The 121,896-nt window shown below is 47.9% G+C and overlaps 5 protein-coding genes and 1 pseudogene across 20 annotated transcripts in view; 4 read left to right on the top strand and 2 right to left on the bottom strand.

Annotated features, from left to right (window-relative positions):
• Positions 1-357: 357 nt before the first annotated feature.
• On the bottom strand, positions 358-32,097 carry PEX5 (peroxisomal biogenesis factor 5). Of its 14 annotated transcripts, XM_069491464.1 has the most exons (18): positions 31,784-32,097; positions 31,057-31,255; positions 30,731-30,893; positions 30,369-30,404; positions 29,930-30,062; positions 29,614-29,745; positions 22,578-22,683; positions 21,602-21,692; positions 21,090-21,200; positions 20,736-20,828; positions 19,972-20,091; positions 16,686-16,829; positions 16,409-16,479; positions 15,776-15,988; positions 15,275-15,440; positions 14,791-14,948; positions 14,392-14,612; positions 358-516 (listed from the first exon to the last, which is right to left on the bottom strand). In XM_069491464.1, exons 3-17 carry the CDS (start codon positions 30,875-30,877, stop codon positions 14,411-14,413), a joined length of 1,923 nt encoding a protein of 640 aa, XP_069347565.1. In that variant the 5' UTR covers positions 30,878-30,893; positions 31,057-31,255; positions 31,784-32,097; the 3' UTR covers positions 358-516; positions 14,392-14,410. The 14 variants fall into 14 exon arrangements, with proteins under 14 accessions (XP_069347565.1, XP_069347573.1, XP_069347563.1 ...); XM_069491462.1 differs by lacking the exons at positions 358-516; positions 31,784-32,097 and adding an exon at positions 31,541-31,639 and having other exon boundaries at positions 13,167-14,612; XM_069491472.1 differs by lacking the exons at positions 21,090-21,200; positions 31,057-31,255; positions 31,784-32,097 and adding an exon at positions 31,541-31,639.
• On the top strand, positions 7,538-7,666 carry LOC138397825 (U2 spliceosomal RNA; annotated as a pseudogene).
• Positions 32,098-58,514: 26,417 nt separating the features above from the next.
• Positions 58,515-84,872, bottom strand: CLSTN3 (calsyntenin 3). Its single transcript, XM_069489842.1, has 18 exons — positions 84,809-84,872; positions 82,402-82,524; positions 81,756-81,951; positions 80,329-80,537; positions 79,921-80,070; positions 79,475-79,660; positions 78,736-79,017; positions 77,873-77,985; positions 75,224-75,386; positions 74,531-74,584; positions 73,670-73,827; positions 73,389-73,537; positions 68,190-68,416; positions 67,317-67,487; positions 66,328-66,473; positions 65,933-66,068; positions 59,318-59,520; positions 58,515-59,119 (listed from the first exon to the last, which is right to left on the bottom strand). The coding sequence occupies exons 1-18, from the start codon at positions 84,870-84,872 to the stop codon at positions 58,979-58,981; spliced, it is 2,871 nt and encodes a 956-aa protein (XP_069345943.1). The 3' UTR covers positions 58,515-58,978.
• A 1,842-nt stretch (positions 84,873-86,714) lies between these two features.
• Positions 86,715-91,851, top strand: RBP5 (retinol binding protein 5). Of its 2 annotated transcripts, none has more exons than XM_069490330.1 (4): positions 86,715-86,890; positions 87,173-87,351; positions 90,100-90,201; positions 90,667-91,851. In XM_069490330.1, exons 1-4 carry the CDS (start codon positions 86,818-86,820, stop codon positions 90,718-90,720), a joined length of 408 nt encoding a protein of 135 aa, XP_069346431.1. In that variant the 5' UTR covers positions 86,715-86,817; the 3' UTR covers positions 90,721-91,851. The 2 variants fall into 2 exon arrangements, with proteins under 2 accessions (XP_069346431.1, XP_069346430.1); XM_069490329.1 differs by lacking the exon at positions 90,667-91,851 and adding an exon at positions 90,323-90,560.
• Positions 91,852-104,338: 12,487 nt separating this feature from the next.
• Positions 104,339-116,646, top strand: C1RL (complement C1r subcomponent like). The gene is made up of 6 exons (XM_069491114.1): positions 104,339-104,507; positions 104,980-105,208; positions 111,392-111,581; positions 112,692-112,817; positions 112,965-113,039; positions 114,723-116,646. The coding sequence occupies exons 1-6, from the start codon at positions 104,389-104,391 to the stop codon at positions 115,493-115,495; spliced, it is 1,512 nt and encodes a 503-aa protein (XP_069347215.1). The 5' UTR covers positions 104,339-104,388; the 3' UTR covers positions 115,496-116,646.
• Positions 116,647-118,664: 2,018 nt separating this feature from the next.
• Positions 118,665-121,896, top strand: part of C1R (complement C1r) — a 10,117-nt gene continuing 6,885 nt past the window's right edge. The window contains exons 1-4 of one of the 2 annotated variants that reach the window (XM_069491163.1): positions 118,665-118,755; positions 119,450-119,678; positions 121,165-121,357; positions 121,679-121,825. In XM_069491163.1, the coding sequence (XP_069347264.1) occupies positions 118,754-118,755; positions 119,450-119,678; positions 121,165-121,357; positions 121,679-121,825 (571 nt within the window). In that variant the 5' untranslated portion in view covers positions 118,665-118,753. Of the gene's footprint in view, positions 118,756-119,277; positions 119,357-119,449; positions 119,679-121,164; positions 121,358-121,678; positions 121,826-121,896 lie in introns of those variants that run through there. The other variant, XM_069491162.1, reaches the window with a different exon arrangement.

Genomic DNA, 121,896 nt, shown 5'->3' with positions numbered 1-121,896 from the left:
GATATATTAACGCAACTTGAGACAAAAATTTTCTTTCTTTGTGACATTTAAATTAAGCCATTCCACAGGGATCAAGGAATGAGTTCCCAGATTGTTAGAAAAATTCATCTAGAGTAGAGCTTAGAGAAAAACAAAAAATGTGACTCTGCATGGTGGCCCTTCCTCAAAACAAGGGACCATTGCCTTAGCCATAGAATAAATATGCAGTGTGTAGAATTCCTAGGACAAGGTGTTTAAGCATCTTATCCTGAGGTTGTAAGTGGGTTTTTTCCCCCAGATTCAACTATTTCTTTTCTTTTCTTCTTTTCTTTGCTTTTCTTTGTAATACAAGGCTGCCATGTGATGTCTAGTATATCCAAACTTTAATAATTTTCATCTACTGTTTGAACAAGTGAGAGTTTTGTTTTCCTATACAAATGTCCAAGATGGTGAGTAGAGAATCAAAGATGATTTCGGGATCTCAAGGGAACTCCGGCCCTTTGATTTAGAAGCAGTGTCTGCAGAGGCCATATATTTCTAAACAAAAGAAATGGGTAGATTGAATAAAACCCAGCCGTACAATTTCCACTAGAGGAAACTTTGACCTAGAATAGTTTGCCTGTCTCTAGAATATCTTCAAAGTTGAAGGCTAGAAAGTGTCTCAATTGCAATGGATTCCTATTTTAGTTGACATAAGAAAGGCCGTAAAGCATTCTACATAAATCCTGGAAGCAATCTTAAAGGCTACTGCAACTGATCACCATAATAATGGTCCTCAAAAAGTCATACTTCCCTGTATCCACATCTCTTTGCAATGTGTCATTTCTTCTCTTCTCATGAAGAGATGGAGTCTATTTCTTCACACCCTTGATTCTGGGTTGGGCTTATAAGTTTGTAAAATAAATAATTTTTTTCCAGGAGTTAAACTCATGCAGCTCCAGACCGAAGCCAGTTCCTGTCAAGTACACCGTGGCCCTTAAATTGCCCAAAGCCAAAGCCCAAGTCTCACCTCCTCTCCCTGCCAATGTCACCCCATGCCATGTTCAACTGAACCTGCAGTCTCTCACTGATCACCGCAAAGAGATGACAGCTGGGGACTTACAGTGAAAGGATTTAGGGTAAAGGGACTTACGGTGAATTCTCAGTGCACCTCATGCCACTTAAGGAGGGCAGAGGAATATAGGGGCACTCACTATGCTGGGCACCTACAGTATCCCCATCAACCCCCTAAGACATTTTAGCCTTGGGTGTAGGGTTGTCACAAAGCCCCTGAGGCCAGTGACAGCCAGGAGGGCAGCCCACAGGGGCAGGTGGCCTCAGTTATGCAAAAGCACATGGATAGACAAAAAGATAAATGAAACCAAGTAGAAAGCCAGAAACAGACCCAGACTTTATGCAGGAGGGGTTTAAAGGCAGCACATTGTAAAATAAATAATTTGCTTTGACCAATAACAAGTGTCAGAAACAAGATCGTGTGAGATCCAGAGATTTGGTCTTCGGAGGCCTTACAATTGCTGCTCTTTCCCTTTTGACGCCCTGATACCACCATGCTGTGATGAAGCCCAGAAGAGCCTACTGAAGAATTCTCCTCCACCTGGAGGAGAATTGAGCCACCCTAGCCAATGGCCAGATGTGTTTTTGAGACCACCATGTAACATTCAAGCCCTAGCTGAGCCATCAGATGACTGCAGGCAGCCCATGAACGTTCTCAGGTGACAACCCACACAACCCACACAATCACGAGAAATAATTATTGTTATTGTTTTAAGCTCTAAATGTTGGAGTGGCATTTATGAGGCAAGAGATAACTAATACATCTCCCAAGAAAATTTAAATAGCAAACCAAACTCTGACTGCTTTAAGTACACTAGCTCCTTTTTTTTTTTTTTTTTTTTTTTTTTTGAGACAGAGTCTCACTCTGTTGCCCAGGCTAGAGTGCCGTGGTGTCAGCCTAGCTCACAGCAACCTCAGACTCCTGGGCTCAAGCGATCCTACTGCCTCAGCCTCCCAAGTAACTGGGACTACAGGCATGCACAACCATGCCCAGCTAATTTTTTCTATATATATTTTTAGTTGGCCAGATAATTTCTTTCTATTTTTAGTAGAGACGGGGTCTCACTCTTGCTCAGGCTGGTCTTGAACTCCTGAGCTCAAACAATCTGCCCGCCTCGGCCTCCCAGAGTGCTAGGATTACAGGTGTGAACCACCACGCTCGGCCAAGTACACTAGCTCTTTAAGAAAAACTTCCTTAGTTAGAAAATGAGAGTATAATCTTAATTGTCACCACTCTAATTTACCCAAACATATTAAATATGTTAATATCCCCCATGAACTAATAGTTCATAAAACTAAATCTTTTAATCACTCTATCGCCCAAGCTGGAATGCAGTGGTGTCATCATAGTTCACTGCAGCCTCAAACTCTGGGGCTCAAGTGTTCCTCCTACCTCAGCCCACGGAGTAGGTGGGATTACAGGCCCATGCCACCACGGCTGGCTAATTCTTTATATTTATTTTGTAGAGACAAGGTCTCACTATGTTGCCCAGGCTGGTCTCAGACTCCTGGGCTCAAGTGACCCTACCACCTTGGCCTCCAAAGTGCTAGGATTTCAGGCATGAGCCACTATGCCTGGCAAACTAAATTTTAAAATGAGATTTCTTACTTGGGAAAGGCTTTTTCAAGTGAAATACTAGATTACTTTGAATTTTTTTTTTTTTTTTTTTTTTGAGACAGAGTCTCACTCTGTTGCCCAGGCTAGAGTGAGTGTCGTGGCGTCAGCCTAGCTCACAGCAACCTCAAACTCCTGAGCTCAAGTGATCCTCCTGTCTCAGCCTCCCGAGTAGCTGGGACTACAGGCATGCACCACCATGCCCGGCTAATTTTTTCTATATATATTTTTTAGCTGTCCATATAATTTCTTTCTATTTTTAGTAGAGGTGGGGTCTCGCTCTTGCTCAGGCTGGTCTCGAACTCCTGAGCTCAAACGATCCGCCCACCTCGGCCTCCCAGAGTGCTAGGATTACAGGCGTGAGCCACCGCGCCCGGCCTAGATTACTTTGAATTATAAATTCTTTGGTTAAAAATAAATACTGCATTGACCTGAGGAAATAAAAACAAAATACATACATATGAATTGGTGTATATAAAGTAATAAATTATTAATAAAATTGTTACAGTCTGAGTTTTGTGCCGAAAAATCATTAATCTGCCATTCTGCTTCTGTAAACCTGCTTGCTCCTGCTTACTCAAGATAGTACCCCCAGCACAGAAATTCCTAAGTGACTACAACACCCATGTTCTGCATAAAATGATTACAGCCCCCACGTTTTGTGTGAAGCTATTACAACACTCATGTTTTGCGTGAACAAGATATGGCCAAGAGTCCACACTGCCCAGATCCTGTTACACCAAAGATAAGAAAATGATGTAATGCTTACTCAAGGCCCTTTATACACGTGCTTGCTCTGTCTTAGTAATTGTCCACCCACAAACATACAATATAAAAACTTGCTGTTTCAAAGGCTCACTGCTGCTTTCTGTGCCGCCTTTGGGCGGTGCCGAGGGTAGTCACTGGCCAGCTAGTAAAGACGCCTGATTTGGCTCAATTCGGTCTTTAGGTGGTCATTTCTCGCATCTCAGACCATAACAAAAATATTAAATGTTCTTATTCTCTAATAAAACTACTTTATCTTTAAAAAGTTTTAGGATGGCCATAAAGGAAAACTTGCTTTGGTTTAATGACCTCAGGGTCCCTGCTGTGTTATAAGAAAAAGTACCAAAAAAACACAAGTGGACACTAGGATAATGATTAGTAATCATAAAAAGGCTAAAGAGAAAATAAAAATAAATACAAAAAACTCTGGGTCTAAATCCCGCTCAAAGATATGATATTTGAATCACTGAAAGATACTTTATGTAAAAATTTTTGTCCTAAGACCAAAAACTAGAAGTTATGATGACAAAATAAATATGATAATTATTAAATTTTAATCCAAGTTCACTTAGAAATAAGTAAATGGATTTGTCAATTTTGAACATACAAGAATTCTGTTTATATTCTTTTTCCCACAGTGTAAAATAAAATGCAAACATGGCATTACAGCTTATGCAAGACTTTGGATTTTTCTTTCTAAAAGACTAAATTAAATGAAGCCTCTTAAATTACTTACACCTGCCTTAGAGATAAAGTAAGTTATTATTACCTTTGTCATTACTTAAGAGTATGTAATATATATATTGGTGTACATAGGTATTTAAATAATTTGACTTCATTATTATTTAAATTTATTATTAATAATCAATGTCTATAATACCCTAGTCATTACTACAAATTTTGTAGGCTATATCAAGTTACCCAAATACACAATCTGGGTAAAACTTTTAGATGCCACATGTGTCTGATGAATTTGGATTATCAATAGTAATTACGTTGTTCATTAATGCTAGTTTCAATATAATTTCAAAAATCCCAAGATGACATTTGAACTTTGGACTAATATAATACTGAAATAATTAGCTAATAGTCTATATTTATCTGAAGATTTCTAAAGAAATTAAACTCATATGACTAAGACCCCAAAAGCAAATACAACAAAAACAAAAATAAACAAATGGAACTTAATTAAACTAAAAAGGTTCTGCACAACAAAAGAGTAAATAGACAACCTAGAATAGGAGAAAATATTTGCAAGCTGTGTCTCATAAAGGACTAATATCCAGAAGCTACAAGGAACTAGAACAACTCAGCAAGAAAAAAACAAACAACCCTCTTAAAAAATTGGCAAATGTCATAAACAGACATTTTTCTCTTTTTTTTTTTTTTTTTTGAGACAGAGTCTTATTCTGGCACCCTGGTTAGAGCATAGTGGCATCGTCATAGCTTACTGCAACCTCAAACTTCTGGGCTCAAGGGATCCTCCTGCCTCAGCCTCCCAAGCTGCTGGGACTACAGGCGCACGCCACAACAACGGGCTAATGGTTTCACTCTTGCTCAGGCTGGTCTCAAACTCCTGAGCTCAAGCAATCCTCCCACATCAGCCTCCCAGAGTGCTAGGATTAGAGGCATGGCCACTGTACCTGCCCAACGGACATTTTTCAAAAGAAGATATAGAAATGGCCAACAAATGCATGAAAAATTGTTCAACATCACTAATCATCATAGAAATGCAAATTAAAACCACAATGAAATATCACCTTAGTCCAATTAGAATGGCCATTACTAAAAAGTCAAAAAACAATAGATGTTGTGACAGATATAGTGAAAAGGGAACACTTATACATTGTTGTGGGAATATAAATTAGTGTAAGCTCTGTGGAGATCAGTATGGAGATTTCTCAAAGAACTAGAAGTAGATCTGCCATTCACTTCTTCAATGCCACTCCTGGGTATCTAACCAAAGGAAAAGAAATCTTTATAACAAAAGATACCTGCAATCGTATGTTTATCACAGCACAATTCACAATCACAAAGATACAGAATCAACCTAAGTGCCCATCAATCACTGAGCAGATAAAGAAAATCTATATATGTGTATACACACACACACACACACACACACACACACGTGGAGTACTACTCAGTGATAAGAAAGAATGACATAATATCTTTTGCATCAACTTGGATGGAACTGGAGGTCATTATCCTAAGTGAAGTAACTCAGAAACAGGAAAATAAATGCTGTAGGCTCTCGCTCATAAGTGGGAGCTAAACTGTGACTATGCAAGGACACACAGAGTGGTATAATGGACACTGGAGATTCACAAGGAGGGAGGGTGGGAGAGGTTGAGAGATGAAAACTTACCTATGGGGCACAACATACAGTATTTGGGTGATGGGTATGCTAAAAGCCCAGATTTCACCATTATACAACATATGCATGTAACAGAGTTCACCTTGGACCCCCGAAATCTATTAAAATTTTATTCATAAGAAGGGAATAAAAGGAAATTAAAATCAACACTTATTCTTGCTTTTTAATGTAACATTCACAATTTTTTTAAAAAAAGAAAAATTCTTACCAAATAAGGAAAACAGAAGCCTCTGTAAACTGATAAATTGTTTTTGTCAAAAAATTACAGTAAAATTAATCCCTACTGGTGAAAAATTAAAAGTATTGCATGTACAACAAACTCTTCTATTCAGTTTTGTACTAGAGGTTCTAGATGCGACAGTGTGATAAAAAAATGATACAATTGTTGTTAAGTTTGGAGAGAAAGAAACAAAAAGTTCATTGTTTCTATACGGTATGATTGTCTATGATTGTAGGAAATCCAAAAGAATCTATTGTCAGATTTATTAAACCTACTGAATCTGTAAGAGAATTTGGCAATTGGATATAATATTGCACAAAAAAATCAATTGCATTTTTACATTTCATAAACAATTTTAACATGTAATTTAATAAAGACATAATTTATAATAGCAGGTAAGTACCTAGAAATGAATTTAACAATTATAAAACCTTACATTAAGTGCTCACTTCAGCAGCACATATACCAAACTTTACATTAAAACAATAACAAAGATCTAAGTATATTGAAAGATATTTATACAAGTTTCATGGAAGAGAAGACTCACTATAAAGATGTTAGGTCTCCCCAAGTTGATCTATAGATTAAATTCAATCCCAATTAAAATCCCAATAGGCTTTTTCATGGAATTTTATAAACTCTTTATATAATATATATGAAAGAGCAAAGGCTTAAGAATTTTTTTCAAAAAACTGAAAGTGGTAGAGGATACTTTCCCTGAAAGAGACAACGGCTTATGACAAAGTTATCTCACTAAGGCAGTGTGGTATGGGCGCAGGGATAGACAAAAAGGTAAATGAAACTAAATCAAAAGCCAGAAACAGACCCACATATATATTGGACTCTTGTTATATGCTAGAAGTGGCACTAAAGATCACTAGAAAAAGATGTCATTCAATGAATAGTTCTGGAATAATTAACTATCCATTGGAAAAATATTGAAATGGATCCTTTCCTCACATCATATATAAAAATCAATTTCAGATGGATTGAAGTTTTTGTTTATATTTTAGAGACAAGGTCTCATTCTATCATCCAGGCTGGAGTGCAGTGGCCTGATTACAGCGCACTGCAGCCTAGACCTCCTGGGCTCAAGTGACCCTCATGCCTCAGCCTCCTAACTAGCTGTGATTACAGGCATGAGCCACCACACTTGGCTCAGATTAAAGTTTTTAAATGTGAAAGTCAAAGCATTAAAACTTATAGAATAATATATAGGATAGTATTTTCATAACCGTGATGTAGGCAAGGATTTTTTGATATATACACAAAAAGCAATAATCATTTTTTAAGAGTGAGAAATTCAACTACATGAAACTTTTGTTAATCAAGAAATACCAGAAAGTAAGTGAAAAGACAAGCCACAAATGGGCAAAATTTGTTTGTAATACATATAGATTAGTATCCAAAATATACAAAGATCTTTTGAAAATCAGTAATAAAAAGACAACCCAATGGAAAGTGGACAATAGACATAAAGTAGGCAATTCACAGAAGGGAAAATATAAATGATCAATAAACATGGAAGATCGCTTCTCGGCCCTTTGGCTAAGATCAAGTGTAGTATCTGTTAATCAGTTAAATAAACATGGAAGGATATGTAATTTCCATATTAATCAGAGAACTGCCAAGTAAAAATCACAATGAAATACCATTTTAAAGTCACTAGAGTGGAAAAATCAGTAAGTCTAACAATTCCAAGTTAGAGAACAAGTTGGAGTCCAACGGTACTAAATGTGGGAGTGATATAGAACAATGGGAATTCTTACACACTGATGATGGGGAAGGAATTGGCACACTCACTCTAGAAACAGTTCAGCATTACCTAATAAATCAAACATTCACAACAATTGGTATATACTCTACCCAACAATTCTACTCCTTGACATCTACCCAAAAATCTCTTACACATGTGCACCAGGAGACAGTTGCAAGAATATTCATAGCAATGACTTGTTCACTATAACCAAAAGTGGAAACAACCTAAATGTGAATCAACAGAAGGACGAACGAATAATTTGTGGTGTATTTGTGGACAGTAGCTGTACACTAAAATATGAAAGATTCTTCGAAATATAAAGTTAAATGAATAAAAGTAAATCCCAGGAATCCACAACAGAATTATGCCATTTTTAGAAAACTCAAAAATAAACACCCTATTGTTTAGGGAAGTATACACGTGTGATAAAAGTATTTTGTAAAATGCAGGATGCTGGTTACTTCTGAGAAAATGGCAAGGAGATAAAACAGAGGGGAGCAGAGTTTCAGTGTTTATTGATAACATTCTTGTGGAGTTGAAAAGAATTGATCTCATTTTTGTGCTTTATAAGTTACATGTTAAGTTAAATATATTTTTGGTCTATATCAAATGTTACATAATAAATAATTTTAAACAATGAATAAAAGAGGTTTAGTTACAATTTAGTAACTGATGGGATATAGGAGTGAGAGAGGGTTGGGAACTAGGGTTTCCAGTCTGGGAAACTGAAGGGGGCTGACACTTTTAGTAATGATGACTTGTTGTATCAGTCACAAGGCTAAATGTTGAAAGAAATGTCCACATCAGATCCACCATGGGGACTGGGCCAGGACTCCATTTACTTCCTGGCTTCCATTCACACCCTTCTGGAACAAGCAAGATCATAATGGCATTTTGGATCCCCTGAAGATTTGGGTATTCTCCTTTTTCTGGCATATGGTTACTCTAGTACATGGCCTTGGGTCCCTTTGGAGAAGATTTGGAATATTTAATGAATATACTTGTGTATGGTATCACAGGATTCTTTTTCAAAGGGACCTAACCTCTTCTTCAATCAATAGCTGGTTCAGATCTTGAGTCTGGGCAAGGGATCCTGACATTCCATTGCAGTGACTGACATCGGCCTTTTGCGATGCCTTCACACCATGGCTTATTCACTGTCACAACAGTTTCGTTTGGGTCAGGGCCCGCTTGCTCCCATGCCAACCTCACCGTCTGCCATGGTAGTTGTCCACTTGCTCTGGGGGTTAAGGGCCTCCACATAGCCTCTGCTATTCCCGAATCCTGTCACCCCAACTGACGGGAGGGAGCCCAGTTTTTCCAGTTAGTCTTGTATAGGATTCAGTACAGCTTTTCAATCAAGCCGTGGTTCATGAGCATTTTCTGTTTTTCATTTCATTTACTTACTCATTTGTTTTCCTTTGGAATTTCTATTGTTTTGTACATTAGGTTTCCTAGGTCTTTCCTCCTAACCCCTTGGATTTTCCCTCATAATTTTTCATTTTTTTATATTTTTATACTTTTGATTTTTCAGACAATTAATTTGGTTGTTAGCAATGATCGGCCTTCTTTTCTGTTTACTTATTGCACTTTTAATTAGAAAATCGTGTTTATTCATTCTAGGAAGTCCTTTTATGCTCTACTGGCATTTTCTTGAGAATTTGCGCGCGCGTGCGTGTGTGTGTGTGTGTGTGTGTGTGTGTGTGTGTGGTTTGCTGAAGTTCTCTTCTGATTCTCTTATCAGCTGGCCATGGCCATCGTTGAGTTCTGCTCCAATACTCTCCTCGTTCCCAGCCTGTGCAAATGAAAGCAGGACCAAAAGAGGTGCAGCTCCCAGGTATCAGAGAGCAGCTCATCCAGACATCTGTGGCCTCTGCAATGCCAGTGGTGGTCGAGGCAGTCACTGATCAGTCATACCCACGGCGGTCCCACCGTCTGTCACTGTCTCCTCATGCTGCTCTCTCCTGACATCAGCATCAGGTGCCCTCACTCAGTGCTCAGAAGTTCCATTGCCAAGCTGCACAGTCCTACCCTCCAGATCCACAGCGTCCTTGCAGTGCGCTCCTTCCCACTACCACGTAACTGCTGACCCCTGAGCCCTGGCTCAGTGGCACCTCTGTGCAGGACGCACACCTCCTCCCTGCGCAAGTCCCTCTCCAGAGATGTGTTCTCCCTTCCAGTGGTTGGACCGGGTTTCTGGCTTATTCCATGGCTTTGCTCTGAAGGAGAGTGTGCCCTTACGTGGGCTCTCCTTTGGCAGTGCCCTCCCAAAAAGTGCCCATCCTGTACTTTTGTCTCAGGGCACTTACCCTTGGGGGAGGAAGGCACACAGTGACAAAGAATTCCTATTTATCTTCTCCAACTAGGAGAGAATAAACACACACATGCATCAGCTCTTTTTGCATTTCCTGATTCTTCAACCCGCATTTCCAGTATGCATTCAGCTCATTCAACAGGCATGGATTAAACTTCTACACGTCACACACAACTGTGAGAAGTTAAGAGGTGAGAGACAGCATGCATGTCATGTCTAAGAACATTCGTTTCAGTGATGAGGAATTGAGAGTGAATGAAATGAGAAACAAGAAGCTATCAAGTAATCCAGGAATGATGAACCTCCGAACAAAAGTAATAACAGAGGCACAGAGACCAGAGGACCTTTGTGCACTCTGCTGGGGAGGCGGGCCCTGCAGAACTGGGAGACTGAGGAAGTGTTACGGGAGAGTGAGGAGGCGTCCATATCCACTCACTGCTTTCTCCTCATACGTCTGCAAGATTGCACAAAATGAGATTTTTGGAAGGAAATTCCTGCTGAGTTGAAGGTGCTGGGGAACCTCCAAGGGGAGGGGACGGGACATAGTAACTGTGCCATGTATCTAAGGCCTGGCATGGAGATTTAGGCCAGACTGTCATCAGCATTTAAATGGTAGTTATAGCCACAGGTGTGGATGAGGCCACTAAGAGATCCTCTAAACCAAGGGAAGCAAGACAAGAACAGAGCCCTGAGCAACATCAACATTTAAGGAGCAGAGAGAGACACATAAAGGCGACTGAGAAGCAGAATCATACTGCCTAAGGAAAGAGGCAATAACAGAAACAGGGGAGAAGGTTTAAAGGAGAGTGGTCATTAGTGCAGGGCCACTGAGTACAGCCATACAGATTGTGCACTGCACAACACTGTGGAGCATCATCATATGGACTACACGCAGAATTACAGCATATGGCACAGAATTATGCAGTGCACCACCTGCACAACCATGTATGGCAGAGCGGCCTCAGGATCAAATGTCAGAGTAAGGTCAAGTAAGATCAGAAATAAATGTGTCCATTGGCTTTAGCAATGTGAAGTCACTGGTGACCTCAGCAAAGCAGTTTCAGCAGGGTGGTTAGTGCAGAAAACAGCATAGTGGGAATAGATGTGAATGGGATGGCCTCCGGTGGAGGCAGTGAGGCTGGCCCACTCCCTGCAGACGCTTGGCTGTGAGGGAGGAGGGAGACAGGACTGGTGAGCGTCGGGGCCTGCTACTACTCCTGCCCTCTTGCTTGTGGAAAGCACACTATTCTCAGACTGGAGCCTTTGCCTCTCCTCCCCAGGCCCCAACCACGCTTCCACCAGAACTCCCCATGGCTGCCTCTGCTCAGTCCTGCAGGTCCCCTCGCCAGAAAGGCCTTTCCTGACCACCCTAACGTTGCCCCCACCAACCCACCCTTCCACTCTCTAGTGCGTCATGCCATTTTGATTTCTTCATTGAACTTGTAACTGATTTACTTGTGTACTGTCTCCTCTCCAGGTGGTGTGAAAGCTGTGCGAACAGAGACCTTGTCTGCCTTGTGAATGGCAGGCCTGGTGCCTGGAACTGCGCTTGGCACGTGGTAGGGGCTCAGTAATATTGGACAAATTTGATTTGGGTTCAAAAGATGTACCTGGCATTGACCATGCAAGAAAAGCATCCTCTCAGACACTTTCATGCTACCAAAAGCAGGTGAAGTAGATAAACCTCAAGACTTGGCTACACCAGGGGTTAGCTCAATTCTTAAGCCATTTACGCAGCTGACTTTCTTCCTTGCATCCATGCAGGGAATTGCTGCCCCTGCCTGCCCAGCCCACTCCCCACCCTTCAGAGTGCAGGACACCAGCTGCCCTGTGATCATTCAGGTGGCGACAGATGCCCCTGCTGCCTCCTGCCCCCGCATGGTGCTTTAATTTTCTTGTCTAGAAAAGTATTACACACACACTGAGAAAACTTGGGAATTACAGAGAAATATGACAAAGCAGGGGGAGAATCCCTCATAATCTTCACCCATTTAGTATATTGGGGCATTTCCCTATGCTTTTTTTTTTTATTCTTATTTCAGCATATTGTGGGGGTACAAAAGTTTAGGTTACATATATTGTCCTTGCCCCGCCACCCCCCCAGGTCAGAGCTTCAAACATGTCCATCCCCTAGACAGTGCACATCGCACTCATTATGTATGTATACACCCATCCCCTCCCCCACCTACATCTGCCTGACACCCAATCAATGTTATTCCTAAACGTACTCTTAGGTGATGATCAGTGAAACCAATTTGATGGTGAGCACATGTGGTGCTTATTTTTCCATTCTTGGGATACTTCACTTAGTAGAATGGGTTCCAACTCTTTCTTCCCTATGTTTTTCAATGAATTTTTTTCTTAAGAGAATCTGTAAATAATTTGCTAACCTTTTTTTTCTCATTATATTGTTAGCATTTATTGTCATTGGGAATTGTTTTATAAACACAGTAACTAAATATTTCACTGTCTGGCTATTTACTGCACCAGTTCTATTTTAGAAGTTTTTTGTTTTTATAGCTTTTTGAGCCCACTAAAAAAAAAAAAAAAAAAAAGACTTTTTTTCTATTTCTAATGTGGCCTTGGACACCTATCTCTAAATATAAATATTTAGTTATATTTTAAAATTCTTCCTCAGGATAGATACCCATATTGATATGGCTCTTGATACAGTTCCGGATAAAAACCAGACAGAGCCCGATGAAAACCTTTAGCTACCCTATGCATTGCAAAACTACCAAAATCCTACCAGGTAATTCATAGTACAAAACAGCCTAATGATTATATAGCACTGCGTACTTCGTAACTGTAACACGTGTAAACAGTCATGATTGTTAGGCCTCTGTGTCTCCTTCCAATCCAGAAGCTCCACAAACACAGGGGCCTTGTCCATCCTACCCTTAGTACCTAGCAGACATTGGGTGCTCAACAATTACTACATAGATGAATGGGCAACCAATATATCAATGAGGATTTGAAAGATAAAAAGTGAAAAACCAGTCCTCCAAACACCAACCAACCCTCCTCCTTCCACCCCAGCTTCACAACCAGCAGCAAAATTCATGCCCACATCAGTTCCATTTATTCTTCATACAAATATTTTACAGTTTTATTTTTAAATCATTTACACATATTCATACAAAGAAAAATAAATTTCAGGATGGAACCTTGGGACCATGGTGGTTTAAAAAAACATCTCTCTGATCATTAGCTACTCCAGACAAGGCAAGAGGCTTAGTCATTTCTGGGGGTCAGTGTATCTCCCCGTGCAGGGGACAGGTGAGAAGAATCCAAGCTGCTCCCTCCTCCTCATCTTCACTCAATCTTCATCTTGTATAGGTAATATTGGGGAAGAAGGTTTTTCAACACTCTCCCCTAGAAACATTTCAAGAAGTACAGCAAAGCCTTATAGTAACACTGAACTCTGCTAGCAATTGGCAAGATTGCAATTTCTGAACCAACTTATTCGAGAAGATTTAGCTCAATTCCCACTCCCAGGTCTTTCTTTCTAAGAGGAGGGATTGCTGCACTTGCCACAGCCCTCTTCCCACTTGCTCTGCCCTCCCACCAAAGGACCCAGCCCTTGATCTGATCCCAGCTAGTCCCCCCACGCTCGTTTCACAAATGAGTCTTCCTCACCCCACACCAAACACTCTCTGCAGCAATTGACCCTGGCAGCTCCTGAGGACCGCTATGATCTTACTAGCATTACTGCATCAGCATTGTACTCACAGGGAATCAGAGCTCACAGTCAAGAGGGCTAAGAATGATAGAACTATGAGAACTATGAGCACCCCTACCAAAATTCAGCTCTGCTGAGCCAAATCCATATTTCAACCAAACAGACCAACTCCTAACACATCCCATCCCAGACAGTCATTGATGGAGGTACACGGCAGAAGAATCTCTTACATACAACTGCCCAGGGAAGCTGGATTATTACCAATTACCAGTAAAAGTGGGGGAAAGGACAGACATTACAAATGTGGTAGGCCCTATCAGAAATGGCAGCTGATGACAATAGTTACCCTATATTGTTGGGTCCTACCCAAAAGCAGCACCAAGAAAGGGCATGATGAGCAGAGAGATCTGCAGCTGGATGTACAGCCCTTGAATCACCAAGGGACTTAGAGACAACACAGCTCATTTTCCCACAATGTAGGAACTAAAACATGGACTACCCACCCCTACACTGAGGCAGCTCCTGAAAGGCCGTACCGCTTATGGTCATCAGCCCACCCCCTCGGTAGGCACATTTGGGGAGAGGGAGTCATGTCCAGAGCAGGGACCCCTCCAGAAAGACACTCACAGGGCAGCCCATCCCACTGTCACTGGGGCAGGCCAAACATAGTTAGGAGGGTGGGCAGATCCCGGGCATCAGCCGCTCCATAGGCATCACTCTGGCCTAACATGGACAAAGCCAAACGCAGGGTGCTCCAGATGTTCTCTGACATGGCGCCCCCTTTGCCCCGAGGGCCCCGGCTTTTCCTCTGCATGTTCAGGGCCTCCAGAAAGTGTTCCACAGCCTCCCTGTAAGGAAGAAGAGGAAGGAGACCTGGTGAGCAGAACAATGGAAGGAGGTAGGTCAGCTGGCATGCGGAGAGAGAAAGCTGGGAGCAGTTAGCCAAATGACGGGCTCAGAGAATGAGGAACTAGGGCCAAAGGCAGGGAGAAGTTCATCCATTCATTTCTCGACAGATACTCTCACCGGTGAGCACCAAGGTTGATACAGCTGATGCCCAGGTTATAGCGGGACCGGATATAGCCAGGCTGTAGCTCAAGGGCCCGGCGGTATGCAGCTACTGCTTCTTCACTCTGGTTCCCATTGGCCAGGGTGGCCCCTAGCTTATTCCATAGCAAATAGTCCTGGGAGACAGATGCAGAAGGGGTGGAAACATGAGCCAGGCTCAGAACAAACTCTGCCCATTCCTCCCCCTGCTTCTCTGCTCTGTCTAGCTAACGTGTTACTCCCCATTCCATTCTCAACAGTTCATTGTATGGCCACAGTGGAACCCCTCTCACCCTATGCACACTCCCTGTGTCCCAACGAACCTGGACTCCCACCCTCTTTTCCCAATCCTCCCAAGGCAGTCAGTACATGAAACAATGTAATTGAACATCCCATGACTCTTACTGATTCTTCAGTAAAGTACCGAACCATGTCCCATTTCCATTCCTCCCCTGAGGCTCACATTGGGACGAACGCTGAGGGCAGCTGTGAAACAGTCCACAGCCTTATCATACTCCCCACTGAGGTTGAAAAGGACGCCCAAGCCACACTGCACATCAGGGTCAATGGATGTAGGATCCAGGCGCACAGCTGCCAAGAAGAGTTCTTTCACTTCAAGAAACAGGGAGCTGGACAAGGAGAAAAAAATACAAAAAAAAAGTAGATAGATGGATATGTCTGTATTTCTAACTGCCCCCCAAATAATTCCTTAAATGGTCAATCATATCCCCAAGATCTGTCACTCTATTTGCCATCAGCCATCCCTTCTACCCTCAAATTCCAATTTAGAAACCAGTTTTTGTATTTCATCCCAGCACTGCACCATAGAATTCAGACCTGCTTTAAGACGATCCCATTCTCAGGACCCTTGAGTTCCAATCTATTCAAACTTTCAAAACCAAGGTCACCCTCCTACTAACTCAGGCTACTGTAATTCCTCACCCCTGGAAGCCCTCACACTCACTCAGACAACAGAGACCCCAGGATACGTTTGCTGGGGCCCAGTCCTGCCCCACCAGCCTCTTCCTCAGCAGGCGCCACCAGATGGGCATAGGCCGGTGTATAGCGCAGCCAGTCTCGCAGGGTTTCACAGGCCTGTCGCTGCAGGGATTCGTTGGTGAAGCTTACAGCCAATGCCATCAGTGCTGTCCGATTATCTGGCTTTAGCTCCAGACACCTGTTTAGACAAGGATCAGCAGACTTGGTATCCGCAATGACACACTAGCACACTCAGCACCCTGAGATCCAAGCCAAGATTTGAAATGCTGAATCACGATGGCCTCACCTGCCCACCTTCCTCGAGTTAATATACAGAGGAATCCTCTGATATGCAAGTTAATAATAAAGTTACAGACCTGAGAAGGAGAAAGTTTTAGCAGGCAATGAACCAACCAGGGTCCCACAAATAAAATCAAAAGCTGATGAAAGAATGGAACCAGTTATCTCCAACTCACTCCAAACCTCAGAGTTTCATCATGAAAAACCACTCTTGTTAGTGCCCAGAAAAAAGACAAGGATCCGGCATGGGCTTCTATCATTCTGAAGGTTATGTGTGAAGCCTGGGAACCACCTCACCCCCACCTTTCAATGTACTCACCTCCGCAACGCACTGATGGCTAATAGTTCTTGCTCGTTCTCTGCCTGGGTGGTACCCAGATACTGCCAAGCCTAGAGGAAAGTTGACAGATTCCATCACCCCTGTATTCACCTTCCACTCTCTCTTCCCCTGGCTTCCCCCACTCATCATCTCACTCTCAAGCCCCTACCCTAGGCCATCCCCCAGGCCCTAACTCATCTTCACTTCTCTCTTTGGGGCCTCCCACAAACTAGAGGAAATAGTCTCTAGTGTGAAATCAGAAAAATGAGCCACTCACTTCCATGTGCTTAGGATCCTGCTGCACAGCTGCCTCAAAAAGCAGCACAGCGTTTGGCAGGTCCCCTTCCTGAAGCCGCCGCAGCCCTTCTTCGAAAGGCTGAGGGTGATCACGCAAGGGGTTCTCTTCCTCAAACTGGTACCCCTACAAGGGAAGCATGTGAGAAATCATCTGAGAGAGCGCCATCACAGAGCAGCAGGGATGAAAGGACGACAACCAAGACAGAGGTGGAGAAGCCGAAGGCCTCCAAACAGGAACCTGAATTATATCCTGGCAAATTCCCCATATTATAAAGATCATCTATGACTCCAGTAAAATCATTTGGTATGAGGCTCATGCTGCCCTCTCCTGCTCACAATAACTGGAAAGCCAGGCAAGTCTACACACTCATCCATGCGGAGAATAACCTAAAATAATAGGAAGTTTTCATAGGCCTCCATTTCCACATCCTTGACTTCTTACCACTGCACAGAACATGCTTCTTAACAGGATCTGCTTATTGTAACTCTCCTTAGCTATTCAAAATGTATTTCTGGTTATCCTTCAAAAAGGTAATAATGTATAAAGGAAATGCTAAGGAGAGTTTATCTCATTACGATAAGCAGATCCTGTTAAGAAGCATGTTCTTTCCAGTGGTAAGAAGTCAAGGATGTGGAAATGGAGGCCTATGAAAACTTCCTAAAACAAGCTTATCCTGCCACTCAAATGCAACTCTTACCCAGCTCATTGGGTCATAGCACACATTGACTAAATAATAACACATGTTCCGGTATTGTACTAAGCAGGGAAGAAATAAGGTAAGAGGAAAGTCACTAGAAAGCTGTATGACTTATAGGACAAGCAAGTAAATTGTTCCTTTTTGGGGAGTAAATAGTTACCATCACAAAACAAAATGCCAGAGAAAAAACAAGATGCAAAATACCAGGCAGGGCCTTTCTAAATGCAATTAACAGAAAATGAGAATGAAACTGTACATAACAAAGATAAGAGACCTTTTTTCATTATTATTGTGAAAATAGTGAAGAATCAGAAACACTTAAATCTTACCAGCAAAGTTCTAAACATTGCAAGTCATCAGATGCAAATTGTTTGTCACAAATGAAAATTAAATAATTACAATTTTATTTAACAAATAAGAAGAGATACATTATAGCAAATAGATTTGAAATAAATGTATAAAAAGTATATTCATATTGAAAACTGATAAGTTCTTGGGACACCTCTGTACAATATAAAAACTCAGAAGGCAGAAAATGACCCTAGTTCGGGGATCACCACAAAGAGCCTGCCCCATGACAGAAACTTCTCTTTTATGGTAACGGTATATAATACCTGTTAGAGCTATAGATAGGTGTTAAGTTGCCTCTGAAAATTTAAGGACTATCAATAAAAAAAAAAATAGTACATTCAAAGATACCCATGAATTTATCTGACCATCAAGAGTCAGATTCACATTTTTTAAGAAGTACTATTGACATACAATTCAGTATTACTTAGCTTAAAGTGAGATAAAATCTGAACGGTATTTTTTGTGGAAACTTTATGCAATGTTTCTAATCCCAATTTTGCAATATCCCAAGGTATCAATGATATCAAATAGAGTCCAAGAATCTAAAAACATAATATTTTTAAGTTTTTAATTAAAAAAGTATTCCGCCCAGAATGTCATAAATGAGTAATACACGCTAAAAGGAAATGCTGCTCACATGAAATTAGCCCTATGTCTACATTTATCAAAAGCAAGGCCATTTTTATCTAAAATGTGTAACTTGCCATTTATAAGTTGATGGGGCCTATGCAACTTACCAAATTGTTAATACAAAACAATAAAAGTGTTATCTATAGATATGTTCTTCAGTTCTTCCTTATCAAAGTTCTATAGAAGGAATCCATATTATGGCAAAGGATAGGGCAAGGTCCCAAGAAGTAAGCTCTCTTTTCCCTTTTATCACACAGGATAGTTCTTAGAAAAAACCAGAATAAACTGGAATAATAAGCAAAATCATGTTTTTCCTAGCACTAAGTTTTCCACTAGCTTTCAAACCCTAGTCTATTTTAAGTGGTCCTGAACCTCATTCTCCCCTATCTTTGCACAGCTCCCTCATAATGTCAAGATCCATTTCCAGCACCATCTTTGCATTTCAGGCCCTGGTTCTAGCCCCAGAATCCTTTCCCAATCACAGATGAGCTAAGAAAAAAAACATCACTACTCACCCCACTGGTTCTTGTTTGGCCTCTTTTCAAAACCAAACAATTCTTTCCCTTCCCCCTCATGCGTCAACTCAGCAGCTCAATTATTAAGCACATCCCCAAATGCCCTACAACCCACAAATAGATTTGTTTTTTAACAAAAAACAGGGAGACCTGGGCCAGGCGCGGTGGCTCACGCCTGTAATCCTAGCACTCTGGGAGGCCGAGGCGGGAGGATCGCTTGAGGTCAGGAGTTCGAGACCAGCCTGAGCAAAAGCGAGACCCCGTCTCTACTAAAAAAATAGAAATTATATGGACAACTAAAAATATATATAGAAAAAAATTAGCCGAGCATGGTGGCGCATGCCTGTAGTCCCAGCTACTCGGGAGGCTGAGGCAGGATTGCTTGAGCCCAGGAGTTTGAGGTTGATGTGTGAGCTAGGCTGAGGCCACAGCACTCTAGCTTTGGCAACAGAGTGAGACTCTGTCTCAAAAAAAAAAAAAGTGAGACCCCTGAAGTGACATATGCTTCTAAGTCAACAGCACATGTTACATGCAAAATTCAATCATATTTCACCAATGACTACTGGGAAATTTTCCTAATATTTAAGTTATTTAATATAATTCTTTGAAAACCCTAAACTAGGGCAGGTGGCTAATATCTATGAGAAGAGATTAGAACTTAAAATGAAAATGAACTTATGAGTTAAAAAAGTAAAGAGATACTAAGGTGTAGAGGCAAAGGAATAGTCTATCAACTACCACTCTCTACCAAAATGTTCCCAATCTAATCTCCAAAGCAGAGTTACGTCTCTGTTCTCTTAATGTATCATGTGCAAAACTCCATCGTAGGTGTTATGTCACTAGATAGTTGTTATTTAACAAAGGTAGTCTTATTAACCTCTACATCCCCGGAATGAAGTATACACTCAATTACTGAAAGAAGAGTAAGGGCAAGGGAATGATTCAGACTTCTTTTCACGGAAAAGGGGCTCAAGAAAATAATCACTTAAAAGAGAGTACCCTTCAAATTCAGGATTAAAGAATAGCCATTAAAGAAGGAAACTCTGGAACCTGAAAAACTAGGAGTTCTTACCTTATCATAGGAAGCAGACGTGAGGTCATCGTAGTCTGAAAGCCAGGGGTGAGCCTCAGCATCCCGTTTTGCCATCTCCTCCAACTCTGCCTGCAACTTGTCCCAGAAATCGACATCAGACTGTAAGGAAGGAAAGGCAGATAGAAAAAGCAGATCCGTCATGACCACCCCACCCTCAGCTCCACTGGGATGGACTCCCTAAGGCAGCAGGTTTTGAATTTCGGTGTGTCTAAGAATCATCTAAGGCTGGCTCCCAACTGTAATCCTAGCATTTTGGGAGGCCAAGGCAGGAGAATCACTTTAGGCCAGGAGTGCAAGATCAGCCTGAGCAACATAGTGAGACCCTGTCTCTACAAAAAAACAGAAAAATTAGCTGGGCATGGTGGCGCATGCCTGTAATCCCAGCTTCTCGGGAAGCTGAGGCAGGAGGATCGCTTGAGCCCAGGAGTTTGTTGCAGTGAGCTATGATGATGCTACTACACTCTAGCCCAGGCAACAGAGCAAGACCCTGTCTCAAAAACAAAAAAATCTTCTAAAGAGATTTTAAATGCAACGCCCTATCCCAGATTCTGATTCAGTAGTCTGGGTATTGCTGAGAAATCTGCATTTTTGGAAAGCACCAACCCCATCCCCAGGTAATTGCTGGCACAGATGAGCCAAGTCCCTATGAAATACAATGTTCATCATTTCTGATGTTAATACACCTACTCACTTCAAGGTGTATTTTCTTTTGGGGTGTCTGCTCCTGCACTAGCTGCTCTCACCTCTATAGCTGACTTGGCTCGTTCGAACTCCATATCAAGGGCAGATGTGTTTACTGGTCTTGTGAACTGGTCAACCCAGGCATCTGAGGTACCCTGTGACAAAGAAGGATGGTCAGTACCACTGCCACCAACTTCCCACACTCTAGACACAGATTTAAAAAAACCCACTATACACCACCAACCTGGATGCTTCTGAGAACATTCTCAGAATCTCTTTCCCACCCACTCAGGACCTGGATGCTACCAAGAAAAGCTGACAGCTTTTCTTCCCCATCTGGGGCCTCTGAACACTGAACACAAGGCCTGGGGCATGAGCTGGCTCTGAAGTGGGACTGGGAAGTGATCATGTCCTACCTGCTGCTGTATAAACTCTGCTGCCCACTGTTCTGCCTGAGCTCGGCCCGACCCTGCACCGGACTCCAGGGACACCTGCCCCTCGCCAATCTGCCGCACGAATTTCAGGAACTGGGGCACAGAGACATACACAGGCCACTTGGGAGAGGACTTCCAGGTGTGCACTCTCAACCATGCCCAAGAGGACCCTGAGCTCACCCTCCCCCTGACCACCTCTAGCTGTAGACAAGATATGCTAAAGACTGAAAAAAGTACACAGCAAAAAGAAAGGGATTTCTGGCTCTAAAGATTTGAGAAGGCACCAGAAAGGAGAAAGGGTTAGTAGGTAAGGAAATGAGGGAATGAATATTGGAAGGAAGAGGCTGGATCCTAAGTCTCTTTTCTCTAGGCAGGAAGGAATAGACCTAGGATCTCTTCTCTTTCTGTTTAAACTAAATTGGGGTAAGAGAAGCAAGACTCTTACTTTCCAAGATCAGCTCTGCTGGGCAAAGCAGCAGAGGAATGTGGCTCACCTCAGAATTAGCCAGTTTGGGGTCATCCACCTTGGCCACAAAGTCACTGGCCGTGTGCTGCAGATCCTCCTCAGGATGATACTCATCATACCTGGAACAGGTTAAGAACAAACTGATTTTATGTATCAGTCTGCCACCCCATTCCCCGTATTATTCCCCACTCCTGGCCCATAGCAAGTACAGGGAAAAGAGAAGGTAACACTACCCCATTCTTTTGCTGTGATCCTACAAATTCCAATTTACATTAAAGAAGGACATTTGGGCAGGAGTGTGAAAGTACTAATTACATCCTTTTACCTTTCCATTTTCCAAACATATCTTTGCAGAGAAAAGGAATAGACAGTAGCAAACTCAAAATTAAAAAAGGAACAGGGTACATAAGGTAAAGTATGAACTGGTAGGATAGTTAGGATTCTTGACCATATATATGTGTATGCATATGTGTGTGTGTGTGTGTGTGTGTATGTGTGTGTGTTTAAGAGATAGGAGGTCTTGCTATGCCCAGGCTGGACTTGAACTCCTGGGCTCAAGCAATCCTCTCACCTCAGCCTCCTGAGTAGCTGGGACTACAGGCACCCACCACCATGCCCAGCTTGATTCTTGACTATATTTGAAACATAAATTCATAGGGGTAAAAATACAAGTGGAAACCTTAGAAAACAAAGTAGAAAATGAGGAGACTGCAAGTTGGTCTGAGACTACAGATCAGGGGTCCGCAAGTCATGGTGAGTTGTATGATTATTTCATTATGTATCACAATGTAATAATAGAAATAAAGTGCACAATAAATGTAATATGCTTGAATCATCCCGAAACCATCCCTCCCCTGCCCAGTCCATGGAAAAATTGTCTTCTAAACGGTCCCTGGCACCAAAAAGGTTGGGGACCACTGCTGTAGATGGAGGAGGTTGGGGGAGGCAGGAAAACTGTCCAACACTCTTTTCACAGGAATCCAGAAAGAGGTGGCTGGACTTACCAGCGATCAGTGGCAGCTGTTCCCTCAGGCTCTCCCAACCACAGCTTCTCCTCTGACTGTTCCAGATACTCTTCAGCCCAGCGGGCAGGGGATACAGACAAGGGGTCTGCAAGGGGCAGAGAGTTGGGGAAATCACACAGGGGTCAGTATGGGATCAGGGAAAGTAATACATATACTCAACTGATCCTCTTAACCAACCTAAACCAGAAAAAAACCTGCCAACTTCCTCAGAGACCTCTAGTCAAGAGAAACTACTACTAGATGTCCAACATCCTCTGCAACATCCAACCCATTCTGGGGTGGAAGTTTATCAAGAGTTGAGAACAGGAGACCAAATAAGGAGGCTCAGGAAAGGATTAAAAACCAAAATTCTTTTTCTTGAAGTACTAGACTAGAGACTTCAATAAGAAACAGTAAGCACTAGGGCTTCCACCTTCCTCAGAAGTACTGCAGGAAGCCTGTCAGTGAAGGGTGAACAGAAGAGCTCCTGTTCCTCAATCAAACCTCTGGTCCATTCCCCCTCTTCCTGGAGTTCACACCATCCCAGCAAAAGGAGCCTCATTTCCTCTTAATATGCCTACCAAGAGAATCTGACAAGTCAAATGCTAGGCTAGAATTAAAGATACATGGGTCCACTCTTCACAATCGATGTTTGGCTTTTTCATTGTTCAATTGAGATGTATATAATATACAAACAAGAGAGTATATAATGTGTACCAAATTTAAGTATAAAGCTCAATTAATTTCAGTATATGAATACACTCCCAAAACCACACCCCAAATGGAGATACAGCACAGGCTCCCTCATGCTCTCAACCCTGAAGGTAATACTATTCTGACTTTTCTCACTTTTGATTAGCTTTAATAAGTAGCTATGTTGTTCAGTCTAATTCCAGAAACTGTTTTCAGAAGCTCTTGTGACAAAGGGCACTGTTGCGACATGAGAATAAACATCTCAAGGCAGCAAACTCAATGAGCATGTTGAACTCTTTCTCAACCTCCAGGACCTTGCCCTGTACTATCCCGGGGCCAGAAAAAAACCAATGAGACAGACCAGGGGCCCTAAAGAATGAAGAAACAAAGAGAAAGCGTGAGCATACATTGTTCTTTCCTTCTGCTCATCGTCCATAGCTTTACAAATCAGATACTAAAATGGTCAGCCAGTCTCTGTCCCTAATTCCAAGATCTGACTGTCACTCCTTTTAATAGTGAGAAGGCAGATTTATCACCTCAGCATTAATGTATAACAAAACTTTTTTATTCCATTTTAACTGAGACTTTGCCTGAATATTTTCAACGAAGTGATCTCAAAATCTGAAAAACAAAGGATCAAGATTCTCAGAACACATCAAATTATAAATAAGTAATAAAAAATATGGTTGACAATTATTTTTTGATCATAGATCCACCTCTTAATTTCAAGGACTCTCAACAATTATATCCAGACTCTATTCACTAGTTCTTACAGAAAACATTTTTCTTTCCTTTGCCCCAACTAGACTGTTGGCTCAAGTGTGGAGACAGAAAAGGAGATGCTTAACACTTCAATGCACTTTATAACACCTCCCGTTTCCTAGTTCCATTCTGTTGAAAAACAGCTAGTCTCTCTCCTTCTTCCTCTCCAGTCACTCCTTACTCTCAACTAGAGTGTTTTGTGAAAGCATATTCTGGCCACAAGTGCTCCTCAAATTCACAGGAACATTTCTATGAAATGCTCCTCTCAAGGACAAGAAGCAACCAAAAAAGTATAAAGCACCTGGACTGTACAACAGACATGAAGCAGCTTAGAAAAAATTCCCAGAGCTGAGAAAAGTCAACCTCAAATACCTATAATTTGGCATTTGGACATATATTAAGCACAAGACCCAGAATTTTCTGACATTGGGAACCTGTTCCAACAAAGGAGTCAAATAAACCAAAAGAACCAAAGGAATAACACTTGCCCTTCACAATCTTTTTTTTTGAGAAATTGCTATAAAAAATCAGATTCTCAGATCCATTTGGATACATGTGAAATTGAAGCAACTAAGGCCTAAGGAGAGGATGGAACTGCCCTAGGTCATGAAGATTAGTAGTCGGAACAACCTAGATACCAAATATCCAAATCAGAATGCTTGCCTCATATTTCTTATCATGCACTCAATCCATCTAGGCACATCTACTCCAAGCTAAAAAATCAAAAATTCAGAACTTCCTACCCTTATCCCCAAAAGTTTCTGTGTTTGCTAAACAGCACTGTGGAAAAGAATGTAGGTTTTAGAGTCAGCCTACCCACAATCAAATCCCAACTCCATCACTTATTCACTGTGCATCTGCAAACAAGTTACTCAGCGCTCTAAGTTTCCATTTCCTTATCTGTAAAGCAGAGATGATAGTATTATAGCTAAAGTCACATCGACTGCCGTGAAGACCAAAGCACATAGTAACAAAAAATTATGATTGCTGTCTGCTCATGGCAAACGCATACCAAAAGCAGAAGAACATCACAATGAAATTATTATTCCTTTTAATCCAAAGCCTCTTGCTCAGACATCTAGGGGAGATCTGCTGCCAATCTTCTTCTGCTACTGCTGTCTGCTGCTATTCCTATGAAAGCAAAGATTCATCTCTACCGATGATCGTATGAATTTCATACCACATCAACTAAGGCCGTCTCAATTCAAGAACCCTGACAGGTGTGTTCTACCTCCAGATCTGAGCAAGCACAAGATTGAGAATTATCTGGCCCAGAAGATTTAGGATGGGGGGGAGGGGGGGCGTGGAAATTCCATCACAAAACATGGTAGACTGGAAAATGAGCTTCATGGTGATAAAACAGCTCTATAACCTAATTGTGTTGATGCTTACACAAATCTATATATTTAATAAAATTACATAAAACTATACACACACACAAATAAGGGCATATACAACTGGTGAAATCTAATAAATTCTGTGGAGTATACCAACAGCAATTCCCTGATGTTGATACTGTACATAACTAACAGTTATGCAAAATGTTACCATGGGGGAAACTGAGTAAAGAGTACACAGAACCCTCCTGTACATTTTCTTACAACTGCCAATGAAACTATAACTATTTTCAAACAAAAAGTTAAAATTAAAAAAATTGAGCTTCAAATTTCCTTTTAAACTTGATTCTAGACTCAACAATGAAGATTTAAAAATAATAAGAAATCAAAGGGTACAACCTTCTCATATCACAATCTACTTACCTATAAAGCCATAGTTAACCTATATAATTGATATAGTAATATCAGCCACAAATGCTTTAATTAAAAATGAATTATTAGAAAATCAACTTCCTTTAGCTTTTTCTCCCAGTTCTCCACTCATTCACTACTACATACAAAGCAATATTCTGCTGTTATAGGACATTTTTATGAAGCAGACTTCAAACAGCTCAACTTCCCTTCTCAGGTTCCATGTCTCCTGCCTCTGTGAAACACACAAAGTTCCAAAAGAACGTACAAAATCGAAGAGATCTCCAAAGAGCATTTAACAGGTGAGATGGGCCCAACATATTTTTCTAAAGTCATTTTTCATTTACAGGTTAAGGAAGGTTTTACTGGCTGCAAACAATTCAGGTAATTGGAACAAAAATCTCATCCATCTCAATGCTCATAAGAGTAATGATTTCTGCCGGGCGCAGTGGCTCACGCCTGTAATCCTAGCACTCTGGGAGGCCGAGGCGGGTGGATTGCTCAAGGTCGGGAGTTCGAGACCAGCCTGAACAAGAGCGAGACCCCGTCTCTACTAAAAAAATAGAAAGAAATTATCTGGCCAACTAAAATATATATAGAAAAAATTAGCCGGGCATGGTGGCGCATGCCTGTAGTCCCAGCTACTCGGGAGGCTGAGGCAGTAGGATCACTTAAGCCCAGGAGTTTGAGGTTGCTGTGAGCTAGGCTGACGCCACGGCACTCACTCTAGCCAGGGCGACAAAGCGACACTCTGTCTCAAAAAAAAAAAAAAAAAAAGAGTAATGATTTCTTAAGAGCTATTTATGATTGATGGAGAAACTCAAATATTCATGCTATGATCTGAATGTTTCTGTCCTCATGAATTTCCTATGTTAAAACTTAATCCCCAGTGAGATAGTATTAAGAGGTGGAGACTTTAGGAGGCGATTAGATCATGAAAGCTGACCCCCATGACTGGGATTAGTGCCCTTAAAAAGAGGCTACAGGCCAGGCACTATGGCTCATGCCTATAATCCCAGCACTTTGGGACGCAGAGGTGGGAGGATTGCTTGAGGCCAGGAATTCAAGACCAGCCTGAGCAAGAGCAAGACCTCACCTGTGCAAAAATTAGAAAAATTAGCCAGGTGCCATGGTGTGCACCTGTGGTCCCAGCTACTTGGGAGGCTGAGGCAGGAGGATTACCTGAGCCCAGGAATTTGAGGTTGCTGTGAGCTATAATGATGCCACTGTATTCTAGCCCAGTAGACAGAACAACACCCTGTCTCAAAGAAACAAAAAGGCTACAGAGAATTGCCTCGCACCTTCTACCATACGAGGACAAACCTGGTAGATGCCTTCTATGAGGAATGGGCCTCACCCAACACTGAATCTGCCAGCACCTTGATCTTGGACTTCCCCACCTCTAGGACTGTGAGAAATAAATGTTTGTTGTTTATAAGCCACCCAGTTTATGGTATTTTTGTTGTGACAGCCTGAACAAACTAAGACACTTCATCTACTAGGAGTGCTAGAAGGATATAAGAAAGAAATGAGAGGAGAGTAACTACCTGAAGAACTCACAAGATGGATAGAAATACCATCCCTGGACCTAAGCTGCGGGTTTCTTTGACTAGTGCCAAGGACACCATAGCTACAAACATGGGGAATATATTTGCTATGATCTTCAGGGATCTATTTGGAAAAAATAAGAAGAAGAAGAAAAGAAGAAGAAGAAGGAGAAGGAGAAGGAGGAGGAGAAGAAGGAGAAAAAAAAGTATCTAATGGTTGGCCCAAGTTGCTGCTGTAAAAGTGACTTCTATATGCCAATTGAAAAATGGTGAAGTAATAGTTTTTTTTCACAGTAGGGATTTTAATGTAGAAATTGAAGAATGCAAAATCATTAGCTTCATCCTGTGAAATGTGGCTGGCCAAGAAAAGATATAGTTCCTATGGTTTTAACAGTGTCAAATGTACCAGTGGTTGACTATCATAGGAGAGAAAGGCTGAATGAGAAATAGGCAAAGGTCTTAAAGAACCCTTGATGCATTTAAAATGCATCAAAATGACTAATGCCCACACATTACAGCAGAAATATTTCTGTGAAAAAAGACAGCACTTAAGTCTACGGTTTGCACAAAAAACTGAGTTTCTGTCTAGTAGAGGGTCTTTGCTACAGCTCAGATTTTAACTTGAGGCAATTCCACAAAGAAGATTCTCAATTTTAGTGTAATAGTTATAGCCACGGAGACTAGAGTCAGACACACATGAGTTTGAATATCATCTCTGTATTGATGATTTTGCACAAAGTATTTAACCTTTCCAAATCTTAGTTTCCGCATCTATAAAATGGGGGCAAATACCCACTTTTTAAGTGTTACTGTGAAGATCTAATGAGTTTAAGAATATGAAGGGCATAGTGCTATTATTAATGAAACCAAGAGTACCTACTGTTCTACCTTAACTCCAAATTATGGTTGAGAAAGAGAGACATGATAAAAGAGATCAATAGCTTTTATTAAAAGTGAGTTTTAGTTCTTAGATTTTGGAGTTTTTCTCATGTGTGGAGGAAGCCATCTTTAGAAGAATAAAAACAATGCGGGGAGAAACCAATTAGATCCCATTAATCATCTCAGAAAAATTCAGGAATTATGAGGATATGACTCACTGAAGAGTCCAGAATCCTTATAACTTTCTCCATTTGTATCTCTTGTTGTTCTTGATTTCTTAAATTGGTAAAAGGCTAACTTTTGACAGCAATCAGGAAGAGGAAAGCTGAAGAGACTGCCCTTCAGATATGCTTCTGGCAAAAAGAATCAACCCCAAGGGATATACGGAGCAGCAGATGCTCTCAAAGAGGAAAAATTAGGCTGAGACCCTGAAGTCTGTAGCAAAACATGAAAGAATATAAGTTGCAGGCCTAGCAGTTTAACATAACATTTAAGCCTATGGGGCTGGAATCAAATCCCGACTCCACCACTTACAAAAGCTGTGTTACCTTGAGCAAGTTACTTAATCTCTAAGCCTCAATTTTCTTATCTATAAGGCTAAAAATAGTAACTACCTCTAGGATTCTCATGGGGATTAAATAGATAATTCATTCAAAGCACTTAGCATAAAGCCTAGAACATGGCCATTATTAATTTTTACTATTATTATGGTATGGTCTTTGCCCTCCAAACCATATACTCCAGGCCCTTGAACTCCACAATCACACTCTCCAAAGCCCCAATTCTATTCAAGATGACTTAATGCCAGAATTCCAGGTGCCATGGTGAATACCTCTCTCTTCCAGGACAACACTTCCATCCTTCCAATCTGTAGATCCCTTCCACCAAACTACAGTAAAAAAGTTCCAGACAAGGCCGGGCGTGGTAGCTCACACCTGTAATCCTAGCACTATGGGAGGCCAAGGCGGGAGGATTGCTTGTGCTCAGGAGTTTGAGACCACATGAGCAAGCATGAGAGGCCGCCGGGCGAGGTGGCTCACGCCTGTAATCCCAGCACTCTGGGAGGCTGAGGTGGGAGGATCACTCAAGGTCAGGAGTTCAAAACCAGCCTGAGCAAAAAAATAAAGTTCCAGATAACAAAGAAGTAGATCTAATCGCTCATGTTCTCTCTATATATACAAAATCTCTTATCCAGCTCAAATCCAGCACTCTGTTTAATATAAGTATCGTTCTCTGTTATCACTTAAGGGAAATTCAAGTTCAGTGCCCTACACAAATGAGTCCTGAGGCCAGAAAAGTGATAAACAGCCAAAATCACTCAATTTCCTAAAATGAACAGGGGAATAGTATACAACCCTGTCCCATAGGAGCCATTATGGGACATTATTTTCCCACTATAAACCTCACCTGTAACTTCAGAGATGAATTCTTGGGACCAGTCAGTCTCATTATAATCCTGAGTTACATCCACAGCATCTCCGGCTGCAAGAAACTCCTGGGCCCACTTCTCAGACAAGGCCAAGTCTGCCACACCAGGGGCTTAAAAGAGAAGGAAAGAGAACTAAGGAAGAAGAAAAATACATATCATGCCATCATGCCTAAAGAACTCTGAAGGCACATGAAAACACTCTGTTCCCCAACACCAGCAGCATCCAATGGAACTCCGTTGGCTCTGCCTACACAGAAAATAGTGGTCTTCCCTCCCACCTGATTCTGGACTCACCTCTCTGCGGAGCCTGGCGGAAGTTTGACTGTTCAATCTCCTGCATCTCTGCCAGGAGGTCATCCATCTTGAAAGTCTGAGGGGCACGGGATACAAGTGGTACATTCTGATCCTGCAGGAATTCAGCCACCAACTGTCAGAAGAGAGATGGTGAAATGAATCCATGTGGTCAGGAGGCCCCAGCAAGAGACAGGACCTACTGGATGGGGATACTGATGTCAGATACACGGTAAGGAAAATACAGAAACTGGAAACACATAAAGAAGGAGAAAGTTTCTTTCCATCGATTTGGAAACACGAAGAAGACATAAAATAACAACCAGGCAAATATCATTTGGTCAGGGAAGTCCAAATATTGAAATATGGGTGAACTAAGTTTAAAGGTAAAAACACAATGGGCAAGAGAAAAATGGAACAGAAAAGAGACTGATATATTTACCTCATCTTCAGAAGCTACTCCCAAAGGCTTGGACACCTAAGATAGAAAGACAGGGAGGCAATATGGTACAGTAATGAAGACCTCAGGCACACAAGCCAAACATGGTAGAGTCAAATTCCAGCTCTATCATTTATATGACCTTGGGCAAGTCACAAACCTTCTCTAGGCCTCAGTTTCTTCATCTATAAAATGGCTGCCTTTATCTATTTAAAGGTGCATAGTGCTTAGCATAGTGTTTACTAAACACTAAATGGTAACTACTATTATTTGCAAGACAATAGAGAAAGCAGTTACCCCAACTTGTACAAAAGCACCCTCCATCCCAGACCACCACTTGGTCTTTCCACCTCTAGAACACTCACCGCTTCAGAAGCTGGGGTTCCCGGGGGCCAGGGGCCAGGCCTCAATCCCTCCTGCCGAAGGGCCTTGTCCTGGGTGAAGTGCCCGGCCAGCTTCATGAGCGGGTTGGCACCCCCGCATTCAGCCTCCACCAGCTCCCGCATTGCCATGGTGACCGCCAGCTCTCTGATGGACAGAGGAGGTTTGGAACTGAGGTCCCAAAGCCAGACTCTTCCCCAACCTACAACTCAGGCTGTGTCTGGGAGAGGCAGACAGACATCTATCCCACACGGGCCAGGTGACCGGCTACTGAACATCCTCCACCTCTGCCTTTTGCTGTGGCGCCCACCTCTGACGGAGTCCGAGGAGGGTTGGTACTGTCTCCTGCCACCCGCCTCAAAGACCACCACTTTCAGCCTGGGCCTCTCCACCGGCCTCCACGACTGCAGTGCCAGGGGCGGGACGGGCCAGCAGCTGCCCCCCACAAAGGGGCCTGGACCCCAGGGGACTACGGGGGGACGCTTCAACAATCGGGCTGGACCCGGGCACTGGCGGCAAGGGAGAGTGGGAACGCCGCCTGACTGGAAAGCCAGTCTCCCGCATCCGCATCCAGCGGTGAGCACCGCGGGGGCCATTCCCTCCCCTAAAAATCACCTGAGCCCCTCCCCGCTAAGCCGGGTCCCAGCCACCCCTCCAGCTCTCCCGACCACCCCATCTCCCCCACCCCACCCCGGTGGCCGCTCCAGCCGCGACCCCGAGACCCGCGGGGCCACCGCAAGGGCAAGGGGAGACCAGGGACGTATCCTCGTGCCCCTTCGGGGTCCTGCGCTCACCGCCCAGCGCCGCGCTACACGACCCGCCGGGGCACCAGGTGCGGGCCAGAGGGAGAGGGGAGGGGGAGGGAAGGAGCAGGGGAGAGGGGAGAGCGGGGACTCAGGGGGCGGGGCTCAGGCTTAAAGGGGCCGTGACCGCCCCGCGGCGGTCGAGGCCCAGCGGAAGCTGTCTGAAGGGGCGGGGCCTTAAGACTGCGACACGGAGTGACGGGAGGAGCCGTGAATCTTAAAGGGAAAGAGCGCCTTAAAGGGGAAGTCTTGGAGAGTCGGCTCTGGGAGCTCTCAAAAGGGTCACGGACACTGGGATTCGTTTGACAGCTAGCTCAAAGAATGGAGCTAAGAAGGGCTTCCAGGGCTTTGGGGGAAAGCCGAGGGCGCGAGATCCTGGGCTCAGCTCATCGTGGCTCTTCCCTGGGGGCACATTGTGACCCAAGTGGATTCCCTGCCTCTCTGAGCCACAGTTTCCCCTCTAAAATGGGGCTGGCTAGTGTTCCCAAGCCCAGGACAGGGAAAGGCCCTAATACGAGGGGCTCCGGGAGTCACATCCGAAGCCTACTCCAGCCTCCTACGCCTGCCCCCATTCCAAATAGCCCCTTCAGGGGCAGCGTCACAGTCTCCATGGAAACAGAGGCCTGCCCCAAACCCTCTTCCTTTCTGCGTAATAGGGAAAATAGCACTGGATGATGACAAATTCCGGAGACTAAAATAGGGTCCAACGCATCCTGAGAAATCAAGCGGGTAACATACAGGGAAAGTGCACAGTGAGTCACTCCTCTTCTCTCCTTCTTGCCTCACCACTGGTCAAGGTCACCATGGTGGCCTTATTTCCACCACTCCAGGCAGGGAAAGCACAATCATGATGCAAGAAATACTTTTAATCACGCAGTAAGAGCCTAAGGCTCAGGCCCCACCATCTGCCAGATAATTGGCTCTGGTGTCAAACCCCAAGGTCACTAGGAAACAAACCTGATATCTCATCTGGTTTAAAGACCAGGGGAGTCCTGGTGTCGTGGAGAAGGACAGGAGAGACTCAGGGATGCGGGTAGTTAAGCAAGAGTAGTGCCAGACGAGCACAAGTACCATCCGAGCCCAAGGTGCACAAAAGGAGGCAGGCAGCAGGTGGCGCCCTGGGCCAGGCTTGTTTCCTAGCTGTCCTGCAGATTTCAAAGGTGGGGTCCCCAGAGGACCACAGGGAATGGCTGTGTAAGCTTATCCCTGGGAAGGTAGAGAAGCTGCTCTGACACCTCAGAAGAACAGAATGGCAGAGCAGGTAGGAAGGCTGTGCAACATTTCTCCTTTTCCTTACCTTTTCACTATCTTTCAGAGCCCCTGATCCCACTACCCACTTTCTTCTGGAGTACACAAACCCCAGCCCTTGGGCGTCCACTGTTCTCAAGCTGCTATCCTAAGGAAAATACCTAGTACCTGATAAACTAAAACATACCAGCAAGGAATGGATGATGCCCTCTAGAAGGTGCATACTTTAAAAAAGAGGATCCCTGGAGAGAGCAAAGTTTAACTGAAAGATATGACATAGTAGAATTTCAAAACATCAAGGCAACCAGAGTGGGTTTTCCAGGACCACTCAAACCACACCACACACAATAACCTTCTTCTCTTCTGGGAGTTTAGCAACTGATTAGCAGTAACTCACTATGTGTGCAGATCTTGGGAGAATGGTAAGGATAATCACCGATGTTTACTGAATGCTCACTAAAATCCAGGCTTTATGTACATTAGTGCTTTTAATCTTCATAATACCCCTATGAAATAGGTATTACTAGCCCCATTTTACAGATGGTAAGACTTGCCCAAATCAGACAGCTAGGAAGTCAAAATTCAATTCAGGTGTAACTCCAGGTACCGACCTCCTGATCTTAGAGAAAACTTGCTGATATACCCTGGAGAGCTTTGATCTTCTAGGCCATAGAATTCTTTTTTTTTTTTTTTTTTTGAGACAGAGTCTCACTCTGTTACCCAGGCTAGAGTGAGTGCCGTGGCGTCAGCCTAGCTCACAGCAACCTCAAACTCCTGGGCTCAAGCAATCCTCCTGTCTCAGCCTCCCGAGTAGCTGGGACTACAGGCATGCACCACCATGCCCGGCTAATTTTTTCTATATATATTTTTTAGCTGTCCATATAATTTCTTTCTATTTTTTTAGTAGAGATGGGGTCTCGCTCTTGCTCAGGCTGGTCTCGAACTCCTGAGCTCAAACGATCCGCCCACCTCGGCCTCCCAGAGTGCTAGGATTACAGGCGTGAGCCACCGCGCCCGGCCTAGGCCATAGAATTCTTTACAGAACCTGGCCCACAGTCGCAGACATGCTGGCAAAAGGATAATAAATACTGGGTGTTTCATATTTAGTTTACTGAATTTCTAGATTTGAAATCCTACATTTTGTTAATCCAGGTTCAAATTTAAATTCTTATTCTATTCATAAAAGTAGTAATTTTTATAAAATAGAAATATTAATGTTACTTGTTCTTTAATTAATGTTTGGTTAGTTCAGTTTAACAGGTTAAATTCCTCCAATTTTTAGACACATATTGCATTAACTCTGTTCCAGGCATTGTTTTAAGCACTTTTCAAATGTTGGTTTCTTTAATCCCCATAATAACTATTAATTAGTAACTAATATTATCCCCATTTTACAGATGAGGAAACTGAGACACAGAGAGGTTAAGTGATTTGCCCAAGGTTATACTAATAAATAGCAAAGCTTGGGTTTGAACCTAGACTAAAGTCATCAAGTATTTTCTGCAAAGGGCTAGACAGTAAATTTTTTTGGCTCTGCAGTCCATGCAGTCTCTCTCACAATTATTCAACTCTGTTGGTATAGCATGAAAACAGCCATAGACCATACGTACACTAATGAGAGTGGCTTGTTCCAAAAAGACTTGTTATGGGCATTGAAATTTGAATTTCATATGATTTTCACATGTTATAAAATATTCTTTTGATTTTTATTCAACCATTTAAAAATGTCAAAACATTTTTAGCTTTCAGACTATGCAAAAACAGGCAGCAGACCATAGTTTGCTGACCTCTGACCTAGATAGTCTGGTTCCAGGGGCCATGCTTTTAAATACTATGCTATACTTTCACTCTTTAGAAAAAGTTAAATTTCCTAATACCTTAAACTATGCAGCATTTAATATACATATTTTAAAGCATTTTAAATACCTGACAGGGCAAACCACCTTACCAGGCAAAATCTTTCTAAACTTTTATTCAACCCCATAAATCTAATATTAATAAATCACACTTACAATAATTTATCAAATTCTCTTAATCCTCTTAAAGTCATAAGTCTAAAATTTTACTTTCCAAATTGAAGGCTAATCCATCAGATTCTCTTAAACAGCAAATCTTTTAACTTATAAAGTCACTTACACACCTCTAGAAAGCAAATTTACTGACTCAGGTAGGTCAAGTTTACTGGGTTCAATTTGGAATCACAGTACAGGTACTTAAATGTCAGAAATTTGAGACCAAGACTCAAGAAGTAAGGGATACATATTCCCAAGCCAATGCTGAGTCACAAATGAGCATTCTCAGCCCTTTTTAGAGATGAGTTCTGCCTGATGTGTCATGGATCTCTAAGGCCATTTCCTTCAGCTGACAATGATATCCAACTCATTAGTTACAACTACCTAAATTTTGTCATCTCATTTAGGTACAACTAATTTCTTTCACAACTGCACTTGAGTAAATGAAATCTCTTTGCATTGTACGTGTTCAATTCTACACTCCTTTTTGTTGGGGGAGGGATGGTGCTATAGTTTGAATATGTCCCCCACATGTTCGTGTGTTGGAAATTTAATCCCTCTGCCCTCAGGCATGGATTAATTTCACTATTAGGGGAGTGAGTTCATTATTGCAGGAGTGGCTTTGCTATAAAAGCGGGCTCTCTCTGGCTGGCTTGCTCTTACTCCCTCACCATGTGATGCCTTCCACCACGTTATGATGTAGCAAGAAGGCCTTCACTAGATGCCAGCACCATGCTCTTGAACTTCCCGGCCTCGAGAGTCATGAACTCAATAAACCTCTATTTATAAATTATCTAGTCTGTGGTATTCAGTTATAGCAACAGAAAACAAACTAAGACATATAGGAAATGAGGGGCCAGCCCATCTGGCTTGATTCTTTCATTTGTTAATGACATAAGATGCAGAATAATAGAAGTCTCCATGCTCTGTAAATTGCAAATCAAGTTACAATCTTTACATATGTACCTTTGGAAGGGTTTATTGCTTAAGAGCTCTCCTCTCAGCCTCAGTAGTCATCATTGGCAGAGACCACTTGGCTGTATTTGTGGAAAGATGCAGCAAATCCCAAAGCCAGGCCCATCTAAATTGACCTGGACAAATCTCAGTTTCCTTTAAAAGTGTTCAGAGTAGTGATATCTAGATACACCCAGGTACATCTAGGACTACACACCTAGGTTTGGGTACAAAGCATCATCCCCTGGCCACCCAGCAGGGAATTCTCCCAGATAGCAACAAGGACTATAGTACACACTGTTTACCCCTGTGTATTAGTCTATTTAGGCTACCATAACAAAATACTTTACAGTGGGTGTCTTATAAACAACAAACATTTATTCCTTACAATTTTGGAGGCTGAGAAGTCCAACATCAAAACACCAGGAGATTCAGTGTCTGGTGAGGTTCTTGCTTCCTCATAGATAGCGCTTTCTTGCTGCATCCTCACGTGGTGGAAGGGGCTTAAAATCTCTCAGGGCTCTCTTTTGTAGGGCCACTGATCCCATTCAGGAGGCAGAGCCTTCATGACCTAATCACCTCCCAAAGGCCTCCTAACACCATAACATTGGGGATTAGGTTTCAACATATGAACTATAGGGGAGCACAAACATTCAGACCATAGCACCCTGCTTCTAGCAGAATCTTCCCAACTTTGAAATCCAGGGAAGTTTCAGAAGATATCACCCTTGCCAAAATCCAACTGGCAAAGAATATAAGGATGGAAAAAAGAAATCAAAACTTTTGACTTGAAAATATTTCCCCAAATGAGTGGTTTTGCTCCCTTTTCAGGATTTTTCACCAAATATCTACAGCATACACAGATAAGCAGTGTGTGTGGGGGGGGGGGTGCATTTGTTTTGGGAAGGACTTCTGCTTTGGGGAAGATGGAGTAGACATACTCTTCTGTACTCCTCCCTTAAATACAGCTTAAAACCCTGGACATTGTATATAAACCAAACATAAGAAGACTCTGAAGGGTAGAGAAAAGAAAGCAAACTGGCTAAGGACCACAGGACCCAAAAAACAACATGGTAGTGAGTTCCATGGGTTTTCTCTGTGCCTCATATATCCCAGACTAAGTGCTAGAGAGGCCAACAACCCAGAAACACCAATATGCACAGAAAAAATAAGCTCCAGTAAAAGCCTGCTCTTTCTAGCCAAAGAACCAGGAAAGGGGCAGCCTACCAAGATAGAAACTTCTGGACAATAACCATTCTGTTCCAGACAACCACCAAATATAAAACTGTGGCCCCCATCCACACATCCAGCAAAGGCCAAGAGGAGAATCTAGACTTCCTCCCTCACAAGGCTGTAACGAGACACACCAACACCCACCCTGGGGTGGCGTCAGAGGCCACATAGGGAGCCAGGACTTTCATCCCCACAGAACACTATTGAGACTGCTTCGCCCCTGTAGTGTTGGTAGAGACCATGTAGGGAGCTGGAACTAACACCCCTGTACAGCTCAGCAGTATTGAGAAGCCTCCTCCCCTTGGGTGTCATTGGAAACCAAGTGGGGAACCTGTATTTTTACCTTCACCTGCCAATAATGAGGCAGCATTCTCTCTTTACCTACCAAAGTAGTATACAAAAGAAGCCAGTTAAAACAGAGGGATTAAATAAGATCCAGAGTCTCCTAACACAATGCAAAAATCATACTAAGAACCAAGAGCATCTCAAACTGTATGAAAAATGTCAACCAATAGATGCCAACACCGAGGTGACAGATATATTAAAATTATTTTAGGCCAACCACTATAAATATGTTTTAATGAACAATTAAAAACATACTTGAAACAAATGAAAATACAAAGAGCCTCAGCAAATAAATAGAAAATATAAAGAAGAACCAAATGTAAATTTTAGAACTGAAAACTACCACTCTTGAAATAAAGCATGGATGGGCCTAACAGTAGAATGGGCTGGGTGCTGTGGCTCACACCTTAAATCCTAGCACTCACTTAAGGCCAGGAGTTCAAAACCAGCCTGGGCAATATAGTGAGACCCCATCTCTAAAAGAAATTTCTTTTTAATTTTTTAAAAAACAATAGAATGTGTGGGACAGAGGAAAGAATCAGTGAACTGGAAGATAGAACAATAGAAAGTACCCAATCTGAACAACACAGAAAAAACAGACTGAAAAAAATAAATAAAAGGGCCTCAGGACATGTGGAACTATAACAAAAAATCTAACCTTTGTGTCATCAGAGTGTCAGAAGGAGAGGAGAAATAGGGCAAGGCTGAAAAAGCACTCAAAGAAATAATCTCCCAAATTTGGCAAGACAAAGGCTAAAGCTTAAAAAAGTTTAGCAAATCCCCAAGAAATCCACACCGAGACACATTATAATCAAATGGCTGAAAACTTAAAGGCAAAGAAAAAAAATCTTGAAATCCGGCAGAGAAAAATGATACCTTACCTATAGGGAAAAAAGCGGTTCAAACGACTGGAGATTTCTTATCAGAAACCATGGAGGGGCCGGGCGCGGTGGCTCACGCCTGTAATCCTAGCACTCTGGGAGGCCGAGGTGGGTGGATTGCTCAAGGTCAGGAGTTCAAGACCAGCCTGAGCAAGAGCGAGACCCCATCTCTACTAAAAATAGAAAGAAATTATCTGGGCAACTAAAATATATATAGAAAAAATTAGCCGGGCATGGTGGCACATGCCTGTAGTCCCAGCTACCCGGGAGGCTGAGGCAGTAGGATCGCTTAAGCCCAGGAGTTTGAGGTTGCTGTGAGCTAGGCTGACGCCACGGCACTCACTCTAGCCTGGGCAACAAAGCGAGACTCTGTCTCAAAAAAAAAAAAAAAGAAAGAAACCATGGAGGCCAGAAAAAAGTGGCACGTTTTTCAAGAGTTCAAAGGAAAGCATCCTGAATTCATGGGAGCATTCATTTTCTATTGCTGCTATAAAAAATTACCACAAGCTAAGTGGCTTAAAACAACACGTATTTTTTTATCTTACAGTTCTAGAGGTCAGAAATCTGCAATGGGTCTCACTAGGCTAAAATCCAGGTGTCAGCAGAGCTGTCTTCCTTCTGGAGGCTCCAGGGAAAAATCCACTTTCTTGTCTTTTCCAGCTTTTAGGGGCTGTCCACATCCTTTGGCTAACAGCACCCCGCCACCTCTGCTTCTCTCCCTTCTTCCCCGCTCCCCACTTAGAAGGACTTAGGAATTATATTGGGTTTATTTAGATAATCCAGGATAATCTCTACATTTTAAGGTCAACTGATTGGCAACTTGAATTCCATCTTCAATCGTGGTTTCTCTTTGCCATATAACCTAACGATTCACAGGTTCCAGAGATGAGGACGTGGACATCTTTGGGCAAGACATCGTCCTGCACCACACCCAGTGAAAATATCTTTCAGGAATCAAGGAACAATCAAGACATTCTCAATAAAGGAAAACTAAAAGAATTTGTCCCCAGCAGGCCTACCCTAAATGAATGGCTAAAGAAAGTTCTTTTAAGCAGAAAGGAACAATACAAGAAGGAACATCATGAAAGAAGAAAGAACATAGTAAGTAAAAATAGAGGTAAATACAACAGGCTCGAATGTTCTAAAATGTGTTTGACGGTTGAAGAAAAATTATACCATTGTTTGTTTTTTGGAATGAGCATTAACTAAAGGCATGAAACTTGAATTTGAATCACAATTTTCTGGCTAGTTACATTCACTATGAGTTTCAGTGACTTTATAAGGCGTGACACTGACCTCATTTTCTCATCTACAACCTGAGGGGATAGGGCTCGACAGATTTCTAAAAGTCCTCATCTCTAAAATCTGTGGTGTTAGGCTGTGACTGTCACGTAGGAAGCAGCATCAGATCACCTGTATAAAAGGCAATCTCATTATCCATTTTAATTCAATAATTCAGCTAGTGTGTATTAAGCACCTATTAAGCACCAGGCCCTATGCTAATTCCCTTATTATCTACACTGGTACTAGGCATTACTCTGATATTAAATATTTGCCTTATCTTTAACACATCAACTGCCATGTGCGTTATAGTTAACTCACGCTAGTTTTGAGCCTAGGGCCTCAAAACCTGGGCAAAACCCTGCAGTTTGTTCGTGGAAATCTTACTTGCTGATGTTCTTATTGTTACAATTAATATTGACAATTTAATTCTAAAAATGTGGATTAAATGACTAGAAGTCAATCAACTTCATTTTTCTATTTACCTTTAAGTTATACTTAAGCCTGACAAGTCAAGAAAAACACTTTACCCTTATGAACTATTTTTCAAGTTTTCACATTACTTTTTTTTTTTTTTTTTTTTTTTTTTTTTTTTCTGAGACAGAGTCTCACTCTGTTGCCCGGGCTAGAGTGCCGTGGTGTCAGCCTAGCTCACAGCAACCTCAAACTCCTGGGTTCACGCAATCCTCCTGCCTCAACCTCCCGAGTAGCTGGGACTACAGGCATGCACCACCATGCCCGGCTAATTTTTTCTATGTATATTTTTAGCTGTCCAAATCATTTCTTTCTATTTTTAGTAGAGGCGGGGGTCTCACTCTTGCTCAGGCTGGTCTCGAACTCCTGACCTCCAGCGATCCTCCTGCCTCGGCCTCCCAGAGTGCTAGGATTACAGGTGTGAGCCACCACGCCCGGCCTTCACATTACTTTTTACATTACTAATTTTCAAGTTTTTATATTATTTTTTTATTGGAACACAGAAAAATATAAAAAATAACAAATTTTTCATTAAATTAGAAAGGATCATTTTGTTTTAGAAGTTTTAATTCTATTTTCATAATAAAACACCATGACCCCAAGGAAAAAAATTTCTTTCTAGTGTGGCAGTCAATGTGTTAAATCCCCTCCCAAGGCTTAACCTTGCCAATCCTTCTGCCACCACCACCACCGCCAAATACATACAACACCCTTTCTGTCCATGAGCGCTGTCCAGAACAGGCTGCTCCCACCCGCCTTCCCAACTTGGCTTCCTGTGAGACCTCCACTACATTCACAGATTCTAAAAACTATTACTTCGAGAGAATGAGAAGACAAGCCACTGACTTGTGGAGAGAATATTTGTAAAACACGTATGCGATAAAGGACTATTATCCAAATGTAAGAAGAACTTTCAAAACTCAGCAATAAGAAAATAAAGAACCCAATTTAAAAATGGGCAAAACACCTGAATAGGCCAAAGAAGATATACAGATGGCAAGTGAGCATATGCAAAGATGCTCAATATGCTATGTCATTAGGGAATTGAAAGTTAAAAGAACACTACACACCTATTATAGTGGCCAAAATCCAAAACTCTGACAACAGCAAATGCTGGCAAGGATGTGGAGCAACAGGAACTCTGATTTATAGCTGATGGGAATGCAAAATGGTTACAGCCATCTTGGAAGACAGTTTGGCAGTTCCTTACAAAACTAAACACAGTCTTACCATACATCCCAGCAATCATGCTCCTTGGTATTTAATTAAATGAGTTGAAAACTTATGTCTGCACAAACCTGCACAACTTGATTCATAATTGCCAAAACTTGAAAGCAACCAAGATGCTCTTCAATAGATGAACAGATAAATAAACTGTGGTTCATCTGTACAATGGAATATTATTTAGCACTAAAAAGAAATGAGCTAGCAGGTCATGAAAAGACATGGAGGAAACTTATATGCATATTGCTAAGTGAAAGACACCAATCTAAAAAGGCATCATTCCAGCAGCGTAGCATTCTAGAAAAAGCAAAGCTATGCACACAAAGTTGCCCAGGGGTGGAGGTTGGGGGAGGAAGGATGAATAGTTGGAGCACAGAGGAATTTTAGGGCCATGAAACTACTTCTCTGTATGATACTATAATGACAGGTATATGTCTGTATACATTTGTCAAAACCCATAGAATGTGCAACACAAAGAATGAAGCCTAATGGAAACTGCACTTTGGGTCACAATGATGGGTCAATGTAGGTTCATCAGTTGTAACAAATGGACCACTCCGGTGGGGGATGTTGAGAGTCGGGGAGGCTACGGGTGGGGACAGAGAGTATATGGGAACTCTCTATGCTTTTTGCTCAATTTTTCTGTGAACCTAAAACTGCCCTGAAAAATAAAGTCTGTGTTTTTAAAAGTATTACTGGGCTTCTTCAGAGAAAAGTGGAATATGTTTCCTGCTGCCTGTTGCTACAGCAGTTAGCCAGCTCAGTCCCCTTCCTCCCACGCATTTCTCTCCAGTTAGGGGAGATGGCACGTCACCACTGGCCACACACGGCCTGTATCCCACAGACCTTGGCTGATGACAGTGGTGAGCAAGATGTACTGTGTGTCTCAGGGGTAGCAACTGTTGGCACCTACTAAAAATTCTCTGCTAAAATTATAGAGGTATTGCATCAGTAGATAGTATGTCATGATATATTCATATAACATAATCATAATTCTAGGCATCAATCCCAAGAACATAGGTCTCCTTCCTCCTCAGATCCTTATTCTTAGATGTAGATGCCTTCTTCTGCTGCGGTATTGTATTAATAGAAGAGACAACAATATCTGAAGTTATAGCAGTAATAACTAATGTTTTTAGGAGGTAGATTGTCCCAGAAACTGTGCTAAACGCATTGTCAAGTATTCTTCTCAATAAGTTCAAGAATGTGTGGAGACAAGCAGGATTGTCTGGTGAATCACCTGGGAGCTCTTTCCATTTGCCTGGCAATGAGCTAGCTTGGAAGGGCAGGAAGATGATCATCTTCCTTCTCTCAGACAGGCTGCTCCAGAACTCAACTTCCCAATGACCAGTGGCTTTCCAACCACTCCTCCAAGTGAGAGAAACTATGCCTGATCTCAGTATATGCCACGGTCTCTAGATACTAGGATTTTTGTTTTCCCAGCTGCTGCTGTAATTGATTGGCACCCAAACTCACACAATCAAAAGGCCACTCAAACCTGCCTCATAAAAGTCAGAGCAATGAGAAGAGGGAGTCCCCTGACACCCACCTTTAAGATGCTGAGAGAACTGGCAACCCATTCACCTGCTGACTTTTCCACCTGTAAGTTTCATCCCACAAGGGACCCACTAGAGTTTTCCCTGACGGTCTTGCAGGAAAGAATGTAAGCTCCATGACAGCAGGGACTTCAGCCTGCCCCGTGCTGGATCTCCAGGACCTAGAACTGTGCCTGACACATAGCTAGTATTGTAGTTGGTTTTATTATTTTTAAGTGTGGTAAATCGAACAGACCAAGAGATAGCTGCCATTGGAAAGATAGTAGAGGGAAGGGGGAAGAAAAGATAGTTTGTTCCTCGCAGTTCCCAAAGGTGGCTGGGCATGCCACACCACAGGGGCCACACGGGGAAGCACCAGGGTAATCAGGAGGCAGAGAGAAAGAGAGAAACTGGACAGGAGCCTTATGTTGGTGTCCCTGGGAAGGAACAGGAGAAGCAGGGTAAACAGGTTTAGGATTGGCTAGGTTGAATGATTTCCATGGGCTCTGGGGCATAGGGGCTGTCCCAGATTGGACCCGTCCCTGGGAAATTAGGGCAAATGGACAGTGACTGAGAGTGTGAGAGCTGGATAAAGGAGGTGGTTGGGGCTGTGGGCCCTGGATGGGCGGGTTTGCGTTAGAAAAGCAGCCTTCACAGGTGAGCTGTTTACTGTCTCCGGGAATTCGCCAGCACCTCCAGGGTCAGGGAGGCCCCAGATGTGAAAACATCAGGATACAGAAAATAAAAGAACTGTTAACACAGTCAATATATGTTTGTGGAAGGAAAAATTCTATTACTATTGCATTTTTTGTTTGTTTGTTTGTTTGTTTTTGAGACAGAGTCTCTTTCTGTTGCCCCGGCTAGAGTGCCCTGGCATCAAGCTCACAGCAACCTCAAACTCCTGGGCTTAAGCAATCCTTCTGCCTCAGCCTCCCAAGTAGCTGGGACTACACGCATGCGCCACCATGCCCGGCTAATTTTTTTCTATATATATTTTTAGCTGTCCAGATCATTTCTTTCTATTTTTAGTAGAGATGGGGTCTCGCTCTTGCTCAGGCTGATCTCAAACTGCTGACCTCGAGCAATCCTCCCGCCTCGGCCTCTCAGAGTGCTAGGATTACAGGCGTGAGCCACCGCGCCCAGCCTACTATTGGATTTTGAGTGGTGATAATCATGCTCTGAGTTCACAGGAATAAAGCACAGAAGACAGAGATGAAGATCGAATTTCAGATTTATTATTTTTAAACCTGATTGGAAGACATTCAGTTTGTGGAGCAAGGAGCTTGTGATACAGTTCCACTTCCAGGTCTAGACCTTGGAACAGCTCCCTAAGGGAGTGTTAGGGTACATAGAGCAAACACATTCATCCAGAATTGCTGCAGCAGCCCCCTGAGGCTGATAAGGAAGAAAGTTCTCATACTTTTTATAGATTACAGGTGCTCCTTGACACTTTCCTAGAGTCAAAAAATCGTAAGTCAAACCATCGTTAAATCGGGTACCATCTGTGGTTCCACCAAATCTAAAAACAAGGACCACTGATGTCAGACCCTCTCCACATACCAGATAGTTCCTTCTTCCTCTGGGATGCAGGGAGGCCTGGAGTGCCAAGTCCCTCCACAGAAAAATGAGGACAGACATTTCCTATTTTTTCTTAAGCCATTGGCCTTAGGTACCCATTAAGCCAAGGCTGTGGCTCTTTCTGTAAGGACAGACTTGCTCCCCGTTATGAGAACTTCTCCCCAGTGACACATGCCCATCTCCCATCCTGCTCCTTTACAAGTCTACAGATCATTAAATGAACCCCAAGGCTGCTCTGTACCCAAAGCTGACACTCTACTCCATAGCTTATTCCCGTCCCGCAAATGCCCGGCCTCATTACCTCATGACCTGGTGCCGCTCACCTGAAGTTATGCCATAAGAGCAAATGAAAGGATAACAACACTCCAATAATACAATGGCAGCCATAAAAAATAAAAAAGCAGTTCAAATTCTGTTCCCTTCAGCAAAGGGACTAGTGGTGAGCCCCGAATATAGTTAACTGCAAAACTAAGAGTAAAGCAAATGCGGGAATAGGGGTGACAAGAAAATAATGTAAAAATAGTACAACAAACAAAATGGGAGAGTATTCTGGAAAAACTCAAACCGTTTGTCCTCTGCTCTCGCACCACAGCAATCAACACAGAAGGCTTCTGTGAGCCCAAAATATGTGGGGATTGCTCTCCACCAGCAAGCAAAACATCAGCGCTGCAGCGGACACCAGCTGGGTGTCCTCCGATTCAATTCTGACCCTGTCTACCCCAAGAAAGAAACAGATCTCAGAGGCTCAGGCCGCAAGACTGCCCCCTCCCTCCCACCAGTCACAAGTTCAGGCCTGCAGAACTCCTGCCTGACTGGCTTCAAGTTGGGGTTCCCATGACCCCCTCTTTGGGTTCAATTAATTTGCTAGGGGGGCTCACAGGACTCAGGGAAACACTCACCTTTACTGGTTTATCACAAAGGATATTTTAAATGATACAAATAAACAGATGGATGAAGAGATACATAGCGTGAGTTCTGGAAGGATCTGGAGCACAGGAGCTGCTGTCCCCGTGGAGTTGGGGTGCACCACCCTCCCTGCAGGTGGATGAGTTCTGTTCACCTCCTGGTCAGCCTTCACATGTTCAGCTCTCCAGAAGTTCCCCAAACCCTGTCCTTTGGGCCTTTTATGGAGACCCAACTGTGTCAAAATGTGATTGGACAAAAAGGGTATATGACCTAACCCAGCCAGGCCTGTCTGTTAAGATTCTTCTTGGCTACTCTGTGCAGCATTTCTTCTTCCAGGATATGGACATTCCTTCTCTGGAATGAGTGTTTTATGACTCACAATCAAATAAGAGTTCTGCCTCGGGCAGGTGAAAGGAGGGCAGGAGAAGTTCAGAGAGAAAGAAAGTCTGTTTCCTAAGTCCTAAAGCACCCCAACGTTATAACAAGGGCTACTGGAGTTATGAGCCAGGAACCATGAGCGAAAACATATACATATATATATACACACACACATATATATATATATGAGTGTGTATGTATATATTATGTATATGTGTAATAAGAATATCACAGAGAGGAAAGGCCGTGGCATAATCTCACTGACTGACTTTTACATAACAGCAGTGAAAGGATACCATGAAAAGCTGACAAATCAAGTAGCAGTTAAGCATTTTTAAGACTATAAAGGATAAACATTAAGGAAGGTAATATTGACTAAAATTATGTGGTGGAAGAGAGGCAGGAGATGGAGGAAAAAACGTTGCAAGTTGATATTTTGTTGTTCAGAAAAGAGAAGCAATAGATACTGTCTAAAGAAAAAGGGGACAAGGGATATTAAAGGTAATCACTGGCACAAAATCATCCTGAATACTAAAAGAACTACAATTAAAAAAAAAAAAAAAAGTTGCCAGGCATGGTGGCATGGGCCTGTAGTCCCAACTGCTTGGGAGGCTGAGGTTGCTCGCCAGAAGTTATGCAGTGAGTGCAAATAAAAAGATAACAATATTCCCACAATACAATGACAGCCTCGAACTCAGGAAACTTCAGCTACAGGATTGGTTGTGAGCATTGGATGTGCTTAACTATAGAATTAAGTCTAAAACAAAAGTGAGAATATATACACATATTTTGATATATATAGCTTTTAATATATAATTTATATATTTATATTTTTTAAAAAGTAAATATAATAAAATATGCCAAAACTAAGACCCAGCTTATCTGTCTTATCTATATACGTAAATGGGCTTCACTATTAAAAGAAATTTTCAATTTGGATCAGAAAGCAAAACCCCTCTCTATACTATATATAAAACACGCACTTAAAGTAACTCAGAAAGGTTGAAAATAAAAGAATAGACCTAAGAAAGAAGGCAAATTCAAACAAAAAGAAAGTAAGCATCATAATCTTAACATGAAGCAAGATGAATTCAGTCCAAAAAGCATTAAATGAGAAAAAGAAGGACACTTCAAAATGCTAACAGGTATAATCCACAGTCAAGATATAACTTTTATAGATATCCAAGTAACAAAGCAGAAACTTTAATAAAGCTGAAATATACCAAAACACACTAATATAAGGGGTTTTATTTCTTTCTCAATCTAAGATCAAGTAGACAAAAAAAAAAGGCTAGAGAATCAGTAAGATACAGCTTACTCATTGATGTGTATCAAATTCTGTGTTTTGATAACAGTACACTTCTTTTCAAGTGGTCATGATACATTCATGAAAATGACTAAATATTAGGCCACAAAGAGAGCCACAATAAATTCCAAAAACTACACAGACAACATTCTCTAATAGCAACCCAATAAACTAGAAAACATGGCCTTGAATATTAATATCAATAAAAAAGAATATAAATCAAATGTCCAACCCAAAATTAGTAAATAATTCAGAGAATGAAATGACAAGTCACAGAGTGAGAGAAAATATTTGCAAAAAACATATATGATAAAGGACTATTACCCAAAATGTTTTTTAAACTCTTAAAACTCAGCAATAAGATAAATGACCCAATTTAAAAACCGGCAAAAGACCTGAACATACACCTCACTAGGTAAAATATACAGGTCACAAATAAGCATAAGAAAATATGTTCAGTATCATGTCACTAGAGAATCACAAATTAAAACAACAACAAAACACCACTGCCTACCTATTAGAACAGCCAAAATCCAAAACACTGACACCACCAAATGCTGATGATGATGTGGAGCAACAGGACTCTCATTCATTGCTGATGGGAATGCAAAATGGTACAGCCACTTGGAAGGACAGTTCGGCAGTTTCTTACAAAACTAAACATATTCTTCCTATAAACGTCAGCAATCCTTGGTATTTAACTAAGGGAGTTGAAACTTCTGTCCACACAAAATCCTGCACATGAATGTTTATAGCAGCTTTATTCATCACTGCCAAAGCTTAAAAAAAAAACAAAATGTCCTTCGGTAGACGAATAGATAAACAAATTGCAGTACATCCATACAAGGAATATTATTCAGCAATAAAAAGAAATGAGCTGAGAGAAAGAAAAAAAGAAAAAGGAAGGAACGAAGGGAGGAAGGAAGGAAGGAAGGAAGGAATCAAGCCATGAAAAGAAATGGAAGAACCTTAAAATGGACGTTGCTAAGAGAAAGAAGGCAATCTATAAAAGGCTACATATCATATGATTCCAACTATATGACATTCTGGAAAAGCCAAAACTATGTAGACAGTCAAAAAATCACTGGTTGTCAGGGGTTCGAGGGGAGGGAGGGAGGCATGAGTAGGTGGAGCACAGAGCATTTTTAAGGCAGTGAAAATACTCTGTATGATACTGTAGCCGTGGGTACGTGTGTCATTATACATTTGTCAAAACCCATAGAATGGACCACGCAAAGAGTTAACCCTAAGGAAAATCATGGACTGTGGCGATAATGATGGGTCAATGTAGGTTCATCAACTGCAACAAATGTCCACACTAAAACAAGACGTTAATAATAGGGGAAAATGGGAGATGGAGGGTGGGTATATGTGAATTTCATACTTTCTGTTTGTTTTTCTGTAAACCTAAAACAACTCTAAAAAAATAAAGTGTATTACTTTTTAAAAATTAGTAAATAGCAAAACCAATACATATATTAAAATGTAGTTCTTTCAAAAAATTTAAAAAATAAATAAACCACTAATAAACCTAGTCAAGGGGAGAAATATTAACATGCAGAATAAGAAATAACAAGGAGGTCCAGTGTTAGTTCCTGCCCATAAATAAATAAATAAATAAAAGGTAAAAAGAAATAACAAGGAGGAAATAATTACAGAAATAAAAAAATTTTTTTTTTAATTTATGAAACTACTTAGCATAACTCTAATAATGTCCCGGGTTGGCTTCCCTGGGAAGCACACTCTAATATAATTTGCATGCACAAAGTTTATCTGACAGTGCCTTCAGGATCAACATCTAGGGAGGAAAAGAAAAGGGACTGGGCAAAGAGAGAAGTTGAACTACAGTGAAGTCACAGCAAAGGTTGTGGGGAAAGGCAGGATTCAAATAGCCTGTCTCTTTAGCTCATCGACCACCAGACCAGGAGTGACATGGAGAATACCACACGCCACCCCAAATTCTGGAATTTGAGCTGGATGCAGCACCTGCAAGGGACTTGGGTATGTTCCCTGGGGAGGAGGTAAGTGTGTTCTCTAGTGGGGAAGAAAACCGAAATGGAAGCTTGGTGACCAGAAGGCTGGACTGCTGTGGAGACCGCCAGCTGATTACTGTGCCCGGTTCCTCCTCATAGCGGGCACATGGCTAAGCTACGTTTCCTAGCTTCCTCCGCTTTAAGGTGGTCATATGCCAGTAGTTCAGGGAACACAAGCAGGATAATAAATGCTACTTTCAGGCCTGGCTTGTGAAATCCCCCCATATGCCAGCCTCTGACTCTCGCCCTTTCCAATTCGATGCAGCCGCCCACGCACAGTGACCTTGGAAAGCCCATGTTGAAAGTGGCAAAGGCACCAGATGGAAATACCCGGGTTCTCTAGTTCAAAAGTGATTATCCCAAGCTAAGCAGTGTTCCCAGAATCCAGCACAATACGTTACACATCCAGTGCTACATTTCCTCAGGTCCACAATCCCTTGTCTGAAACTCTTGGAGCCAAGTGTGTTTTGGTATTCAAAACTTTGGGGATTTTAATAAGGTGATACAGTATGTGTATTAATACTAGTTTACATTATTATAATTACATATCTTCCCCAGACAGGTTTGGGGCAGCACCCTAGAATCAAAAACACAATTCTGCTTCTGCAAAATATATGAATATTTACTCTGAAATGAAGTCTATAAATAGCCTCATCTGTTCAGGAAAGTTTGTGCCACCAAGTGAATTTTGGCATCAACATTCATTCAGCTGTTTATTAAAGTGTTTATCAAGTGTTATTAAAAACACTTTTGGTCATAGTTTTCAGAGCTTTGTGGATTTCAGAATTGCAGGTAAGAGAGTGTGTAACTATGCAGCCAACATCCATGGTAGAGACTAAGAAGTATCTATAGAAGAGGAGGAAAGGAGGAAATATTGGTTTTCATGTCAGGCCATTCCAGTGACTATGAAATTTACCTCCATTGAGAGGATTCTTCAATCAAGAGGTTGGCGTGGCTGAATGCTCACGTTCCTCAGCTAATGCTCAGCCACGTGGCCACCTTAACAGCAAAGGAAGCTGAGAAATGTAAGCTGGCTGAGTGCCCACGATGAGCTGGGACAAAGTTTAGTGAGCAGCTGGCAGGCTCTAGAACAGTCCACCCTTCTGGTCAACAGTGTCGGGCCATGCCAGTGACTGTGAAATTCTCCAGTCGAGAAGTGGTATGGCTGTTTCAGTCTTCCAGTCTTTAGTTGTTCTATCTACCGCGGGCTCCACTGCAGTTTTGAGGCTCAATTCTCAACCCTGTCCTGGACCCAACCTTCCTCAGGGTTTCCAGTCTTTTCTGGGCCATCTCTTCTCTGTCTCTTAGATTTCTTCAGATCCCGTCACTCTTTCTGATCCAACTGCTGATAAAAGTTACACACACACACACACACACCCCATCATTGTGAATATTTTTAATGTCTTATGTGTGTGGAAAAGACTATTTCCAGTTGCCTGAGTTTTTAATTAATATTTAATTCATTAAAATTATAAGTATAAAACCTGATTTTGCTTAAGCCTTTAAATTCAACTTACCAGTCTTGAAATTCTATGTATAAGTGTAAGTTTTTTTAAAAAAAAATCACTTTCACTTGTTCTTTGATTGATGTTTAACTCAACTTGAATGATTTAAATTTCCTTAACAATTGTCCTATTTACAAACTTAGTAAAAATTTCATAACTGTTTTAGACCATATTCATATGCTTAATATATTTGATTTTTTTCCTCATGCACTTTAATTTCTTGAAAAAATAGACTTAGGCCGGGCGCAGTGGCTCACGCCTGTAATCCTAACACTCTGGGAGGCCGAGGCGGGTGGATCGCTCGAGGTCAGGAGTTCGAGACCAGCCTGAGCAACAGCAAGACCCCGTCTCTACTAAAAATAGAAAGAAATTATATGGACAACTAAAAATATATATATATAGAAAAATTAGCCGGGCATGGTGGCACATGCCTGTAGTCCCAGCTACTCGGGAGGCTGAGGCAGGAGGATCGCTTGAGCCCAGGAGTTTGAGGTTGCTGTGAGCTAGGCTGACGCCACGGCACTCACTCTAGCCCGGGCAACAAAGTGAGACTCTGTCTCAAAAAAAAAAAAAAAAAGAAAGAAAGAAAGAAAAAATAGACTTAAAGTCCTTATATGCAAAATCTTTCTTACAACTTAAGCAACTCTTATAAATCTAATTAGTTGATTTGCCATGTTCAGATGTTTGATTTGTCTGTTACTATTTATAAACTTGAGCAGTGTCTTATACCTTTCAACTAAAAGTCATTGGTCTAAAATCAACATAGTTCAAGTTGAAAACACAAGGCTTAACTTAAATTTAGATTTCACTTAAATTCATACAGATTTTTTAAACTTAACATCAAAATATTGTCATTTACCTTACCGTATCTATGCCAAGTTCTACGTGTCAGTTACCCCACTAAGCAGAGCAGTTTGACCTTCTCAGGAAGGCTGAAGTTATTAGGTCAAAAAATTAATGACCATTATGGATTGAAGGCTTATGTTCCCCACTAAAGCCCCCCCCAAATTCGTATGTTGAAATCCTAACCCTCAGCTGATGGTATTAGGAGGTAGAGCCATTGGGAGGTAATTAAGTCATGAGTGTGGAGCCCTCATGACTCTTATTAGTGCCCTTATAAGAAGAGACATAAGAGCTTGTCCTCACTCTTCTGTTCTCCATTATGTGAGGGCACAGCAGGAAGACAGCCATCTTTAAACCAGGAACAAAGTCCTCACCAGGAACCAAATCTGCTGGCACCTGGATCTTAGACCTCCCAGCCACCAGAACTGTGAGGAATAAATGTTTGTCCTTTAAGCCACCCAGGCAATGATATTCTGTTACCGTAGCCCAAAGTGACTAAGACAGTGCTGTAAAAGTTACTTGTCAGACTGAAGAGCAGGACAAGGGAGCTATGTGTCCCACGGGAATTCTCACTGGTGACCTCACGGAGCATTCCACTGATAGATTCGCCTCTGCTGACCACAGGCCCGGCTTTCAGCTGGCCTGTTTCACAGTTCCCATCAGCATCTTTCACATTATACTCTCTCCCATCTTAGGTGGGTGGAATGCCACTGCAACCCTCACCTAGATCCCAGCAAGTTGTCCTCATGTGATAGGCTCTGCATTCCTTCTGTATTGTCCTTGTCTTACTGGACTCTGTAGCCCTATCAGTGGCCTATCTTTTCTAATCGTCTAGCTAAGGGTCATTAGATACAAAAACATCTCTTTTATACCTGCCCGGCCTGGCCTCAAAGATCTCACTTTCCTTGCATATGGGTCTAACCTGTCTTCATAGACCATAAATCTTTCTTCCAGTGAAATCTCTCTCTTCTTCCATCTTAGTCAGCCCTTTATTTTTCTTTTAATTTTCACTGCACCTATCTCAAGAGCAAGACCAAATCCTGTTTTGTTGTTGTTGCTGTCTTTAACCAGTTCTTCCTGGATTCCTTGAGCAAATCTGATACTTAGCGTTAGAATGTTCACAGGCACTTTCAGTTGCCTTCCTGAGTCTTTGGGTTTGCCCATAAGTTCAATTATCTCTCTCACTTAACAAAAAACGGTATATAATAAGGGATCCCTACTCCTTCTGATCTCTTCATTGGAAAAAATATGATGCCCTCAGTAGCTAAAGCCACAATCTGGGTCTCCAAAATTCAACTTCATGACCAAGGACCATATAATTAACCAAAGGATTACAATTCAAGAGCTACCTTGAGGTCACTGGAGGTGACTCTTCGGAGCTTTTGACAAGCCTCGTGATCTGGCCCCTCCATGCTTCACTCTCTTTCTCCATGATACAATGACAAGACACTGACCAGACACGGCCTACTTAGGCCTGCACAAAATTCACACACACACAGGCTCAGGAGTGGAATTTAGCCCATTTCGAAGCCTGAGGCTCAACCTGAAACCCTGGCTGAAAAACACAACAGAACAAAAAATTGTTTCATCCACCAAAGCTTACCTAAAAAGCTTTTGTATCTGAGATTCTGCTCATTTTGAGATGAAACCAAAAAGCCATCTATATGGTGAACTAATCACTATCTTTGCCTTGAGTGCAATACTGTAACAGGTCACCTCTGCCCATGTAGCTCAAGGGCAGTCACTGACGCTGGCACCCAAAAGCCTGTGAGAGCTTGCTTACCAAGACCCTAGCAGCTCCTGTTTGCTAAAGCCCCTATCTATTAAAAAATAACCCTGTGCCTGTTTTAAAAAGCCCGGCAATGTTAAAAACAGTCATTCTCCTATGGACGTTAGCTGCAATAAGCATCTATAACCTGCCAAGGTGAAAAAAACACAGGTGTGTCTGGCTCCAAAGCACGTGTTCAAAACCCCAACCCCAAGCTGTCTGACCTTTGGGTGGAAGGAACTTTAGGGATTCTTCCATCCCTAAGACTTCATGCTTGTGAAGACCCCATCCTACTGGGTGAGGCATGGTTCTGTCCACCTCCTCATAATTAAGACCAACAATAGCTAACACATATCATGCACTTTACCACGTGCCGATTCTTAGTCACCTCAGAGGAAACTATCTTGTTTATGCCTCACTCAGCCCCTTGAGTGAGCAGCTCTTCCTTGGAGGTGATGAACCCAAGCTTAGCAAAGTGCAAGACCAAGCCTGAACACTGAGTTGCTCGGATTTGAACACAGGCAGCACTGACAGCAAATTCCATGTTCTCCACCCTGTCCCCACCACCAGCAAGAGGGCCCTCTGCACTTTGGCATTTCCTCAAAGCAACAAGATGGCATTGCAAGAGCAGGTCCTGAGGAGAGGGCCACTGTCCCAGTGGTCTGCAAGGGGCTGTGAACTTTCAGGGGGAAGGTAGCATGAGCCGCCCACGTCCACCCTAGTCCCGGGACTCTAGGGCTCTGCCCAGTCGTTGTCTGGAAGGTGTGTTAGCCTCTCTTCACTGCTTCATGCCTGTTGGACTTATTTTCCCTCTCTGTCATGCCATGGAAGGAAGACTACTCTCCTTTTAGTGACCTAACTAAAAATCAGAGGTCTTCTCAAATGTCACTTTTACCCCGGTTAACAGCCTCTTCCCCCAGAGCCAGCCACATGGCGCCCCAAGGAGAAAGGGTGGCACAATCCCAAACTGCAAGTGTTGAAGGGGAAAAACCACATCTGATGGCAAAGGTGGGAGAGACAGAGACAGAGAGAGAGAGTTGAGGTGAGAACTTCAGAAACTGGGGTCAGGTCTTTGAGATGGGATATCGGAACAGAGGCTCCCAGGATCCCCACCCAGGAAATAGAATTCCTCCCCCTTTTCTGACAAAGCCAGCTCCACCACATTCCAGAGCCCTCACCCTCCCTCCTCCTACCCACTGTCGCTAAATTTAGACTCTCATCTGTCCTCTTCCTGCAGGATGTGGATATTTTAAGTGCTCAGCAGCATGGTGCCCAGGAGAGGCTGCACCATAGAGGTAGACGCCCAGCTCCTCCTCCTGTCTGTCACACACGCCACCTACCTGGGGCTCACCCTTCTCTCTCCACACCTACCGCCCTTCCTCCCGTTCTTCCTCTCTCCCAGAGGCCGCCACAGGGAGCAGGCCGAAAGCACCCACAGGACACCCGGTGAAGACAGGATTCACCGGGAGGTGGAGTTTGGGAAACCAAAGCCACAGTGCACAGAGGAACCTACTGGACCCACACTGTCCTCAGCTCGTGCTTGTGGACACCCCCAGGAAACAGCCCAGCGTCTGAAAGCTCCACCGGACCAGCACAGCCCAGAAGAGCATAGAGTTGTGATAGGGCTGAGGAATGTGAGAGATCCACTTTGGGAGGAAGCTGATGTGGAACTAGAATATGAAGGGAACATGAGATCTTCCATGGTGCCTAGACGGCTGAGAGCAGATGTGTCCTCCTTGGCCTACAAACAAAGCCCCCAGGGTGGGCACTGGCGGGTAGAGATCTCAGAATTGTTGCTGAAGGTGCATCCGCCCAAAGGCTGCAGGGTGGAATTCAGACTTTGGAAGTGGGCGGAGCCACACCCCTGCACACTTCCGCTATGTTTGTGTCCACCTGCCCTGACGCACAGAGGCAAGTTTTCAGGTGTCTGGTCTGGTATGAGAAAGAAGGATACTCTCTGTTCTAGAACTGGTGGTTAATGTATCTGCCTCTACATCATCGCTTTTCCCCAAGGGCGTCTTCCCATCATGCGTCTTTCGACAAGCTAATTAATTTTCATTGCAGACAGCGGACTTAAGAGGAAAACAGCCTTCCATTACAGAAAGACAGATTTGAGCGAGGCCAAGAGAAATGTGTCTCCTGTTTCAAATTAGATTGGGAATAGGTGAATTAGAAACCCTGCCCAAGGCCTGACACCCTAAGGCTCTGCCAGCTTCTGTGCAGGAGGTCAGGAAACATCTTTCCAGGAGATCTTGAGCAACAAAATAAAAGCTCATCTGAACTCCTGCCTGGTGCCCTTTCCCTGCAATATCAAGTTGGCATCCTGCCTCGCACCTGATTCCTATTTCCAGTGTGCGTGAGCATGTGTGTGTGTGTGTGTGTGTGTGTGTGTATCAGAGAGAGAGAGAGAGCGACAGAGACAGAGATTGAGAGTGGGAGGGAGGGTCGGCGAGTGAGAGCAGAAGTTCAGGGCATGTAGTGGCACAAGGAGTTCACCGTGTTCCCCAGGCCTCCAGGCTCCCACCTACACCCTACCCCACCAGGACATTCGACCCCCCAACTGTCACCTAGGGAGCCAATGGTAACCATGGGCTAGGACCTGGACTGTCCATCACTGAGGGTGGAGAGGAGGGGTGAGAAAGGTTATGCCCATAAGAAATAATCAGTGGTTAGTGACTCTGATCCTAGAGAGAGTTTCCAGGGCCCTTAGGTAGAACAGTTGCATTTCAGAAAAAAACCCATGCTTGGTCCTAGAGACAGATGATCCAGGAAGGCCAAGAGTCGGGCCAAGGTTGGGCAGACGCTAACAGAAGGACCACATGCTGCCATTCGGCACTCTGCAGGGGTGTGTCCTCCAAGACAGGGGTAGAGTTCACACAACCTTGCCTTCTCACCCATCGGCTCCCTACCCCTGAAGCTTGAACCAGAGGTGAATAAAGACGCCCAAGTCCCAAGTCTCGGTGAGAGTGTAGGAGGCTCCAAGGGCAAACACAGACATAACGCAACCCACTTGGCTTCTGTTCCTCTGCATGGGAACCTGTGGCCTCTGAGACGGGGGCGTGAGTGAGGACTAGGAGGGTGACGAGAGGGAGGAGAAGGGCTGAACCCACTGAAATTCAGGACCACAAACTAAAAACTCTCCCTCAAGCCCCTGTGAGAGCTAAAGCTCTCAGACAGCTGAAGTCTCTGACTTTTGAGCCCTCACTCTGAGACTCAGGGACTCCAGGATGAACAGGACTGGATCCCAGCAGTATTGCCAAACCCTGGAACGTCCAGTGGTGTCTGGGCAGACCACCTCAGGGAGGCTGCTCCAGGGCATCTGCTCAGCCACGCTCTGTCCTCAGACCTCCCCCATCATGGGCCACCAACGCAGCTCTCCTCTCTCCTCCTACCAGGAAGTCTTCTGAGTCTGAGGGCCATACGCACCACCTACTCATCATTTACTGAGCCCCTACTGTGTGCCAGGCCCTACTCGAGTGGCTGGAAACACAGAGACTCTGTGGTGACACAGACACGCACAGCAGCCTGCTCCTAAGTGCTGGGATGGAGGTGTGAACAAGGCGTGCCAGAGCACAGAAGGCTCCCTGGAACAGGCGACACTGGAACTGGGTCTTCAGTGATCAGTGGAAGATTGTCAGGCACACGACACGGAAAGGCCACGCTAGGCAAGGGGAACAGTATGTGCAGATACAGAGGCAAGAAAGAACCAGGTATGTTTGGGAAGCACACGTGGTTAGTGTGACTGGACCGCAGGGGCACAGGGATGGGGCAGCAAAGAGCCCAGAGAAGGAGGGAGGCAGGACCTGACCCACTGGGTTAAGGAGCCTGCCAAGGCGTCGGGACTTGCCCAGGCAGTGACAGGGAGGTAGGGAAGGTCCTGAGGAGGAGAGTGATACAGCAGAGTGGTACTTTAGAGAGGTCACTGAGGCCCAGGGTTGAGGATGGGCTGGAGGGGAGCCAGACACTGGAGACAAGGGCAGGAGGAGGAGCTGGGAAGCTCGTGCCACAGACCAGGCGGCGGCACAGCAGTAGGGGGAAGAGAAGGACAAAAACCCATTGGAGAGATTTTAAGGGGTAGGAATGACAGATCAGCTGTCATCATTTGGACATGGGGTTGATTCCGTCTAGGGAGGAATTGAGACTGACTGCCAAGTTTCTGGCTTAGGTGACTGGGTGAAAGGTGACAGGGAAAAGTAACACAGAATTCCGGGCACAGGACGGGCAGGTCGAGAGACCAATAGGTAGCTGCAAATTCATGTTAGGAGAGAGGTCAGGGTGGGAGCTACAAATACACAGCCATCACCGTTCAGCCGGGAGCTGACGCCACAGGCGAGGAGGTAGGGATGGGCGTCGGCGGAGCTCTCGCTGCAGGCAGCCACAAAAACCAGCAAAGCCTTATGGGCGCCCCAACCCCCTCATTCCACAGAAAGGAGCTAGAACTCAGGTCCCTCGTGTTTCCTGGGCCAGGGACAGCACAGGAGGGATGCTCCCACCAGCAACTCACGCTTCTTAATAACCCCATCTTGGCACCATCCTTAAGGAGGCCCTGGGCCAAAGAACCAGTGGCCCAAAAGTCTGGGGAAGGGCCAGAATCTGCCCACTCTCAGGCCAGGCTGCTGGGTCAGCGTGGAGAGCTGAGGCCACTCAGCAGCCACGTGAGGGGAGCCACGTGGACATGGGCACAGCAGAGGTGCCCAGGGCCTGCAGGACAAGGACTGGTCAGCAAGGGAGGCTCAGCCTCGGTCAGTCTCCCTGTGGTGCAGCAGCAGGGCTGCCTGCTTCTCCCTCGGGACTCCCGGCTGGGAGCCTGTGTGCTCCAGGTGGAAGGTTCAAGTGATGGGGAGGGGCTGTCTTAGGGTCCCCACAAAGCACAGGGCATCTGCCCACGTGTCTGTGGCATTCCTTGAGTTGTCTATACTTTTCTAGGGGATGCTGAGGGAAGGAGTGGGAACCATCTGTCCCCAACTTAATTTCTCAGTGACCTGGTGTCCTGGGGATTTACCCAGTCAGGGCCCTGGGACAACCAGCCCTGTCCCCTCCTCTCAGCCCTGCACGAAGACCCGACCAGTCCCAGAGGCCCGAGAGCCTCCAGCCGTGCCCACACAGGACCGGGCAGGCAGGAGGCAGCTCACAGAGCTTTTTTTCTGGTTGTTTTATTTGAAAACCCTAGGATGTGTCCCTTCCTTCACCGCACCCGCCCCCACCCCTGCCCAGGACATGACGATGCCACACGCACACACAAGGCCGTGAGCTGCACACAGGAACACAGGGGCTGCGCTCACGACAACATTGAAAAAATATACATTATATATAATATACCTGGGGCCCCCACTCCCCCTCTGGTCCCCACAACCTAGCCACACCGGGTCCTGGTCCCGGGGGAAGGGGTGGGGGCTGTGGGACCTCGGGCCGGCAAGGGCAGGAGGGGAAAGAGGACAGGAAGGCAGGAAACAGGAAAGGCGGAGAAGCAGGGATCCCCAGGGTGAAGTGGAAACAGGTGGGGGATCACAAGAGCAGCAGGGAGGGCCCAGCCAAGGGGGTGGGGGTGGGAAAGGGAGAGTAAGGTTTCCCCTCGACCCCACCCCAGCCCAGCCATTGCTACTGACGCCCCGAAGCGTGCGCGCTAAGGGGGCGGCTGCCGTGGGGGGCAGAAAGGGCAGCTGGAGTCGTCCAGCCCACTCTCCCACCGGCTGGCGGCCAGGGGCACCAGGGCCATGACAGCCCAGCAGTCAGAACAGCGGTGGGCCAGGGGCGCAGGGGGCAGACTCAAGTGGGGCCCGCTGGGGTTTTGAGATTAAAGGATGACTCGTAGTGAAGCGCTCTCTCCCTCTTGGTCTCTCTTCTCTCAGAATGTCCTCCCTTTTCTGGGGGTGTCTCTGTCTCCCCAGGGCAGACTTCTCCCTTCGTGTGGGGGAGGTGTAGGCCTCAGTAGCGGTGTGGGGGGGTCTCGATGATGCGCCTCTCGTCGCTGCTGGGGGAGTCGGCGGCCTCCGAGTCACTGCTGTCCTCGTCCTCCTGCTGGCCACCGGCAGCCCCCGCCATGCTGGCCTGCCGATTCTGATAGGACTAGAGGACCCGGCAGGGAGGGGCGGCTCAGCGGCCTCTCTGTCTGGAGCCACACCCCCCTCTGGCCGGTACCCTCCTCCCCACCGCAGCCCTGCTCAGAACCCTGGCCCAGGGCCGGCCCCTCATTAGGAGTCCTGTTGTGCGTGGTCCAGCTCAGTCTTGACCCTGTGGACCTCCCCATCCCCCAGGGCCACTCACCTCCATGGGGTTCACGATGATGGTGAGAGCTGAGTCATCCCAGAAGAGGTCAGGGTCCTTGGGGTCACTGGAGGCCCCCGGGGGCCCGTCGGCCCCTGAGACGCGGCGGTGGAGGGAGTGGATGCGCACGAGGCCCAGGATGACCATGAGCACCAGGAAGCCCACGCACACCACGATGATGAGAGTCGCAGCACTCGGGACCACTGTGGGGGAGCGTGTTGGTGAGCGGGGGTGGCCAGGCACACCTGGGGGGACTCGGACACAGAGAGCGGGGGCTGGGGGAGAAGGCAGCCCAGGCAGAGGGCGTCCCAGAGTAGGAGAGGGCAGGCCCACGGTGGTCTAGAAGAGGGGCACACCCTGAGGAACTGCAAGAGAAACAGAGCCACAGGGAAGGCAGGAGACGAGAGGGGGAGGGGAGCAGAGTGGCTGCTGCCAGGGCCAAAGGGAGGCACAGAGGGAAGCAGATGTGCAAAGGGAGGTGAGGGCAGCCGAGCAGAAAGGCTCCCGGCCCAGAGTTGTCACGAACAGCCCTATCGTCAGAGGACAGAGGGCGAGCACTGCAGTCACACCTGCCGTTCTGTCTCTGCCTTCCCCAGAGACCACTCAGCCTAGGAAAGAGGTGCCCAGTGCCCAGTGAGGCAAGGAGAGAGACCAGCAAACAGCTTGACTGGTACAGGAGAAGCAGCTCCAAGCCTAGCCTGGCTGCCAGGAAGGAGGTGCTGGCACCCAAGGGTGGGGACGGGCCCAAGGGGCAAGGAGCAGCCCCTTCACTTACCCACCTGGACTAAGCTCACGCCTGCTCCGAGACACCTCCCTTCTCCTGGTGGGCTCAGGACTCCTGGCTGTCTGGGGCTTCTGCTCCCCCCGTATCTCCCTCTGAGGTGTACCTGCCTCCCCCTTGGCCCTCCTGTGCCTCTGGCCCCACAGCCTCACGCCCAGGCTCAGGGGGGCACGGAACCAGAAGGGCAGTGAGACAGAGAAGGGCACATGCACCCTCACACGGACCTTCGAGCTGATGGTGGCCAAGCAGATGTGCGTGCACAGGCATATGCCCAAGAAGACCGTGCGGGCACACAGCTGGACAAAGGTCGAGACACCCCATAACCGCACCAGGCCTCTGCCGGCCCGCACCCCAGCCCGCACCAGCCACCTGGCAGCCTGCTCACACAATAGGATTAAAGGAATGTGTCTGAGGGTCTCCAGCAAGGTACAGTAGAGCCAACTGTGCAGTGTCACCCAGCTCCCCACCAGCTGGGCAGACAAGACAACCCCCTGGAGAAAGACATGAACACTACAGATGTGGGCTGTGAGGGCCACAGAGCGCGCAGCCGTAAGCACAGCCCTGCCAGACTCCTGCACACAAACACACAGCACTCGGAAACACACAAGGAGGCAGAGCTGCAGAGCCCTCAGCCCCAGGGACAGCAGGTGGAAGTAGAGACACCACACACGCACCCCCAGGCCCAAGGCCCTCACGGACAGCTGGGTCACTGCACCCCACATGGGTGCACACTCCTGGCCACTGAATGTGCACACAGCAGCTCCACTCTGGGCAGTCCTGTTGCTGAGGGGCTATTCCACGTATGTGTGCCCCAGACACACAGGAGACCAGCAGTCATACAGCAAGCCCACAGGGCCACACACACACATGAATATTACCATGCAGCCCAGTCCCAAATTTACCTACAGCCTGAGACTCACATGTCAAGGGGCAGAGCAGAGAGTAGAGAACCACACGGCCCAGGAGCCCACCAGACCTGCTGCTGCGAACCGCCCCACCCCAGCAGCCAGCACACTCAGCTGCCACACACCCCAGGGCCAACCAGGTGTGTGGAAAGGCCCTGCCTGGGAAGGCCCGTCAGCCACACACCTCCCTGAGGCCACCCTGATGGCTCTCTGCCAAGTTGGTCCCCATCCTGACCTGACCCATTGCCCACTTGGGGCCAGGCGCCAGTCAGAGCAGGCTCTGCTAGGGCTGGGCGCTGGCTCTGAGGCGAAGATGGGCTGACGGATCAGTGTTTCCCAACTGCCTGGGGTTAGTGGAGGAGGGAAGACGGAGACAGAGCTGCCCTTTCTCCCCATCTGCAGGAAACAGTCCCTCCTAGGTCTCCATGCCCACAGACAAGACCCCACTGGCAGATGGCCCCGTGGCTAAGCCCAGGCTCTAGAAGGAGTGTGACCCCGCTCAGAGTGGAGGCCAAAGCAGGTGAACTCTCTCTATGGGCACAGCGATGACAAGCTAAAGCTTCTGGTTTGCCCCTTAATCAATGCAGGTTTCCCTCTGAGACCCTGGCCTAATGAAGGAAATGACAAGTCGATTGCCAGGAGAATAAGAAATGACCACAAGAAAGACAAAATGCAGACTTTCTTTCTTTAGGCAAACAAGTCTGGTTAATTAGTTTAAGGTGAGCCAGGAGGCCAGGCAGATGGGGGAATTTTTTTAATTAGCTACAGACAAAAATCACAAATTTAAAAAGTACAATCAACTTTTCTTGCTACATTAGATCTGAGCTGTTAATTCTGGCCTTGAATGACCTCCAGAGCCAGCATTAAGGGGTAATTTAGCAAATGGCCCATTTGATTGCAAGGACACTGTTGGAAGCCCTGTGCACAGCCCCGAATGGTGCCATCTGTATGCAGAGCCTCAGGAAAGACTTCTTTCTGCTCTCAGTCCCAGGGCTTCTGGTGACATATCAGTTGCCTCCTATCATGTGACTTTCATAACGGTTCAAGTTCCCTTTTGATTTAGCTACAAAAAAGCTCAGAGTCAAAATTCTGGTCCAGTGTAGCAACTGCTTGGTGTCTCATAATATGCATTTTGTGAACTGGCTTTATTCCCTGGCTGCATCTTATTCTTCTTTCGTCTTTATCTTTTCCTTCTTACTTCCTAATTCATTTTCGTTTTTATCCTATTGCATTGTAGGTCTTTCTGCAAACCTTCACGTACTTGCAGGAAACAAAGTAGGGAAGTGATTCCCAAACTTTGCTGCACATTGGAATCATGTGGGGATCTTTAAAAACCACTGATACCTGACTCCCACCTCCAGACATTGTGACTTAATTGGTATGGGGTGTAATTTGGGTGTCAAGAGTTTTTAAAGCTCCCTGGGTGATTCTGGTGGACACCAAAGTTTAGGATGTCTTCATCATCTTGTCTCACCCTTCTCAGACCTTATTCTCCCTAGTCATAAACACCCCCAACAACCCGCCCACCCCAGTTCTCTCATGCCCATCCCAAATCCCCTCTACCCTTCCAGGTCCAAGCTCAAGCTCTTATATGTGCCACAAAACCTTCCCTGACTGTTCCGGTTCACAATGATCTTGAATTTCTGGTGTACTCAGGAGCTTCAGAGAAATGAGCCTCCATCCCAGTGGACGAGATCGTACCTCTTACTGCGTCTGCATGTTTAGAGTAGTTTGATATTGTGAAACCGTAATTCTGGTTTCTCTTAGGGGTTTCGAGGTGAAAGGGAGGGAACACCTTGTGGAGTCAGAAAAGGCTTATGGAAGGGGACTTAGGGAGTGAGTGCAATGCCCTCAGGCAGCTATGAACTCAGAGCCCTACTCGGGCCAAAATAGGGGAAAGGTTTTGGCTCTCAAGCGCACCGTGGGCCAGGACAGGAGCTCAGAACAAAGGGTGGAGAGGCTGGGCTTCGCTGTGAGGGGGGGAGCAAGGGTGGCTTCGCTGTGAGGAGGGGGAGCAAGGGTGGCCTCGCCGTGAGGAGGGGATGCAGGGGTGGTGTTACAAACACTGCTCCTCCAGGGGCTGAGGGGTGAGGCACACTGCCTGCCAGGCCAGCCAGGGCAGGAAGCTCTGGGGCAGTTAGAAGAAGGACTCCCTCACCTGGGGACTCTTAGCAAACAAAGTCAGGACTGAGAATCTGACCACGCCCAGCAGCACTCACAGCTACCTTGACCCTAACCAGAGTAGCAGGACCCGGTGTCCAACCCAGAAAATGGTAGGTGAGATGATTCCCAAGGAAAGAACTGGAGAAAGAGCTAGGGAATCATGAGAAGAAAAAACATGTATATAACTGGCCCCAGAGTCTATTAAAAAAAAAAAAAAAAAACAGGTTTAGTTTGCTAAGCTGTTTCTATTGACCACATATTGTGTGAAGCTTCTTTGAACCTCTGCAACTTGGTTATGCCTTCTACTCCCTCCTCAGCCTGACTTCCACCACTTTGCTGTAAAAAATCACAGGAGAACACTTAAAAAGGTGTCTGCGGTTGTTTTCAGAACAAGCAAAGAAGACGGGAACCTGTCCCAGGGAAAAGAAAATACAAGAGACAGTGTAGGTAGTGACCCCTGCATGAGGGGAGGAAAGCAGACTGAATCACTAGGGGAGCCAGGGGAGCTAGCCTCAAAGAAGCCCGGGAAGCCCCTCATGGACTCCCCCAAATTAGGTGCAAATCTAAAGTAACAAGACTTTTTTTTTTTTTTTAGCAGCAAACACATGGGGAGAGGGTGGAGGGCCGTGGTTACTGCATAGACTCTGAAATCGTGCTGTCTGGGTTTAAGTCCTGACACTTTATAGCTGTGTGACCTTGGGTAAAGGTACTTGACCTCTGTGCCTCCATTTCCTTGCCTTTAGAGGGTATAATTTCGTTTGTTGTCTGTAATGGCTAAATGAGTATGTGTAAATCCCATCAGCATGGTGCCTGGCGTACAGTGAGACCTGCCTGTGTTCATATTCCCATTATTCCCATTACATTTGTTGAAATGAGTGCTATACTTTCATACAGTGTTCAGAGACCATGAACTTCTTCCAAAAAAGCATTAGTGGAACTCCTTAGGGAACTGCCTTCAGACCCTGTGACACAACCTTTTGACTCTTTTCTTTTCTTTTTTTTTTTTTTTTTTTTTGAGACAGAGTCTCACTTTGTTGCCCAGGCTAGAGTGAGTGCCGTGGCGTCAGCCTAGCTCACAGCAACCTCAAACTCCTGGGCTGAAGCGATCCTACTGCCTCAGCCTACCAAGTAGCTGGGACTACAGGCATGTGCCACCATGTCCGGCTAATTTTTTCTATGTATATTTTTAGTTGGCCAGATAATTTCTTTCTATTTTTAGTAGAGATGGGGTCTCGCTCTTGCTCAGGCTGGTCCTGAACTCCTGAGCTCCAGCGATCCACCCACCTCGGCCTCCCAGAGTGCTAGGATTACAGGCGTGAGCCACCGCGCCCAGCCCTTTTGACTCTTTTCAAAAGGGACAAATCTACAGCCTTTGGCAGTGGGCTTAATGTTTAAAAACTTTTAAAATGATATCCAGAGCCAACTCTGACAAAAGTGGGTGATGAAGTTGGGTAATACAGAACAGGGCCAAAAGCAAGGTGTGTCCAAAAAAGTAACAAAAATAAATGCATCTCATAAATTGGCTTTGAAAGCAATTCTATAAAGGGATTCCAAAAATCATTTCAGCAACATCAGCATCAGTTTGCAGTTTTTAATAATGTGGGAGAATACTTGTTTTAGAATATTAAGTGATGTTTACATCAGTTTACAAAATAGTTTGATCGCAACTTTGTAAAAAGGAAAAAAAGGCATACAAAAAAGACTGGAACATAATATACCATATTAATAGTGGTTTCCTCTCTCTGATGGAATTGTGGCTGATTTTTCTTTTTTTTACTTGTATTTTCTAGTTTTTCTACAATTAAACAATTATTAAAGTGGAAAATAAAGGCCGGTGTGGTGGCTCAAGCCTGTAATCCTAGCAGTCTGGGAAGACAAGGCAGGAGGGTTGCTTGAGCTCAGGAGTTCGAGACCAGCAAGAGCAAGACCCAGTCTCTACTAAAATTAGGAAAATTGCCAGGCATGGTGGTGCACACCTGTAGTCCCAGTTACTTAGGAAGCTGAGGCAAGAGGATCCCTTGAACCCAGGTGTTTGAGGTTGCAGTGACCTATGATGATGCCATTGCACTCTACCCAGGGTGACAGAGTGAGACTCTGTCTTAAAAAAAAAATAATAAAAATAAAAAAATAAAGTGAAAAATAAAAATTGCACCACTGGTAAAGGACTATGGCCAGGGAAAAAGATCGCTTTGAAGGGCAGCATTCTGGCTAGATGTAATACTTTGGAAATTTGCATATTTTGTTTTAAAATATTGTTATGACTTCACAGGTAGCACATAACTACACGTGTAATAGTACCAACTCTCCCTTTGAGGGCAGGGACTACATGCATCCTATAATTCTTTTATATCATCTTAGGAGAGAGCTAGTACACAGTAGGCGCTTAATAAATACTTGATAGCTTCACTACAGAGGATTCTTAGGTCCAGGGCTAATTTGATATTGTTTAGGGCTTGAAGGGTGCAGAGGGGGAGATGAGTAGCAGCAGGAATGACAAAGACACCTAAACCCCACACTGACTTTATGATTCCAGGCATAAGCACCCCCTGCAATGACACAAGGCTCACGTTCTTCACAGGGGGAAGTTAATGACCTAGAGGACCCAGGCATTGGTCCACAGCTGTCTGTTAAAGCAGACAGCACAGGGAACAGAACCCACTGTTCCACCCCTACCCTTCCCTCCCAGGGTGGAAGAGGAGGACGCCCATGCCCAGCCCACTCGCCTGCCACCACCCCTCCCTGCCCAGCCTACCCAGCCTTACGTACTGGAGTTTCGGTGGGAGCTGGCCAGGCTGTGTCCCGCCATCTCAGGGGGAGGCTGGTGACCACGATGCAGGAACTGCTGGGAGCTGAGCACATGGCTGGGGTGGGCAACCCGGTTCATGCTGTGCAGGACGTTGACCTGGGCAGAGGGAGGGGCTCCGTGGGCACACCCGATTGTCCCTAGGTCCTCCCCACCTCTCTAGAGCCCAGCTCCACCTCCTCACTGCTGCCCCCACCTCCTCCACCTCCTCCCCCTCCTTCACTTCCTCCTCCTCCTCCTCTTCCTCCTCCACCCACCGTGATGTCCAGCTCCCTCCACACTTCCACATCCACGCCACCCCAGCTCTTCGCCAGAGGCAGGTGGGGTGGCTGCGCAAGGAAGGACACTTTCTGGGTACCTCCACGATGAATTCATTGCTGGAGTAACGGCCGTTCATTTCTGAGCAGGAAAGCCGGAATTTCCTGGCGTAGAGGGCAGCTCCGTGTCGCAGCCGATACCGAGCCTGCCTCAGGATCTCCTCATACACAGTGATGCTCTCCACCCCTGGGGCCAAGGAAGCAGCTCGGTGAGGCTGGCCCGGGGCAGCAGCCTCTCCCGTACTCCCACCAGCTGACCACACAAAGCTGTGGAGTGGCTCAGCCCCACCGTCCCCAGAGCTGTGACCTGGGCTCTCTGAGGAAGAGATGCTCCCTCCACCCCCACCTGCTCCGCCTGACTGGGGTGGACCGAGGCTCCCTCTCCTGCTCGCCCTTCTCTAATGGCTCTGTGGCTTCTGGGTAGGAACAGAAAGAAGGAAATAAGGACATCCTGAAAGACAGAGCAAGGTGGCAAGCAGGAGGGAAACTGAGGCAGGGAAAATACAGACATCCTCAGGGAGGCCCTGGAAAGGGCCGGAGAGAGGAGGGAACTGGTTATACCCAAATTCTCCCATTTTTCTCTCAGGCATCCTCTGGAAACTACCAAATCATCACTGCCCACTATTCATTAAGAAATGAGCACTTAAATTAAAGCCGTGGTGTCACGGGCGATCAGTGAGCTGGAAGATATAGAAGATGACCAGCCGCACAGCGAGGGGTTAGGAAGCTCAGCAGAGAAGACGAGCAGGAGGAGTGGAGGGAGGAGAGAAGCCCGAGGGGAAACAGAAGTGGGCCCGGGGGAGGGAGGGCACTATGAAGAGGAGCAGGAAGGGAAACATTTGGAGCCTGAACCCAGCCTGACCCTGGAGGCAGTCTGAAAGCCAGAGGATCTTCCAGGCTAGGAAGGTAGGTGACAGGCACTTGGCCACGCCCCTGGGCCTGGAAGGAGGGCCCTCTGGGTTTCCCAGGTGCTTAATCACGGCGAGGGTCATACACCCAAAAGCAGGACAGGCTCTCAGGCCCCACTGACCAGCAATGGTGAGGTAGGCAGACGTGTTGGTGAGCTCCAGCCCTCGCTGCTGCAAGGATGCCATGTCCAAGAGCAGGCTTTCCCGCTCGGGGTCTAGGTCATCCCCCACCAGAGAAATTTCACAGCCGTCCAGGTTGTGCACAATCTCATCCGACATGCGTGTGTCTGTCACTGTGTGGAGAGAGCCAGGGTCTGGGTGAGAGCTGAAGGGCTCACTGATGTTCTGAGACCCAGCCATCCCCTCACAGCCACTGCTCCTCCCCTACTAGGGTCTGTTCTCAAGAGACGTCAGCATCGTTCTCAAGAACATCATTATGGCCGGGCGCGGTGGCTCACGCCTGTAATCCTAGCACTCTGGGAGGCCGAGGCGGGTGGATCGCTCGAGGTCAGGAGTTCGAGACCAGCCTGAGCAAGAGCGAGACCCCGTCTCTACTAAAAATAGAAAGAAATTATATGGACAACTAAAAATCTATATAGAAAAAATTAGCCGGGCATAGTGGCGCATGCCTGTAGTCCCAGCTACTCGGGAGGCTGAGGCAGTAGGATCGCTTAAGCCCAGGAGTCTGAGGTTGCTGTGAGCTAAAGCTGACGCCACGGCACTCACTCTAGCCTGGGCAACAAAGTGAGACTCTGTCTCAACAAAAAAAAAAAAAAAAAAAAAAAAAAAAAAAAAAAAGAAAGAACATCATTATGCAACAATTCCCTTCCACCTATGGCTTCCTGCTTGCTCTGCTTCTTAAGGGTAAGTCATTCTAGTCAAGCAAACACAGGCTGAACTTGATGTCCACTTCCAGCCCCAGGTTTCCTCCCTCATTCTGGCTCCAGACATTGGCCCCATCTCTCGATGATGTCGCTCCCTGGAGTCACCCTTACCTGTGCCCTGCCAACTCTCATCCTTTTTGGTCTCCACCTGGTGAGAAATGGAGCAAGTGATTTGAAGATCAGGGAACAAAGGGACCCCCTCGAGTCCTTCAAAGTCCACAGCTGGACGGGCAAAATGAGCAGTGCCACTCAGCAGGATCTGGGGGGCGTCAGGCTGAAGGACCACCACGTAGCCCTCCACTTCAGGGATAGAGACACAGGATTCTTCGCTGAAGCACCTGTGTGAGAGAGAAGCGAGGCCGTTCATTTCCTCAACCCCAACACCCCCTCCCATAAAATCTATGTTCTGTTTCATTCCTCTGGGCCTCCACCTCCACAACAGAGCACCCATGTCAGGGAGGGGGAAGGAGGAATGGAGGGTAGTGTCTCTGCACCCCAACTCCCACAGCAAATTTGCAGGGGGAGATATCCTTTCCTGGTAGGACATCACCGCAGGAAAAGGTCAGAGATGGAAGGTCAGGCAATCCGAACCTGCGAGGATGATCACAATGCCCTACCCCAAGATTATGGAACATCTACAAATTCTACTTTAATGAAAAATAAAAACAAATTGAACTGACAAAAATGTAGATACACATGGTTCTTTACTCAGGAGTTAAAAAATGCATGGGGTCAGTACAATATCTGGCAGATCTGTGCCAAAAACATCCAACAATAAGCCAGGCATGGTGGTGAGTTCCAGCTACTTGGGGGCTAAAGTAGGAGGATCACTTTGAGCTCAGGAGTTCAAGACCATCCTGGGCAACATAGCAAGACACCATCTCAAAAACAAAAAAATATCTAACAATAAAAGTAGGGTGAGAGGTATCTATCAAAGAAGGTCCCCCTCCTTGGTGTATCTTCCATTCCTTTCAACATCAGAGAAACGCACTTTGGTAGGTGAGATTATCTGACCACCTTGGACCTAGGTCCACTGTGCCATGAAGCCTGACTAATCAGGGTGCCAAAGACAAACCATCCCTAGAAGACTCAGCCAAGTGAAACCAACAACAGCACCGATGCTCAGGACGGCACTCCCATGATCATCCCTAAGCCCTACCCTTTGCCAATAATGACACCTAACAGTCACATAGCACTTCCCAATTTATGATGCATTTTGCCCTTGTTATTTCATTATAATCTTATTTCAGTGCTGTAGAATAGGGATAAAAAAGTCAAAGTTCTTCTGTGTCCTACTTTATTTGGAAAGAAAGAAACAAACAAACAAACTAAAGCTCTCAGATCACCACACAAGTAATATATCTCAGAGTCAAGACTTAAACCCACTTTGGGAGGCCGAGACTGGAGGATCACTTGAAGCCAGGAATTGGAGACCACCCTGGGCAAAGTATCGAGACCTTGTCTCTACAAAAAATTTTAAAATGAACCAGGCATAGTAGCAGACACCTGTGGTCCCAGCTACATAGGAGGCTGAGGCAGGAGGATTGCTTGAGCCCAGGAATTCAAGATTACAATGAGTTATGATCATGCCAGCCTGGGCAACAGAGCAAGACCATCTGAAAAAAAACCTCATTATTCTTGTTCCTAGTCCACTAGATCTTTCCACTAAACCACAGCAACCATTTGGGGCCCAGGTTTACACCAGGGAAATCTATGTGTGAAGAAGTTCCCCCTTGAACAGTCTTCACAAGGAAGTTGGTAAGTCAGGAGCAGGACTCTGGTCCACATGCTTGTGCACATTGAAATGATTTTGCTGAGAGTCTGTTATTATCAGCATTACTGAGCATGCCCAGCTGGACTGCTGGAGTCAAAAGGGAGAAGGTGTGACCTTAGCGGGTATGACGAGCTCAGAGCCCCTGAAGTGCCATTACCCACAAGGTGCTGAGTTCCCATGCCACGTGGAGCAGCAGGGCCTATCGCAATCTGCACTGTCATCCAGACAGGCCTAGATCCAAGCCTCTGAGGAAACAATCCCAGCTGATCCTGGGAGCACAAGCTCCAACGGACATCCCCCTGCCTGAGCAATGCTGTGCTGCTGCTCCCGGGACCCCAAGGCAAAGAGGAGGCATCCCTGACCCCCAGGGACGGATGCTCTGGTGGAGAGATTGGATACCACACACAAACATTAAAACAAGCCAAAGATGGTCACCACCATATGAGTGAAACAAACAAAAAGCCAGGAGAGTTCAGAGGAGGAAGAAGTTGTCTCTGGCTAGGATGGGAGTTGGATGTTTGGAAAGGGAAGGTAGGAGTGATCAGGAAAAGTGGCAATTGAGGTAGCCTTGAAGGAGGGTAGGAGTCCACCTAGCAGAGGGTGATGGTAGAGTGGACGGTGAGGTGCTCGCTAAGGAAAGTAGAGGAACACGAGGCCAGAATGGCCAGCAGGAGCCAGATGCTAAGGGCTTTGAGCGCACGGTCGGAGCCAGCATTTTATCCAGTGGGTGGAGGAAGCCATGGACACCTTCATCAGGGAAATGTGATGATGAAATCTCTGACTTAAGATCATTCACCTAGCCTCAGGGTGGAGGGTGAATGAAGTTAGAGACTAGAGATAGGTCAGCTAGTTAGGGGCAACAGGCCAGGTGAGAGGTAAGGAGAGCCTGGGCTAGAGCAATAACAGCAGAAAAGGAAAAAGAGGAGACAGATTCCAGGTACCCCGCACAGAGGCAGGATCCAGGCAACCCAGCATGGAGGATAAAGGCAGGAAGGAAGCAAAGATGACTCAGAGGTTTCAAGTCTGGTGACTGCAAGGACAGAGATGCCACTACAGAAAGAGAGCATTCAGGGGAGTGACTGGTTTGGACATTGCAGCTGATTATTTCAGCGTTAGCTCATTTGCTTGAGGTGCTGGCACAACTTCCAGATAGAGGTTACGGCAAGCAGGTAGGAGGTCAAGAGCTGTGGAAAGAGGACAAAGCCAGAGGAAAAGATGTGGTATCCATCTGTTCAGGGGTCAATGCCACGAGGAGATGGGCTTTCCAAGAAAGAGATTAAAAGAAAAAAAAAGGAAAACGTGCATTTACACCTTGACCAAATAGTTGCATAAATCTAGCTTTAAATGGACGGAGGTGGAAGAACTGAGAAATGGAAGCTCGGGAAGCCAGCCCCACGGAAAAGGGCAAGGCTATGCATCAGGGAACGCTGCGAGTTATCTGTGTCTCTGTTGCACAGATGCACACACATACACACGTGCACGCACTCATCCCTCAGGGAAGCGTTAGGGTAGCACCAACCATGTGGTGACCCTAGAAACGAGAGAGGAGAGGAGAGCTGCCTTTCTTAATCTCCTAAAGAAAACACCGAGGCCCCTTCCCTCTACTAAAGGACCAGAGGCAGGTTCCAAGCCCTTGGATAAAGCCTCTATCCTGGGCATGAAAGCAGTGGAAGGAATTGAGGTGCGCCAGTCAGCAAAGAGGATGTCAGCTCCTCCCCCTGTGGGGCTGCCCTTGCAGGCTCCACCCTAGGCCAAAAAACAGGGCCCTGCCTTCTGACGGGGCTCCTGAGCACACTGCAGGGGACGAGGCCATGCCTTGGTTTCTGAGGGCTTAAGCCCCTCATAACTGGATGGAAGCCCTTTGGCATCTGGAGTTCCAACTAAAGCATGGTCGGGGGTGGTGCATACTGGGCATCCATCTGAGCCCAGGTGACCTCATCTGCCCATGACCTTCAGCTCCACACCATGACCACACCACAGACCAGCAGCCCAAGGCCCAAACACCATGGCCCCTGCCTTCCACAGCTCTAATTGTGAGGCCTGATAATCATGCCCAGATACTGTGTAGGGTGCACAGCCCTCTCCTCTCTAAACTCTCCCCTCCCAGGATGGGACGGGTCAGTGATGTTTCTCTTCATATAGCCTCTGGAGAAACTGAGGCAGAGTAGGGCAGAGGGGTAACAAGACTAGAACACAGAAATCCTGACTCCTAAATCCTGTAAACCACCCACTAGATGGCAGGATCTCCTAAAAACTGCCCCATAAACCATAATAGGGGTTCATATAATATTAAATATTAAATGCCTTCATATAATAATGTCCAATTATTTGTAGAACACTCTGCTAGGCATTTGCTCTGGATTATATCATGAAGTTATCATAACAATTCCATGAATTCCATGAGTTAGACTCTATTGTTATCCCTGCTCCATAGCATTTGCCCAGTGCTAAAAAGCTAGCAATAGCTGGACATGGTGACTCAGGCGTGTAATCCTAGCACTCTGGGAGGCCAAGGCAGGAGGATCGCTTGGGGTCAGGAGTTCAAGACCAGCCTGAGCAAGAGCAAGACCCCTGTCTCTACTAAAAAGAGAAAAAATTAGCTGGGCCTGGTGGTGCACACCTGTAGTCCCAGCTACTAGGGAGGCTGAGGCAGGAGGATCGCTTGAGCCCAGGAGTTTGAGGTTGCTGTGAGCTAAGCTGATGCCATGGCACTGTAGCCCGGGCAACAGAGTGAGACTCTGTCTCAAAAAAAAAAAAAAAAAGCTAACAATAGACATTATGTCCTTAACTATTATGCCTTCAATTAATCTGTATTTTTAAACACCTAATATATAAACCTTGAAATAATCTATAATATTTATTTTAAGTAATACAAAATAATTCACTTAAAATTCAGGGGTCAGTAAATTTTTTCTATGAAGGACCAGGTGCTAAATATTTTCAGCTTTGGGGGCCACACAGTTTGTCCCAGCTACCCAGTTCTGCCATGAGAGTGTGAAAGCAGCCATAGACAATATGCAGATGAGTGGGCACAGCTGTGTCTCAATAAAGCTTTATTTACAAAAACAGGCAGCTGGCCAGGTTTGGCCTGGGACCCTTAGGCTCAGATCATCATATTTGACCTTGCAAGAACTTGGGGAAGCAAGATTAAAACAGGGTAAGCAACCAGAACTCATTATTTGCCCAAGGTCAACCAGGCAATTGGGATTGAGTCAGAACTAACGTCAGGTCTCCCAGCACCCAATCCTCTCTGTCCCACTTTACATATCAGCATAGAGAAGATCAAAACCCAAAAATCCTGGAGGTGTGACTTGGTGGAAAGAACAATGAATTAGTTATTGAGACATCTGCGTCTAGCCCAGGTTCTTCTACCATGTTGCTGTGTGACCTTCCCTGGTCAATTGTCCTCTCTGGGGGCCCAATCTCCCCATCCACAAAATGAAGGCGGGCCTAGTCCTAGGTGACATCTTAGGTGAAGAAGTTGTGACGATGTCTGGCTCTGCTCTGTGGTTTGTACCGCCCCACCCAACACTCACTTGACGGCAGTGGTGAGGCGCAGGGGCCTGACGCCGGGCGTGGCAAAGCGCAGAGTGTTCATGTAAGCCACATGCTGCAGGGCATGGTTGAAGGTCTCCACATCATCCCCCTCCAGGGTGAGCAGGGACTGCGAGGGGTTCACGTGGACCTGGGCCCCAGACACAGACACAGCTGACAGCAGGGCCAGGAGGTGGGAGAGGGAGTAAAGGCAGAGAGGTGGGGCAGGGGTGAGGGGCAAGGGGCATGCCGGGAAGGAGAGGGCTAGAGGACCGGGATATACCTTCATGCCTTTGCCCAGGCTCTCGAAATCCCTATAGTCCAGCCCCTCCCGACATGCATAGAGGCACTCGATGACCTCGCGGCTCTCCAGGCGACCTGAGCGCACGCTGAAACCAGCCAGGTAGCCATGGAAGTAGTGGTGGATCGGCAAAGGGTCTCCTAGGGCAGGAACACAGGAGCGGGACTGGAGGTGAGAGGTGAGAGGTGAGAGGAGAGGAGCACGGAATAAGGAAGAGGGGCCGAGAGAAAGGGAAAAGAGAGAAAGAGCAGAAATGTTGAGAAAGAAAATGAAAAAGAGAAATGCGGAAACCAAAAAAAGGGAAAAAAGAGATGAGAGGTAAGAGAAGTGAGGATGAGGAGGAGGTTGGAGAAGGAAGAGAGACAGAAAAGACAGAAAAGAGCCTGGGGCAGAAGGCTGAAAAACAGAAGCAACAGAAATGAGAGAGGCTTCCAGTAGAGGGAGAAAGAGAAGGAAACCAGGACCTTTCCTTCCGGGAGGAAAGAGGAGAAACCAGGAGGAAAGGCGGAGGCTGCAAGAAAGGGCGTCTGTACGGTGACATGCAAGGAGACCGGGATGAACGTGAGCGAGCTTCACAGACGCACACATCTTCCCTCCTGCGTGTCTGACTCCTGCGCTTCCCTCTGCCACGTGCAAAGGCAGCAGGAGCTGCGGCCGGGAACAGACCCCCAGAATCCAGCCAAGCCACACTGGCCTTCCCGCCTCTGTATTTCTGGGAGGCTCTGCCCCCTGGTGGCGTAACTAGCAGCAACTAGCCTGGATGGCTTTGGGGTGGACAACGGAGCACAGAACGGGCAGCTGAGGCGAGAACTCTCGGGTCTCCAGTTCCCACACGCAGAGTACCTTGTGTGTTGTCTGTACTGTTGTCTCCTTTTTCCTTCTCTTTGTTCTTCTCCTCTGGGGACAAAAAAACACACAAAAAGTAGCAGTGAGCTCAGCGTTGTGGGGACAGATTGACAGAGAGGAAGGAATAAGTTTTCCTCTCATCCATGAGTCTCGTCATGCCCATGTAGAACTTGCAACTTCTCAGCTGAGTCTCAACCCTTCTTTTGTCATGCCCTAATCCCTCCAGCCTCTGTAACAGACAAACCCCCAAATATGACACCACCACACCCCACCCCACCCCCCACACACACACCTGCTCACGGAAGGAAAAAAGGAAAGAAAGGGCTTCAAAGTTGGAAGATGGATGACACTATGCAAGGTTACTATCCTCCCGCAGAGGAGTGGGCTGTGGAAACCATCACCGCTTTGATGGAACAAAGTGGGAATCGACTGACATTGTATTAGAGAAAGAGAGATTCTGGGGACGCCTGAGAAGTTAACTCTCCCAGGTCAGAAGTGATGCCCTGTTGGATGGGTGGGAGGCTGTGGTCCCCTCTGGTGGAGACTTTCAGAGTCACCCTGCCCAACCGCAGGGAGACGTGTGGTGGCCTCAGCTGCCGGGGTCAGGCTGCCCTGGCTCCTCACCAGCCTTCCTCCTTTTCCCAGTCCTAAACCGCTGGAGGCTTCCCCGAGAAGCTCAGAGGGACTTACCAGTCCAGCAGGCCCCAATCATGAGAGCAGGCTCCCTTCGGGGCGGGTGGATGAGGCCGTTGTCATGGATGAGGGCAGGGTCGAAGGAGATGCCATCGGCATAGAGTGTAACTGTGGGGAACTCGAGGTTCAGAGCATAGTGGTGCCACTCATCATCACAGACCTGGGGGGCAGAGTAAGGACAGGAGCCTCTGAGATACTTCCTCTCCAGGCAGCTCACCCCGGCACTGAGGCACCCCCTGGAGATGGAGCACAGTCCCCCATGTTCCCAGTTCTGCCAACAGGGCAGACTAGTGAATTGCTGCCCACCCAGCTCAAGGAATAACACCCTTGTCCAAAGTCCATCAGGCAACCAATCTAGCACCAAAAATCCCACTCTTCAGGTAAATCTTTAAAGCTGTAACTATTCCTAAGAGGAATAACATATTATGTCATGAATAAATTTTTCCAAAAAATTATGTAGTATGTATGTATGTATGGCATGGGAACCTCTAGGGTAGTTTCTAATCCAACAGGATCCACTAAAACAAATATCGCTTCCCTTTGCAGTTTCTCCCAGGGCCAGCCAAGATGGGGGCAGGGTCAGAGGAAGGAGGGGTAGAGTCCTCTCTCTTATTAAATTCCAAATGTTGGGGTCCCTCAAGGCTCGACCTAGACCCTCTTCCCTTTCCTCTGTGTGCTCTCTCCTGGAGTTACCTCATCTGTTTCCATTCATTGATACCAAATTTATGCCGATAACACCAAAATCGACAACTCTAGCTCAGGACTTTCCTCTGAATGCTGGGCTCTCCACTTGGATGTCTCACAAGTATCTCAAATTCAACATGTGTGAGATGGAAGTCCACGCCCCTTCCAACTCCCTCAGTTTTCCCTGGGGAATAGGAATGTTCCATCACCCATCCACTCGCTCAAGTGGATGATGCGGAGGCATCTTTGATCCTTCCCTTGCCCTCATCCTCTACACTCAGTCCGTCGGCAGGTGCGTCCATCCCAGGTCCAAACAGAACCACAGCTGTGGGTTTGTGTGCAGGTCTCTCCACCTCCACTGCCACACCTCAGTCAAGTCCCCAACCGCTGCCGTGTGGGCTGCTGCAGCCATTCCGTCTACTTCCACTCTCGTGTCTCTTCAACACATTCCTCCCGCAGTTGCCAAAGGGATGTTGCTAAAATGTCAGTCTGATCAGGTCATGCCCCTGCTTTAAACCCTTCAAAAAAGTCTTCCCCTTTCTCATAGGACAAAAATCTAACCACAGCTGACAAAGTCCACTGCCCAGCCCACTCACTGCCATCTCTGCAACCTCATCTCCAGTCTTGTCCGCTCTACCCCAGCTTCACTGGCCTTTCCATGCTTGGAACGTGCCAAGCTCTTCCTGCCTCAGGGCCATTGCATCTGCTCTTCCCTCTGCCTGGACACTTCCCACTCTCTCCCCACAGCAGCTATTTCTCATCCTTTAGGACTAAGCTTAAATCTCACCTCAATCAGGCCTTCGCTGAGCATCCCATCTACAGTGAATTGCCTCCTCCTTGCCTCCCCCAGTCTCGACCCCAGGCCCTTGTTTGCTTCTTTCAGAGCATTTATCACATGTATGTTTTTACATGTCTAATTACTTCATAAAAATCTATCTCCCCAACTAAAAGTAAGCTCAAGGAAGGCAAAGATTTTGTTCCATTCATTGTGCCCCCCAGAACCTAGCAAAACGGCAGGGACTCAGTTGGTATTCAATACACACTTGTTGAATAAATGAGGGTAAATTAAAGAAAAATAGAAAGGGCACAGTTCCCAATATTAGCACTTGGGGGGAAGACCAAGAAGCAGCCAGTGGCAGATTATCTCTTGGAAAGAGAGCCACAAACAGCAAAAGCCTCTGTAGACAGCCCTCAATTATCCAGTTTGTGAATTTTCTAGGCACTTATTTCCCTTTCTCTCTCTTCTTCCTGCCTTTTTTTAAAAAAAGCCATTTGCTTACTCAGCCATTCCACCACGACATGCAAGAAAAACAGAAGATGGAAACTCAAATTAGTCCTCAATGGTCCTTGCGGTCAGCTTGGAGAATAAATAATGAGGAGGCTGCAACTGTTGGCGCAAGAGGGGCTTTTAAATATTTTGTCCATTTTTATTCATCCCTTCACAATCATGGGTGATAATAGTGAGAATTAACATATACAGAGTGCTTTTCAGTCTACAAGGGTCTATTACATCATTTAATCCTACAATAACCCTGGGATGTAGAATTCTTTTTATCCCTATTTATTAAGTAAACACAAAAACTGAAGTTTAGACATAAACTTGCTAGCAAGTTCCCCTGGCAGGACTCAAACCCAATCTGTGTAGCTTGGAATGACTTACTGTCTTGACTACAACTGGCTAACTGCCTGCGAGTCGGGGATGCGTACCGTTAAGGTTCTAGAGAAGAAAGATAAAATAAAACAAGGGGGGAAAGATGTGCAGTCGGGTTTGGTGCTAGCGGTCATTTGGAAGGCTTTCTGCAGGGACCAGCCTTGGAGAAAGAGAACAAGGCAGCTGGGCATAGAACTGTCAGTGGCTGAAGGTGGGGAACGAAAGAGGGGACATAGGGCAACCCAGAAAGTGCCACCCCCTGCCCTGGGACCACCCTTCCCTACAAGTTAGTCACAGCCACCCAGCCTCACCTGCTCCAGCTTCCAGAGGAACTTGACCGGACGGGCACTCTCAAGCAGGGGCCAGTAGAGGAAGGCAATCCTGCAGCCGTGGACGGTCAGCGAGTAGTGAGAGAAGCCATCCTCTGAGGGGAGAGGATTGGGACGGGGTCACGTACAGAGCAGCGGGAAGGACAGGACGTTGGATTCTTTAAATCCTCTTGCATGTGCTCTCTCGTTCTCTCTCTCTCTCATACACACACACACACACACACACATTCCAGTCCAAGTAATAACTCAGGCTTCTCTGGGACGCTGGCCGGCCGAGGAGGACGCTGGCCAGCCTGCTCCCACCCAGCTCTCATCATGGGTGACAGCCCTTTTCAGGTCAAGAAAAATGAGGTCAGAGAAGTGGCTAGAAAGGAAAGAGCAGGTCGAGGCTGAGCCCTCCCTAGAGGGATGCGCCACTGCAGCCGAGGGAAGAGAAGTACTTGGAGACGGAGCCAATCAGCCCTCGGAGGAGGAGGATGGGGTGACAGCGGAAGGGAAGGCACGAGGCCCACCATTGCTCAGCCTTGCCCACTGCCATGGAGGGCTCTGACGGGAGTAGAGAAGGGGAGCAGCCTCCTACACAGTGGGGTGCAAGGGGGCTGACCAGCAAGCTGCAAATGAGAATGGCAGTGGGGAGTCCCATTGCACTCTGAGAGCAGTGAGACCTCGACATGTCATGTTGGGGATAAATCGCAGAATTTCAGGGAGCGTCAAACATAGCAAGGGCGTCCGACAAGTGAAGAGAGGGGATGTGACCTGTCCACAATCACACACTGGACAGTGGCAGAGATGGGACACAAAGCCCACTTCCCACTCTCAGGCCAGTGCCCTGAGGGGAGGCTCACCATTCTGGACAGTGTTACACACGATGGTTTCCTCTTCCTTCTTGCCCTTGTTGGGAGTTACGCCATGCTTCATCCAGAAGGACAGGGTGAAGTGGTCGCTGAGACTGCCCTGGGGCCCAGAGCCCAGCCCAGCTGGGCCACCCAAGGGCACCTGGACAGCCTGGGTGCCATTGAACCAGTAGATCAGGCTGCTATCCTGGCTGTAGTGCACCGAGAGCCCTGCTGTCCAGTTGGCATTGGGGCCAGGCATGGGCAACAGATCCACTTCCCCAGTGGCAGCACCTGCAGGAGCCCCAGGAGGCCTAAGTGTCAGAGCTGAGAGGCAGCAGATGGGAAATGGGCAGGAGGCAGGGACAGAGGGACTGACGGGAAAGGATTTCCCACAGCTAGTCTCACTGCCTCTTGTGGCCATTCAAAGACAAGAGAGGGGTGGACTTGGACTTTCTTCCAGAAATATGGCTCCAGTTAACCCATTCGCCAACTCTCCGTCTCCCCTACCATTGTTCCACGATTGTGACTGGCTACCAGTGCTACAATTATGCATTTTTGCCAAAGACATATCCACCTGCCCTTTGCTAGTGGCAAGTGCTAACCACATGCCACGACCCTGTGGATAATACGTCTGTGGATGGCGGAGAGATGTAAGGCAGAGTCTTGGGAAAAGGGCAGAGGAGGTTGGGGCAGGGGCTGGGTGGGAAGGGACAGGCCTGAGGGAGGGTTGGGGGAGGGGCGCACCCACCACAGAGTTTCCGCAGTGCCCGCTCTGAGTAGTTGTCACGGTCACAGCCCTTGGCCACATGGCTGGTCTGCAGCTCTATGGTGGCCTGGATATTCCACAGTGGTTCATCACAGGTCTCCAGGCGGATACCAGGGAACAAAGCCAAACTCCCAGCGCCTGGTGCATACTCGATCCTTTTGTTCCAGCCTGCAGGGGTGAGGTAGAGAGGGCAAGGGGGTGGGGGGGAGAAAGGATGAAGCCACGTCCTCTATCCATTCTCCCAGTATGATGTCCTCTGACTACCTTGGCCTCCTAGGAAAATGGTCTGGCCAAGGCCGACAGCTACAAGCCTTCCCCAAATGTCCCCCTGTAGCCCTAGCTAGCCCCCATAATTATCAGAAGGGACAAAAAGAGAGACCAAGGTGAAAGATGATTCACAAGATGGGCCACAGAGCTGAGCTCCTCACCTTGCCAGCTGGGCTTACAGGTGGGCTTCACCTGGATCTCCACCTCGGCATCATCTGCTGCCCGCTTCTTGCCACAATCATAAGCCGTCACCGTAAACTTGTAGAGCCTCTCACCGCTGTACTGCAGCTTCTCTGTGTTCTCGATGTTCCCTGGGCAGGGGGTGGGAGGACATCGAGAGTCAGGAGCACTGGAGAAAGCCCAGGGAAGCGAAGGGAGGATTCAGGAGCTGACCGGGCAGCAGGTGGGTTGGGAAGGAAACAGGAAGCTGTGAAGAAGGCATCTGGGAGCAAAAGGCTCCACATCTGGGAAGCAGGTGAAATGAGGGTCTGAGGGGCAGACATGGATGGTGTGGTCCCGGGTGGGTGCACAAGGGCTGGGCGGCCAGGGGAGGCGGGGGCTGGACTCACCATCATTGTCAATGAGGAAGGGGGTGTTGGGCGTGAGGATCTCGTAGTAGCAGATCTGGCTGTACTGGGGGGAGCAGTCACCGTCGATGGCTTCCACACGCAGGATGCGGTCATACAGCTTCCCCTCTGTCACCGCAGCACGGTACAGCCGCTCCACAAACACCGGGGCAAACTCATTCACATCATTGACCCGCACATGCACGGTAGCCCTGCACATACCAGAGTGGGAGGAGGATGAGGATGCATCAGCCGGCCTCCATATGACACACAGATACACCAATACGCTGAGAGAGGCGCGTGGAGGAATCCTGACAGGGGCTGGCGTGGAAGGAGCCCGTCTATCCCCGAGACAGGGCAGTCAGCATCTCAGCCCCACCGGCAGGGCGCCAGGCAAGGGAGAGGGCCCAAGGAAGGGTGACTGGTGAGGGCATGAGGAGTGAGCCCCAGGGGACAGCAGGAGCTGATTTGATGACTTCTGTACAGAATGCCTTGGGTTCGGGCTGGGGGAAGGCAGGTTCTTCCTTCATGACTGTCAGATGCAATGGATAATCAAGGAAGATGCAGAGTAAAAGCCAAATTAAAGCCAGCCATGAGAAGGGCGACGGCATTCGGACGAAAGTCATCCGACACACCTGAGTAGTGCATGTGAGCTATGTGCTGCTCTCAGAACATGTGAGTCCCATGTACGTGTCAGGGTGGCCCCTCCCTCTCCTGCACCCACCAGGGCAAGCAGGGCTGGGTCTGGGCCCTTCATCCCGAGCCCTGCCCCTAGCCAAGATCCAGGCTCCCAGGGCCCAGAGGCAAGGGTCTTATCTCCAAAGGGGAAACTGAGTCACAAAGAACATTTCTATCTCTGGTGCCCCTTATGGCCCAGCCCTGAGCATCTATCATGCTACAACCATCCCCTACCCACCCTCACCTAGAGCCTCGTGTGTGTGTGTGTGTGTGTGTGTGTGTGTGTTATGATCGTGGGGGGGGCGGGGTGTGTTGCAAATAGAGGGACGAGGCAGGTGAAAGGGATCTGGGTGTGTGCTGAATGTGTCCATCCTCTTCCTTCTCGTTCTCCTCATCACAACTCCCATGCACTGAGCCCTGTGCCGTGTGGCAGGCACTGTGGTGCATGCTTTTAACACAAACCATCTCCTTTACTCTTCACAGCGACCTTATGAAGCAGGTATCATCGCTGTCTCCGTTTTACAGTTAAGGAAAAGCAGGTCCAGAAAGGCTAAGGTGCCCAAGGTCATAGAGGCAGAGCCAGGATTAGATCCCTATGTGTTTCTGCCACCTTGCCTGAAGGTCCCTAAATCCTAGGAACAGCAGGGGGCAGGTGGATATTCAATGCTGGCATGGACACAGGATGGTCAGGGCCTTGGGAGCAGGGAGGAGGGCCCTGCAGCACATGGGGCAGGGGACAAGGACCTCCTCACTTGTGGGACTTCTTGGTGTTGGCCCCGTCGGGGCCCTCGCCACAGTCGTAGGCCTGGATGGTGAAGGTGTGCTCCTTCTGGGCCTCGCAGTCCACAGGCTCCTTGGCCCGGATCAGCCCCTCTCCCGTCGCCTTGTCCAGGATCACGGCCTCAAAGGGCACCCCAGACCCATGAAGCCGGAAGCCGCAGATCTCACCTGGCCAAGGGGGTGGGGAGGAATAAGGCTGCTGCGCCACCTGCTGCATCTCCTTCTCTCCCACAGCCTCCCTACCTGGGGGCCAGCTCCGCCACTACCCCCAAAACCCCTGTCCCTTCTCCTGCAGGCACAAAAGCATTAATTTATCAAACATACAACTCCAGCCCAGCTTCCCTGAGCAGCAACCTCTCAGAGCTTCCAGGCCTGAGATCTGGCAAAACCCTGATGTGTTTAACCCTTGCCTGCCACCTCCTTCTCTCTGGCATCCGTGGCTCAATCTCCATTCTTCAGTGGAGCCCATTCCCTGCCTTGAGCCCACTTTTCTACTTTCCAACGGCCTTGTCCCCACTTTCTCAGTACTCCCAGGACCTCCCCTCCATCCATGCTCTCAGTCCTCCCACCTGCTTTTCTCTTACCTACCCTGCCTGGCCGACCCTTACTCCCAGTTACCTGCATAGCGCAAGGGGGCATCCTTATCCAAGGCAAAGAGTGGTGGGTTCAGCAGGACTGTGTTGTCATTCTCCATGACGATGCCCTGGTATTCTGCCTCGATCCATGGCTTATGCTTATTGGCTGGCCCCGCCCCAGGAAGAAGAGAGGAAGCACCTGTGAGCAGGACCGCCACTCCCTAGACAATCACACCCGGCACCATCACCCTTTCCACCCCTGCAGCAGCGCCTGGCAGGAGGGAGGGATGAGAACCAGAAATTCGCTACTAAAGGAGTCCAAGGGTCTGCAGGAGGTCCCAGCCTTCTCCTATAGCAGGATAGATGGTTTCCATGGCAACAGCCTGCCCTGGGGGAAAGAGGACCACTATCTCCCCTGGGAACCATGGTGGGGCACGTGGAGAATCTTCCTTAGGGACTTCACATGCTGGAGAATGGAGACTGGGGACTCAGGGAGCATTGGGGAATGTCAGAAGGGATAGGTTAAGGGCAGAGTCGAAGCTAGAAAAAGAAGATCTAGAAGTTTCCCAAGATCCTAATTGTTTATCCTCCTCCCCATCCCATTTCTGCACTTCTTCCAGCCAAGCCCCAATCTAAGGCCATTCCCCCTGAGCAGAGGAAGAGGAAGAGGAGAGAGTAGATAAGAGAAGATATATAGGACAGAGGGAGGAGGACAGAGAGGGGCAGGGATGGAGCAGAGGAATCAACGCCAAACGACTGGACCCAGCAGAGCCGACATCCTGAGGGATTAAAGAGCTGGCCTAGAAACACGACCAATCCGTTCCCTGCTTCCCACCCCCACACCCAAGAGACCACATTCAAAACCAGCACATTTCTGTGTCCTCTGCAAGGCCACCAAACCCCACACCCCCTGAACCCCACTTTATACACAGATCCTTGCTTTAATCCCAAATCTTGTCTACCACACCCCTCCCCTTCAGCTGCCAGCCCCTTCAGGCTGGATGTGGGACCCACTCAGACTCCGGATCTCCCCAGGCCCAATCTCCCTCTAGCCTGGTGAGGGGCTATGGGACAGCACAGCACGTTCCCCAATTCCACATCACCCCAAGCCCCAACTTCCACTGCTTGCTCCATCTAATCCCATTGTGCCCACACCCAGGCTCCCCAAGCACATCCATGACAGCATCAGAAGGAAACTGAGTCACCAAAGGGCACCTCACCCCCAGTATCTCAGGAGGAGCAAGAAATCCTGACATCCACCCTGCCCTCCAGCCACAGCCCACGGGCCTGGCATCTGAGGCTTTGCTGCTGACGACCACCAAGCCCCCTTCCCTAATGGCTGGGGAGAGAGCCACAAGATGGTGCACAGGAGGCAGCACAGGAAGTGGCAGGAGGCTGAGAACCAGGCTGAGGTCAGAGACTGAGGCTGGAGCCCCAGCCTGCCGTGCATGGAGGGCAGGGCCAGGCACCTGCTCCATGGCTCACTCCCCCGACCCTGCTTCCAGCCCAGGTCTCTGAGCCTCTGCCTCCCCACTCCTGTCCCCAGGGCCCCTTCTGTCTCCCTGGGTCCATTCCCTTTCACACACTCCTGGATTTCCTGTCTCTTCCTTGGCTTTCCCCCTCCCTACCCACTTCTTATCTTTTCCCCTGATTTTCCTCTCATTCCTCCCTGTTTTCCAGCCTCCACCTTTACCCTCTCCGCTCCGCCTCTCACCCCCTCCCACGCCTCACCTCCCGTCTTCCCCTTCTCAGCTTTCCCTCTCACCACTGCTTTAGCGCCCCCCACACACCCACTTCTGCCCTTTCCTGCCTAGCTCCACCGTCTCCACCTACCTGAGGCCTCTGCCCCAAGCCCTTCCTCCCTTCCTCCTTCTGGCAGCCTCACCCAGCTGAATTTATCTGCTGTCTGCCAGAGAGGGCAGCTCTGGTAACCCACAGCCCAGCTGATGCAGGCATAAGGGTATGAATGCAGAGGAACACGAAAAACATACGTGCTCCGAATTGCTGAGCTGCAATGAACAGTTTCTCCCCAGGACGGGATGGAGACCAACCAGATGGATCTGCCACATACCCTTGGCATGCGCAACCCCGGGGAAAACGGAGAACCACTGAGAGACGTACATCACCTCCTCAGGGGCAGGTCCTTCTGAGACCCCAGATAGCTACGAGGGTGAAGGAATTGGGGGAGGGGGGAGATAGAGACCCCAGAACAGAAGCAAGATGACCAACAAGAGAAGCACATGGGTAGGATGGACCAGAGAGGAGGATGTGGCCAGCGGGGAGTGAGGGAGAGCAGAAAGGAGAAGAGCTGGGAAAGGATGGGAAGGAGGACCACCAAGAGAGGAAGGGACCGCCTGTCATGTGCCAGGCAGCCCCAACACCTCGTTCTACCCTACCCCACGTCCTCTGCCCGGTCCCTCTTCCAGAGCCCCCACCCCCACCTCGCTCACCTTTGTTACCGGAGCACGACGGGAGCAGGGAGGCCAGCAAGAGGGGCACCAGGGGGAGCGCCATGGCGCGGAGTGGGGCAGGGCAGGGCCGGCGACCCTCTGCCCCGGCAGCCTTGAGCCCGCTTATTCCACCCTGGGGTGGGGGGGGGGCGTCGCGGGGTTTTCCGAGGAGAGGAGGGAAGGCGGAGGACAGCAGGGCGGTGACAGAAGGGAGCCTGCTGCCCACACTAGTCCGCAGAGCAGTCCCGGGCAGATCCCAGTCCCGGTGACCGAGTCGGAGACTTGCAGGGGCTCCCGGTTCCCTCCGAACCCAGCGTCCTCACTCTCACTCCCACCCCATCCCCTCTACTGCAGAATGACGTCAGCACAGCCCGGCAAGCATTGACGGGGCCGCTGGCCAATCAGGTGGCTGGGTGGGCCAGGTGCTGCAGGGGGGCAGGGAGCCAATGGGACTGGGGGCGAGGGGCGGGAGAGTGTTAGGGCTTTTTCCCCTGACTGCAATTTGGGGGAGGAGAGGAACTGCGGGGGCTGGGGAGGAAGCTGGAGAGCCATAGAGGGGGTGGGAAATAAGAGGGACATTGGGAGAAGCTAGAAGCCAGGGAGGGTGGGCAGGGGAGACGTCAGTGGGGACCTGAGGGCGGGGAGGAGAGGCAGTATCCACGTCACCCCGCCCCCCGACTCTGCATTAGCCTCTTTTTACAGCCCATTCCATCAGCAAGCCCCTGCTGCGTGCCTTCTGGGAGCTGTGAAGTAAAACCCTCAGTCTGAGAAATCCTGACATTTCAGTTCCCAGCCCAAGTCTCTGAGGAAGCCAAAGGACGGTCCACAGGGCGGTGGGAAGGCTCTGGGACTGGAGAAAGGGTGATATTTGTGCGCCCCTCACACGCACAGGACACCTGTCAGGACAGTCCACCACCAGCTGAAATGTCAGGCCCTGTTTTCCCACTGCCTACCCTCCCTGCCTTCCCCGGTCCAAATTTCCCACCTGAAACCATGATGAACCAAGCCCAGTCCATTCTGAAGCCCAGGAAGTTGGCAGGTTTGAGAGAGAAGTGGGCAGTTGGAGGCAGGGCACACAATAATTTAGGCGCCCCCATCCCACCCTTGCTGGAATACATCTGGAAAGCATGGGCTAAGGGCTGGGGGCTGGGGGTGATGGTGTCATCGATGAATCAGAGGGAGAGAAAAACCCCTGAGTCCCAATCCAAAGGCCATAAAATTTCCAGAATAGCTAACCGACTCCTCCCTGGCCTTCTGCTCTGGACTTTGAACGTGACAGCCCATCAGGCTGCTGACAGCAGCTCTGTGCTTGGGAAGAGCAGTTTCTCTGCCTCCCTCCTAATGGCCTATAGGACCAAGAGTCTGGAATGCCTGTTTGGGGTCCCAGTTCAGCAAACTGAGGGAGCTGTGGGGGCCAGGGCTCCAGGGTGTTCCTCAATGTGGCTCCTGGCCAGCTGGCTGTCCTCACCTCCCTCCCTCACACCCTTTAAGACCCCTGACTTAGTCCCAGGATCTCAAGATATTGTTAGAACTCATCCCCACCTCACACAGCCAGACCAGCCACAGCTGCCTCCCAGGAGAGACTGTCCCTCAGGCCCTGTGACGGTTCCCAAGCCTGCCAGAAGTGGGATGGGGGCCAAAACTGACCTTCAGAAAGGCTCAGGTTTTGGATGATTGATAGCCCCAGATCCTGCTCCAGGTTCCTTCCCCAGGAAAAGCTGAGGTCAGGCACAACTTTGCCAAGTCCCTGCCCCTCCTTCAGGCTGCAGACACCAGCCCCAAATTCATCATGGAGGGAGGAAGGAAGTCCGGGAGGGACTCTTATTGCAGCGGGGCCCCCAGCCCTATAAAAGCCCTGATAATTGGCCTTTCCTTTCCACCCTCCTTTCTGTGTGTGTGGAGCTGGCCTGGAGTCTCTACCTCTACCTGCCGGACAACTCCCGCTCCCTCCTCTGCCTGTCCCCTGTCTTCTCCTGAAACCTTGGTCTCCATCTCTGCTGGCCCAGACAATGCCTCCCAACCTCTCGGGCTACTACCGCTTTGTCTCGCAGAAGAACATGGAGGACTACCTGCAAGCCCTAGGTAAGGCCTCGCCCTCCCAGACCCCTTTTGCTCCCCCGCTTCCCTTTCTCTTTCTGCCTGTTGGTCCCATGGAGGAGGGGGAATGCGGGTTGGACATTGTGGAAAGGCTCAAGCAGCTAGCACCTGCCTTGTGATCCATTTCTAACCAAGGGCATTCCTAGGAGGGGGTAAATCCACAGTCTCAGACCCAACTAAGGGAAAGCTCACAGCCCTGAGGTGCCACTGCAGATGGGGCAGCTCCTGGTTGGGGGCAGGGCCCTTGCTAAGAGACGGCCCCTGCAGACATCAACGTGGCTCTGCGGAAGATAGCCCTGCTGCTGAAGCCAGACAAGGAGATCGACCATCAGGGTGACCACATGATAGTGAAGACTCTCAGCACCTTCCGCAACTACGTTCTGGAATTCGAGGTGGGAGTTGAGTTTGAGGAGGACCTAAGGATCGTGGACGGACGCAAATGCCAGGTACTTTTCCTCAGGCTGGGGGGCAGTGGCGTAGTATGAGCAGGTGCATCCTAACAATCTGGGGCAAAACAAAGTGACTTCTGCGGCCAGAGCCAGGAGAAATGATCACCACAGCAAGCCATGGGGTTCCCAGGATACCACCCTCTGGGACTAACGGGTCCTGGTGCTCCCCCACTCTCTCCAACTTCTTCCCTGCCCCTCGTATCACTAGTCAAAAGTACAAAGAGCAGGCCACCCCAGGCCAAAGGGCAAACACTTGCTCCTCCTCCAGGCTGCGACACTGTTGGTCACCCAGAGTCTCTTTTACTTCGCCTCTATAACCCCACTCTCCTGCGTTTCTTTCTACTTCTTACATGTTCCTTCTTGGCCTCTTTTGCAGACCCTAGTTCCCCTATTAATCCCTGAAACTGGAGTTTTCCCTCCAGAGTTTTGTTCTTGATCTTCTCTCTCTTGTCTGCACATTATCCAAGAGCAAAATCATCTACACCCATGCCTTCTGCTACCACCTATGAGCTGCGCTTGACATATCCCCCAGCCAGAGCCATCTCGCAAGCTCCAAGGCAATGTTTTCAACTGCCTGCAAAATACAGGTGGCCTCCACATCCACGGGTTCTGCGTCACAGATTCTGTGTCATGGATTCAACCAATTGCAGATGGAAAATATTTGGGAAAAAAAAAACCAACAATACAAATAAACAGCACAGTATAACAAGTATTTACATAGTATTTACACTGTATTTGGTATTATAAGTTGAATCTATAAATCTAGAGTTAAATCTATAAATTAAAGCTATAAGTCAAAGCTATTAAATCTAGAGATGATTTAAAGTATATGGGAAATGGCCAGTGAGGTGGCTCATGCCTGTAATCCTAGCACTCTGGGAGGTCGTGGCAGGAGGATCACTTGAGCTCAAGAGTTCAAGACCAGCCTGAGCAAGAGCAAGACCTCATCTCTACTAAAAATAGAAAAATTAGCCGGGCGTGGTGGTGTGCGCCTGTAGTCCCAGCTACTTGGGAGGCTGAAGCAGGAGGATCACTTGAGCCCAGGAGTTTGAGGTTGCAGTGAGCTATGATGATGCAACTGCACTCTAACCAGGGTGACAGAGCAGGACTCTGTCTCAAAAATAAATAAACAAATAAATAAATAAAGGATACGGGAGGATGTGCATAAGTTATCTGTAAATACTACACCCTTTTATTCCACAGATTTGGACAGGGGTCGGGGTATCCTAGAACCAATTTCTATTTCAATGCCCCAAGGTCAAACTCAAATTCACTATACCCAATAAGTATAAAACCTACTCTGCTTTTATAGTTACTGTCTCCATTAATGGCCATAACCAGCCAGACCAGAGACCTGAGAGTCATGGTCAGTACCTTGTTTCCTTACCTCTGTGCCCCCCAACACACACACACACACACACACACACACACATACACACACACACACCACATCTAATTGGTAAAGAAGTCTTTATAAGCTTTCTCCACTATCCAACATAGCAGCTACCAACTGTGTATGCCTATTGAACACTTGAAATGTAACTCCAAATCTAGATATGCTGTAAGTGTAAAATACACATTGGATTTTAAAACAATACAAAAAAAATGTAAAGCATGTCAGAAATTAAATAAAATATATTATTTTAAATTAATTTAACCTGTTTCTTTTTACTAATACTTTTCTAATATGGTTCCTAGAAATGTTTAAATTATGTATGTGGCTTGCATTTATGACCCATTTTATTTCTATTGACTATCACTCTTCCAAATGGCTCTCATCTGTTCCTTCCTAGCATTTCAAACTGTCACCACGTAATTCAGGCCCTCATTTCTCACCTGGTGCCAGAAATTGGCTCTCAGTTTTAACTCTTCTCTAATCCACTCCGCATATGACAGCCATAGGATCTACCTAAAATATACAAGTGACCTCGTCACCCTCTCAGAGTCAATCTATTAAATTCCAGATAAAGTCCACACACCTAATGTGGCAGACGAGGGTCTTTGTGAACCAGCTCCTCACTTGCCATTCCCACATCCTCGCTAGGTTACAGGCCTTCAGTGCTATTTGCCCTTCTTCCTTCCCTCTCTGTTATTTCTTTCTTTGCTACAAATGTCCCATTGTCTCTGATCTAATTATCTCGTAACTTCCTTGAAGACTCTGCTCTTCCTGCCTGACTCCCACCCCGCACTCTTGCCTGGTACCATGGACACCTGTTTACTGATCCTCCATCTGTTCAAGACTCTGAGCTCCTTGGTTAGCAGAGCCCACCCTGTGGAAGGGCTCAGTAAAGGCTGATTGGAATCCCCAGGCCCAGAGAGGTGGATCCTTCCTTTCCAAGGACACTGAAGCTGTTCTTGAAACTGAAAAAGAGGAGAAAAGAGATTACCTGGTAGGACTCTCAGCCAATCTCTCTTCTTTCCCAAAAGCCCCTCCAGGTCATCCAGAGGTGTCCAGAGGACAAAGCCTCCATTCTTCATCACCCTGTCCCCAATTTCACCTCCAGTTATCCTGCTCTCTCCCTGCTCTCCCCCAAACGTCACTGCACACAACTCTGGGCACCTCAGTGGCCCTTTGGAGTGGGGAGGGGAGTCCTACAGGACCAGAGCAGCTCTCTCACTCAGATCGCGGGGCCGGAGCAGACAGTATCTGCTGTGGAGTGTGAGGGGAGCCCAGCCAGAGTGAGTTGGGAAGCATCTGGGGTGTCCTGCCCCCCCATCTTCCCTCATTCCTGCTTTCCCCTGTAGACCATAGTAACCTGGGAAGAGGAGCAGCTGGTGTGTGTGCAGAAAGGGGAGGTCCCCAACCGGGGCTGGAGACACTGGCTGGAGGACGAGAAGTTGTATCTGGTAACCTGGGTGAGGGCTGGGAGGGGGGACACACATGAGAGTGGCTGGGAGAAGGGCCCCCTGCTAGGATGTGTCCCCCTGCCCACACCAAACAGGTCTACTACTCTACCCCCCACCCCAGCCCCGCTCCCCCTTCCAAGGAAGGGGCCAAGGAGGGAAAACAAAAGCACCAGGAAGACGGGGAGGAAGAGCTGGAGGGGGCCCTGGCTGCTCTGCAGATGAATGCCCATAAATCAGAGCTGCAGCAATGGACACTTCACCACTTCACATCCCCTGACCCAGCCACCTCCCTTCCTCTGGGGTGAAAAGTTGAGGATTTGGAACAATGATACAATTCCCCATGCATCAAACACTCTAGCTGCTATATCTGGAAGGATTAAATGGAGGTCAAGGACTTTGACAAAGGAGCTCCAGCTTGGCAAGAACCCTCTTTCTCTCTCCTCCTTATTCCTCCTCTGTCCCCAGGAACTGACGGCCAGGGATGCAGTGTGCGAGCAGGTCTTCAGGAAGGTCAGATAGCCGGACAGGAGCTGAGGCCCCCCCTGCCGACAGCACCAGTCCTCAGACCCCTCTTGCTTGTGCCAGGTCCCCAGTCCCACTTACCCTCCCTCTGAGTCCCTCCTCACCCCTCCCCGTAATCTGTAATTTGCAGTCCCCAGGCCAAAGTCCTCTCTTTCTCATACTCCACTGCTCATACTGACCTCACCTCCAGGATGAAAGAAGCAGGCAAAGGGAAAGGGCCCATGAGGATGGCCAGTCTCTGCTTGCCCCGTTCATCCGGCCTCTCATTTTCCTTCTAAGGAAGAACTAAGCTTTGGGCATTTGGGGGTTAGTGAAAATTCTATCCTGGTGGACCTTTTGGAAGACCGTGACTGGGGTTCAAGAGTTTAAACAGGAGCTATTGGCAGAGTCGTTTTGTCCACTTCTTTGTCTTTGTTCTCAAGAAAGCCTCCTGTGCTCAACAGAACCAGGCCTGAGGCACAGCCCCACCCACGGGGCTCAGCAGACCCTCTGACACAGGAAGGCACCCTGGCCGTTCTATACTTCCATCCCACATGCTGGGGAAGAGGGATGGGACTGGGCAAGAATTTTGTCCAGTGCTGGGGGGTGGGGGGAGAGCCTCTCACTAGTGGCCTGGCCTCCGTGGCTGCCTTGGGAAGGACAGGCAGCAAGAAGGCCAGAAAAGACTGGAAAAGGAAGCAGCCAGCGGCGCCAAGGGATGGAAAGCTGAGGGCTATGGGGGTGTGAAGGCAACAGGAGGAGACACCCAGCAGGCCTGGCTAGATAGACCCTCTGCTCGAAGGCCAGCAGGGCTGGAGGCAGGGGCTACAGAGGAGAGCTGAGGACAGCAAGGCCCCTCCTCTAGGGTCCCAGAGTCACTGCCTTGGAAAAGAGCCCAGAAGGGCAGGGCTGGTTCAGGGTCAGGGCCAGCTCCAGCCTCTGGCCTTGGTTCTTCCAGAATAAAAGTCACACAGGGGAGAAGTGTCAGCGGGAAGAGAGCTCAGTGTGGGTATAGGGACAGAGCCTGATGGAAAGGTTAGGGGATTGGAAAGTCCCTGGGCCCATTGGATGACCACCCTTGATCCCTCTTCCTGCAGCGGCCAGGCCCCCTACACAGACAAGACAGTTACTGGGGCTCTGGCCAAGAAGAACTACACCTGCGATACTGACCCTACCACACACCCTGGAATGAATTTGGAAAAGGAAAAAAAGAACTGAGTTGAACTGAATAGCTTATTTCCTGCCCAGCCTCTCTGCAGATGTCCCCAGTGGAGTGGGGAGTGGAGGGCCCTCTTCCCAGCAAAGCCACCCAGCAGCAGCTCTGAGGGCTGCCAGATTCCACCTCATCCCTTCCCAAGGCACAGGAAGATGCTCCTGTACCTGCCCATTGCCCAAGTCTCCAGGTCGGCACAGTGTCCTGGCCCTTGAGTTCACAGTGCATATCCAAGCCTCTCCCCACAGGATGGTCCTCCATGCCCTTCATGTTGGTCCAGTGCCCCTCGCTGGTGTCCTGCCATAGGGCCTGACTCAGGAGCTTGTAAGCCTCCACAGTGGCTTTAAGACCCAAGCTAGAATGGGCTCAGTCCCTCAAAACTCCCTGTGACGTGGGCATCCAGCCCACGGGCACTGCAGGTTCCCATCCTCAACTCGACTGCACCCCTCCAAGAGCCAGAATCCAACAAGAGGCCTGGCGACCCCCAGGGAACACAGGCATGGGAGAGGACTGAGCAAGGTCAGATGCATCTCCAGGGGGTGGGAGCCCAACCCCTGAGACTGGGGGAAGCTGGAGCTACTGCCTTCCCTGCGGGAAACGGGACACTACTCACTGCGGTGGAAGCCAAAGTCAGTCCTCCCTCCTCCACCAGCTTCTTGGACATTCCATCCCCCACCACACACATGCACACACACCCCAGTTCCCAACCCACATGCTCATCCACACAAGACACCCCTCATTCAAACCAGGCTCCATTCATCCTCAGAGGGAAGAGATGGTCCCAGGGAACCAGTGAGTGCATGAAGAAAGGGCAGGGGAGGGCACAATAGAATGTGAAATGTGAAATGGAATAACCACACTCTTTAAGCCAGCCCAGTGCCAGGCCCCTGCCCTGCTACCTGTCCACCAGGCCCGGACAGCACCACACAGCTACAAACAACCTTCTGGCCAAACTCCAAATGACTCTTTAGCCTCTGCTAAAAGACTTGGGCTCCAAGTCTTGCTGGGGGTCCCAAGAGGAGGCAGAGCAGCAAAGGCTAGCCATGTGCTCCTCCCCACCTGCCCCACGTCTTCCCTGGGCCACCACCTCCCACATGGCCCCACCCCAGACCTGTGTGTTGAAAAGAAAGGAGCTCAGGGTGAAACAGAACGTTCCTCCGCTCTAAAGCACAAAGGCTATCCCAGCCAGGATCCGATCCTGTAACATGGTTGGGTACCCCATTGGCAGCAGGGAACCCTTAAAAGCCACCACAAATCCTAGGATCCCGAGAGAGAGAACAGAGGTGTGGCCATTTTGGCCCCTTTCCCCCATCCTGATCTTACCTGCATAAAAAGCAGGAGCCACATCCACTCTAGGCTTCAGGACCCAGAGTAAGAGCCTGAGATCACCAATGCAGAGGATGACGATGAGGATGAGGAGACTTCTCCCCTCCAGCCACTCCCTGCCCTTCCACAGGAGCGTCTTCATCCTCTGGAGCCCACTGCCCCTCCCAACTGGGGACCACTTCCTATACCCTCACCCAGCACTCCGGGAAGTCTCCCCCGACTCCCCCTGCCCCAGTATAACCCCCTCAGTCGTGACAGCACCTGTGCTTTCAGGGTCCCCGGGGGCTGACCTGGAGCCATCCCAGGACTGTGTCCATGATGAAGGGCAGGCGAGGGTGGGAGAGACCTTGTAGGCACAGCAGTAGGTGATGGAGTGAGAGGTGAGGAGACCTGGTGGGCAAATCCAGGAGCTCTGTGAAGGTCTCTGACATAGCTGACCTGGGTTTGCACAGAGGCCACAAAGAAAGAAACAACAGTGGTAGCCAAGGCTGCTGAGGCCAGGGGCGTAAGTGACACCCAGAGAACGGTGCCTGCCCAGGGGCCAGAGTAGGCAACACCAGCCCCGCCGCCTCTTCCCCCAGATCTCAGCCGATGGGCTGGGACTGCTCTGTGGGCACCTGTGTGCACGCTGAGTACCCACACCCACCAGGGGCCGCTTAGGTTCCAGGGGACGCCATGGAGCTGACCTTCCATACTCACCCTTCCAGTAAGAATGAGCAACCTCTGTCTTTCTCAACAGCTTCCTGGCCTATATTCTAGCTGAGGGTAAGCCTCCTGCCTACCCCCCACCACCACCCATACCCACACCTCCTTTCCATCTGCCCTCATTCCACTCGGGCCACTCGGGAGAGGGGGCAGCCCTCGGAGCCTCTGTTCTGTCCCCAGTGGGCAGTGCCCAAGCAAGGGGTCACCAGCATGGCCAGACCATTGGGTCCATGGATAAATCACTTACCCCAAAGGCTCTAGATGAGCCTAGAACAGCGCTTAACGTTGGGAGGGACCACCGCAGAGTGGTCATGTGAGCAGGCTTTGGTGTCAAACTGCCACCTGTTACTAGCTGCGAGAGCATATGCAAGGCACCAGCCATAGGCGAATAAGCCACATTCACCAGTCATACCAGGCAATACTGAGAGAACTTCCTTCCTCCTGGGGACTTTGTGAGGATTCCAGGTACACAGCAGAGTGCCGGGAACAGAGCGAGCCCGGCAAATGCTCGCTACTATGGCTTGTAGTATTCCCTGCGTCTTCGCTTGCTGACTGAAACTCTCTTAACCAGAAGTGAAGCCTTCTGTTCTTCAGGTAAGGATAAGGCATCAGCTGCCACTACCCCTGAGGTTACAGTGACATATCTACACCAAAGTGTAAGTGACAGATACCAGAGAAATGGAGCTGGCCTAGCGCTCACCTTGGCTGTCCAGGCAGGTAGATCGTCTGGGGGTGATGGGGACGAAGAGGAGCTGTTGCACCCTCCCAGGGCTCCAGACCCAGAGTGTCTCACTGCACCCCACCGCTCATGCCGAGAGAGGATGTATGCGCTCCCCCAGACACCACTGCCCTGCGGAGCCCCCGTGCCCACATCCGGGTGCTCTGCTCCTGCCACAGCGGCTCCAGCCACCCACCTTGTGGAGAGAAGGCTTCAGTGCAGGGGAGCACAGGGGTGACAGCTGCCCAGCCCCAGCGCTCCACCCCCACTAGGTCCCTCAGGCCTCTCCCAGCCCCCCACAATACACACTGAAGCTATCCCATTCAAGCAGGCACAGCCACTGCCCCTGGACTCTCCGGCTCCTTAGCCCTGGTCCCCACAAATGCTGGATGCAGAAACCAGCACCTTGACCCTGCCCTGGAGTAGCCTCTCCCACTTCCTTCCTCCTGAGAGGCCTCGGGGCTCCTGCCTGGGTCCCCTGCGGAATATCCCGTTATCTTTCCACACTAAGAGAGCTCCAGCCTCTTAGTGTGTCTGTAGTGCCTCAGTGTGGGCCCCGCCAGCCCTGCCCTACCAGTGAGTCAGTAGGTGGAGGGTCTACTTAAGTATGAACTCCACAGTTTTTCTTCCGTGCAAATGTGCATATCCTGTGCAAATCTGTCTTGCACGCACCTCTTCAATGTACAGTGTGCAGGGCCCAATCCAGTGTGTGCATATTGTCGTGTGGTCTTTTCATTCATTGCCCTCTAGGACTGCTGAGAGCCAGAACCTTCCTTCCTCTCTGCTCTGTGCACGTAACAACAGCTGTGGCTTCTTCACTGACCTGGGCAGGTGGCACAATACAGAGCTGAAAGCACTGCTTGAGGAGTCACTGCCGCTCCCTTGCTGGGTGATCTTGGGCAAATGATTTTGCTTCTGTGTGCCTGTGTTCCCTCACAGGACGCGTCCTGCCCAGCTCTGACGCTCCGCGACTGATCTGTCTCACCTTCCACACCCACCTCCTCCCCTTGTTTCCTCTCTCTTCCTGGCTGTTTCAGAAGAGGCTTGCTCATGGCCATGATGCAGCTGTAAGGACACTATCGTCACCCTTCATGTAACTAAAGCCTATCCTGCTGGGTCCCCGATGGAGACAGAACCCACATGGGGAAGGGCAGCCAGACGGCAAAGCCCTCTCTCCTGAGGTCACCCCGCCCCCGACTCCAGCCCGTCTTTCTGGGTAGCACAGGTGGGACAGGGGACCATCTGAATAAGGGTTTATTAAAGTCTTGGAGGAAACAAAAGGGAAGGGAACAGAGAGTGACATACACCTCGATTATCTGAGGCACAAATGCAGCCTCAGCCATAAACCCCTTACTGTGGAAGGGAGGGGCGATGGGGGATGTCACACGACTGCCTTGCTGTTAGCAAGCAAGGCGCAGGCGCAGGTGCAGGGTGCTTACAGAGGCCTTCACTAAAGGACTTTGCTTCAGCATGAAAGTCCACACAAAGCCCGTGGGGTTTGGGAGACTTGGAACTGGAATCTCCAGGCTCTGAACTTGATCCTCTGGGCAATCTGCTGGTGTGGAACCTGGTCCGAGAGTCTCAGGGCACAGTCTCTGGGGCTGCTCTTCCCTGCCCATCTGCTCCCCTTTTCAACAGCTTCTTGGTTCTTTTTAAACCTTTGCTATTCTCCCAAAGCCCTGCCTCCTCTGTGTTGGCCTCCTGCAGGTCATGCTTTAATCTGTCCAGTCCTGCTACTGGATGGGGAAGGATGAAAGGGCCTTCAGATCTTAAGGTGGAGGAGGACAGGGTCAGAGCCTGTCTGAAATACCACCACACCTAGCAAAAATAGCACGCTGCTAACTGGGCTTCTGCACTGACTGTACTAAAATAATATGTCTACTTCTATGATGGCCAGCCTCTGAGATGGCCCCAACGAGCCCTGCTTCCTGGTAGTCCTGTCCTTGTGTCATCTCCTCCCGCACTGTATCAGGGTTGGTCTGTGTCGATGGAATGTGCCAATAGAATACAGCAGAAGTGATACTATGTCACTTCCAAGGCTGGATTATAAAAGATATTTTGGCCCCCACCTTGCTTTTTCTATCTTATCACTCGGGAAAGCTGGCCACCAGTCCATAAGGACACGCAAGGATCCTACAAGGAGGGCCAGGTGCAAGGAACTGAGGCCTCCCGCCCACAGCCGAGTGAGCCATCTTGGAAGCAGACCTCCGCCCCCGTGCAGCCATCAGAGGACTGCAGCCCGGCCCACACCTGGGCAGAAGCCTCGTGAGAGACTCTGAGCCCAAACTACCTATCTCAGCCACTTCTGGACTCCTGACCCTCAGAAACGGTGAGAAATAATAGGATTGTCATTTTAAACTGCTAATTGTAGGGGTGAGTTATTACACAACCACAGGTAACTGATACATGTTCCCAACCTTGAATTTCGTCACCAATGACCCCCATCCTAGCACCATAGCCTCAATATTCACCAAGCAGGCAAAAGAACGGGGTGACTTAGGGCACTGAAAATATGCCCAGCCACAACAAGGCTCAGGGCTCACAGTCCTGCCTCTAAGCCCAGATGCCAACTAAGCACCCAGGGCCCATATTTCAGCATCTGTCTCTCTACAAGTCTAAAGTGAAGTTCAGAGTCGGGCAGCTGTCCCCTTCCCTTCCTCTCTGAGGTCCACCTGCTGAGTACTGTCTGAGAACCACTCTTCCCTAGGTAATTGCTAAAGTGAATGTCTGGCACCTTCAGGTGGTACCCCGCCCCCTTCGAAGGTGTGTGACCTCAGTCTGTGGCTTCAAAAGGGCAGGTACATCAGAATACAGCTCAGTGTGCCTCACGTCATTAGGGAGAATGGGTGCCCAGAGGCAGGGAGGACATCTCAGATGGCACCAGACCTTTACCGATAGGAAGCGGATGGACAGATTCTGTGGAGCACAGAGCAACGGGGCCTGAAGCCCAGCAGCAATGAGGGGGAGGACATGTTCCAGACATGCGGGATGGGAGGATAGCCGGTTAGACCTCCCAGGGTAAAGAGTCTCTGGGGTCCTCCCTATCCCCCGGGGCCAGGACATGATACTGGGGCCAGAGGCGTCTCTGCTGAAGGGGGGGGTGAGTGAGCTGGAGACACGCAGGTGAAAGGAGGCTTCGTGCACAGGCCATCAGCTGAGGCCAAATCTGACGACTGAGAGGAGGAGGCCACCTGGGAAGGTGTTACAATGGCTCTCTATTCCCCTGTGCTCTCCCCGACAGTCAGAGACTATGGGGAGCCCCCAGCCTGCCACCGGGAGCTCTTGCTGTCACCCAGAAGGAGCTGGATGACCATCAGGCCCAGATCTGCTGCCACTTCCAGAAGCCCTGTGACCAAATGATAGACCCCAGGTGAGGACCACCCGGACCCTCTCCAGGGCAGAATCTTCTTCCACTCACAGGGCTGCTCTCGCCAACAAAGTACCAACAGTGAGGGGCCAGGTCACGTGGCGGTAGCCACAACGCTCACCAGAGAATAGTCAATGGGAGGCTGTGCTCAGACCATCTGCCTCCACTGCCAGGCCCCGCTCCCGGACACATCTGTCTGCCACCTGCTTCTCCTCCTGCCCGGGCACCTTCCTCGAAGGCTCCGATAGCTGGTGCATACTTCTCCTTCTCTCTGCCCCATCCCAAGAACTTGCCCACAGACATAGGTGGGTGCGTGTATGCTCCCAGGCACCGGGGCTGCTGCAATCTGTAGGACGAAGTCCCTCCCCCAAGGAGCCCACAGTCCTGTGGGGAAGACAGACAGGTGAGCAGGAGGTTACCATGCATCAAGATATGCTCCAGCGGTCTTGTGCAGGGAAAGTAATCTCACCTGAGACAAAAAGGGCTTCCCAGAGGACGTGAGGAGGGAGGTATCCGTGGCCCGATCATCACATGCCAGGCATTTACTCCTCTCAAGAACCCAATTCCATATTATTGTCCCCATTTGACAGATAAGGAAACTGAGGAACAGAGAGTTTAAGTAATTGCCAAAGGTTATCTATCAAATAAAAGGCAGAACCAGAATGTGAACCCAAACAGATTGGAGGCTGACCACCCAAGCCGGGGTTTCTCAAGCTCGGCACTGTTGACATTGGGCCAGATACTTTCTGTTGTGGAGGTGCTGCTTGCGCATTGTGGGATGCTTAGCAGATCCCTGGCCTCCATCTACTAGATGCCAGTAACAGCATCCCCCTGCTTATAAAAAACAAAAACAAAAATCTCGAGATATTGTCAAATATCCTCTAAGGAGCAAAATTGCTCCTGGCTGAGAACAACTGACCTAACGATTTTGCTATTAATATTTTCCCTCCCTAAGCAACTAATGATATTTATTGTCTGCCAAATGCCAGGCACTCTCCTGAGAAGTTTCAGTTATTAACTCATTTAATCCTAACAACAACCCTCTGGTGTGGGGACCATTGTCCTCATCCTTGTTCTTCAGATGAAGCTATTTAGAGGCTCATAGAAATTATCTAAGCTGGCCGCGGTTACAAAGCTTCTACGTGGTAGTACCTGGACTTGAACCTGGTGACTCTGGCATAGGAGCCCACCCCTTCAGCCACTATGTTATGCTGCTTTTTGGTCTCTGATGACTGAAGATCATGGTATTGGTTAAGGAAATGCAGGACATATTTGGGAAACCGTGAAATCATGAGTGTGACTGGAACACACATGCAAGGCGGGAACCGTGTGGAGGGACGTCACACAGAGCCCGGTTATGGAGGAAAAACCTGCCCAGCAGGTGAGTGGATCGGAGGGCACAGTGATGGAAAGTTTTAAAGCCGGGAAGGGGCATGATCACTGAGACTTTAGACAGACAGGGACCAAGTGGGAAGGGTGGGCCTGAGGGCCAGGGCTGGTGACCAGCACTCCTTTGAGGTTGCTTTAGCCGCTGCCCATGTGTCCATAACCTACGGAAGTCAAGGCCCTGACTTGCAAGCCTGAGATGACCTAGGGATGGGGGAGCACGCAGGACAGACCCAAGTCTCATCAGAGTCATCCCTCTGCCCCAGATCCCTGGTGTGTCCACATCTCTACTGACCACTCCGGACAGAAGCCCAGGGTCCCAGCCTGGGGGACTCAGGGACCTCAGCTCTCCACCCAGCTCCTGTATCTCCCTGCTTTCCTGGCACTGGGCACAGAAGCCTCAAAGTGCCCTGGCCCTTGTCCAGGTGTCTAGAGACAAGACAGGGAGACTGTGGACAGGAATGGGCAGGCTCCCCTGTGGCTGTTTGGATTCCCAGAGAGAACAAACTCCTCTCTAGAGGCTGGATCTGACCAAGGCTGCAGATGAGGCCAGGAAAACCCAGATCCTTTCTGCTGAGCACTTCCCCTTGCGGGACAGCAGGGGGCAGCACCAACAGGATTTGCAGAAATAAAGTCACTGGAGCACCCTGTCCTTGTTCCCGCAGCTGCCGGAGGTGGAAGGGATCCATGCCCCGCCTAAATTTATATGCAAGAACAAAAACTTCTTTCTTCATTAATCATGTGGATTAAAGGTGCCCCTGGAGCCAGAATCTAGCATCGTCTTCAGGATCCGTGACCTCATTCTTCTAATACTGTCTGGTTTAGAAAGGACCATCTGGTCACAAAAAATTATAATTTTAAATACATTTTATTTTGTAACTATTAGAGTGATTAAATGATATTACAGAAATGTCACTAAATAGAGAAACACTGTTTAAATCATCCATAACCCTATACTCTAATGACATAGTTGTTTTAGATTTTTCTCATGGATGTTTTCTCTGTGCACACAGTATACTCATTAATACAACCGGGTCGCCTGCCTCCTTTACTGCGCATGCCCGGGATCTCGGTGCGCTCACCTGTTGGGGCCTTAGCATAGAGCAGCTGCGGCCTGTGCTCCTTGCTGGGCTGGGACTCACAGTCGGATAGAGGAAAGGGGGGCAAAGTAAATGACTGAAGCATTAGAAATAAGGTGACCAACTGCCCTCACTTGCCTGGGACTGAACCAGTTCTAGTGTTGAAATCCTCTGTCCCAGGAAACCCCCCAGTCCCGACAAACCAGGAGGATTTCTAATAGGCCACGCCACTAGAAACAAGTCCCCCAGACCGAAGCCGTTCAGAGTTCAGAAGTCCATTTTCATCTGTTTATTGGCCTTTTGTCTGTAGCTCTTGGCTTTTCCCCCAGCGGGGCTGCCCCAGGGCAGCTCTCCTCAAACTTTACACCCTTAAAAATTTGAGAACCCCAAAGAGCTTTTCCTTATGTAGGTTATAGCTATTAATATTTGCTGTATTAGAAATTAAAACTGAGAACATTTTAAAACACAAACACACGGAAGCACCTATCCTGCCAGTTATCAAGGGACAAGTCTTCACACATCATGGGGCCTCAGGTGACTCCACTGTATACTCATGAGAGAATCAAAAACAGCAAATCACATCTTCGCTTTGCTATGAAAACAATTTTGACTTCACAGACCCTCTGAAAGAGTCTTAGAGATGATGGGGCTTCGCAGACCACATGTGGAGAACGGCTGCTCCAGGAATCACAGTATGCATCCTTAATTTTTCAGTCGTCTTAGAGTTCATATTTTATCACTTCACTAACGTGAAGGACACTTGCAACCATATGAGTCCATCTTCTCATCCTTTATGCTGTAGTTTTCATATATGTTACAACTACATGTGTCATAAACCCCACATACAACGTTAATAACTCACTGCAGCCTCAAGCTCCTGGTCTCAAGCAATCCTCCTGCCTCAGCCTCCCAAGTAGCTAGGGCTACAGGTGAACCACCATGCCCGGCTAATTTTTCAATTATTTTTTTGTAGAGACGGGTTCTTACTATGCTGCCCAGGCTGTTCTCAAACTCCTGGCCTCAAGTAATCCTCCCCGCTTGGGCTCCCAAAGTGCTAGGATTATAGGGGTGCGAAACCACACCCCACCAGTTATATATATTTTAAAGACATTAAGAAAAAAGTGTTTATATTTCCCTACAAATTTACCATTTCTCTACTCCAGCCTGTCGCTCTGCTCCCCCACCTGGTTTCATTTCCCTTCCCCCTGAAGAACTTTCTTTAGCACTTCTCATAGTGCAGATCTGCTGATGGCAAAATCTCTGTTTTCTTTTATCTGAAAATGGCTTTATTTCATCTTCCTTCTGGAAGAATATTTTCACTGGGAAAGCAATTCTGAGTTGACTTTTTTCTTTCAGCATTTTAAAGATGTTCCACCATCTTCTGGCCTACATTGTTTTTGATGAAAAAAACAGGGACGTCAGAAATGTTGTTCTCTGTACGCACTGTGTCCCTTTTCCCTGGATGCTTTCAAGATTTACTCTTTATCTTTGTTTTTAAGCAGTTTTACCATAATGTGCCAAGTCGTGCTTTTTTTGTTTTTATTTCCAATTCTGTTTGGGGTTTACTGAACTTCTTGAATCTGAAAATATGTCTTTCACCAAAGTTGGGAAGCTTTTAGCCATCATTTCTTCAAATATTTTTTCTGCCTCATTCTCTGTCTCCTCTTCTTCTGAAAGTCCAAGAACACATTTATTAGAGTTTTTTATATTGTCCCACAGGTCCCTGAATTTCTGATCATTTTTACAAACATTTTCCCTCTCTTCACCAGATTGGATAATTTCTATCTACCTGTCTTCAAGTTCACTGACTCTGTCTCTGATCATCTCCATTCTTCTATTAAGCCCCTCCAGTGAATTTTTTTATTTCATATATTGCAACTTTCAGTGCTAGAATTTAAATGTGGTTATTTTTAAAGTTTCTATTTCTCTGCTTCTGTTTCCTATCTTTTTTTTTTTTTATTATGAGCGTATTTTTCTTTGCATCTTTGTGTACAGACTCCAACATCTGGGTCATCTTGGGGGATCATCTCTGTTAATTGTCTTTCCTCTTGAGCATGATTTGTTTTTCCTGTTTCTTCATGTTTTGAGTAATTTTGGATTGTATCCTAGATACAGTGATTGATACATTACAAAAACTATGGATTCTGGGATGTGCCTCCAAGGAGTATTGATTTTTTTTCAAGTGGGCAGTTAGCTTTACTCAAGCTGCAAACTATCTTGGACTGAGCAATAGCTCAAATCTAAGTTCAGTTCTTTCTAAGCTTAGTTAGGCTGCCTGGAGTCTGCTCCATGCATGCATTGTTCAGGGTCACAAAGGTAGAAATACCTGAGACACTTAAATAGCTTACAACCTAATTATGAGCCAGGCATCACACAAGGAGAGGACAACACACCTGTAGAGCCTGGAGCCTATCCTAGCACCTACCTATGCCCTAGACAGATCAAGGTGAGCAAAGGCCTCTGGTGATGATGAAATTAAGGAAGGAGTGCTGGCTCTCTCTCAGACCTGCTCCCCTTCCCTCCCCACAGCTCCAGAGCCCACGTTATTCCGTCCTCATCCTCCCCATGCCCCCACCCCATGGACATGTGTGCCATCCCCTACAGTGCCAGCCCTGAAGAGTCTATGCCATAATTACTTGAGTAACTACTTTTGCTTCTCTTGCCCAGGCTACAAACTGTGGAGCAACAGCCACTCCTGTCTCCCTGCCAGCTGGAGAAGAAGCCCCGGAGCAGCAGAGGTGATGCTGAAAACACGACGGGGCACAACTGCCCAGCCCACAGGCCCTGCAGTGACCAGCGGTCCATACAGCCACCAGGCTCCTTCTCCAGTCCAGCATCCCCAGAGGCTTCCTCCCCTTGACCCCAACACATATTGCAACCACAGCACCTGGGTGGGACCAGGAAGGCCCTCATATTCAAAGTGTTAGATTTCCCCAAAACAGGCACACACCCAGGCCCTGTCTGCCCCCGGCACGGGCTGCAGGTGTGTGGCCCTGCCACTTACCCTCCGAGCTCCCTGACCTCTTTCTCACCCCGCCTCACCCCAGTACTTTAACCCCTGACTATTTAGGGTGACCACCTGTCCTGGTTGGCCCATAACTTCCCCCACTTTCAAACTGAAAGTCCCATGTCCCAGGAAACCCCTCACTCAGTCCCATGGACATCAGAATAGTCAGTCATCCCACCTGCCCTGAAGTTCCCTTAAAGGCCTTTCTCCTCCTCTCCTCCAGCACATCCCCTAGAAAGTCTTCTCGGACGGGCTGGCCTGGGTTCTCCAGTTCCTAGGCCAGTGAGGGCAGCCACAGCCCTGGTCTGTGCCTACGGAAGCCTGACTGATTGCTGGGAAGACTCCAGGCCTGACCCTGTGGGACAAGCAGCCTCCAGAGGGTGTGGGCAGGATTCAGAAGACGGCCTAAGTGCATGCTCTCCACCCATGCTGGTGAGGCATGAGAGGAAGAGAAAGCTCAAGTTCACGGGTCGTACGCTTCAATTTCTACTAGAGCAGGCTGGTAACCTCCACGAGTGGGAAGGTCAGGGAGGGACAGAGATGGCCCATGAAAGGTAGCAGCTGAAACTCACAAGGAGCCGTCATACCGGTGTGATACACGCGCATAGTAAAAATTAGTTCTAAACAGTACAAAAGAGTCGAGTGTCAGCGCCCCTGCAACCCTGATCTCTGAAGGCCGGTGTGGTTGGGGGAAGTTTTTCCTCCAAGCTGTGGTGGGGAGCTATTCCCGAGACAGACAGCAGGTGGCGCCCAACCCAGCGAATTCGAAAAAGGGAACTGGCGGAGTTAAGTAACTACCCAGGTCATTTCCAGTAACTACCTCCTCCCAGGGGCCTTCTCTACCCTTTGTGCCCGAGCCTGGGCCAATTCTCCCGCTGGTCCCGGATGTCCTGTTCTCCTGGACCCAGAGTCGGGGAACTACCCCTGGAGAAGCCCTCACTCCGCAGGCTGCCCGGGCAAGATGTGAGTGTGCTGTGCGCCCTGCGAGGCCCGGAGGAGAACAGGTTGTGGAGAGGGGGAGGGAGGACACGAGGGCGTATGTGCACACACGCACACGTACACACGCACGCACGCACGCACGCACATGCACAGGGCAGTCAATCCACAGGGGAGCCAGGCCTTCTCTGGGGGTGGTCAGGTTCAGTGGTCGCAGCCAGGAAACATCTTCCCAGTAGATGCCTCTCACTTGTTCCAGGGTTGATCCCCCAGATCCCAGGGTGGGGGTGGGGGTTGCTGAAGCAGAGAGCAGCCTTCTCCTCTGGATGAGACCTCCCCGGAGCTGAGCAGGAGGCTGTAGGGGCTGGGGTGAAAAAGGGATAGACAGGAAGTGCCCTGGCCTCAGGGCTGACTGAGGCCAGCACTGCCACTGCCTTCGCCAGGCCCCTTCACCCCTTAGCTTTGCCTGCCCCCACTCCTGCGTATCCACAGGCCTCAGGCACAGCTTTGTGGCCTCACCTTGCCCTCCCCAACTCACAGGTGGTGGCTGCTCCTCTGGGGAGTCCTCCAGGCTTGCCCCACCCAGGGCTCCGTCCTCTTGGCCCAGCGGCTATCCCAGCAGCTGACATCCCCCAGGTACCCACAGCCGTATCTCAAAGGCCAAGAGAGCACCGTGGACATCGAGGCCCCAGAGGGCTTTGCCGTGAGACTCGTGTTCCAGGACTTCGACCTGGAGCCATCCCGGGACTGTGAAGGGGACTCTGTCACAGTGAGCTGGGGGGCAGAGGTCCTGCAGGGACCCTGGGGAGGGCAGCGGAAGGTGGCTCTGCCCTGAATCACCCATCTAGAGGAGGGACGAAGCGCCCTGGTCAGGGCCCTGGGGCCCAGCTTACCCGGAGGCGATGGTCAGCCCCCGGGGCACAGCATCCCACCAGGGCTCCTCCACGGCTGCACGTGGGCCCCACAGGGTGAAGGAGAGGGCAGCAATCAGGCCCGGCATTTGGAAGACTTAGGAAGGGACACACAAACATGGCAAATCTGCAGAGTCAGGGTCAAGGACTCACATCAGCCGTTAAAAATATGTCATCACGTATTTGTTGAGTGCCTGCTCTATCAGGTTAGGAAGCTGGGCATAAATAATGACAAAAGGTTAAGTAACTGCTCCCACTGAGCTCAGAGGAGCTTTCACAAAACTTCTTAGGACAAGGACATCATTCAACTAAGGACATTTTAAGAACAGTAGTTTACATCGTCTTTTGGTTTAAATTTTATTTGTATCAAAATAAAACACACATATAATTTTTTAAAAATTAGAGTTTTGTAATCCCAGCACTTTGGGAGGCTGAAGCAGGATGATTGCTTGAGGCTGGTGAGACCAGCCTGGGCAACATAACAAGACCCTGTCTCTAAAAAAAAAAATTAGCCGGGCATGGTGATGCTCAGCCGTAGTCCCAGCTACTTCGGAGGCTGAGGCAGGAGGATAGCTTGAGCCCAGGAGTTCGAAGTTACAGTCAGCTATGATTACGCCACTGCACTGCAGCCTGGGTGACAGAGTGAGACTCTGTCTCTAAAAAAATAAATGAAAATTTAAAAAACAAAAAAGGCTTATAATGAAAAACAGCACTCTCCAGACTACTCCTTCCCACCCGATTGCTGCTCCCTAGAGGCAGTCATTTCCAATTCATGTAGTTGTTTCATCTGGTATTTATCTTCATATGTATAAAAACATGCTGTTCTATTTTATTTTTCACTTTTATTTTTACATATTTTCTATTAACCTTCAACTAAAGTGTGAAAGATGAAGACTAGCTTTATCTTAGATCTTCACCATCCACATTTCCCTCCCCCATTCTCTCAGTTTACCTATTTATCATTTTTATTTACTTCTAGATTTACAATTTACATTGTTATCACTACAGAATATTCACATCTGAGCACATAGGATATAGCAATTATACTCCGTTTCTTCTCCAGCTTTTGGGCTTCCCAGAAGTCAGTTATTACCTGGAGTTCCTTGGGGTTTTTGTTTGGTTTCGTTTTGATTTTTAGTTTGCTTAGTTCTCTCTGTAACTAATCCCTCCACGCTCTTAGCTGGGAGAATAAATCTTTTCCTGAAATAGTCAGGCACAAATTTCAATCTCTAAGTCCTCCTTTTTATTGGTGACACCCCTGCTGAAGATCTCTTGATGATTTCTTTCCACAGTCTGAGTTCTTTGCACTCTAAGCCTCCACACATTCTTGGAGTTCCCTTCTCCCTCTTTCTGGGGATTTCCTTTACCTGTCCTGTGCTGAACCCGAATTCCATATTTTTCTCCTTGGTTTACTCCTTTGTTTTGGAGAAGCACGTTAATAACTTCCTTAGAATGGGTATGATAGAGTAAATTTTAGAGGATCTTACATGTCCCCAAGTGACTTAGTTCTACCCATACAATGGATGGATAGTTGATCTGGGTATAGCATTCTAGATTGGAAGCCCTTTTCTTCCAGAATTTTGATGACATTGTCTTAGTCTAGGTCTAGACTTGTTAAGAAGTCTGATGCTATTATCATTCCTGATCCTTAGTTTTTTTCTCTCTAGAACTTTTGGAATATTTTCCTTATTACCAATTTTCCAGACTTTCATTATGACGGGCCTTGCTGCCAATTGTTTTTCACTCATTGTGCAGCTTTCTTTTACTCTAGAGACTCTTTTAATCTAGTCCTTCAATCCTGGGAACATTCTGGTATTATTTCTTTAATAATTTCAAGATGTCTGCTTTCTTTATTTTCTCTTTCTCTTGTAATTCAGCTGTTTATGTCCTGGAATGATTCTCTAGTTTAGTTATCTGTTCTGTTCTATTTTCTATCTCTTTGTATTTTTATTCCACTTTCTGGGAGATTTCTTCATCTTTGTTTTTTTTTTTAAGAGATGGGGCTCTCGCACCGTCACCCGGGTGGAGTGCAGTGGCACAATCACAGTTCACTGCAGCCTTGAACTCCTAGGCCAAGCAATTCTCCTGTCTCAGTCCCAATAGCTGGGACTACAGGCATGTGCCACCATGCCTGGCTAATTGTTTTTTTTTTTTTTTTAAATTCTGTGCATAGACAAGGTCTCACCATGTTACCTAGGCTGGTTTTGAACTCCTGGTCTCAAGCAGTCTTCCTGCCTTGGCCTCCCAGAATGCTGAGATTACAAGTATGAGCCACTATACCCGGCCGAGATTTCCTCATTTTTAAAAGCCCAACCTTTTAATTAATGGGTTTTTTCCCGCTGACATATTATTTCATTCCTAAGAGCTCATTCTTATTTTCTAAATGTACCTTTTTATAGAGTATTATTCTTGTTTCATAGATGCAATATCTACTCTTTTCCCTCCTTTGGGGTTATTTTTAAATGTTTCTTTTGTTCCTGATATCTCTACTTCATCCAAGTTCCTTTTTACTGTTTGTTTTGGTCTCTGCTTTTTGGGCTAGAGACTCCCCTACAATGTCGATAATACTGGCTATCCATTCATACTTAAGAGTGAAGCACTAAAATGCTGACTTCAAGTTCTGTATAGACAGCTAAAATTTGTCAGACGATAGCTTTGAAAATAGGGTTTTCAACAGGGTGACCTAGATGTGCTATTGTGGGCCTCCCAACTGTCAAAATATAAAAGCATTTTCTTTTGGGACAGCGGTTGTCCCAGAGAGGACTCTGCAGTCTCCAGCTCAGGGTCCCCAGCATCCTGGTAGCGAGCTAGGAAAGGGGCTTGGGGGAGAGAGGTGCATCTCACTGTTTGACAGGTCGACCCTCATTCAGTCTCTCTGCTTTCAGTACACTGAGTCCTCACTTAACGTTGTCTATACAACTATGGAGGTTGTGCCTTTAAGAGAAACGACGCAGAACGAAACCAATTGACCATCGGCTAATTGCTATAAATAAGAGTGAAGTTCCTGTGGTGTATTTCAGGTCACAAAAACATCATCAAACTTCTAAATGAAAAGCAAAACCCTTCTAATATTAAACAGTGAAATAAATGTAAGCCATACATACATTTAAGAAAGGTGAATGAAAACAAATAAGACAGTTATTTACCCAGTTATTCCAATTCAGGGTCTCAAGTAGCCAGAGCCTGTCCGGGCAGCTCAGGGTCAAGGTGGGGGAACCGGCCCAGGCCAGGACCCCGGCCGTGGCGGGGCACACTCACACGCCCACACACACTCACACTGCAACCATGTGGACAATAGACACCGATCCACCTAACAGGCACAGCCTTGGGATGTGGGAGGAAGCCGGAGTACCTGGAGGAAACCCACACAGACACGGGGAGAGCGTGCCAGCTCCACCCAGGCGGTGGCCCCAGCCAGGAAGTGATTTTCTTTTTCCTTGTCAATGTTAGAAAGAAATGACATTGCATGAAATAATGAAATTCAAGGACCTGCTGTGCTGGCCTTCACCCCCCTGTTAAGTGTGCCAAGGGACCGCAAGTCCAGGGTTTCTTCTTCTTTTTGTTTTTTTTCTTTCTTTCTTTTTTCTTTTTTTTTTTTTAGCAAACCGGGGAGATGAAGCTTTTGGTATAAAATGAAGATACATTCCCCTGAGTCCAGACTCTAGTTCAAGCTAGGTCAGGCCTTCTGGTAGGGTGGGCCAGAGGGCGTTGCCTGGATGCACAGGGTATTCACGAGGATGTGGATTCTAAGGTCTCCCTCACAGGCTTGCCACCTGCTGTCCCCTTGCAAGCCCTTCCCTCACCCCTATCCCCTGGGGTCCTCCGTGCCCCCGACTCCACAGAGCTCTGTGATAGGAACCTGCTTGCTTTATGTTGGCCCCCACCTTTGCCGACTCAGGTTGCCACTTGTCTGTCTCCATTCCGTCTTCCAAAACATGTGACACCTGTCATCTGCTGTCATCTCCTCTCCTTTCTTTGTCCTTGATTATATATACCATTTTATCCCTTTGCTGTCAGGTTAGTGAGGGTTAAGGTAGAAGAGGAGATAAATGAATGTATTTATTGCTTCAGATTTAACGGTTGGGACCATACTTTGTTCAATTCAGCCTATGTCTATTGAGTACCTACCATGTGCCCTGTTCCTCTTAAATCATGGAAAATTTTCATCCCAGCCTAACTCTTCCCTTGTCATAGGGAGAGTTCAAGTTCAGGAATGGGATTCCTCCCTCCTCTCTGCTCCCAGACCAAGTCACACACACACCTCAAATGCAGAATTCAGTACACTACTAGTTCATTCTTTACTTGTCAACGTCCTCAGCCAGACTGTGGGCTCTTTGGTAGCAGAACTATGCCTTAGTCGTATCTGTGTCCCCAGCACCTAGCACAGTGTCTCACACATAGTGCATCCTCGGGACCTTCTGTTGAAGGAATAGGTGAAAGAACAAGTGAAACTCCAGCTTACCGAGTGTAGGACCCACCACAGATTGAATTTTGAACGAGCGGGTATGTAGCGTCAGCCTCGCCACTGCCCTTAGCGCAGATGCCGGAGAACACCACGGATGTCCTAGCTGGAGAGGCCTCACAGACTACTTACAGAAGAAAAAACTGAGATCTTGGGTGCTTGAGAAAGTCCCATGTCACACAGGGAGTTAGAAGCAAAGTCTAGAATTTAACACAGGTCCTACGACTCTCTGTTGTGCGTTCACTCTACAGGTGACAAAATTTTACAAAATTTTTCCTTTGTATGGAAACTATAAAGGAAAAATTTTGTCATGAATATTTTGTAAATAAAGGTGCATTTAGCTACAATTTCCCATTTCCCCTATGTATGGCAACTTTTGGAACACCCTGTACTTTGCTAGTTAGAATCCTAAGAGATTTTATGTAGTTAACAATTCATGAGAAAGAGGAGAAAGAAAACCAGAGGGTTTTACAACCAAATAACTCGGTCAAGCACAGTGTCCTGTACCGAAGTGCTTCCTCCCGGGAGGCAGGCCTCCTAAACACGGGGAGTTACATTTGTTGATGTTCTAAGGAAAATATCAGTGTTGGAACTTGCCCAAGCAAAACCTTGCCAACTTTTACCCGGTTAAATATGATCAGAGTGAGATGGGCTGGACCGAGTCGTGGAGGAGTTTGGGACTTGCAGAGGATGAGGGCATGGAGGGGGAACATGGCTCAGCATGAAAGTCAGAGATGAAACGAGCCCAGCGGTGGGCTGTGCCGGGAACAGAGACGAAGCATGAAGCGTAGGCCCAGGGAATCCTTCCAAGTCGCCCTTCCCTGGATCCCACAGGCAAGGATTGGAGCGGGGGCGAGACCGTGGAAGGGGGATGAAAACAGAGACGACCTGCTCTAAGAGCTCACCGGGTGAAACAGCATCATCCGGCACACCCACGCTGGGGACACTTGTGTCCTCCGAGTCCCACACGTGGTGAGGGCTTCAGTTACAGCGCATGGCGTGAGAGGAGGGCTCAACCGGAAAGGGCAGGGCCCCGGGCGCTCGGTCTTGGCAGAGGGTCTTATTGCTGCACAGATGGTGGCCATAGAAAGCTATTCGGAGAAGTGGAGGTGATGAGAGGGGCGTGCGGACGGGGGAGAAGCCAGATGGGGAATGATGTCTGTATAGGCATCGAGTCAACTGTGGTGCTCCCGGCACCACATTGAACATCAGGGACTCCGTGGTGAGCAAAACATGTAGTTCCTGCCTTCCCAGAACGTACAGTCCAGTGACCATTGCGGAAACGCTGGAGTTCCCAAGGAGTTCTTGAAAAACGGAAAATGTGCTGGGCTTTATGAGATAATTAAGGCAGGCTAAAGAGACATTCTAGTATGTGGTCGTATCTGGAAGAAACTTGGGAGTCAATGGTGGAACAGGAGGCTCCTTGATGAAGGCTCCACGAGGTGTGGCGTCTGAGTCCCAGGGTGTACAGACCTCCTAGACGGGGCTAGAGTCATGCCAAGGATGTGACCCTGCGCCCACGAGGAGAGCCGACTCACCCCACAGCTGCCTGCCCCCTCACCCTTCCTCCCCTTTTCAGATCTCAGCCAGTGGGATGGACCTAAGCCGGTTGTGTGGTCAGCAGGGCTCCCCTCTGGGCAGGCCTCCTGGTCAGCGGGAGTTTGTGTCCTCAGGGAGGAGTTTGCGGCTGACCTTCCACACACACTCTTCCTCAGAGGACAAGACCACCCACCCCCACAGGGGCTTCCTGGCCCTCTACCAAGCCGTGGGTAAGTGTCCCTACTCGGGGTGCAGGGAGGGAGCCTCTGCCCCCAGCCATGACCCCTGGTATCTTGACGCCACAAGTAGAAGTTTGAGTGACAGCTTGATGGCTGAGTCTGGGGGCTCAGGGACACCTGGGCCCGACCCAGCTCTGCCCCAGCCCGGACCGTGCTGGCAAGCAGCCGTGCTAAGGGGCGGCCACTGCCCGGCCTCAGCAGTTGTTTCCATGCAGACTTACAGGCCCAGTGTTTGCAGATCGTCTCATTTTTGAAGAGATGCCAAAAATCAAGATTTTTTTAAGTGAAATTCTAGATTTTCAAATGGTGACTCAGATTTTTTTTAAAGATAATGTATGCACAAGATAAAATTTTCAATAACAAAAAAAAAGACAATATGCTAAAAAAAATGCGTCTTCCTCTGATCTCTGGCCCTTCACTCCTGGCTACCTTCTCCAGAAACACCCCTGTTCCCCATTTCCTGGGCATTCTTCCAAAGACATTTGATATCGTTTGAGTATAAATTGTGTGTTTGTGTGTGTGTGTTGCATACCATACACAATGCTCTAAACTTTGCGTTTTTTCACTAAGTGATATATCTTAAAGGTCGTCCCATATCTATATGGTTAGCATCGACTCATTCTTTTTTAATGACCACATAAAATCCCTTTCACTGATGTGTCATAATATATTTAATCAATCCTCCACTGATAGATATTTTGTTGCTACAAACAGTGCTGCTGTGAATATCCTTGCATATAATACATCTATCTTTGAGTGTATGTGTGAGAATATCTTTAGGGTAAATTTTTAGAAATGGAAATGCTAGGTTAAAAATATTTGCATTTTTAATTTTGATATTGCTAAAATTTTCCTCCAAAAAGGTTTTGCTAATTTACATTCCCACCACCCATGTATGGAAGTGTCTGTTTCCCCATACCCTACTTATCACAGTTATTTTCAAACTCTAAGTGTTGACAATCTGATTGGTAAAAACTAGTTCAAATGGTTTTAAAGAAACACTGTGCAGGTCCAGCTACATATAGCCATGGGCTGGAATCAGCCCCTGGGCTGCCAGCGGGCACATCTGTGCTAGGCTCAATGGCTGCTGCTTTCCTGTAGCTGTGAGCTGCAGTCCACCCACCAGCAGGGCCAGTGTGGGCTCTGAGGCCATCAGCACACCTGGAGACAGCCCCGCCGAGATCCAGAATCACTGCCAGGAGCCCTATTACCAGGCGGCGTCAGCAGGTGAGTCCCAACCCACTAAGGAAGTGGCTTCTGTGTGCCTCACTGTCACCCAAAGGCCTGAGGCCCTCTGAGCACCTTCTTGTTAGTTAACACAGCACCTTCCAATACTGAGCCTGCTCCTTGGCCTCCCCTGGTTTTGCTCCTCAGGGACACTCACCTGCACGGCCCCCAGGACCTGGAAGGACAGAGAGGGCAGGGAAGAGGTTCCTCGGTGTGTGCCCGGTGAGTGGCTCCCTGCCAGTGCTGTTCCAGTGGCCACTTCCCCAGCCAGCCTCAGCGGTAGCTGCGACCTGTGGGGCCCGGGGCTTTAAAGGGGAAATAACACAGATGGTGAGGAAGAAAAGGGCAATCAAGAGGCCCAGAAGAGAAGAGGCAGGAGCTTGTCCCTTACTCCTCCAGGGTCACAATATATCTGGGAAAATTAAAGTCTGGAGGAAGTTAATCAGATGGACAAGGGAGGGAGGGAGAAGGACAGATGAGCTGAAATGAGAGAAAACCCTCTCTTTATATGGTATGTTTTAAGAATATACAGACAGGCTCTCTTCCCCCAAAATAGCTCCCTACCTAGACACCACACAGTGCCAGAAAGTGCACCATTAAAAAAAACAAAAAATTTATTGAGATAAAATTCACATACCATAAAATTCACCATTTAACCACTTTAAAGTGTACAATTCAGTAATTTTTAGTGTACTCACAATGTTGTGCAACTATTACCACTAATTCCAGAACATTTCCATCACCTCCCAAAAAACCCAGCACCTCCAACTCTCCCCTCTCCCATCCACTGGCATCCAGCAAGCTACAGGGTGTCCCAAAAGTCGCCATACATAGGGAAAATGGGAAATTGTGGCTAAATGTACCTTTATCTACGAAATATTCATTACAAAATTTTTCCTTTGTATGGAGACTTTGGGGACAGCCTGTACTTTCTGTCTCTATGGATTTACCTGTTCTGGACATTTCATGTGGATGGAATCAAACTATGTGGCCCTTTGTGTCTATCTTCTTTCACTTAGCATAATGTTTTCAGAGTTCGTTCATGTTATAGCAAGTATCAGTATTTCATTCCTTTTTATGGCTAAGTAATATCCCTTTGTATGGATACACCACATTTTGTTTATCCACTCATCAACCGTTGTTTCTACTTCTTGCCTCTTGTGAATAATGCTGCTATCCGTGTTTGTATACAAGTTTTTATATCAACATATATTTCCAAATTTCTTGGGCATGTACCTAGGAGTAGAATTGCTGGGTCATGTAATAATTCTATGTTTAGCTTTTGGGGGAACTTCCAGACTGTTTTCCACAGCAGCTGCACCATTTTACAGCTCACCAGCAATACATGAGGGTTCAAGTCCACCCTTTTTGAAACCCACACTTTTGAACCAAAGCATTGCCTTCCTAACCCCACCCGATCCACAGGAAACTGTAGGGGCAGCCTGAAGGCTCGTAGTGCTTTGGGAGTGGGTGGGAAGGCAGGTGGTAGTGGGAGATGTTGCAAAGGATGAAGTGACACAGAAAACAGTCAAGAGACTCTGAAGACAAACTCTGCCTGCAACGTGACCTGGCCTGGGGTGCTCCCACCAGGAGTCTAAGGAATGGCTTAAAGATGGCGGAGGAGGCAGGAGGCCGAGCCCAGCAGAGCTAGCCCCAGACCTGTGTTTGTCCATGCTCTCTGCCCCTCTGTCCACTGTCCTGAGTCCCACACAGGATAGTGCCCAGTAGCGTGACTGGTTTTCTGCTCCTGCCTGCCCACGTGGTCTACACGTGTGGGTCTGCACCAGGGTAAGTGTCCTGACCCCAGGCGGAGCCAGACAGGGGCCTTCTTCACAGAAGTAGGTCTTTAATCAATGTTCCTTGAGGCCACCGCCAACTGTTCACCCTGCCTCTCCTCCCACGCAGTCTGTGGACGGCCAGTCGTCCCCGTTGCCCAGAACCAGACGACCCTCGGTTCTTCCAGAGCCAAGCTGGGTAGCTTCCCCTGGCAAGCCTTTACCAGTATCTACGGCCGCGGGGGCGGGGCCCTGCTGGGCGACAGATGGATCCTCACCGCTGCCCACACCATCTACCCCAAGGACAGCGTCTCTCTCAGGAAGAACCTGAGTGTAGATGTGTTCCTGGGCCACACAGACATAAATGAGATGCTGAAACTGGGAAACTACCCCGTCCGCCATGTCGTTGTGCACCCAGACTACCGTCAGAATGAGTCGCACAATTTCAACGCAGACATCGCCCTCCTAGAGCTCCAGCACAGCGTCCCCCTGGGCCCCAACGTCCTCCCGGTGTGTCTGCCCAACAGCGAGGCCCTGTACCTCAGCGGCTTGCAGGGCTACGTCAGTGGGTTTGGTGTGGAGATGGGCTGGTTAACTACTAAGCTGAAGTACTCAAGGCTGCCCGTGGCTCCGAGGGAGGCCTGTGAGGCCTGGCTCCGAGGGAAGCAGAGGAAGGAGGTGTTTTCTGATAACATGTTCTGCGTTGGGGATGAGATGCAGAAAAATAGTGCCTGCCAGGGGGACAGCGGTAGCGTCTATGTGGTGTGGGACGATCGTGCCCATCACTGGGTGGCCACGGGCATCGTGTCCTGGGGCGTCGGGTGCAACACAGGGTATGGCTTCTACACCAAAGTGCTCAACTACGTGGACTGGATCAAGGGAGTGATGGACGGCAAGGACTGACCCCGGGGCACTGAGCAGTCACCATCCAGCATTGTGGAGGCCCCAGTCAAGAAGGGGGTTGAGAGTCAGGACTGACTTCTGGGGGTTAGGGGACAGGGGTCCCTATTCAAGTCACTGATGCAGCAAGCCACTATGAGAGAGAAGTCCTCCTCCCCTCGAGCCTACACCAGCCCAGGTAGAAAGCAGAGTCCCACAGCCTCTTCTCCTCACTCTCTACCTCCCCGCACACTTGCACTGCTCCAGGGAAGCCCTGTTTCACCTCGAACATCCTTTGAATCCCCCTCCCCGACTTCATCTGTTGACACAGCATCTTCCATACCCACCTGTGGAAGCGTCACCTCTCACCCCCTATTGAAGTGGAACAGGGACGGAGGGGTCTTAATTGCATTTCATGTCTGAAACATTCCGAAGACCCTTTAGTTGACCTCCAAATAGTCAAGCTATTGGCTTCACCACTTACCAACAACTCCTAGATGCACTTACAGTAAGAGCTCCCTTTTTGTTTTATACCTTCTACATGCCCGGTGCTCCACGTGTTATTTCACTTAATCCTCACACCATATTTGCAAAGGATGTGTTATTATCCACATTTCACAAATGAGGAAACTGAAGCTCAGGGAGATAAAGTGATGTGCCCAAGTGCCAACACTGCTGTGTGACTGTCCTCAAGACCTGCTGGATCACCCACTTCCCTGTCCCAGTCCCCATGCCCTTACAATTCCCTCTCCCTGGGAATTCCTGCTTCTGTGAAGCTGGCATCGTGTGGCTCACACTTTCCTGCTGGCCCCGTCTCCTGTGGACACCGAGGTGAGCCCAGCCCAGCCCTGGACTGAAGTTGCTGCAGACACCCCAGTCTGTGCCCCATTATTGAGGGCACTGCTCCACCTGAGAAGACCAACTGTTTGATTTTTAGTAAAGATTTTAGGTGATTTACAGTGAAAGATACAAATAAAATACAACTATTCAACAAAAATAGAAAATGAATACCATAAAACAGGAGAGCAAATTTGTGAGCGTTGAGAGTCAAGTTGCTATATGGTCAAAGGTTAAATTTCTCTTTGAGAAATAGCAGTATTCCAAGTTGTATGTAATGTGGTTACTTCTGCTTTTTAAACCCACACACGGTACAAAAAAACTATTAAAAATGCTCTCAAAATGTGAAACAAAGGTGATTGTGGTCGGTATGATTTTGGCTGTTTGGTTTCCCCTATTCTCTATTTGATAAGTTTTATTTAATAAGCATGTATCATTTTAACTTATTTTACTTATTATTGAAAAATGATATGAGTTTCTTCCTGCAAAGCCAAAAAAGATATACCTTTACCTATATATGTGTGTGTGTAGATCTACATCTCTATATCTCCATCTACATCTCTAGACCTAGAAATATAAATCAGATAGAGATTTATCCATAGAGAAAACCTACCACTACTTTAAGAGAGAAACTTTTTTTCCCGAGAATCAAATCCTAAAAGGAATAACAGACAGTGTCTTCAATACCCATTTTAAAACAAGTGCAGAAGCAATCTTCATGTGGCTGTTTCTTCTTTCTATTCTTGGTATAAGTCAAGGATATAACAAAAATGTGGAGTCAAGGTCATGTTGAATGGCTGGACAGAGCTGGGACTGAGCTAACAAGGTCCAGCTTGGCCACTTTCCCACCACGTTGCATGATTCTAGGACAGAACTCAGAATCCCTAGGACAGGTGGCAGAGCTTCAGCTAAGACCACCCCTCCTTACCTGTTCCCTCTGCCCGTCATGAACATGCAACACACACACACACACACACACACACACACGCTGCTGTTGGGACACTAATGTGCAGTGTGCTAGCTGAGATTCCCCTTCCTTCTCATCCTCTGAGCTGGTCCTTTTCCTTCTCCCTTCTCTTTTGTCTTTCCTGACCTGACAAGGCCGTGGGTCAGGTCACAATCTAGTCGTGAACCAGCCCTGCCTTCAGAATCACTCCTCAGCTCCAACACATAAGCCTGCTGCAGAGACAGACCCTCCAAACCTTGCTTGGTCTTGCACCTTCCCTGTGCCTGCTCTCTCACCACATTCACTGATGACTTGGTCACTGCCCGAGGGGGAACTGGCCCATCTTCCTGAGTCTTTGCAATCTGTTGCCCGGGAAAGCACCCTGCACATGTAGCCCGTTAAATGGATGAGTGGGTGGGTGGAGGGACGGAGGGGTTCGTCTAATAAGGGAAACAAGTGAGAGCCTTCAAAGGCACAAGAGCGCAGAGGCCTGTTCTGCAGCCCGAGCCCCCGATGGGATAAAGTGCCAGTAGGTGTTTGGAGCCATAGAGGGTTGATGAAGAATGGCTTCTAAAAGAGCAAAATCTTAAAGCAAGACACTATGGCTTGGTGGACAGGAGAGACAGGAGCCGCTCCCCACCCAGAGCCTTGGCTGCCTCTCAGCAAAGACCGGGTCCCTCTTGCTTTACAGCCACACAGCCTTGGCTTAAGCCCTGGCCACTGTGCCCACCAGATGCTGAGGAAACAGGATGTTCTACCCGCCCGCCAACCCCCGCAGCTGCTCTGGCCCTTGTAAGAGCCGGTTCATTGGCAGGCCCCAGTTCACTGAGCTGGGGAGGGAGGGTCTCAAAGCCCAGTGCTACTTGAGGGCGACCCTGACATAGCAATTGTCATTCAGGAGTAAGACAGGCCAGGGCCTCGAGGCAACCGAGCTCCATTCTCCTCTGTCCATTCCCACCTGCCTGTCTCCCGTCCGCTGTTCCTGGCACTTCACCTGGGCGCGGAAACCCATGCCAGTCCTGCATAAGAGCAGGAAGAACGGGGTCAATGGAAAAAGGTGGTCAGAGAAGCGAGGCCCTGCAACCCGTGATTCCACATTGCCTTTTGGGTGGGAACCTTTAAACACAGCGGCGGCCCCAGGAAAGCCTCCAAAGGAACGGAGAACGTCCATCAGATTTAGAGACTGAGGACGCTAGGCCTCCAACCCAAGGCTCTCCAGTTCCTAAAACTCCCAACCCCCCTTCCTTAACCCTTCCCATGTGGACCAGCAGGTGGCGCCACCAACAGGGGTTTCAAAACCAAAACTAAATTAAAGTGGAAACTCAGATTTTTTTGTTTATGCAAATAGTTCGTTCCCTACAACATCCCTCCGGGAATGGCCCCCCCACACCCCCCACATTCCCTCCCCTTCCCTCCTCCGCATGCTGCCCTCTCCCTCCACACACAGCGCGTGAAGTCGCTGTCAGGAGAGCCCAGGATCCCCAAACGGGCCCTGAGAAATGTGAGTAAGGCTGCTGGGCACTGGGAGGCAGGGGGGAGGCAGGGGGAGGCAGGGGGGAGGCAGGGGAGAAGCCGGGCACAGCAGGCAATCCAGGTCCGTTCTGGGAGGCAGGAGCACCCTCCCCCACCATACCTCATCTGTCCCACTGTGCCCACGCCTGCGTGCACACAGCGCGTACCCCATCCCTCTCCTGAGGACCAGAGGAGACCTGAGACAGGGGCTGATGCCACCTTCCCTTTTTCCCTCTGGGCTCACAGCAGGGAGCAGCGAGGGGAGGGGACCCCTGCCTGGGAGGGACCCTCTGTGAGTGTGTCTCACACGCCATCAACACTTGCTCCCAGAGGCCTTTGCTGCACCTTTGGGAGCCCTTTCAGAGAGCCATGACTGGAAGCCCTCACCCCCAATTAATTGATCCCGAGCCAGTCCTATTCCTGGAAGGGAAGGTGAAGGGGGGGCTGGGCAGGCAAAGAGGCTGGGGAGGGACTGCGATGAGAGTGTGGTGACCTCTGGACTGGACACTGCCCTGGGGAGGGACACTCCCCACCCCCACCGAGAACATCTCTGTGAGGTCCAGGATGGGCAGAGAAGAGAATGGACAGCGGTATGGCCATCCCATCCCCCACCTGGCCACAGCCCAGACGGCAAGGGGCTACACCCCCTCCAGCCCCACCGACACCCTCTTTTCTTTTGGCAGGTGGCTCTTGTACCTCCTGGTGCCCGCCCTGTTCTGCAGGGTGGGCAGCTCCAGACCGACCCCTCAGAAGCTCTTTGGGGAGGTGACTTCTCCTCTGTTCCCCAAGCCGTACCCCAGCAACTTCGAGACAACCACTGTGATCACAGTCCCCCCAGGATACAGGGTGAAGCTCGTCTTCTGGCACTTTGACCTGGAGCCTTCCGAAGGCTGTCTCTATGACTATGTCAAGGTAGGCGTCAGGGTGGGGGGGGAGACGAAGCGAGGCCCCCTGTGCAGCATCCCCAGTCCGGGACACTGCCCCAGCCCTGTGAAAGCTGAGGGCCAGGTGGAACTCTGAGAGTCAGGTGATGCCCTGGGCAGGGGGTGCCGGCTAGTTTAGAGCCCCCTCAGGGAGCACTGAAGGGAGAAACACAGAGGAGGGAGGGACAGGTACCACTCTCAGGAAAGTCATGATTATAGGAGTCAGAAAAACCTTCCCCATCTGCTGACTAGCTGGGAGTTTTTGGGAAACCACTCTGCCTCAGTTTCCCCGTTTCCATGCAAAATATCACCATGGCTGGGATAGGAATGCAGGAACATGAGGAAGAGAAATGTGTGCTCTGGCGGGGCAGGCATAGCCTTTTGCAAAGACACGGGGCTCAGTCCCCTCACCTCTGTGACAACTAAGGGTACCTTCCTGGTCCCATCTTTCTATAACCAATAAAAATGAGCTTCGGGACTCAAGCAGAGCCTGTGAATGTCGATGACTACCGTTCCCTGCAGGTTGAGAGAACACCATGAAAATGGCATGTCTTCCTAGCCCGGAGGACTTGGCAAGTTTGCAGTGTTGGGGGAGGGGGTTTGGTGGCAGGGAGAGTGGGGAATGGAGGGAGAGAGTCTTCTGCTTTTGCAGGACTGAGGCATCTGTGAGGAGAGGGACAAGGGGAGCTCAGAGATGATTGCGGATGCCAGGCCGGTGGGTCCCAGGGCTCGGGCTCAGCTGAGCCTATCAGGAGGCATGGCTGGGTGCGAATGGCTTGAACAAGGTGAGGTGGAGATAAGAAGACAGAAATAGGCCAGGCACAGTGGCTCACGCCTGTAATTCTAGCACTCTGGGAGGCCAAAGTGGGAGGATCACTTGGGGCCAGGAGTTTGAGACCAGCCTGAGCAACATATAGAGACCATCTCTACAAAAAACAGAAAAATAGCTGGGCACAGTGGCATGTACCTGTAGTCCCAGCTACTCAGGAGGCTGAGGCAGGAGGATCGCCTGAGCCCAGGAGTTTGAGGCTGCAGTGCACTGCAGATGGCCACTGTATTCTAGCCTGGGTGACAGAGCAAGACCCTGTCTCAAAAAAAAAAAAAAAGAAGAAGAAGACAGAAATGAAGTCGAACAGTCCAGACTGTAGAAATGAAGGGATGATAAAGGCTGGGTGGAGACAGCCGGGATTCGAGTGGGAGAAGGACATGGAGGTGGTGGGGATGAAGAAATACCCAAAACTTGCTTGGGGAGCAGAAATCCGGGAAGGGGTGATGTACCAGGCACGGGACAGCACGCAAGGAGTGAGTCCATGGGAGACTCGGGCGGCAGATGAGAGTCACCTGGAGGAGTCTGCAACAGCCAGAGCCATTGTGGAGCCTGACACACTCTGGGCAAGAGAAGGAGGACGGCCACTGCCCTGCCACACGGACACAACTCCCTAACAGGCTTCTTCCTGCCCCTGTCCCTCCACCAGATCTCTGCTGATAAGAAAAACCTGGGGAGGTTCTGTGGGCAGCCGGGTTCTGCACTGGGCAACCCCCCGGGAAAGAAGGAATTTATGTCCCAAGGGAACAAGATGCTGCTGACCTTCCACACGGATTTCTCCAACGAGGAGAATGGGACCGTCATGTTCTACAAGGGCTTCCTGGCCTACTACCAGGCTGTGGGTGAGTGGTCCCCGAGGGGAGGCCCTTTTGTCTGGCCTCCACCATACTGAATGGGGGCCAGGAAAGGGGAATCTGGAATCCAAAGAAGCCAAAAGCCTGGCTTTCCTTGTTCCTCCCCTCAAGAGAGCTTTTCCAAAAGGAGCTGTCAGCCTGGCTTCTGTCCCCCTTGGGCAGCCCCCAGAGAGCGCTAGAGAGGCCCGGAGGTCCTGGTGGCTGCACCGCCTTTGTCTTTAGGCCTCTGGCAAGTGCCCTCACTGAGACCAGAGTCACTACAGAAGTCTCCTAGCAGGAGTTTAACCCTCCTTCCCGACTCCCTCCCAGACCTCGATGAATGTGCTTCCCAGCACAACTCGGCTGAGCAGGAGCCCCAGCCCCGGTGCCAGCACCTCTGTCACAACTACGTCGGTGGCTACTTCTGTTCCTGCCGCGCAGGCTATGAGCTCCAGAAGGACAGGCATTCCTGCCAGGGTGAGCCGGGGCGGGTGTGGGAGGCAGGCCGGGACGGGGACGGGCTTTCTGGGCCAGCCAGAGCAACCCAT

Source organism: Eulemur rufifrons, chromosome 16 (assembly GCF_041146395.1).
Source record: "Eulemur rufifrons isolate Redbay chromosome 16, OSU_ERuf_1, whole genome shotgun sequence".
Lineage (NCBI taxonomy): Eukaryota > Metazoa > Chordata > Mammalia > Primates > Lemuridae > Eulemur > Eulemur rufifrons.
Note: the sequence above shows the minus strand (reverse complement) of the source record. Positions and strands in the feature narration are given on the sequence as shown.

Bases quoted from the DNA above. Each gene is read 5' to 3' on its own strand.
- PEX5 (XM_069491464.1), bottom strand. From the start codon at position 30,877: ATGGCAATGCGGGAGCTGGTGGAGGCTGAATGCGGGGGTGCCAACCCG. The intron at 15,441-15,775 runs GTGAGTGTGAGG...CTCCTTGTCCAG, and splicing joins CTGGGGTCTCTGTTGTCTGA to CTCCCTGTTTCTTGAAGTGA. The intron at 14,613-14,790 runs GTGAGAGTATCT...TCTTCCTTACAG, and splicing joins ATCAACCTTGGTGCTCACCG to GGAGGCTGTGGAACACTTTC.
- CLSTN3 (XM_069489842.1), bottom strand. From the start codon at position 84,872: ATGGCGCTCCCCCTGGTGCCCCTCTTGCTGGCCTCCCTGCTCCCGTCG. The intron at 81,952-82,401 runs GTAACTGGGAGT...CCCCTTGGCCAG, and splicing joins TGCCCCCTTGCGCTATGCAG to GTGAGATCTGCGGCTTCCGG. The intron at 66,474-67,316 runs GTCAGTGGGGCC...CCTTGGCCCCAG, and splicing joins TGCCTACCTCACCATTGCTG to GGGTGGAGAGCATCACTGTG.
- C1RL (XM_069491114.1), top strand. From the start codon at position 104,389: ATGTCCTGTTCTCCTGGACCCAGAGTCGGGGAACTACCCCTGGAGAAG. The intron at 105,209-111,391 runs GTGAGCTGGGGG...TCCCCTTTTCAG, and splicing joins GTGAAGGGGACTCTGTCACA to ATCTCAGCCAGTGGGATGGA. The intron at 111,582-112,691 runs GTAAGTGTCCCT...GCTTTCCTGTAG, and splicing joins GGCCCTCTACCAAGCCGTGG to CTGTGAGCTGCAGTCCACCC.
- RBP5 (XM_069490329.1), top strand. From the start codon at position 86,818: ATGCCTCCCAACCTCTCGGGCTACTACCGCTTTGTCTCGCAGAAGAAC. The intron at 86,891-87,172 runs GTAAGGCCTCGC...CGGCCCCTGCAG, and splicing joins GGACTACCTGCAAGCCCTAG to ACATCAACGTGGCTCTGCGG. The intron at 87,352-90,099 runs GTACTTTTCCTC...TTTCCCCTGTAG, and splicing joins TGGACGGACGCAAATGCCAG to ACCATAGTAACCTGGGAAGA.